Raw genomic sequence first — 123618 nt, 5'->3', positions numbered from 1 at the left:
TTAAAGGTACCTGCTTTAAAACTAGAAGCATGGAGATCGTACCACTTAATTTAATCCATCAGTATCATGGCATATCCTGTGAATAACGCACAAATAGCATAGCACATTGGAAAAGATCTTTGCATCTATATAGCATTTTCAAGATTTGTATTACTTAGCATTCTTGTACTCATTCTGATGTAACTCTGAGAAACAGATTTATATTAAAACAGATGATCATAGACCTGGCTTAATCTATAATTTATGTGCAAACTGAGGTTTTCTGTGAATTTCAAATGAACAGCGTAATGTTACATCTGGTAGCACTTTTTTCTTGTGCTAGTATCACCCTGAAACATAAGCTTCTTCAAGAGGTCACTGAGTTTCATCAATTGTAACTGAAGATAAAAACCTCAGTACACATGCAGATTGCACATATTTAATGCCATTTCTTTTTAACTGTATTTTCAAGCAACTGAGCAAAGCTCTAAATCTGATTACATATCTAAATCTGTAGTGGAATCTAGATGATAGGCAGGTGCAGCCCTAGCCACATTCAGCCAAAAGAAATCTGTGTGCATGAACCTCAAGTGATGAATACATGCTATTGGTCTTCAACAAAAAAGCCTCAGGATGAAAAATTTGCATATGTATATGATGTTTTACCTCATGACTGCACTCCATATGCACCCAGTTCTGCAGGAAGTGCATCTGGTTTTTTTAAGGTCTTTTTCTGTTTGATTGTCCAGTTTATCATCGTTCTCTTTTAACCTTCCTTCCTGTTTTATTGAGTACGCTAATTCATTTTAAAATCCCTTTTTTTTCTGAGCGAAGATGCATCTTCTCAAAACTGCAAGGAATGTTCCACCATTGGAAAAAAAGGCATGAATATGATTAATGACTAGCCTATTAAACTGAGAATGAGAAGACTTGAGCAGAACCCTCAGTTGTGTTTCAGTATTGCTGTAGAACCTACAGCAAATAAAATTATTTCTCTGCACCTCTCCCTTTCTATTCCTTCTCTTCTGTTTTGACATCCTTTTTCAAGTCTTCTACTACTGCCTGTATGAAGAGAACTGCCTACAGCACCCACACCGTATTACAAAATGACTCAGCCACAGAACACTAATACAAAGCTATTGCTTTCACCACGGTTGGTTTGGTGGGGGTTTTTTGGCAATACTGTCCACAAAGTCAAGGGAAGCAAATTGAAAGGCTCCCTCCCAGTCCACTAGGTTTTGGTTCAGATCAATTTTAGTATACAACACCCAGGATCCATCTTTTTATTGTTCTAAAACACAGTAGTGATCAGAGCTAAGAGCTTTCTTTTAATGAATGCTAGAGTTAAGACACTAAAAATTGTATAGTAAATCTCCACTTAATCACACTAGTTCCAAGTTTGCTTAATGGATTTAATATTTTTCCCAGCTACAAATCCATTGCCATTGGTGATTCAGAACTTGTAATTCCCTTGTTACATGCTCTAAATGTAGGGGTTCCTCCCCTGGAATTATGACGACTCTTGGTGTCAGCACCACTGGCAACTCAGCTTCTGTGCAGCTAAGTTTCCCTTTGCAGTTCTGGTTGGTCAGCGCTGAAAGGAATAAACAAAACAAAAATGGACCTAAACTGAGAAGAGTGAGGCTATGGTGATTCAGTATTTACAGCAAATAGATTAGTTGAGCAGGAAGATGCCATCTTATGTAGCTCCTCTTCTCTGTGCTACTGTTATACCTGAAGGTATAAAAGCTAACCTAAATAGAATTACCAATTTAACAGACTCCAGAAAAGACAGTCTGGCTTCTACTTGTGCTTATGCCCTTTAATTACTAGTAAAAATCCAAAACTATGAACAAAACCCCACACCTATGGTGATGTAGTATTCAGTGTTCTCATTTTCAATGACAATGGTATTTTTATTTCTCTTCATAATAGCAATAACTTCCAGATCAGCAATTGATCTGGATGCTCTTTTAGATACAAGATACAAGATGTATCTTGTAAGGATACAATTCTCGTGAAGATTTTTTATTCAGATTTGTTCCATCCCTGCTTATGGGTTGCATGAAGTAACCTAATTGTGTACATGTACTACAATGTCCTCAAACAACTTCCTCTGTGCCCTTGCCCAGCTGTTGAGGAAGGTGCAATTTAAAAGTGGGAGAATAACATCTAAGCCTCCATTGTGTGTGAACAGCATACCTATAGATTTTCATTTTTATTATACACTAGTGGATTTTCAGATCTCCAAGTATTGAACACTCACAGTAATTACATGGAGTCCAAGGAAATTGTTTTATTTACCATAAACTACAATGTTCCATCAACAGAACACTTTTGTATGTAATCAATGAAATACAGGAGTTTTCTTCCAGTTTAACAACATGAGGCCTTAATATATTTTAGCATTACTCAACAAACACTACTTAATACAAAGAATGAAAATACTTAATTGAGATATTTACAGTAACTTCCCACAGAAGCACAGCTGCTAGGCAGCATCTGATTACCTATATGCACAGCTAGAAAGCAGATCCAGCAGTTTTATGTGGCACTATTATTATGTCAAAATTAAAATAACAACTGTTATTTTTGTGGTTCAACATAGGATAGAATACCAGCTATTATAAAAGGGTCCTGAATGGATCCTCATTGGCTCTGCAGCATTCCAAAGGGGTGGCCTAATCTGCAGGCACCCCAAAGCACAGCTGAATTTGCAGTCCAGGACTCTGCACCACCATCTGTTCAGCATTCTGAACTGCCAGGCTCATCTTCTTCCAGCCCCAAAATACTTTTTTTTTTTTAATGGCACAAACTTATTTTTCTAGGAACAATTAAGGCAGCTCTAGGAGATGGATTATTGTAAAATGCACTTAAGTCACTGAAATGTTAATTAGATATTCTGGACTAGCCAGAAGAAAACAAGTCCATTTTCCAAATTTTAACTGATTTAGAAGGCCTGGTAAAAACAGGCCAGCCGACTGTCCTCAATAAAACAAACCGAATCCTGCCCTCCTACTTCCACAAGTGTGGCCTTTATCACAGCTATATATGAATATGCATACAGATTATAAAATTACTGGTGTACGGTAGCGCAAGTAGCAGAAAATCATTTAGCTAGCATGCTTCATGGAGAATTTTTAATCGACATCACCTGCTATATCTTGGGAACAAATAGGAAGTTGGGGAAAGAAGTAGAACAATATGAATTGTGACGGTAACAGCATATTAACAATAGCATTTCTCTTTCCAGTGCAACCAGCCAGGGTAATTTCTTAGTGCTATGAGCACTGAGTGCACCAGTAAAAAAATTTTAAAAACCACACCAAAAACACACACCACCTTTTGTGAAGTCTGATTTTACATGGCATACTTCTGCTGTACTAAAGCATAGTATATATGCAGCAAGTTCCTCAGTATTTTTAAGAATATATAGTATTGTTTGGCTTAAACGATAAATTCTTTGTACTCCTATGAATATAATGTCACAGTTCCTAGTGTCTATAATATGATAATATTTAATGACCCTGTAGTGGAAGTGTCCCAGGACCAGCACAAGCAAGTCTTGCATTGGGACAACCCCTGTTGAGCTAAATGTTGCGTACTGTTTCTGTCATCCCGAATTAGAGACTAATGTCCGTTTCACTGTGATGGGCTTTTTTTAGCATGTGTTTTATTGACTAGCTGACTTATATGCTAGGCCTTCATTTTTGTTTACTCAATATATGTAAATCAGATTGGTGCCTATGCAATGCAGATGAACTCTTCCTATGTTGCATATAATCAACTGTGGTGGGGAAAAAAAAAAAAACAAATGCCTGTATACAGCACCAGGGCAAATGAAGAGAGAATTCTACCCTCTATAAGCATGAATGCTGTAATTGCTTTTCCCTTGAGTACCATCTCTCCACTACTAAATCCCTTCTTACAATTTTAAGAAATTTGTCATGATGAAGATATTAAGACCCCAGGCAAGTTTCTGCACTCCTGTACTGTGTCAATGAAAAGAGGAACAGACTATTGGTGGAGGATTGCCCAAAATTACTCCGAAGCCCAGCTGGCGAATGCAAGTGGTTTCTGATACAGAGCCTGCAGTGCACCTCACTGTGTCATACCAAGACCAGGCACCTCAAAAGTCCATTTTACAGTCAACAGCTGCGTTAATTGTGACACTTGTTCTCAGTTCTCACTTTTACAGCTGCAATTCCATTTAGCCCGGTGTCCTCAGCTGATATGACAAAAAAATACCTATTTTTCTCTACCTAGTACCTTTTCTTCTCTGTATTCTCATAAAATCATAGGAATTGGAGAGACTTTCAGTAGTTCAAGGGCCAAATAACCAGCTCACATACCATTACTATTCTGTAGTTAATTATTTAGTAAGGGACCACAACAACATATAAAAGGTCATCATCTGCAGGTAATCCACTAAGAGATGTTCATTTTCTGTACTTTTTTCTGCACCTCTGGTGTAGCATAGTCCTTCCACAAGGACTTCCTTGGAAACAGGAACACCCATACCCTCCCCATGACATGGTTCAACTGGTTTTCCAAGTGGTAAGAACCACCAGCACCTCATGCTGGCTGCTCAGAAGTGAGGAACGACTGGCTCTGGGACTATTTACATAGCAAGACACAACTGCAACAGCAGCCCATAGAAGCTCTGACTCCTGAGTAACTTCCTAGCCAATGTGGTAAAAAAATCAAAAAGGTTTCCAGTGGAAACCTTAGATCATACTTCTCAGGAAGATTACCAGGTGTGGCTTTTCATCCCCTGACCTTAGTTTTCTGCCAGGGCATTACTGGCAGGCCATTTCCCTTTGGTTCCGTAAAGAAAATTCCAGATTTTTTTATACCCAACATGCAGATAACACGCCACCTTTTGTAAGCCATGATATTAAGTGCAGTTCATAATTTTTCTTTGGAAATAAAGTCTCTATTTCCCCATATCCTTTTTGACTGTGCAAATGCAATGCATAAATCCACTCCTCCCTCACTGCTTCCTAGTGGATGTTGGACTTGGGATCCAGCTAGTCAAGCTTGCAGGCAATTGCAGAAGTGGTCTTTGATTAGTGCTGTTTTTCTAAGAGTATATAATGTTGTATAATTGCCATTTTTGTATATCATGTTGGAAATCCAGCCTGGAGCAACTGAGTGATAATTAGCTCCCAATTTTTAAAAAAATTTGGAAGTCAAAATTAACACATCACTCCCCCCCGAGTAATATCCATTTCACCTCTTTAATATATTATGGCTTCATTTTCATTTTTAAATCACTCTTTGTCAGCTCTTGGCTATCAGTCCTCACTTCAAGTATTCAGAGATATTAATCAGTTCCTTTCATCATCTACACAGTGTTTGTTCTAGAAGTCATTACTTTTATAGTTTAGAAACCTACTTCAGAAGTTTCTGGGTTTTTTACTTTTAGCAGAAGAACTTCCTGATGGCTTCCACCAAGTTTAAGATTACTAAAGCAAAAGGAGTGAAGAAAGCAGTGCAAAGAGGTATAGAGTATATAGCATAGTGTTCACAATGAAAATAAGGGGGTTTCTTATAAGAGTCTGTTAAGTGGAACGGTCATTGTCTTACAGTACTGCAATTACAGAAATATCCTATTCTTCATAAAATCATTTTAAAACCAGAGTATCATCTACCTGAAACCATTGTGCAAGATGTAGCTAGCATCAAGCCTGAATAGTTAGGAGAGCCAGTTAAGTCTAATGTGCTTTTTATCTACAGTCTTCTTTCATTTTTCCATGCTTTTGTCCTCTCCATTAACAACAGTTTTACTGGCTGAAAGAAACTATGGCACACTAAATACTACCTATCATTAACAAAAACACACCCAAAAAACCAAAACCAAGAAGAATGAAAACAAATATTTAGCTCTATGACTCACACTGAAAAGAAAGCTATCTTGTAATATTCCTTTTCTAATACCAGATGCCTAAAATGAAATGAAAAAGTGGCCACCCTTCATAATATCCTCCTAAGTGCTACAAAACAATCAGTTCTATCAATATATGAACCAAATACTTTTCAACAGCAAAACACAACACAAAGGACCTTTTAAGCAAAACAGCCAACAACAGAGATCCATAGACTCTTTTCTAAATCTTAGACTCTTTCATCATCTTAAAACAGACAGTCATTCACTTGTGAACCCACCTGTCCTTAGGATTACATAAATAAGATCAGGCTTCTATTTGTATTAAATATACAAAACAGATGATAAAAAATTACTGAAGTGTCCCATTTCAGAATACTTTGAGGGGCAAGCCAACACCTCTTGAAATACAGACTGGTGTGACCTATGAAAAAAATCTCTGGAGTATTTGTTCCATCCTATCAAGACAAAATTTACAGTGTGAACACCAACAAGCTCAGTTACATGATCTAAAGGCCAACTTAATAAAACCCACTATCAGATCAATGTGCATTTTCCAAAATGTTGTGTTTTGCACACTCGAGCCACTGCTGTTAGAAATTCCATCTGGGGGGCCAGAAGAGGAAGTGAAAAATAATGGGGTCCCCATCACCTCCTTCCTCTCAATACACAACCTGCTAAGAGCTTTCAAAGCACTTGAAAGAACTTAATTAGTCCTTTAATGATAAATTTATTCTCTCAGGTTTCTATAACCCCTTGACAACAGGTTCACTCTAAAAATGCAATTATTAGATCCAAGAAGGGAACAGCTTTTCAGTTCCACTAAAATGTTTAGATTTCAGATTCTTCCTTTCTGCAGAGGAAATTACTCCTTTCCCTTGCAGAGTCTCCAGGGCAGTAGCAGCATCAGTTCTTGAGAAAAACCCAGTGCTGAAGACACTAAGTCTCTACCCTGAAATTCTGCTGGAGTGTCCCATAAACACACCATTACCATGGTCAAGTTGGGAAAATATATTGGGATTCAAGGTTTGCTAATTTCATACAGGCACCCAAATGGCTGTAGACTTCTCCAAATGCAGATCAGCCTGCCCACTATTAACTTACTAAGGTTTAACTTAAAACATCAAACTCTTCCTTTATGTTTGTTTCTAGCAGGTTCAAGCAATGGATTTAAGACAACCTGAGGAGCTACTCCACTACTGAGCCAAGACTGACTCTCAATGGGAGTGTTTTCAGAATGGTGATTATTTCATTTGATTTCTACATTTTAACTTTACTATTTGCATAGATGATGTTGCCCTGTGAACTCGAGATATTAGATACACAAAAATGAGGGAATCCTACGATATGCAAACCTGGGGTTTGGCATTTCCACAGAGGTGTAAGATTCATGCTGAAGAATTGTTCTGGGGCCTGTAAAAAGAATTCTGCATATCTCCTGAGAAAAATGATAACACTGCACATTATCTAAGGGAATTAAAACTTTCTAAATTGCAAAAGATCAAAGAAATGACAGAGAAAATGGAGAGAAAAAAGATTCACATGTAGAATAGCAGATTGGGAGATGTCTGAGAGACTGAGAAAAACAGAAGCACTGATCTTTATATAGTGAGTTAGTACAAAAAAAGGAGAAGCTACATATACCATAAGACTGCTATTAATTGATTAACATTAATAAAGACCAAAACACATTTGAAATGCCTACCAAAATTTTTACTAATTAGCACTACTGATCATATCTTGCCCACAAATGCCCTAGGTATCTTGCATGGCACATGACACTTGTGAACTCTGTATTCAAGAACTCAGAAAAGCAGAGATGATAGACAGTTGAACTTAAAACACTGAAGTATCTTACTGATAAGACTTTCCTCCTTCCGTAAAATCATAGGCAGTTCAGTGAGCAAAATTATTTCACTGTAACATTTTAATTAGTTTACCTCTTCTAAAGCTTTCTGACAGATGTGGATTTTAGAGAGGGATTTGAATGAGAGTGAAATATCTGTCAAGTAGATACTGCACCTAATGAGCTTGGAATCTAACATGTGTTGGTTTGCCATAGGACATAAGCTCCTGAATCACACGGCAAAATTCAGAAACAGTGAATAGAAATATGGCGTTACTTTAAGATGTCCTCACTATTAATAATTTTTTTACAATTTCTAAAAAATCAACAATTATTTATGCACAGTTTAAGTATGACACTTCTAAAATTACAGAATCAACAAGATATTATGTGGCCTTAAAACCCTTGCACAGAGGTTTGGGTTTGTTTCTACTTCCTATAAATTACCTCCACTGCTGCTTCTGGTCAGCTCAAGGTTTCTCCAACCGTCTAGAGACTGAATCCGTCATGATGCCTCACAGTTTTACTTATACAGAACAGGTCCTGAAAGACAAACAACAACATGAACAATGGTTATGTTAGAAACAAACAAGAAGCAATAGAGGTTTCACAGAATCACAGAACCACAGAATGGCAGGGGTTGGAAGGGACCTCTAGAGATCATCTTGTCCAACCCCTCTGATTCAGCAGGGACACCAAGAGCAGGGGGCACACCAACGTGTCCAGGCGGGTTTTGAATGTCTCCAGGGAAGGAGACTCCACACCCTCCCTGGGCAGCCTGTTCCACTGCTCTGTCACCCTCACAGGAAAGGAGTCTTTTCTCATGTTTAGCTGGAACTTCCTGTGTTCCAACTTGTGTCTCTCGTCCTGTCATTGGGCACCATTGAAAAGAGCCTGGTCCCATCCTCCTGACACCCACCCTTCAGACATTTATAAGTATTGATAAGATGCCCCCTCAGTCTTCTCTTCTCCAGGCTGAATAAACCCAAGTCTTTCCTCACAGGGAGGTGCTCCAGTCCCCTGATCATCTCAGTAGCTCTCTGCTGGACTTGCTCAAGCAGTTCCACATCCTTCTTAAACTGGGGGGCCCAAAACGAGACTCAGCACTCCAAACGTGGTCTCACTAGGGCAGAGTAGAGGGGGAGGATAACCTCCCTCAACCTGCTGGCCACGCTCCTTTTAATGCAGCGCATGACACCACTGGCCCTCTTGGCCACAAGGACACATTGCTGGCTCATGGTCAACTTGCTGTCCACCAGCACTCCCAGGTCCTTCTCAACAGAGCTGCTTTCCAGTAGTTCAGCCCCCAGCCTGTACTGGTGTATGGGGTTGTTCCTCCCCAGGTGCAGGACCTTGCACTTGCTCTGATTGAATTTCATGAGTTTCTCCTCGGCCCAGCTCTCCAGCCTGTCCAGGTCTCACTGGATGGCAGCACAACCTTCTGGTGCATCAGCCACTCCTCCCAGCTTGGTATCATCAGAGAACTTGCTGAGGTTGCACTCTGCCTCTATATCCAGGTCATTGACGAATATGGTGAACAGGACTGGGCCCAGCACAGACCCCTGGGGAACACCGCTAGTGACAGGCCTCCAGCCAGACTCTGCTCCATTGATCACGACCCACTGAGTTCTGTTGTTGAGCCAGTTCTCTGTCCACCTCACTGTCCAGTTATCCGGCCCACACTTCCTAAGCTTGTCTGTGAGGATGTTATGGGAAACAGTCCAAGGTATTTTTGCTGTACATTGGAATCCATTTTTCCATTCCTATCTATTTTTGCTGAAATAGCCACTATAAATATAGCCAGAGGTTGCAAATTTCCTTTCCCAAACACTTGAAAGTGTTGCCAGTATATATCCCCTTTTAATGTAAATTTGAGCTAGATACTGTGACAGATTCCCTTTTCTATGTCTTCTATAAGCACCTTCTATGTTTTTTAAAAACCTTTTCTCCTCTTTCTCCCACTCGCTATAGACTCACCAAGATATAACAGGAATCCAGAAGAACTGGCATTAAGTGCCTATCTTTGAAACCTCAAGGGTGAGCAGATTTGAATTTTTACAGTTAGTTTTACAAGAGCTGAACGTACAGTGATACGAAGTTGTAAGTATATGTGTGAAGACCAGCTCTGCTCTCTCCACCAAGAAGTATAAGGATTTCTTGGAGTATTAAAAATCAGGGTTTTTTTCTTAACGTTCCCCTTGTATATTGTCCTCGAGGCAGGCATATTATTTTTTTTGTCTAATTAGCAGTTTAAATCCACTTCCCATTTCTCAGACCCACAAGCCTGGGGGTACTCTTAACAAAATGAGATTTTTCAGCTGTCATTTAGTAGCTGGATGTGAACCTGACAACTGGGAACATAACTGCTCTGTTACCTGCTGCTATCACCACAGGAACAGTTGTCAGACTGCAAAAACTAAGTGTTTTAAAACAATAATTGTTTCCAAACTCTCATTTACTCCATTTTCAGCAGACTGACACCTGTTGCCACGGAAACAGCCAGAGACCAGAGTAGCAGGGAAGTCCTATTCCCCTACTTGCTCACAACAGGTCTGAACAAGAGAGACCGCGGACGTACAGCCTCCAACAGTCCATATTCCTCTCCAGCGGGTTCCTTCTGCAATTCCATTCTCTTCAAAAACCAGCCACGCAAGTGACATAAGACGACAGAATTTGACCCAGAGGTTCTAGGATTCTTCCAGTTCACATCACAATAAAACCAGCAATTTTTTAAAAAAGCGTCCTCTCTATTTATTGCATCTTTAGTAAGATTCAGCAACATGTTATTTACTCAAACATTCACAAAACTGATCTAAACTCCCTGCTTCCTATCTTTAAGCTGGACTTACAGCCCCAATTTACATATAATAAATGTCAGGGTATACAATAACACAAGCAATTTAACATCTTCAGTACAGCCACCATCTTCTCACAAGGTTGGCAGAATATCTGCCTCAGCTGGGGATTTTCCTTTGCGCAACTTACTCTGACTGCTTGAAACCCCACATGCAATCAGCTGCCTTTTTTCATTATGGCCATTTTGTATCATTAAGATCTGAACAAGTCAGCAACTGAGTTGAGCAAACAGAACCAAGTAGTTTACGAGACAGCAAAAAGGATGAGAGCTGTCATGATCACCAGGGAATGAAAGAGATGCAGTTATCCAGAGTGCAAATTAATCGTCTAGAGTCAGACTGACCTGAAATTCAGATACCAGCCCTGGAATAGTTTCTGCTAAGCACAAGCACTTCAATATCAAAGGCTTTAATATATTTAAATATTCATTAAGTAAATCTTAAATATTTTATAATCTATATGACAGCAATTATTCTGGTCTTTTGATCATGACCTTGTATTTTTGTCACGATTTCCATAAAGCCTCAAGAGATTTGTACCTACACTTTCAGTGCTCAGTTACCACAGTGTTGATTTAGAACAGTGATACCAGAGGCAAAATCCACAAGGCTCATGGATGATGGTTATTTTCCTCAATGACTGTTACTTATTGCTGAACTGACACTAGGAAGCAATTGGATTGCAAACATCCTACAGGCAATTAAAAATACAATGCAATGTCTGATAGACTTAAAATTATACTTTGGGCACCAGCTGCAACTTGAACAGATTGCTCATACATCAACAACACGCTTTCATTCTGCACTGGTGATAAGGGCAGGCATGTACCAAAACACAGAGCCCCTGCAGTATGATACCCAAACACAACGCAGTCCTTACTCAGTACTCATTAAATATGTCAATGGGAATACAGTAAATGATTCAAAGTCAACAAGTTACTGTGACTTAATAGGTTACCATCCATCAGCTCCAATACATGACCAACTGCTTGTTGTTAGCTTCCCACAGTTATGAAGCTGTATGGATTAGCTCACACCACCCTTATATGTGAGAAAACCAAGAGCCCATCCATGGTGACCATGTGACCTGTGGGAAGCACGGCACCATACAGGCTCACTGGGCACACAGCTCGTTATTATGCCATGGAAACTCATTTGCTTTTGATTGTATGTCCATACCCTGTACAGCACATTGACCTCAGCAGAACAGACAGGTGGAATCACAGAGATATTGCTGCGCAGGCTTTGAGCAGGACACCAAGAAACTTATTAGTCAGGGAAAGATTTTTGACACCTGAACTATTCCCATTCTGATTTAAATCAGTGAGAGCTGCATTAGACCTAAGTACCAGGGAAAATTCACCCTGAGTTTCTTTTTGGGGTGTTCAGCAGAAAAGTAGGTGTATTTTTTTTCCTCAATATTCCAGGTTTAAAAAGGTATCTATAAAACCTCTCTGTGTTTTCAACATGGATTACACATTGTGCACTTCAGACTTTAGCTGTGACACTTTCATGCAGCTTGCCAAATGCTTTAAAAGGTCTCTGAGCTTGTGAACTCAGGTTCAACTAATTAAAGGAATGGAGAATTCTGAAGTTGTGAAAACCATAGGACATCAATAAAACATAAAGCCTAGCAGGTCAGTCCAGAAGTCAGCAAGTCCATTTGCCAGCCACTGAATAATGACAAGGATGAGGAATGCCAAATAGCAATGGGAGCTTGTGGCAATAACAAGAAAAGTCCACTCATCCCCACATTCGTTGCAGAACAGAGAGAGATATCCAGCTTGTCCTTTGTCACTGAATCATAAAGACTGAGACTGGCTGCTGAATGGGCATTTCTGACATGTCATATGTTTTCTGTGCCGTTCTGCACCCACCAACCAAGAGTTTGGCCAAGTAAACAGAGCACTGGGACTGCACACAGGAGACTGGGGTTCCAGATTCTGCTCCAGTGCCTTTGCAGAGTAAAATTAACTGATGGAAACTAAAAAAAATCTAGGTGTTATTTTCTTAGTACACAACAAAATAATTAATCATCTCAATGATGGGAAAAATTGTGCTCTTACAGATTGTTGTGGTATCCAACTGTCTCCACATCTAAGCTATTTTAATTGCAAATTTTGAAGGGCAGGAACTTTCCTGCAGCTCACAATCTGAACACAATAAATAACAATTCGAAACAGAAAAGGCTGTATTACCAACTTCTTCTTTAGCTCAGCTACTGAACAGAAAGAGGAGGGAAACTGTTCTTATTTGCTCTGTAATAGGTGCTCTCCAACTCTGCTTGAATCAACACACAGTCTGTGTTGGGTGTGCACATAAGTACATCTGCCTGTCATATGGAGGCACTGTAGTCTTACATAATCTTGCTAGTAAGTATGCTAGTGGATGCTACTACCATGGACAACTGCACCTGGCTTCCTTCTCCAGGCTTTTTATTGGCTATACAATTTGCTTGCCTTTCTCCTAATATGAGCTTTTCTGTCCTTGAAGCATGTTGTATTGCTATTTATATCCTGGTAGTTTCTAACAAAGGATGGGTCTTGTTGCACTAGATATTCTAGAGACAGCAAAGGCATTACCTGGCCTTAAGGAGCTCCTGATCAAAACAGACAACACATAAATGGGAAGAAAAAAAATTTTTTTATTCAGAATTGCTACTTAAGTTTGCTATCTTTGCAGTCCCCAAATCCCTTGTTCACTTGCGTATCTACTTTATATGACTTTGGGCAAGACTACGTTAAACAAAACCACTTGAGTTAGTGCCAGTACATCCACACAGCAAAATGCAGCACCTGCATGGCAATACCTGCTTAGGATCCTCTGCTGTATAGTTATGCTATAGCAAAGGCTAATGAACACAAGTGAGCTGTCAACACAGGTCAATGCTCTTCTCTTCTGGCACAGTCATTTTTAGCAGCAGCTCAAGCTCTCTGCCTTGCACATTTGCACATTGATTTTAGTACAAACACAGCCAAGGGTAGGAGCAATTCACCCACACACCAGTTGGTATCTGAGCTGAGTGACCAGCCACCAAAACAACAAGTTCAAACCCTGGGTACCAGAAAGAACTAGGAAATAACTGCTTACCGTTAATCTTTGAAAGACAAGGAGATTAAGAGAAAGAAAGACAACAACAATTTAAGAAAACATTTATTTCTGAAAGCTATCTGAACAAGATTTTGATAAAAATCACAATGTAATTGGATATTACCAGATTTTAAAGTGGCCGTGTTTGTTGAGAAAATACTGTGCTGTTAATTTATAAGTTTGGCTTTACTGAGCAGCCTGTGAGGGAGTTATTTGTTCTGTGTTTCTGGTAGGCTGAGGTGATTTATCCAGAGGGATCGCTACCTGTTAGGAAAAGGTTGTAGATTATGAGAAGGCAGAAATAAAAAGTAAGCTAGCACACACATGACATTTCTTAAGAATATATTTTCTTGGGGCCAAGACCATGTATGTGCAGTGTAGCTAGCACCCATAATGACAGGCATAAGCCTTTTATATACTGCCATAACATGTCACATTTATGTATTGTAAGGAATTCAGTGGAAATGGATCATTAAAAACACATGCAAGGAAGCCTAGAGAGATCAAACTTTGTCTGGTGAGCTGACAGAAAACAACACAGAGAAAATCATGCAGGGAGCCAGCAAATGAGCGAGAACTCTGATGGAGTGGAAGGAAGCTATTCTGTTCAGCTGCACTTCTTTGCTTTGCACTGATATTGCACCAAGGTAAAAAGGGGCTTTAATAAGGGCTTTGGGGTCTATGCATGGCTCTGCTATCACGCTGTTCTGTTGACAGTGATCAAGCCATTTCACCTTGCTGAGAAATCAAAACGTAGGGTGAAAATGGCAAGATGTGCATCTTGAAACCAGAATACGGGAACACTGCAGGGAACTCCTGTCCAGTTTAGTCTACAAAGTCTCTCAGTTGTCCCTCTGCAAAATGATTAATGTCTCTGCAAAGTGATGATAACAACACTCTGCAATGCTACATTTTGAAAAGTGTTACAGATACGCCAATGAAAAATTGCTTTAATATTTTATCTAATAAAATCTAGAAACATCAGTGTCCATTTGCTGAAAAGGCAGTTAAAACTGATGCTTTACTGGAAACAAATGATGACTTACCTGTTGCTTTCTCCCACTAACAGGCACAGCAAAGTAATTATCAGGTCTTCCCATTAACTTCTTCTATCAAAATAGAACACAAAAGAGTGTAAAGCCGCCTTCTGTGAGAAGCATTCCATAATGGGAAATGGGGCATTTGTTGTAAGCCCCCATACTGCAGGTGGCCTGCTTCTCTGAAGGAACACTTCTCCAAAAAGCTCTTGCACTTCGTGAGCTGGGATTTTTCCCACATCACCAGTTACTAAAAATGTAATTGTTTTGTTGCTTTGCAATGGAAACAAAACAGCACAATGCCAGCTACAGGAGAGCCAGATGACACAGGAGAATGAATAGTCTCAAACTGTGGCATCCAGCCCGGCTACTTCAAGTACTTGGAGCCAGTCTGGCAGCTTGAAGTATCCAATCCTGGATTAGGCCGTTATTTTGGCAAGTCTAAATGTTTGCCCTTAGCAGGCAGAAGCACCAAATATTTCAATAGGAGATAAATCCTTTCTCCTTGAAACAGCTAGCAAATTGTCCTTCGTTAAGTTAAAAATCCTGCTCCTGACTTTAGCCCAAGATCACTAGGGCTTCATTTTTATACTTAACCTTGAGTAATTGTACATGGTACTGATCAAAGGATTCTTAAATCCTTTGAAAATCCTACTACATTATTTGTTTGAAGGTGAGAAGTTCCACAATGAACACCCACCTCATTTATTCTGGTGACCAAGAAGATTACCCATAGCTTGGTACACAGAAGAAAGTCTTCTCAATTATTTCTTTAACATTAACCATCTTTCCTTTAATACTAACCATCCCTCAGATTTCAGAGCCCTCTTGACCATGGAATATAGGTTTGCAGTTAGGTGTCTACAGTTTGTCCTGTGAGGAAATTAGTGTGCACAGCGATGATGTAAAGTAAGTACAGGCAATTCACTTCCCCTTTAAAGAAAACAAAAAGATCTGGTACCAGACACTCCTAGTCCTGGTAAGATTAAGGGAATGTCCAGGCCTGAAGGTAGTACAGGGTGGCTAATGCAGCCTAAATTTACAGCCTATTGTACTGCACAAAATTTGCCAGCTGGAGACAAAACTCCAGATGTTGTAGTCAATTTGTGTGTATCAGGCCACCTATAGAATTAATAAAAGCAAAAAGAGGGAGAACAGTGAGCTATTTTCCCCATGCTCCCATTAAAAGAATTATGGAATATCAAATGGACCAGTTTTTAAAAAAGAGAAGGAGGTGGCTTTTCACCCAGCATCATTAAATTATGGAACTCCTCAGTGCATGACATTGTTGATGTCAACAGTTTACACGATTCAAGAAAGATTTAAGCAAAATGATTGGCAGATATAACTGAAGATTATTAAACAACACTGTGTGATACCAGAAAGCTGCAAAAGGGTACCAATGAAGAATTACTGTATCTTTACTGTTGCCATACTCTCTTGTGTGGATCCACTGGCTGTCTAGGATCTAATGTGTTACTCATACCTTTGACCTGACTTCTTATGGGTTCTTAGGGATATCTACTGTGCCTTACAGAAGTAATTCTTACGCTATGGCTTGTGAGGCTGTAATATGGGATCCCTGGCTCATTCACAGGTCCCACATTTAAAGCTATCCTTCCTGTTAAGGTATTTCCTCTGTATTTTACGGAGAACTGTGGCTTCTCCCTTGATGAGTGACCCAATAAAACAGACATGACCCCAGTACGTCAGAAAACCTGCACCAAGCTCTACTGCCATATAGCGATTCATGCACACACACAAAAATACTTGAAAACACAGATTTAAGGCACTGGAACTGGCCAGATGCATCTCTGATGTCAGCACAGTTATACTGAAGGTTAGTTTTGTTCAAAACCTACATAATCTTTACAAGCAGAAGAAACAGCACCAGAACAGCAGCTCACAGTAGTTGAGGAACCATTCTGACAGCAGTTAATTCTTCAAGCTAATGAGAAATATGGATCAGGATACATTTAACTTGCAAGATCTATCCTCTGTGTCACAGCTGAGAATGAGGACCTGCAAGTTCAGACTTTCCACCAGCCTGCTAAGGTCTGTTTTTATCCTGGATAACCCTTAAACAACTTGTATAAGGCAAATAAGATTAGCTAATGGACTCCGATTCCTCATTTTCAGCTAGTGGTGCAATTTTCTAGCTTGGCTGCCTTAAATTCCTCACCAAGGTACTGCCTGGTACTGGATCACCTACAGAGATAAATTACAGTTTATCATTTTCATCTGGTTGCAAGGCCTTTCATTACTATACTGCAACTAGTATGTAGACATCATAAAGGTCTTTTGGAAACCCACCCCAGTCAGTGAGTGACAGTACGGAACTTGTGTTCTTGTCATCATTAAGCAGGACGGTCCCAAAGAAATGAATCTGCAGATACTGCGTGCAGCACCATCACAATTGCATATACTATATAATGAAACTTGATGAATCTAATTCATATTTACACCTACATACATGCATGCGCACAGAAAGGTGTATTGCCATCTCTTCCCATTATGAAATATTCATGTGAAAGTTGAGGCCTTTTTAACTTTTAGGGCACCAGTATCAGAATTTATATTTTTTTTTCAATTAAATTCTGCAATAACACATGTTCCTATTTTAAATTTCTTCTGCCAGGGCAAATTTTTTTCACAGGTTACTTTCTTTGTTCTTTTTTCTTTTTTTGGTTGCTTAACAGCCAGGGTTCTCCCCCCCCTCATTTAAAATCACAGGTCAATGAGGTTAAGTCCTCATGACTCTATTGGTTTGAGCTTATAGTCCGCATGCTCAAAAATGTTTGATTCTCTCCCATTGCTTGCCTAGTGTTTATCTAGCTTTAGAAACTAACTGCAGGAAGGCGATGGTCCCAAAGTGGAGATTTTTGTCCTTCCAGGCACTGCAGTTTTGGCAACTTTTGCTAGTTCAGACTAAATGAATGTTGTCAGTAATACGCTCAAGTCCCCTCTTCCGAACTATAAATTTCCTTAGCATATGACATCCTGTCTTGCATCACCCCATGATGTGATTCCATTTACGTAAACCACTGTGTCTAAAGCAGTTTCTTGAGATGGCACTGCTTACCTTTGTTTCAAATGAGGTATCTGCAGCAACTTCTAGTCAATATTACAAATAAAAGTGGAAGGAATATGAGTGAAAATGAACATTGTCTTGGGCAGTAGAAAACTGCTACTAAATATTTTATTCTGTTTTAATGAAAGTGAAAATTCAACAGATTATAGGCCAACAATCTCAAAATCCAAGTGATTCAGAATATGTTTTTAAGCCAGGTATAGATGTCAAAATATAAGAATTGATGTTCAGAAGTGCGGGACACTTGTCATTGTTAGTGTCGACACAGTCCACTAAAAACACCCAGGAGTGTGGAATTCAATTCTAGTGAACATTCAACTAAATTTAGATGTCTAACTTTGGCCAATAGGCTTATTATTATCCTATACACTGTAAGACTAAGACTAATTTGTGTATTTGTCAGATACTAAGTTTTTCATTGACTTGTTTGTCAATGTTCATTTTTAACCATCCATGTCATTCTGTAGTCCTCCTGTTAACCCTTGCATTGTAAGGGTCTAGAGCTCATAAGGCTGCCAAAACACACTTCAAGTTTATTGGCAAAGCCAGCTTTCTTCCGGTATTTACAAATATAATCTAGGGTAGCATTGCAGCCAAATCTTTCTGAAATTTCTGATTCAACCAAGCAATAAGCTTTCTCAATTAGCCTTCCTCTCTTCTCTCAGATTATAAATTATATCTTTTCTTCTGATAATTTTTATCTTTTCAAGGACAAAATAGCTTTTTATAACGACGTGAAGGGTTCCCTTTGATCACGCTTTGCCTTAAGCAAATTAGCTGGCCTAGCCAAAATTGCTACTGGGCTAGAAGTGCCTTGACTAAATTGTACACTAGTCAGTGCTACAGTATAATCAGTATGCTCTCCATTTCTCTCTTCCTCAAAACAGAAAGCCTAAGCATCAGCTTGTTAAAGCAAAAAACAAAGCACTGAGGAAGGTTAAAAGTTTGGGACTGTCTTGCCATTCTTCTCAGTCTTTTCCCACATTCCCCACCTGATGGGCCAGCATGCAGTTCTCAAGTCTTTCAAGATGCAGGCACACAGAGTTTTCACAGGAAATGCAGAGGAAAATCCAGACTGACCATTTTTCAGTATAATCTTTTACTTAGACTCAATGACAGGCTCAAAAAAAACGTTCAAGTCCACAAATTCATCGGTTATGTCTGTACCAACCGTCAGGTTGTGGGCCACAAAGCAAGGTAAAGCACAAATTGCTACACAACTCATGTCCACGCATCCATGTTTTTAAGATGCTGTTAAGTGTGGCATGTCCACAGTATTCTAAGGCCAAACTTCAGTATCCTTCATATCACATCAACGCTTGCTGCATGAGAATTTAGACTCCATGAGGAAGAATTGTCAGCCTTGTCTGATATCAATGATGTTGCTATTAGTTTTATATGGCACGCACAATGAGCATAGTCATTTCACCTACAATGTAATTAGGTGTATTTGGTGTCTCCTTGAAAAAGGATGGGACAGACATCAGTTTTCTCCCTTACAGTGTTCCAAGACTTACTCATATCCAGGTAGCTACGTGGAGTGCAGTTAAGCAGTCTGGATGCAGGGCACTTGTGCACAGAGTTGGACTTAAATAACATAGATTTGATCCTACTGAAAACTGTACTTAAATCTTGCTGGCAGAAAGACCAACACACTATTGATTGTGTTGAATTTTCCAACACCCAAGATTTAGGTCTACTTTAAGAAAAGAAACAATTACTAAAAAAGAATGAGATCAGAGTTAATGAAAAGCACCACATTAGCTAGCAGGTGAAACTCCCTGATGTTTAGTTTTATCCCCATGTTATACACTATGAATCTGTATACATGGCAGTGAAAGAGCTGCATCTGACTTGATAAACACATATGACTTTTAGAGAAGACACATTTTGAGGAAAGAAAAAGCTAAGAAAAACTGACCTTTCTGTTAAAGAAGCAAATAAGATAAGCTCAAGGAGCCAGCTTTCTAACCTATGAAACTACTATTCACCTAGAATAATAAATTATATACACTATCACGCAAGTACTAGTAAAGCTGAAGGCTGCCTTATTATTACTTGAGATGTGACTTCAAATAATATTCTACTGATGTCTAGCCATCTAACTACATTTTTGTTTACAGCAAAAAGTGTGACTGGGGGAATGCTTTACAGAATTCACTGATATGACCTTGAATTAAAGGAAGAATTTTTTTCTTCTAAAGATTGTCTTTGTAACCAACTAGCACTGCAAAATGTCAAAAATCTAATGGAATCATTTCAGTTTCAGGAAGATTCATCACTGGGACAGCTGACAAGTTCCTAAGGCCACTAGAAATGGGCCTTTATTAACAACTTGGCCTTGTTCTTTCTAAGCTACAGGGAAATGGAATCAGAAATTTCTCCATATGGCTTGATTTTTTTTTTAATGAAAGAAAATCTGGAGTTGTGAGGCATTTTGGCTTTTTTTTTGTTGTTCTTGTTTTTCAATGTACATGAGTTTCAAATCATTTAAGGCTGAAGAATTTCTTTGCCAAATTCCAGTAAGAACAGACTGTCTTATGTCCAACTTATAAAACCTCACAAAAACCTATAAATACTGACAGGAGGTACTATAATAATGGAAATGCAAATGTTAGCATGGTAATCAAACAACAGTAGCTATCTTTTCACATCGAAGAAAAAGATTAAAGCTTCAAATATAACCTTTTACTATATTGATCAACACATGATAAAGACATGAATTCTCAGTTGACACACTAATGTTTCAAAGAGGATGTAGCTCCTTACTGTGCTAAAACAACCTGACAGGATGAGTGTCATGTGTTTACTGTATAAAACTAAAACTAGAGAGATATGAGCACACTGTTTGCTCTAACGCAGTGTAATATGATGCAACATATTTACTGCCTTAGCCGTCTTCTTTTGTTAGAAACATTTGGTTCCTCTTGCTGGTCAACTTGCCCATTTAATTTTGCTGTCTGGCATAATACTGCCTTTTCCTAATAGGTGGTTCTATTTTACAAATCATAACAAGCAGCATCAAAGGGAAGGAACCTTCTTTTCCATTCTTCATCTCATTTTGAAATGCAGACTCAAACAGAGGAAACCCAGATAATCCAGCCTACATTCATCTTAAACCTTTGAGCCTTGGATTTCCTATTGGCCAGACATCTCTGAAGACTCAGAACCAGACTGTGAGAACAGCCATTGATAGGGACTTAGTTGGAATTTAAGCTGAGAAAAATCTGAGCTCCAGTCAATGAAGTACTGACATGACACCCTCAGTCTCCTGTTCAGTATTCATGTAGTCAAGGCAAGTTTGGTGAGAACTCCAGCCTGAATGGAAAGCTGTATTGAGATATTGCTGTGACCACATCATGCAATTCAAGAAACCACATCATGCAGACCAGTGCTAACAGGGAGCTACTCTTGCTTTGTTTATTAGGTCAAGATATGCCTCGGCTAAACTGTTTAATGAGATGCTTCTGACATCCGGGCTTTGCCCCAATCTGTCCATTTCCTGTCTTCCATGATTTCTCTCCCTTCCATTGCCTTAAACATGCAATGTGTTCCCTAGTTCCACAAAAAAATGCAGCCTTTCTCTCTAAAGACGACTTTAGCTGTGAAGACCATGAAGTGGACACAAACTGTTTTTCACCATTTAACAAGCGATTTAACATCCCTTTAGAGGCAAATTTTTCCAGGCAGGTATCTACAGAATCTATGTGGCCAAACACATGTGGCATATTTTAGGAGCAGGAACACCACTTTCCCATCACAGCAACTCAAACACATCATTTTTAAAAGACCAATACAGCTTCTTGCTAACTACTAAACAAGATGAGAAAAGGAGGAATAGCTTATGAGTATAAACTGGTAGATTTAATGTTGCAGCCAATAGTACTTCAGCAGTTGTTTAATCATTTTAAATTGAGGAACTTTAGGAATTAAGCAGGTCACCCCTTAGGGTTTTGTGTTAATTCTCCATCTTAGATTCTCCTCACCTAGATTATAAAGTCAATGACATTTGATCTGCCAGGAATAAATGCTTCAAGTTCACTGATTCCCCCCCCGCCCCCCCCCGCCATTTCCTTTTAGTCAGTTTAGCTACACTTTTGAAGTTGATGTGAAAAATTGCTGGAAAAACTACACCAGGCCCGCTTTTCAAACTGACTGCAACACACATGGCATACCCGTGGTTGCTGCTTCGTACTGTTTTGATAAATGAGAAAGTATGGCCAAACACCTCTAACAATACACAGAAAAATATTCCAAAGATCATTTTAAATAATAAAATACACTTGTGACTTAATCTGAAAGGAAAAAGCTAACAGCAATCACAGACTGGAACAGAATCGAGTGCTGTCAAAACTCTTAATACCACTCACCCTTACATTTCATTTAAAAGACATATTCTTGCCTGTTTAGGGATTATTCTTGTTCTATCTAATCCTCTTTATAAGTACCACAAAGCCAGCATTTGAATGTGAAGCCAGCATCATCCCCTGCAGAGGCTGCAGCTGTCACTTCCAAAATAGCATTTCTTTGGAAATGAGTAAACAGACTCACCTTTAACAATCTGTTAGAAATCATATTCCCAGGGTGCTATCTATCCTGTTTTACTTGTGATCATTGCCCAATTTGTTCTTATTACGTTATTAGTGCTGAAAGATGTTTTCCATTAGATGGTGCAAGCTTTCAAGTTCTTGCTGGCTAAAAGATGAAAGTTAAAGCCTTTCAGCTCTTAAGGGAGAGACATATTTGCAAAAGTTTCATTTTTATGGAACAGATCTGGTTTGCACCATAGCTTCACTATTTGGATTTTGAGGTGTCATACATGAAACAAAACTCCCAGTCTGTGCAGGATTTTTCTACCACTGCCCTAATAGCATCTTAATACTTAAGAAGAAAAAACTCTGATGAACGTATTTGAAATAGCTTCAAAAAAATTGCCAGAATACAATATTCAGTAACACTAGCAGCAGGTACAGAAAAAGCATGATGCATAGGAGGAGTGGCTAGTACCATTTATTTCAATAAAATAACATCGGTTACCAGTTTGAAGGAGGTCTGGGTGGTACTAACTGATAGCTGTTCACTCCTGTTTGATTGCTATTCAATGGTCCACATGATCTGAGTTTGTGCAAAGCACAGTTCAAAACAGACAGGTGTCCACATCACAAAAGTACTCACCACAGTTCATTTTCAGGACTTCAATGCAGAAATACAGAAGCTTATTTTAAAATCATCTCGAGGACATACAAAATACAATGTGGGTGTGCAAGTCCATCATGTCCCCAGTAAATATTTCAAACTCTGAGTTGCATGTACCCTCACACTTGCAAGTGAAGGGGAGAAAGACTTGAAATGGTAGTGCATTGTTTATAAGGTAAAGCCCTAAATAGACCCCAAATCTCCAAAAAGGTCCATTTAAAATAAATAGCTCAACTGGCTTAATCAACATATAACCAAGCAAAACTGGTTTTTTTAACTTTAAAAGATTAAAAAAGTCAGAATCCACCAATCCTATTCCTGTCATAACAACAGCAGCTGCCAAAACCTAGGGCAAGAATGCTTCCTTTTGGTGCCCCTTCCTACTGCACCATTATTTGGCTCTGGTAATTAGAATAGCTGGTTCTCCTCTATTTCAACACATAAATTAACTGACTTTATTAACCCCAGTTATGAAGTCTAATTTTATTTAGGCAGCTCACAAGACTGTCCTGGCAACAAACCTATAAAACTTGTTACTGTTGTTAAGACACTAGGGGAATGAAACTCATACAAACACGTCAGCCAAATAGAGTCTCATCCTACTTCAGCTGCGGACAGTCGAGGTGGTGCTTCTCTTGCCTTCCACAGCAGTTCCATCAGGTACAAATGTTATGAGTATCTATCAAGATGGGTATTATCATCTCCACAGTACTGTACACAGGGAATCGATGAGCCTACTGCATGGTAAGAGATTAATGTAAGCACTGTTTCTTCAAGGCTAGCTAGAATGGCCAAGGTATGAATTACAACAGAAGCACTAAATTTATCAGCTCAACTATAGTATTTTTCCATAAAAACCATTAATATATAAGCAAAGATATCCATGCTCTGTTCTATTCCTAAAGGGACTAGTAACTAGCAACAGTTCTGGAATCAGGTAATGTATTTTCCCTTGGCTACATCTGCCCTTCTAAAAATGGGAAGGTATATAAATATTCAAAGAACAGTGATATTTAAATGTCCTAAAATTTACAGGACAAAAACAATGCCCAATAGTATACATTCCACATGAAATAAACTTGAAAAAGGCACTTAAGTTACTGTCCAGTATGACACCAGATACCTGATCCTAATTACAGTACAAGGCTCTTATATTTGTAAGTCTGGAGGCACTGGATTGTTGCCTCCAGATAGAGAGATAGGATTTGTGAAAAATCAAAATTCATCACTGTAGTAATGCTAACCAGAAGGCAGTTAAATCAAGCAGTTAGTGATCCAATGAACAGTTTAACCCAAGAAGGTACTGGCTGTGCTGTGCTACACTGCATGTATAGCTTGACCTTCGGGTTTCTGTTGTGCTGCACATAAACCTTGGCTGGAGAATAAGCTTTGCCAGCTAACTGTAACAGAGGAGGATGTAGGCAACCCCCAGTCAGTACCAGTAACATCACCACCTGTGTGCACTTGCCTTTATCTTCAAGTGCAACAAGTTCTCATGTGAACATCCTATTTCTTTGACAGTAGAAAGAACAGCATTATTTTCTTTTAAGAAAATGCTGTAAAATCTAAAAAAAACACCAAACTGATGGGAAAATTTTCCATAGATGGAATCTGCCTGGTGTGCTGCACCCTGGTTGGAAGCCCATCTGATCTCAGACAATTTGAGATTCCGAGTATCTGAAGGCATATATGACTATACATACTACCCTCTTTCTGTGTATATAGCATTCTAAGGAATACCTTCGAGAGTCCAAGTGCCTTTTTTACTGGGAGTCACAGAACGGTAGGGGTTGGAAGGGACCTCTAGAGGTCATCTTGTCCAACCCCTCTGATTCAGCAGGGACACCAAGAGCAGGGGGCACACCAACATGTCCAGGCGGGTTTTGAATGTCTCCAGGGAAGGAGACTCCACACCCTCCCTGGGCAGCCTGTTCCACTGCTCTGTCACCCTCACAGGAAAGGAGTCTTTTCTCATGTTTAGCTGGAACTTCCTGTGTTCCAACTTGTGTCTCTTGTCCTGTCATTGGGCACCATTGAAAAGAGCCTGGTCCCATCCTCCTGACACCCACCCTTCAGACATTTATAAGTATTGATAAGATGCCCCCTCAGTCTTCTCTTCTCCAGGCTGAATAAACCCAAGTCTTTCCTCACAGGGAGGTGCTCCAGTCCCCTGATCATCTCGGTAGCTCTCTGCTGGACTTGCTCAAGCAGTTCCACATCCTTCTTAAACTGGGGGGCCCAAAACTAGACTCAGCACTCCAAACGTGGTCTCACTAGGGCAGAGTAGAGGGGGAGGATAACCTCCCTCAACCTGCTGGCCACGCTCCTTTTAATGCAGCGCATGACACCACTGGCCCTCTTGGCCACAAGGACACATTGCTGGCTCATGGTCAACCTGCTGTCCACCAGCACTCCCAGGTCCTTCTCAACAGAGCTGCTTTCCAGTAGTTCAGCCCCCAGCCTGTACTGGTGTATGGGGTTGTTCCTCCCCAGGTGCAGGACCTTGCACTTGCTCTGATTGAATTTCATGAGTTTCTCCTCGGCCCAGCTCTCCAGGTCTCGCTGGATGGCAGCACAGCCTTCTGGTGCATCAGCCACTCCTCCCAGCTTGGTATCATCAGCAAACTTGCTGAGGTTACACTCTGCCTCTATATCCAGGTCATTGACAAATATGTTGAACAGGACTGGACCCAGCACAGACCCCTGGGGAACACCGCTAGTGACAGGCCTCCAGCCAGACTCTGCTCCATTGATCACGATCCTCTGAGTTCTGTTGTTGAGCCAGTTCTCTGTCCACCTCACTGTCCAGTTATCCGGCCCACACTTCCTAAGCTTGTCTGTGAGGATGCTATGGCAGACAGTGTCGACTGCCTTACTGGAGTCAAGATAGACAACATGCACTGATCTCCCTTCATCAACCCAGCCAGTCACGCCATCGTAGAAGGCTATCAGGTTGGCCAAGCATGATCTGCCCTTGGTGAATCCATGGTGACTACTTCTGATAACCTTCTTTTCCCCTACATGCCTGGAGATGACCTCCAGGATGAACTGTCCCATCACCTTTGCGAGACGGAGGCAAGGCTGACTGGCCTGTGGTTTCCCAGGTCCTCCTTCTTGCCCTTTTTGAAGATCGAAGTGACATTTGCTGTCCACCAGTCCTCAGGCACCTCTCCTGTCCTCCACGACAGCAAGAATATCCGCCAGCTCCTTTAGCACTCGCAGGCGCATCTCATTGGAGCCACAGATGTGCGAGGATCCAGTTTACCTAGGTGATCTCTGACCATAATGAACCATCACCTCCTGGTACAAAACAATGACGTGGAAAAAACCTAAATCCTTCAGGTTTTCTTTCAGAATTCCCAATATCAATATTTTCACTTTGGCCCTAAGCCTAGCTGCTTAAAGTATACTGACTGCTGCTTGAGCCTTTTCAAACAATGGCAACAGCTACTATTCATCTTTCCAGAAAGCCATGTTTAAATGCTTTGTATCTTACATATGTAAAAAAGTAGTTAACCATTTCATTGCTGATATTTAGATCTGAAATATTCAGTAAGGAGACTGAATTTCACAGAATCACAGGTTGGAAGGGACCTCAGGGATCATCCAGTCCAACCTTTCTAGGAAGAGCACAGTCTAGACAAGATGGCCCAGCACCCTGTCCAGACGACTCTTGAAAGTGTCCAATGTGGCCGAGACAACCACTTCCCTGGGGAGATTATTCCAATGGTTGACTGTCCTCACTGTGAAAAATTTCCCTCTTGTGTCCAGTCACAACCTCCCCACAAGCAACTCGTGTCCATTCCCCCTTGTCCTCTCCATGTGACTCCTTGTAAAAAGGGAGTCTCCATCTTCTTTGTAGCTACCCCTTAAGTACTGGTACATGGTAATTATGCCAAAGGAAATATTCTATTTTCCTGTTCAGAACTGAAACAAAGATTCCTCTCCAACACTCGTTTCTGCTTATTCTAATATGCTACAGCTTTAGGAATAATTACATATGAGAAGAAATTGAGACTGCATACTTTCCCCACACTGCCTTGTTTCAATACTCTTGTAATTGAGAAAAAAAGTACTGCATACAAAGAACTGGCAAGGATGGCTGTATGGTGGATAAACTGAAAGACTGGAGGAATACAACACCAGGAATACCATGACTTCTGTATAAAAATCAGGCCGATACAGTCACTGACTAAAGAGTATGAGGTTAGAGGTATTTACTGGAGGAAAACTGTTAATAGTGCAAATTGTTAACGTCAAGATTTCAATTTGGCAATATCTGTCTTTATCTGAAAAAGCAGAGAGCTACCTCAGTAGATCATGCACCTATATTTACACTCTCAATACAGAGCCTCACTCCTCTGGAATACTGTTTTCACATTAGATTGTATTGGCCACATTCAGAAGATCCATAGGTCAGATTAATTTTAGCCCCAGACTCAGATCAGGTCTCTGTGTTGCTATTATTTATGATCCAGAAGGAATTAAATAACAAAAGTCAAAGGAAAATTCATTACTATATATTCCTAAATGTTCCCACATTTTGAAATATTAATTCAATAACACAATATTTTTATCTCCTAGAGAGACAGAGAAACGAAGTACAGAAATAGAATATAGAAACAAAGAAATAAAGGAACACAGAACCATAGGTTAGAAAATAAAAATACCACAACAGATCTACCAGACCCAAACTATAAGTGATTTTAATGCATGAAACACAACTGGAGATTAAAATCCAACTGATCTCTTTTGGATATGAACATTGTGCCACTTAAAATTTTAAGCCCTGTGCTCTAAAGTTCAGTACCTAGAGACAGATGAATATTGGGAAAAGGCCCACAAATTTCCCTTGCCAGGCACAAAACAGCCGGAGAAGTTTTGGTACTCCTGCTTCTGTCTCTTCAGACTAGATGGGGAAAAAAGTTTTGGCACTTGCACAGGGACTTTGACAGTCACTGTGCCTAAGACTCTCTCAGCATCTGCAGCAAGGAGTGGGAACTCACAAAGCAGAAGGGGACCTGTTTCTAGTGCCAAGTTTTCTTTGAGTCAGCCTTACCTTTAGAAATCCATTCCCCTTCTGACTGGAATATCCCTAGATAGGTTCATACTTAAGAGCTACATTTAAGCTTCTTGTAGTCTCAGAAATTCCTTGGTTACAGTTGTTCAAAGCCATCAACATTCCATAATAATTTCTAGAAGACGTCAATACAAAACCCTACTTCCTCTGTTCTATGAAAGAGGTTAAACACTAACCCAAAATGTACTTCACTGATGCATAATTCCAGTTATGCTCGCTATTAAAATTCACATTTCTAATGTTAATTAATTGCCCCAGCAATATCAAAATCCTTGCAATTTATGATCCATAGTGTGATCACATTATTGACCCTGATGAGCAGTTTCTCATCGAAATAGCTCTGTTCGGGTCAGTGGAATAGCTTGTGTGAATGATTTACCAGACTCTAATTTGACTAAATATCTCAAAAAGCTTTGAGAAATCTTATATTTGTTAATAGAATGTATGAAGATGTGATAGATAAAAATTTATGATGTAGAAATGCAGTATACCCTATTGAATACCTATTCCTTAATATGTACATTCAGATAATGGTCTAATTTAGAACTTTATAAAAACCTTTATATAACCAGTTAGCACTTACAGTAGTGCCCAATACAATGCTTAAAGCAGTAGTAATGGCCTGTATTACACCGTTACAGATGTTTGAGATAACTTTTTCAGAGATTACTTAGTTCTTTTCATTATCATATTCAAATTTCTAGTGTGTTCTGAAAGGTTAAGCAGAGTGAAGTTATCCATATTTGAAATTTTCTTTGGGTTTTTGGAGGCTTTCCTTCAAAGGTCAACTAAAACACGGTCTTGCCATTTCTATGAACATGTTCTGGAAAATTTACAGTATTTTTATTTGCTTGTAAGAATTCTTTTCGAGTATCCTTCGCAGTGCAGTTACTTGGAGCACACAATGAAATTCAGCAAGGCAGCATTTCTGGTACCAAATCTGAGCCTGTTCCCATGGAAAACTGTGTACACTTGATCAATTCTTACTTTTAGAAACACTTCAGTTTATATACACTCAGATTTTGCTCAGCTGTGGCATTTTCTGATTCCTTGGTGTTCAACTTCGTAGCTTTATCAGGGCTCTTGGGCATGTATTTCTAATGTTTGGCAGTAAACTTAGAATTCAGTGTGAATTTTGTATTAGAGAGTGGCTTCCTAGCTATATACAGTGTACTGTCAAAATATTTCAATAGTATATGCTGGTGTTTGTTAGGTAGACCATTTACTGGCAGACTTCGTCGCAGTTTGATCTTTTCTAGGCTCAACCCTTACTAGAACACAAGTTGGTTAATGTCTGTCTGTGGCTTTACTGTAAGCACAAACACTTCACAATACATCACACTGAACAGTAAACATCAGCAGAGCCTTTTTAATAACATAAATAATGGGCAACGAGATGGGCTAAGACACATATGAAAATACAGCAGACAGGCAAAAAAAAATCACAGCAATGCCGATAGGCAAAAAATCATAATAGCAATAGCAGTTTTTAAACTATGCCAAGCAGTATTACGAATGTTACAACCTGAGAAACGACCAAGTTGTGACTGATTCACTATGCGCTTAATTTTAAAAAATTCATTCTACATCATTTCAAGTACTCTCAAATCAACAGATTTCATACCTTTGATGAGCTATCAGAATTACATTAAGTACAAGAGACCATGCATTCCTGTGTCTTGGGTAAACATGAATTTCCATTTAGCAAAGTTATCATTCTGAAAGACTGAAAGGCCTTATTCGGAAGTTAGCAAAGTTCTCAGATATATGTGGGCCTCGGTCTGCCTCAAAGTAACCAGCCTCATTTATTATGTCTCCCTCACTCAAATACCATGTCTTCCCACGACTGAAAGGGAACGTGAGATGTATTTGCTAACATTCATTCTTAGCAATATACAAGCTTTTCTAATAATGTAAACGTAATCTTCACACTGGTGCTTGTTTAAGAAAAAATAACCAGCCACAAATAACGCCATGAAATCATTATTGAAAGGAAATTTTACTTTTAAAAGCAGTCTTCTCTCTAATATTCTCATGAATAAGAACTTAAAACTGAACTCCTGATTTAGCTGCATTTTCCCCTGATGAATGAAAAAGTGAAGACAGCTAACCTATTGAGGCCAGCAACTATTACAAACCACTGCTGACAGGGATCTTCCTCTTTAAAAAAATTAACCTTCATTTCCCCAAAAAAATCTTCTGGTAATCTCATGATTGTGAGGGTAACCTGCCAGCCAACAACCAGCTCTTAAAAACAAATTAATGGATACATAAATCATAAAAGACCCTGACAATATCAGCCATGGAAAGGGAAGTTGAAATGATTTATAAGGTTACAGTCGCCATGAGTCTGAGTAACAGCACAGTTGAGCTGTACCTTATGTGTGCTTCCCAATTAGAATATTCAGAATAAGGTACTCTTTGAACTAACCATCTCCAGTTACAGTCCTGCTAAAGCAAAAGTAGATGGAATTTTCATTTTTGTAACAGATGTCCATCAAAGAACAGACTTTTTAATCTAGGAGTTTTTTCATTATAGTCTTTTACCTATGCTGATGTATAGGATTAGATGGAAGTTTGGTTCATCAACTCTAGACCCCTATCAGGGTACATGTAACCACACATATACTCTCATCATCCATCTCCAGCATATCACAACTATGAAATAGCCAACTTCAAATGATAAGGTTCCATCTCACAGCAAAAGTTATTGTAATTAGTCTCTATATGTTTGACTTTGTACAATTAAACTTAATTCCATCTCCATTAGTCAAGTCTACAAGGTCATATACAATTTATAGATGACAAAATGAGAAAGTATTGCCAGCACTGGAGGAAGACTGGATCATAATTCAGAAAGAATTATTCTCTTATATCCATCTAACCCTTCCTAAATTATGACCCAGTCCTCCTTCAAAATTGGTAATACTTTCTCACTGTGTGTCAGCCACAAATTTTATAATTGCACCCACCTCGTTCTTGTAACAAGGTCACTAATTGAAATACTACACAGGACTGCTCTCCAGACCAAACCTTGAGAAACAGCACTAGGAACTTCTCTTCAGTCTGGTAACTTTCCCTTCAATATAATTCACTGAAGCCTCTACTTCAGCAAGCTTTTTATCCACCTCACAGTTTTTGAATTAATCCCCATTTTCTCATTCCTTAATAATAATTTCCCTTGGGGAACTATATCAAATACTTTGCTCAAAGTTAGATAGATTAGGTTCACTGCATTACCCTTGTTTAAGAAGTCAGCTATCTCATCAAGATACTGAATTAGTCTGATAAAAACTGCACTTGATGAAACTATATTGCATGTTATTCCATTTCCACTTACCGCTGGAACCTTGATTACTCTTCTATTCAAAACTCACATATTGCTGAGGTCAAACTCATGAGTTTATGCATTGCTTAGATAATTTCTACCTGTGTGGCAGTATGTTTTTTATTCTGTGCATTATAATACCAGTATATATTTTGGGCCACCACAGAAGACATTGTAACAAGCAGGTAGTGATTTCAGGCAGAATCTAGGCAGAGATTTAACTACAGTCCTTGATTGTGGAGGCCTGTACATTAGCATGAGTGACTGCTATATAACCCAAGCACATACAGTGACATTAGTATGCACTGCCTTTAACAATACCACCTGTGTGTACTGCTCTTAACTACTTGTTCCTATGAAGATGTGTAAGAGCATAATGCTCTTACTGAACTTCAGTATACCAGAAAGTTCAGTATTGTAAAGGTAAAAGATTGATAGCTTTATTCACATGGAAGAATTGCCTAAAGATGTGAAGAACAGTGAGGCTGGTGAACCTCACCACAGACGGGATCCATGCAGCATGCCATGATAAACGTGAAAGGTCTCGTCCAATGTTGCATACACCAGGGTGTCTAGTACCAGAAGGGACGTACAATTGCAATCATCTTTCCTACTATTTTTATTGTTTATACAGTGAATCAGTTAACCATCCATGAATGACCATGCCTTTCTTACTGAAATGCTAAAAGAACCATGACCACCCTTAGTACAAAACAGTATATTAAGCTTCCCACACTTTGAAAACAGTAGTGCTACAGTAGCATAAGTCTGGAGTAACTCTATGGTGAACAGACTTTCGTACTTCTACAAAAGTCATCCTACAATTTCTATCCAGCCTCACAACGTTTTGCCTGCAGACATTCTGGGAACTGTAGGAAGACCACGGAAATATTTCACACAGACACAGAATCACAGGTTGGAAGGGACCTCAGGGATCATCTAGTCCAACCTTTCTAGGAAGAGCACAGTCTAGACAAGATGGCCCAGCACCCTGTCCAGACGACTCTTGAAAGTGTCCAATGTGGCCGAGACAACCACTTCCCTGGGGAGATTATTCCAATGGTTGACTGTCCTCACTGTGAAAAATTTCCCTCGTGTCCAGTCACAACCTCCCCACAAGCAACTTGTGTCCATTCCCCCTTGTCCTCTCCATATGGCTCCTTGTAAAAAGGGAGTCTCCATCTTCTTTGTAGCTACCCCTTAAGTACTGGTACATGGTGATGAGATCCCCTCTATGCCTCTTTTTTTCAAGGTTGAACATATTTGTAAGATCACTCAAATAGGTTTTGCTATGATTTATTTTTATACAATCACAAATACTGCAGTAAAGTTTTAGTATCCAAATTGTTTTCTAATGAACAACAGGGCTCTATTTATTTTGAATTTTTGAATGCCATTCATTTTTTTTTGCCTTTCTTCCAGCATATTTAACTGACACTACACATAGCTAGACATAGCAGTTTTCTCAATAATGGAAATAGGACTTTGCTGTAGGAAGCACTCTGTGTTAAAGCAACTTGAAAGGAATAACCACCACCTCTTCCTCTGCTAAATGCAATCACTTTCTGTAGGTGCTATAATATCCAGAGCTACACAGGAAAGTCCAACCACTATAAAACATATAATGAGTAGTTTCTATCCAGGAAAAATTCTACAAGCTCAGGCCAGAGCTTCTTTATGAACTACAGACTATTAAGAATGAGACACCAAAAATAAAATGGATTTTGTCATAGCCTGCATGAGCCCAAGAGCTCAACAGGTTATTGGTATTGATTTGTCATTCAAAAGAACACTACCTTAACTCTTTCAAGAGAGCCTAACTCAGCAAGAAACACAGTAAGCTGGGGTTGGAACAGTATCATAACAGCAGAGTTCGAGTTATTTCAATGTCTGTCATTGTCAGCTTGAAACATTAAGCATACAGATAGGTAAGTGAGGGGGAAGAAATATTTTTTGAAAGATGGGAAGACTAGAATTACTTGTTCATTTCAGTCTATTCATTGATAATTGGCCTTTGATACACTTAAAAGGTAAAATTGAACCAACAATCAATTCCAAGCCAACGTGTATTGATAACGGTAGTATCCTGGCCCAAAATCATTTGAGAGAAGATTGGAAGACACAAAGTGGGCCCAAAGGAATGAATTAATCTTAATGACGACACACTTAAGTCATCTGTATTCCTCCATGTAGTAAGGACAATTAGAGATATCATAGACATCAGAGATACCTTAATAAGGTCAGGCTCCCTTTCTGTTTAGTTTTTCATTACTTATGTTTTTTAAAGCATGTATCATAATTGCCCAAACAAAAGAAAAAAAAAACCTTTCTGCAAAGTTATTCAGAATTATTTGCCTCAGTTACTTACATGATGATTGTAATTTATGCAAATATAATGACTTACATTGTGCTCAGAAGATAAGCAATAGCCCTTAACAGCAATAAGAAATGCCTTTTTTCCCCTCCTTTGGCCTTAAATAGATGTTGTGAAACATTGTACAAAAGCAGGAAGAAAACAAATCACCTTCTCTTCCCTAATGCTTAACAAGGGTAGAAAGAAACATGCATACAACACCAGCTGTAGAAGATAAATATTTTCATTTCAAAGGATACCTTAACTTTCAATTATTATATATCATGAAAATACAAGAGAATATTCTTTAGGAATAGAATTTCCTCACTGTCAGACAGACATCAAAATACTTACACCAGAGGTTGTGATATATGCTATAATGAAGGGAAGAATAAAGACATCTGTTATGACAGGAAAAGGCACATATTTCCCTGATTCTTGAGCCTCAAAGCTGTGCAATGGGGTCTATGAAGGCCAAAGACATTTCTGTTGAGCAACCACTGTGCATGAACTACATTAGCATAAGATCTGTTCACCATAGTACAGCCACAACTGCCTGAAGCCCCTGCCACAGGCACGTAGAAGGAGGGGGGCAGTATATCAGGTACTGTTCCAGTCCCACCCAAAAACATGGGGTTCATTTTCATTCAAGTCCATTCAGGCACAAATATCTCCTCTGTCTCCTTGATCCACCTTCCAATACCACATTAACCTCAGTACTGTTGTTCTCCCCATCTATCCAAATATAAACTCTGCCTAAAAATTTCAAGAGTTATATGATTTGTGTTTGCTGCATAGTAATACTCAAGTCAAAGATGGGCAAAGAGAACAGTCTCCGAGATATAGCCAACAGCATGTCATAAATTTGCTTCAAGTATCTGAACTTTTGAGTACTTTGGATCCACAAAATAAGGTGGAAAAATCCTCTCTTAGTAATCTAGTGAGATTATTTTATATCCTTGCAGAGATATGCAAGATGGAGCACTAAAACTGTAAAGATACTCCTTCTTTGTACCTGATATATCCTTGTCTCTGTATTTCTACCTGAATTTACCCCAAAACGAGGGAAAGGAGGAGCTACAGATTGACAGAGCAGCATCTTATTGTTGCCACAGCCAGATAGGTAACAATGAAAAACTTTAAGGCAGACAGAGAGCTAAGGTGGGCTCTGCCTTCCCCCATCATATGCCAGTCTGCATCGCAAGCCAAAGGTCTGATAAGGTATGGCACAATGTCACGGGTCTGATTAAGCTTCCCCCCGCTGACCTTGCAAAATATATGATGTTCTGTGTATTACAAGTTGAATTCTTAACTGTCAGGTTTACTTGGATTGGATTGACTACAGTATTGATTCTTTCCTTAGCCTTTCCAACATTTTCTTGGCATGGGCTTTTTACCAGTTACACCTTCACAGCAATAGAGCTCACAGGCTAGTCACTCACAGAGCCTCCAGGCACTCCCACCATTCCCAAGTCTTACACTTACCAGTGCACACTTGAGATGCATTCTTTACATTCATGTTTTTGAGACACTGTATAGCGTAAACAGACTTTTTTTTAAATTCTAGAGCTGATCCCTCCTTCAAAGGCAGGCACGCATATGCATGAAAGAAAACCACAACTATACGCATTTCTTAACCCCAGTTTCCTCAATACTCTTGAAAATTCTTTGGGTTTAGACCTAAAAGCCAAACATGCTGTGCTCTAGATGTAGAAACTGGGCAACTGCAGCTGCATTATGTGACTGGAAAGGCCCCAGTCATCTAGGGAGAGCTAACACTAGAGCTACAGACTGATTATCACTTCTTCCATTCAAGTCTTATTTTCTAGAAATCTTTTCCCCTACTGCTCTGTATACGGATTCTTCAAAAAATCAGTGTCCCTGTATTTTCCCCATCTCTCTTCTCCAACCATTTTTTCTACTTTATTTGAATTCAGAGTGAATGAACCCAAAATCCTACAGCTTCATTTCCTTTCAGACTCTCTCCACTGAAGGTATAGTTTCATGTTGCAAGCCAACTGCCAAAACAGCTGTCCATTTCCAACCCTACATCCTTCTGTGTGCATACTGCCATCTGCAGCTTCCCATTTCCTTCCTTGCATTGGTCTCATAGGTGGGCAGTCAGGGTTCAGTGAATCACATAATTTAATTGATCTGATCGAAATCACTTCACTTCCACCACCCCCACCCCCATTATTTTTCCATAGGAGCAACTAAGTAATCAACCTCACCAAGTGCTCACACAGTCACTAGGCGTGAAGACGAACAGAGCTACACCCTTTCAATAGCTCCTTTTAAGCATAATGTGAAACTGTACATCGTAACTGTCACACCTTCTCATTTTCAATTCCCTGTATTAACATCCACTGTTTTTATGTTCTGCCTCCAAAGAAATTACATTCCTTAAAATAGCAGTTGTCTGAAAGGAAGCTAAAAAAATTATCTGTTTGCAGTGTTATTCTGTTATTCTCTGCATACAAAAATTTACCTGGATGCTGACAGATTTAACAAACAACTTAGTCTTACACAAACATTTGTGTGACATGCTTCTGTCCCCTTATCACACATAGTATGAGACAACATAAAATATTGCTACACAACACAAAGACAGCTATAAGGCACAAGGATACTAGTTACCTTTAAATAAACATTCACATAGAATGTGAATAGATTATTTCCTCAAGGAATTAATGTTAAATATGCTGCATTTGAAAGATTTAACAGCACTTATTTCCACCATCACTTCGATTCATTTTTCATGTGCCTCAGTAAAAAGGTTCAATCTGTAACGATAATCTATTCAGGCTGTTGATATTATAGCAAAAAAGCTTCCCCTATGGCTGTATCTGAACCCAACATAAGCTATACATCTCATAGGCTCAAAGGCAAGAAACTTCAAAGCAAGGCTTTTAGAGACTTAATTTGTGGTGCAGGTTCTGGTCACTATTTTATTTCTCTGGAAGTTATAACAATTTTACTAGCAATTTAAGAGTGTACATTATGAGCATAAGGCCTGTCATGCTGTTTCATATAAGACCCCCAACTTTTACTAAGCTAAATAAACAGAAATATTTAAAAGCTTTTCAATGTTTTCTAGTGTATCTAGCATTTTCCACATTGGTTTGGATAAGTTGTTCTAGTACCAACTTGGCAAACACACACAGCAAAATTGGAAATCTGAGAGCTCTTCCAAATTAAAACTTAATTGATTGCACTTCAGATTGGGGTGGTAGGGAAGGGAGAGAAGCTCGTATTCCTACCAAGAACAACACTTAAACCCATTAGTTGCAAGGACTGCTCCAGAAGCACCTGAAACAAGCAAACCTTTCCAGTAAAATAATGAGTTTTGAACACAGTAATCTCCTCTCTAATGAGAGCAATTTGACCTTTATGAACAAACCAGTCACAGATCCTTTAGTCCTGTCCAACATATTTCCAGTTAGAAAATCATGACATGTGTACCCTAAAAAATTGGCGACTTGGTCAAAACAATGAAATATGATTGTGCGGGGGGAAGGCCTACAAATCCACATAGACCACACCCTTCTCTTGTAAAGCATCTGCATCATTAAAACAGATTGCCTTTTTAACAACTGTTGTCTCAGGTCTCTATGGGAAGTCAACACCTGAAATAATAAAATATGCCGTAAATGTACTGAAACAGACAGAAAATAGAATTTTTAACTCTGTAGTCCTCTATATGACGTTGAGAGAGAGGTTAACTTGGTCTGTACTTGCTGGGCTCCCTCTCCTGGTGTATACAAGGTAGTTTCAACACTTCAATAATGAGGGGTTTGGTTGACCTGAACTTCAAGCTGCATTTCTGACATTCTTTCATTCACTCCCTGACTTGAAATCCAAATTCCCTCAAACTCCCTTATATCAAAAACTAGATAAATTGAAGAAATTAGTCATGAAATAAATTATCTGCTTTTCTAATTAATACACAAAAGGCAGCATTTGCAGAAGACTTTCTTCTAGACATCTTTATTGTCATGGATGTCTAGCTGTGCTTCATTTGTGCTTTTTTTCCAGACTACTTCAAATGGGAAACAAGTGGGGATTTTCTTGAGGTGAGAGGAAAGGTTGGCATGGTGAAAACAAAATGAAATCCTGTACATCTGGGGGAAAAATCCAAGCCAGGCCAGCATGAGAAGTTGAAATATGTACTGCTGGACAGTGGAAGAGTCCCCTCAGGATCCTTAGAGCCACCAAGATTTGGGGCAGGACTCACCCTGCTGTATCCCACACTCAGGGAATAGAGATGACAAGAGTAATCAAACAGTGATTCAAAGTTGCCCTTACTCACACTTACGAAATACAGCTACATGAAATTCAGTGATCCGTCCTGCCAACTTTTCATATTACTTTCCTCCACTTTCATATTAAAACAAAAACAAAACAAAAAATCTAGCGTGCAAATGGATTAATTTTTAAGTGTTATCCAGCTAAGATAGGTATTGTGAAATCACTGTTCTCCAGTCAACACAAGCCACCTATTTATGGGCTATCACTGTATTATAATGTGAGATTTGGAGGATGGTATCCATCAGTCCCATCTGGTCTTCAACTTTTTTCTGTCAGAGGAACCAACAGTTACAGAAATCCTCTACAATTATCAAGAGGAACATGAGGCATGAGTTATAGTGATATAAAAATAAAGGTATCTATTTCTGGGTTTGTTATAGCTCCAGAAACCACTCCATAGCTAAGGACCTTCATTTCCATTTCTAACTTGAGTGCCTTTTCTGTGTGAAACTTCTCTCCTTGCATTATCTTGGAGCAGAAGAATTTTTCTGGTCCAGTTCTCAAAGGAAAGAAGTTTCCATTGTATTCTGTAGGTGTTTGGGCTCTGGTAAGAATAGTAACAGTGATCCATTTCCCTGCCTTAAGAAATGAGAATTTCTAGTCAACTCCACTGCAGTCCCTCTGATTTGGTGGGGTCTAGGACCCTGACAGATGACTTTTACCTCTTCAGGCTGTGCAATTTAAGCTCTCAGGTACCCCACCATCCCACCCAGCCCTAGCTTTATTATATGAGTAACTGCTAGAGCTCAGCATTCCAGTCTCTCTGGTAATATGTTTCTTATCTCATCATTATGTAAAAGCATTAAATAATAGCATCAAATAAAAATCAAGTTTTAATATTATAATTAAAGAAAATCATACTAGTGAAAGACCAGCACGCATAATGATTTAAAGACAGAAAGCAATGTAGGATTTCACAATGTGGGTGAAACATGGAATGAAAAGATAATTCCCAACATAACCTAAAAGCAGATCTGAATCTGAGACACAAATATTCTTCTATTCCACCTGCCACACCATGTACAGCTCATTTCTGCTTGTTAGCATACCCCTCTTCCTCTAGTGTTTAGCTAACCAAGCTAACCAGAAAGCCTGAAGAAACAGCCTATTCCTAGGGACCTGTTTCATTCAAAGTATTTTGACACAACGTAGTGAAAAGCAGCAGATGAATGTCTGATCTCACATTAAGTGAAACACTGTTCTCTACCACCAGCTGTTGAGAGAGAAAAATTCTTCCTGGCATAGCACAGGTGGCACATACAAAGTGCAAATTAAAGCTGGAGCTTCCACACAGCAAGGGTGAAAAACACAGCAGTTGTGCTGGCCTAGTGATCTGAGCCCCTGACCTGTGCACACAAGACTGATGAGATGGGACAGAAGGACAGGCAAGTACAGGGCCAGCGAGCAAGCGTGGGCATCAGGGTGTGCTGCAGCAGCTACAGAGGCCATAAACAGCACCTGAGCTCTAATTTGGAAGCAAATTTCACTTCTGAACACAGAACCTATTTGAGTAAAATCCATTTAACCTTTAAAAATCTAAATGCTGGAGGTTTTAATTTAGCATTATTTTAATATCTGTAAGATATGGGTACATTAGACTATACAGCTTACTGTTAATATTTATTATTCCCCTAAAAAAGCAGAAGCTGTACAAAGAGCTCTGTACAGCCAATACTAATGAAAACCAATCAACAGCCAAACAAACAAGATTCTTATTTCAGTTGTACCAGGACAACTTCATACAGGTGAGATCATGCCAGATTCACTGACACAAGACACGAAGATCAGATTTGCTGACGTATTCCAATTCGCTCAATGAATAGCAAGGACTCTTGGCTCCTCTGTATTAAAGAGGAGCAAAGCTGCAAAAATATACTGGTGCCACTGACAAACTTCCTCAACTGTATTATGAAACTGAAAACAACATAAAGTGACTGTGACATTTGCCACATTTTTTGACTTTTAATTTTTTGAAGTATAGCTGGAACATTTCTTGTATTTTCCAACATGGATTGTTCACTTTTGTAGGCCATCTCATTATGTTATTTGTGAGACTGTCTTGTTTGTTTCTTCATCTCTTCTGTATCAGAATGAATTTAGTCTCAGGGCACAATTCTCAGGGAGGCAGGAGAGGCATACTGATGTGAGAGGGAAATAAATAAAAATACATACTTTCAAAATATGAGTATGGAAAATATCTTAATAGAGGTACCAAAAGCCAAGCTGATTAATAAACTCTTATGTGCAGAAGACACACTATTTTACAGATGTGAAGTCATAGAATAGTTTATGTTAATGATCTTAAAGGTCTTTTCCAAGCCCAATTATTAACCCAACACTGACAAATCCACCACTAAACCATGACCCTAAGCACCACAACTACATGTATTTGAAATACCTTCAGGGATGGTGACCCCACCACTTCCCTGGGCAGCCTGTTCCAATTCCCAACCACCCTTTCAGGGAAAAAGAACTGTACTTAGTATCCAATCTAAACCTCCCCTGGCACAACTTGAGGCCGTTTCCTCTTGTCCTATCACTTGTTACTTGGGTGAAGAGACCAACGCCCACCTCACTTACAACCTCCTTTCAGGTAGTTGTAGAGAGCGATAAGGTCTCCCCTCAGCCTCCTCTTCTCCAGACTAAACAGCCCCAGCTCCCTCAGCCACTCCTCATAAGATTTGCTCTCCAGACCCTTCACCAGCTTCATTGCCCTTCTCTGGACACACTCCAGCACCTCAATCTCTTTCTTGTACCGAGGGGCCCAAAACTGAACACAGGATTCGAGGTGCGGCCTCACCAGCGCCTAGTACAGGGGCACAATACTTTCCTTGCTCCTGCTGGCCACACTATTCCTGGTACAAGCCAGGATGCTGTTGGCCTTCTTGGCCACACTGCTGGCTCATGTTCAGCTGGTTGTTGAACAACACCCCCAGATCCTTCTCCACTGGGCAGCTTTCCAGCCACTCTTCCCCAGGCCTGTAGTGTTGCATGGGGTTGTTGCGACCTAAGTGCAGGACCCAACACTGGGCCTGCTGAACCTCATACAATTGGCCTCAGACCATTGATCCAGCCTGTCCAGATCCCTCTGTAGGGCCTTCCTACCCTCGAGCAGATCAACACTCGAGCACACCAACTTGGTGTCATCTGCAAACTGACTGAGGGTGCACTCGATCCCCTCACCCAGATCATTGATAAAGACATTAAACAAGACTGGCCCCAACACTGAGCCCTGGGGAGCACCGCTTGTGACTGCCACCAGTTGGATTTAACTCCATTCATTACAACACTTTGGGCCAGGCCATCCAGACATTTTTTTTTTACCCAGCAAAGTGTACGCCCATTCAAGCTATGAGCCGCCAGATTCTCCAGCAGAATCCTGTGGGAAACAATGTCAAAGGCTTCACTGAAGTCCTTCCTCCTTATGTGCAATGAGCAGTAATATTATTCCCCATGAATCAGAATAGACAAAAGATTACTTTCCACTTTAGAGAAAGAACTGGTTCTAATAACACCTCCAAGATTTAGAATGAGGAAATATAACTAAATGTGGTCATTTTCTTAGAATTAAAACAGGTAATTTTCACATCTATCTTTGCAGAAATCTAATATCTTCAAATATTCCTAGTATTTTACTTACACATAAATTATTAAAAAGCACAGGTCAGCATATGACAACCTTCCCTATATTTTGGGTCATTTCTCAGTTGTGACAATCTGAATGTTTTCAGTGAGAAATAACTTGGAACAAAACATTAAGTTGTGGAAATTCTGACTTAAAACTCCTGCAGTAGACTTCAAGCACAATTAGACTTTGCCCTTCACCTCTCATGGTAGTTGTTCTGCAAAGGTCCTTACTTGTGTTTATCACAGCTGTTACAGCAGATTGCCTTTGAAATACCTTACAAAAGCTTTAAGACTAAAGCACAAGATCTTCAGCCGAATCTAAGATCAGACAAAATGCCAGTACAGCACTGGGAACTCTGCTGTGTGCATTTTCACTAATTCAGCAGCTGATCCCAGCTTGTTGAGCTAGTTTTCATGCTGTTTTCATAAGAACCAAACATTCAGCAAGATGCAACAGTAAAACACAAATGGAAGAAAGGGGGTATTTCCAATCAAAAGTGACTAGAGGCACAGGAAAGAGGCGGAAAGAATTTCCCTTAGTGATGTAGCTTTTAAACTGTTTTGGATATCTGTATTTGTAAGTATCAGTGACAACACGGATGGACAAAGCAGGAAAGGACAAAGTGAGCCTATTCCAGCTTTCCAATTTCAGAGAGGAAGATTATATTAGCCAGCTCAAAAGGGAAGAGACAAATATATCCTAATCCCTTAAGGCAGGACCATGACACTTACAACAACTCTTTGGTATGGGAACAGGAACTTTTCAGTGTCAACTGTGTATGAAGCTGATAGCAGAATGGTCACGCACATTTATTAGAAGTACAACAGATTATTTGACCGCTGAAATTTATTATATGGGGAGAAGTATATTTCGTAGCTGTTGTGCAAGAAAACTGCTATTGATTGCAGATTTGGGGAGAAATGGTGGAAGACCATACAACAAATAAAAAACACGGTATCTAAGTTTGGTGGCATCTTAGGAGTTTTCTCTGTTTTCATGGCAGATTAAACTTGTCCATCACTTTACCACACTCTCCCATACTGTTACTACTGTATATACAATAAGATCAGCTCTGGCACCTGCACTGAACTACACAAGTATCTATGTGACATGTAAATCTATGACAAAAAATATTGGCTCATTATGCTTGTCCTGCTTATTTGGGCAATAGTAGTTTTACCTAACTTTTAACATTGCATACTTCCACATGCAAACACTAGAACTGTATCAGGGAACAGCACATAAATACCCTTCATGGGACTTCATTTTGGAGTACCAAAGTGCATCCATAATAGGCAAAGCACCACAGAGCTAACACAGCAACCCACAATGGGAAGGTTAGCTGTGTGCTTCTCTATTTTGTGTTGAACTGGAGGCTAAATGCCATATACAAGAACCATCTCCTTACAAAGTAAATGCATTTTTTCAGAGCTGCATTTCTCATGAATTCAGTCTTCTCTCTGATGCAGCTATTGAGCTGTTCTCCAGTGCATTAAATCCAGCTTTTTCCCCATTTCACATTTTCTTTAGTTATGGGCTTTTTGTAACAATTGTATGGATTTCTTATTAGTGGTACCGACGTTGCATTTAAAGAAAATTCTAAATATATCAAAAGCAAACTATACAATACTTTCCATGCTAATCCAGTAAGTGCATCTGAGGTGCAAGAGATCACTCACCGGTCCATCTGTAGAAGTTGCACTACTGGCACAATTTCAATGCTAACAAGGATTTTACTGACGTATCAAAGTTAAACATATATTCCATTACAGATTCTACAAAGAGGATTCATAACATTCTCATTTTTGGGGGGGTTTAATCTTTCATTCTCACTTGCAGATACACGAACCAAACTACATTTGCAGACTATTCAGTCTGGTAGGCAGTACATAAAGTTGCAGAAGGGTACATGTATAAGAAGCAGCTACCAATAAACTTCATTCTACAAATGTTTGGTACAATTTCCTATTAATTTTGATACCAGTTGCTTTAACTTTTCATAGCCGGTCTCCTTTTCTGGTATTAATTTTAGGTGTTGCACACCACATAGCATAGGGATGAATATTGAATTACGTAGACCAAGATTTCATTGGCTGTTATTACCGCTAAAAGGAAAAACATGACTCGGTTATTCTTTATCGTGTTACATACTGGGCTTCTGTATCTGCTAGTCAAAAGCTATTTTAACCCTTCCTTTGGCAAGATGGGGGCAGCCATGTTTTAAAACAGTTTCATTATATTTTCTTAGATGCCTTCTTGCTTCTAATCCCATACTGACATAGCATCTTGTACAGATTTAAAAAAAAAATCATTCTTCACAACTACTGTAAGAAATTCTAGTTATGTTGTTCAAAAATTTATATTGTTTACTAAATAAATTCTTCAGAGGAAAGTGTGAAAAGAAGTGTTTCTTACTGACATTGGTGGCATCACAACATCATCTTCACACAGACATGTCTGTTACTCAGTAGCCATAGCAGTTCTGCACGGCAAGGATGGTCCATTGCCCAGACTGTGGGCCTGAGACTCAAATTTGGATTTCTATTATTTCACATATTTCCTATTTTACCTTGGCCAAATCACACAAACCCAAGCCTTCAAGAGTTATCCAGATGCTACAGGTTACTTTGGTGTTATCTACCTAAATAGCTTTAAGAATCTGTATCCATTATTTCCTCTCTAAAATGTAGACAGCATATCCTTACCTGATATGGATGTTAAACTAATAAAAATTTTAAAGATCATCAGTTCCTCTGTAACAAGTACCAAACACTGATAGGAGGAGGTTACCCAGGTTTTCTGAAGCATCTCTTTTGAAGAATTCTTAGTCTAACTTAAGGGCAAATTCATTTCTTGAATAAAGCAGTACCATGTCATTAACCTCACTGAATTGCAAGCCTTGGCAAAAAACACCACCTTTCCTACTATTGCTTTGATTCTAATTATTCATGTTTAAAGAAAGCCAAATTAGTAGGAAATGTGAATTCAGTTGCATAAAACAATTTCAGAGATAATGAGCACCTGCATCCTCACTGCAGAAAACTTTACAACAGGAGCCCTTCATTGCCTAGCTCACAGCTCAGTATTACTACATAGGGCTCAGGAAACTCTGGAGAAGAATAGATTTAATGTTAATTATGTTTCCTTTAACCTAACCCTCCTTTAATATACCTGTTTCTAGGAATATCATATCCATAGGTGGTTGAACCATTCTTGGCTTAAGATGCTTTATTTTAGGCGTGAAGATTTAAATCAGATATTACGTTCCCTAGCTATTCATTCTTTACTTTTCCTGGGTATTTGTTGGAGCATTTAAAGACTTCTCCTAAGGAAAATCCATTATCTTTTTAATACTATCAGGCATAATTTTTCTTCTTCAGTCCTGTTCACCTTGCTGTGCTATTTCTTGCAAACTGCAAAGAAATGGAGTTGTCCTACATACGGCATTGTTGAACTCACTGCATTTTAATGTCGACATACATTAAAGTTTTAGGGTTTCTTTTCCCTCCTCTTTACTACCGTATTACTTTCTGATTTTCTTTCCTTTCTGAAAGAGGACAGGCCTTTCTGTATTAGTTTGACTGTGTGTATTGTATACATAAACAAAAATTAGAGGTTAGACACACAAGTGTTCTAATATTTTGCATATACAAGTAATATTCCCTCCACAGAGATACTGCTCCTCTCATGCATAACTGGAATTTTACTTATAACTGTTTCTTTATTTAATGCCATGATTTACCTTGAAGGTTCATAACTTTTATCTTACAAAGAAATCTGTCATCATTTCCACTGGGCTTTACTAATAGTCCTGCAGCTGGCACTCAAGTTGTTCATATAAACAATATGAGCTCTGTGCTAGCATCATACTCTGTTACCAACAAATACTATTACCAGAAGGAACACAGAGAAACTGAAAATGGGAAGGAAAAATTCAGCAGCACATGAGCAGCACAAACTTACCATAGCTTTAACATAAATCAAAAATCTACGTTACGCTCTTGAGTCTCAGACAAACATTTGCAGAAAAGTCTGGACAGGACAGAAGAGCTGGTTTAGTACATTCTTTTCTTCTCTCTAACATTAACAGCATGAAGAAATGGCACCACGGTAATATTATATCACTCTACATTTTGCAATTATGCAATCTTCGACCCTGCAGACACCAGGATCCAGAGAGGCAGATGTGGCCCTCATGTAAAAGGGTTAGTCATGTAGAACCAGCAACAGGATTGAAGCTCTGCTAAGGTAAAGCTACTGCAGCCTGGAAAGCCCAGGGGATGCTGGGACAAATGGAGTTGCTGGTTTGGTTTTTATTTATTTGTATTACAGATGTCTAAGGGGGAGAAAGAAGCAAGCTAACTGGTCTGCTCTTTACTTCATTAATATTTTCAGCAGAATTGGTGTTTCTTTTTCTTTTCTCTCCTTTTCTAATCTAAGCAGCACTTAGGAAATACATTTTTAAAATTGGATTATTTTCTGCTGCTGTTAAAACAGCTACTAGTTTACACAAGCCTTAGCTTATAATTTTGACAAACTAAGTATGCAAATCCTGATTTTTCTGTCTGTCTTCCTACATTTAAAAATGCACATGCCATTACAATTGCATGTTTGGAGGAGTTTTCTTATCATAAACATTTCACAGATTAGCATAAGCAGTCACTAGAGGAAACAGCAAAATTGCTCAGTAGAGCCAGAGGGAAATGAACCTGAAAAGAACAACACAGGAAACGCAGACAGGCAAAAACCTAAAGCTAGGTGAAAAGACTTGGGCAAGTTGGAAGCAAAATGAGAGTTGAGCTAAGGAGGAAGAATGGTAGTGCATCACTGGAGCCACTACAGTGGAATATTGCATTGTTTAAACAGGGGATACTGAGGTATCTTTTCAGACTCTCTTAGTTTCCTGGAAACAAAGTTTTGTTCAGGGGCAGAACTCAAATAACCACCTTCCCCAAGACCCAAATAGAAAATAAAAAATTAAAAAAATTGCAGATTTTACGTTAAGGTGGGGAATACTAACTTGTCACATCTTCCTCTCGCCTCTAAATAGGGGTACCTAAGGTACTGCCAACATGAGGACACATTGTTCCCAAATATCTGAGCTACCTCCGGACTTCCTCCAGGACTTTGTGAATTTGTGAGTGGAACTGTCTTTTCTTTCAGAGGACATGACAGAATATATGTGAGAAAGCTTTTGGAACAATATCCCCCTCCTGATGGCTTTTAGTATAAGAGACAACAATTGCCTGAAGTACAGCTAGACAGATGCTGACTTATTCTGAGGTTTATACCTGCAGCTACAAAAATATGAGGGGAAAAAAATAATCTCATTGACATAAAGGAGCCTCTCCTTCATATCAAGATGGTTTCATATTCCAGACAGTTCTCACCATACTCTGATCACATCATTAATCGTAAAGGCCCCATAGCTAACAAAATATCCTCTTCTTTGGGAAGAGCAAAACAGTACTGAAAGGTCAATAGAAGTAACAGCATGAATCATAATAGCAGGCAATTACATCTGCTGCGTTATCAACAAGGTACTCGAAAAATGTCAACAGAAGTTGCTTGATCAATGACTGGAGCAGAAGGATAAATGAGCTCATCAGTGAAAGACTAGTTGACTGACAGCTATAGCAAATGCCCTGACTACAGGTGCTTGAAGTTCATTACTATTAATGGTAGGCTCCTGCTTGGAGGACTCGGAGAACCCCCAGTGGAATGAATAGTTAGCAAAGGTATTTCCTCTCAGAGCTTTGTTAGAACATTAATGCATTGGGGTTAGGATTTAATGGTGCATTATAAGTTGAGGATTTGAACTGATAATTTTAACTACGTTCATTTGCTAAGTTTTTGTTAAAATCTTTTGTTAAAGTCTACTCCATTTGAGTTAATTTTAAGAAGGTATTGCAAGATATCATGCTATTTCAGATAGCTGTTTTGAACAGCTAAGGTTAAGTATTTCATATCATGAAGATAAACGTGATACACCAGCTTTTACACAATAATGGCATGTTCTTGTATGTTTTACTGCAGTAAAAGCTCCCGGTTGCATTGTCCACTTGGAGATGCATTTAAGTCTCTTATGGAGAAATGTTATCCTACATCTTTTGCAACCTCTTTTGCAAACTTTCCTTCCGTTCTTACATACCAAGTAACTCAGCTAAGAATTTTTCACACATAAACGTGTAAATCACTCTGGTCTTAAGAATCTTTCACAGAACAACAATCACGCAGTGAGGGTCAGCATGTTTACAAGAACACCCTAATGAATTACAGACTGCAGAATGAACAACTAATTTTTGCATTCCAATTTTAGCAGAAATTTCTAGAATAAAAGGTATTTTGCAAAGCCATGTATGAACAGTCTCCACTTCTGAACTTCTGCCTCTGAATTCCTCTACTTTCATACAGATAAATTAACTTGCACCTGTAATCTCATTAGCCAAGAAATTTTTACAATATCTTAAAAATTTACTCCATTTCTGCTTTTGTCTTTTTGTTGGATATATGGATTTATACATATGAAGCCCTCCATCGCACAAACTTCCTGTTTAATATACATAAAATGTCAGTAATAACCAAGTATTGTATCACATACTGCTCAGGTCTTTTTGGAAAATAGACTAAGGAGAGACGTTTTGCTAAGGAGATATTTTGCAATTTTATTGCGGCATGCAAATAGCTAATTACTTATGCTGTAAAAGTATTAGTAAAAAGCATTTTTTAAAGTCACAGTTCAGGAAATGTGATTTTTTTTATAAACCATGAAAATATATGTAGTATTATCTCAACTATACCCATAATTACACGTAATGCAACTGAGAATAAAGTTCTACGCACTTGAAGTGATACAGCCAGCCTCATACACCTCTTTGATTTAAAGGTGTCTTTAAACATACTGCAATAAATCTGCAGCTTGCCTAACGTTAATCAAAAACATGCACTAGACCCATCATCTAACGCATTAATCGTGGTACATAATTCCAGTAAAATAAGCAGCCACACCCTGAATAATGTTTACAGCTTGTTGACAATCCTTTTCCAGTCAAGTTTTAAGTACTTTTATTTTTCCCTGAATAAAATCTTTACTAGAGATTTAGGGGGATGAACAATATTTAAAGCCTCGTGCAGGTGACATTCATGAGATACTTTTCTCATAATTCAGAAATAACTTATTCACTTTTTTCTTCGTTTTATTCAACCAAATTGCTACAATATCAGTTGCCAGGACATTTACGTTCTAACATTTACCATCATGTCTGGTTCTCAAAAACATTATTTCTCCACAAAATGGAACACTGAAAATTGGATAGATTATTTCCTGATATCAAAGAAAATTATGTTCTTTACTGCTGTTTTCTAGATTTGTACATATAGCAAGACCCTGAAATTAGCTTCTTGGGAGGGTGAATGAAGCAAATAAACCCATTCATTGTACAGCAGAAGCAATAACTCGTTTTAACCTCATGTTAATATAATTTTTGCCTGGATTTTTTAGAAATATACTGATTCTGTTCCTTTCTGGTGCAAACCGTGGCACATTCAGAGCATGCCTTGATAACCACAGATTCCATTATGTGTTTAATAATTGACTATTCAATAGAGCATTAATGCATTCTTGTCTGGAACTAATTCACCTTTGTCTGTGTATCAGCATGAATGTACCGTGAATTACAGATATGGTCTTGAAACGTAAAGGCCATATACTTTATTCATCTCAGGTTTTTTAAACTACATATTCATGACAGGCACTGCTTGGAAATTAATATCCTAACTTGTATATACTAGTATATATACAAAATGATTTATTAGAGTGGCGATCCATTGAAAAGTGCCTTGAACCTTTATCTGGAACACAGCACCTCCTGTAACATGCCTGGCCTCAAAAATGGAATTACTCATTGCTGTATCTGCAGAGGTGTGTGTGACATGGCATATTAACAAATAAAAATAGTGGTTAGAGTATTTAAAACATCAAGTTAAAAAAGCTACAGAGAAAATTTGCTATTACTCATACATATGAATACCTCTGTGGCAGAGAACCAAGTATAAGAAAGTCTCCACTGTCCCATGCAGACCTTGTACCCCACAATGCCCAACTCAGAAAAGAAGAAGGGGGGGAACCAAAGGTTTCTAACACAGTGCTTATTGACAAATATAGGATGTTCTATCTCACCAAAAAATAAACATCTCCATCACCTCTGTTCTCTCCAAACAATCCTAACAAAGATCAATCTGTCTTGGTAGTTTTGCACACAAAGTTACTGATTTAGGTCACACAACCCCACTGAATTCAGTCAGCGTTAGCTGAGAACGAAAAATAGACTGAAGAAAACAATCTCTAAAATTTTCAACAAATGACATTTAATCTCAAAGAGAAAGAGCAGTAATTTTTCTCCATTGGAAAAAATGTCATTTAGTTATATGGCAACAAAACTGCTTTTTCATCTTTGGACGCTGTATGTCTAAATGTGAAGTTGGGCTATAGTATGTCAGTCAAGCCAGCACCTTTAAAAGCAATAAATTCGTATACAATCTATTCATGTTATTTTGCCATAACTGTACTACTGGCCCAACAGTGACTCTGATTTTCCTCCAACTATAACCAACGCCTAATGCTTCAGAAGTAAAACAGCAAAGCCCTGAAGTAAGGTACCAATTACTTTTATTCTAATTTGTAGAATCACAAATGTAAATTTATTAGCCTTTTCCCCCCAAACACAGTGGTAGGTCAGTGATAGCCTATAGATGACTAGGGACTAGCAGAAGTCTTACTGATTTCACTTATTCTGAAGTTGTTTGTCTTCACTTTCACCTTAAGTTGCTTCTGGTCACTGGGGTACAGAAAGGTTAAGTAGTAATTAGTGAACCCTTCACAGTTTTGATTCCATCAGTCAAATTTGGTGAAAGCTTGCTTCTGTCTAATAGTCTTACCTGTTACACTATCTTATAATGTATACAGGCTGACATAAATCATGTTATAATATATGCTAATCAACTGATAATATTCAATTTAGCATTTTAAGATGTTTCAGTTACAGAATGTGCTATTACTTTATTATTATTAACAAGTGTTTAATCTCAGACAAATGCAGAGTATACTACCATTTCAAGCATCTCTGGGCAAGCTTACCTTAATTCTTGCTGTCTTCCCAGCCATCCATCCCAGTTTTTTGTTTGTAACCTCTTACTGCATTCACTTCAAACCATAACAGATTTTCTCCCCTTACTTTGCACTTATTTATTTTCCCTCAGAGGGTTTAAGGAACGCTTCAGACTACAAAGTACCCCTTATTTTGCAAGATGATGAAGGGCACTGCAAACATCTGTACCCACCAATATACAGCCACATTTTGAGAGGCATTTCATTAGAAACTGGATCATGGTTTTGCCAAAGCTATGATAAAAACCACTATAATAATTACTCTCCGAAGTTCCTATGTAAGTGTACTGTTTCCCAAACCCCATTCAAAGGGGCATACTCATAGCAATAACTCACACTTGCAAGTTCAAGATATAGCCAACCTAACACATTTGTTAAATTCTATTTTAGAACTACCTACAGATACCCTCTTCGGTCAGCTGGGAAAATAACTTCTCACCACTGCTATCGAGCCAACAAAACAGAGCTGCTGCTGCTGCTTTCTGTTAAATAAGTGCTGTTTGCCACCCACCTGTGGTTGCTGATGAGCAAGGTAATTCCTTCACATATATGGAAAGGATTTAAAGTCTTATCAGCTGCAAGCTATTAGCTCATCTGTAGCAGTGGGGCCACTGCAAGTACCCCATTATCTTTTAGGTCTGGTTCTGTGTAGAGGGGGAAAAAAATCCCAAAACTAAACATCATCAACAAAAAAGACCCACGCTAAAAGACCTGACCCAGCATTTTTAGGAATCTACATTAATTGACTTCTAACACATTTGTGATGTCTAAATTCCATTTCCCTGAGGACTGCTGATTTGACTAGGTAGCTATCCAAGTGTTAAACAGTTTCATTCTTGATTGAATGCTTGTCTGTAATTGTGTCTCTTCTGTCACTGGTGGAGCCCTCAATAGGAAAAGTCCATTTAGCAATTTTCTGAAGCAAACAGTAACTTACAAGATGTAGGCTCAATTCACAGTCCAGTGTCGGGATTCTCCCCAATGATTTTTCTAGATGTTTAATGTGGTCCTGTTGTACTTAAGAGTATTTCGACTCTTTCACACCTTCCTTTGTTGAGAATACCTTTGAGAAATACCATTGATTCATTTTACTTCATGTTTATTTAACAAGTTATGCTCTTTACCTATTTATATGGCATTACAGCCCTGATATGTTGTACTTTCACACCTATACTTCTGTTTTTATTGGGACTGTGATTGCAGATGCACGGGCAACAAAGATACCGAACATTAAGGTCTTAATTACATAGCCTGGGTTTCCTTGATTTTTTTTTCTTCAGGTCATCTAATATTCATTTATAACACAGAAAGATGTTTTTTTCTGTTCTGTTAAGTCATCACTGCATTTAGCAAAATATACATAGGGAAAATGATAAAAGGGGAAAATCCTTTCAGTTGAAGGCTTGGGAGATAATACAGGTTCTGCATTAGCTGGAAAATTACTGACATTTCATTACATGAGGGATGCTGTTTTCTAAGTGGATGCTTCACCTTTTAAAGGGCTTATTACAAGGTTGGCTATACACTGTACCATTACACACAGATTTTGTCTTTCATCAACAACAATGGCAAGCAAAAACACTGTTCTAAAGCTCTAGAGACATTTCAGGTGCTGATGGTAAACCAGCAGTTTCTCATTCCTGAGTTATTTTATGCTCTTCATAGTCGGCTCTCTTGGTTCTCTGTATACAGTCTAAATAAGTTGTCAAATGCCCCACCCAGGACTAAAATAAAAATGCACTCAAAAGACCAGGGCATGGCACAGCAGTTTGCGCAGGCAGGATGTGCAGGGAGGGCCTGGCCACTTCAACAGAGGCTGCAAATCACTTGCAAGGAGCTGAGAACAGCAAGAGCCATGGTATCCACCCAGCAAAAATCTGTGCCCTCGGTGTCCCTCATGGCCCCTCTAGCTGCAAGAGCTGATGCAGCCACCCAAACAGAGCTTTCACGGGAACATGCAGCCATCCAGGTCCCGGTCTGCAGAGCGTGCCTGAGTTTCCGGTCAGAATCTGATGGCAGCAGTGAGCTCACCTGTGGGAGACATGCACAAGTAAAGGAGCTGCTCAGCCTGGTGACAGAGCTTCAGGAGGAGGTGTCCAGGCTGACGAGTATCAGGGAGTCAGAGAAGGAAATAGACTGGTGGAATAGTACTCTACCATCCCTGAGACAGATGTACCAGCCAACCATGGCACAAGAGACAAAGAATCCCTCACCACCAGGCAGAAGGAGGAGACCCAGGAGATAGAGGAGAATGGAAGCAGGTTACTGCTTGGGGTGGCAGGTGAATCCACTCTCAGCCTGCCTGACCTTCGCAGGTGCCCATACACAACAGGTATGAGGCCCTGGAATTGGATGGGCAGACAAATGTCCTTCTGGGATGGACGGGTCGTCTAGGCAGCCTACGCCCCACATCACAATCACTCATGTTAACAAAAAAAAGAAGGGTAGTTGTTACAGGTGACTCCCTCCTGAGGAGAATGGAGGGTCTGTTATGCCGACTGGACCCAACCCACAGTGAAGTCTGCTGCCTCCCTGGGACCAGGGTAGATGTCACTAGAAAACTCCCTAGTCTGGTAAGGTCCTCAGACTATTACCTACTACTGGTTCTTCATGTCGGCAGAGAAGAGGTAGCAAAGAGAAGTCCAAAGGCCATCAAAAGGGATTTCAGAGCCTTGGGGCAGTTGGTTGAAGGATCAGGTGCTCAAGTAGTATTTTGTTTGATCCTGTCGGTATCAGGGAAGAATACTGAATGGAACAGGCAGACCCAGCTGACCAACACGTGGCTCTGAGGCTGGTGTCATCAGCAGAACTTTGGGTTTTTCGATCATGGGATAGTCTCTTCATCACCAAGTCTACTGACATCTAATGTGATGCACCTTTCACAGAAGGGGAAAAGGGTTTTTTCTCAGGAGCTAGCAGGGCTGATTGATAGAGCTTTAAACTAGATTGGAAGGGGGAAAGGGACAATTCCAGGCTAGTCAGTGATGAGAAACAGATGGCACGCTGAAGTCTGAGGAGCTGCATGTGCTAGTGAGATTCTTCAGACTGTTCCATGTGGCGATGGGCACAATGAACTGCACTTGAAGTGTTTCTACACAAATGCACGCAGCATGAGGAACCAGCAAGAGGAGCCAGAAGCCTTGGCCCAGTCCCAGAGATATGCCATCATTGGCATAAGTGAAACCTGGTGGGATGAGTCCTGTGTCTCGCATGCCATGATGGATGGTTACAGGCTCTTCAGGAGAGATAAGCAGGGCAGGCAAGGCGAGGTGGTAGCATTGTATGTAGTGGAGTAGCTGAAACACTCGGAGCTTGCAGTTGGCAATGGCACAGTTGAGAGCCTCTGGGTAAGGATTAATGGACGGACAAATAAAGTGGATGTTGTCATGGGAGTCTACTGTAGGGCACCCAGTCAGGGCGATTACACTGGTGAGTTTTCTTTAAAGAACAAAGGGATGCCTCTAAGTCATGTGCCCTTGTCCTTATGGGTAACTTCAACTTGCCAGATGTCAACTGGGAATACCACACAGCTAGTATAAACAGATCCATAAGATTCCTAAACCATCTAGCCAATAACTTCCTGATACAGATACTAAGGGAACAGACCAGGAAAGGTGCTTTCCTCAGTTTGTTGCTTATTAACAGAGAGTGTCTCATGGGTGAAGTGGTGATTGGTGACTGCTTGGGCCACAGCAACCATAGCAACCATGAAGCAGTCAAGTTTAAAATCTATAGTAACAAGAGGAAACCTGCCAGCAAGACCTCAACTCTGGTCATGAGGAAAGCAGAATTCAGGTTATTCAGGGAACTGCTTAGTAAGGGCCCCTGGAAAAAGCTTTTGAAGGTGCTGCGATCCATCAGCTCTGGTCACTTTTTAAGTACTACCTCCTAAAAGCACAGGAGCACGCAATTCCAAAATGTAGGAAGTCAAGCAGGCAAGGCAAAAGGCCAGCTTGGCTAAGCAGGAATCTTCTTCTAGAAATAAGGTGAAAAAAGAAAGTATATGGCCAGTGGAAGCAAGGTCAGGCGACATGGGAGGACTACAGAGATGCTGTTCACCACTGTAGGGAGGAAATTTGTGCAGCCAAAGCTCAATTACAGTTGAAGCTGGCCAGTAGTGTGAGGGAAAATAAAAAAAAAGCTTTTTAGAATATGTTCATGACAAAAGGCAGGCCAGAAGATGCGCCAGGGGAGGTTTAGGTTGGATATTAGGAAAAGGTCCTTCGCCCAGAGGGTGGTGGAGCCCTGGAACAGGCTCTCCAGGGAGGCAGTCACGGCGCCAAGCTTGACAATATTCAAGAAGCATTTGGACAATGCTCTCAGGCACATGGTGTGAATTTTGGGGTTGTCCTATGCAGGGAGAGGAGTTGGACTTGATGATCTTTGCAAGTTCCTTCCAACTCAGGACATTCTATGATGTTACGATATGTAAGAAAGGAAGAACACTATTAAAACATTCATATATTTAATGAAAAACAGATCAAGCCCTCCTTATTATAGCTTTCTGTCTCTTTTTTAATATGCATATATTGTCAATTGAATGTTAGCACATCATAGTCAGCTACTCTATTTTGCAATAATAACTAACAATGTCAGTTAAGCAAGATGTTATGGCTCTCCTAAAGGAAAAAATCTTGACACAGCAGTAATGAAAAGAAAAAAACCACTTAGGTCTGCTTTTCACAGAGCTTCATATAAAATATTATTCTCTGCAAGGGTTTATTTCACCAGTGATCTCTGCAGGAAGAATAGAGGTACGCATAAAGTTAGACACTGCCATCAGATTCTGAATTGCCTGTGTATGGACAAGCCAATTAGTGACTAGCAATAAGTCATCAAGTGCAATTGAAAGGAATATGCAATCTGGCTTTTGCTTTCTCAAGAGGCACTTATCTTCTCATCTATTGCAGCTATAACTTGAAACTCCTCTGCAGTTGCCATCTGGCATGTAAGTGTGGATCTGGGCCTAAATGAGAAACAATAAAGATGGATGAAAGCCTTGATGCTTTGCGCTGCATAATACTGCTTTGTAAAAGATCTTCTATATTAAATTATACTGAAATCAAGATTTTGAGCACTATATTTATGCCTCATCATATCATTTCAAAGTTTATATAAAACAGATTATTTAATCTTCTAGTCAAGTCATTAAAAACTAGACTGGTGAGGGCTGAGAGAGAGAGAAATCCAGTAGCTGACAAAGACAACAGAAACCAAGAAGGAGAACTATGTTAAAAAATGGGTAAAATGTGATATTTACATGACATTTAATTTTTATTCTTTAAACTACAATATGACATGTTTTTTAAAAGTGTACAAATGTGATTTTTTTTTTTTTTCATTAAAACCATGTTGTGCATCAATAGTCCTTGTGGAAGATGGCAACATTAGCTACACAGGAAAGGCAGGCATCTGACTGACATTAAGGGGTTGCAACTGACCATCACCTGAGTAAGCTTTCCACTGCCTGGCGAAATTGTACGGCTTTCTAAGAGCATGAGTACCATCACTGCCTGTGTACGGAGGGAGTTCTCTTTTGAGAAGACTGACACTGCAATGCCTCCTCAAAACACAAAAAACACACTACAAAAATCCTGGTATACTAACCATAAGATCGGTTATGAGCAGGGAAAAACTCCCTCAATTTCCTTCTGACATCAGTAGGAGAGGAGAAGAAAAGGAGGCCACATGGGGAAAAAACCCTGTAACTATAGTTTGCTCTCAGAAAATAGCAACAAACTTGAGCATTTCAGCAAACCTGTGTGGCTATGGCAGCAGGAATTGAAGCCTGGATTACCTACATTACTTAGAGAGGGGAAATCACGAGGCTTTACAGCAATTCCTCTCAGATAAGCAATACTGAAGTCCACATATTACACCCATTTTTCTATGTTAGACAACTCCATCTATGGAGAACCTATTCTAAAAATTGCAGAGCTCCCCAAAAGATGTACAATTCTGTTTCACAACAAACCTTCAAGGTTTTGAAATTAGACTTTGTTCTGTATTGAAAGAACACAAAATCCTCTTGGTATCTTTGTAGAATGGAGTTGTGTCAGATATGCAATTTTATGAAAACCCACATGCTTTCCAGTATCAGACTCGTTTCCTTTTCTCTCTGCCCTATCTGTGCAAGAGATCAGGGAGTACTACACAGTCAAAACTTTACCAGAGCAAATATGCCACCATTATACATGTCAGTTTTGACTAGTGCTGTATTTTAACAAAAAGTAATTTAATTAAGATTATTCCAATCATTACAGGACTGTTCCCTGCACTTCAAACAGAATCTTAATGCCCAAAGCTTTGCTGTTCCTCTCACATATACCAGTGTAAAGTTAGAGGCATTCTGTTTGCGTTAAGAAGGCAAAGAAGTAAGTTACTGTTATCTATCAGTATAGAAGCAAATGTTTCTTTCTGATCCAATTTCATTCTTGGTAAACAGATGTAAAGTTTATACTGTATTCTCACTAAAACCTTTTTTACTATTGGAGTTTCTGCTCTAGGGACTCTGCTGACTTGGCCGTCCTCATGTACTGCCCTGCTCACTGCAGTGCTCCTACCACCTCTTTCTCTCGTGAGGCCGCTGCCCAACACAGCACAGGGACATCTGTCTGGCCACACCAACCCGCAGAGATCCAGCAACAGCCAATATTGGATTGCATCACTGACAGTTTTTCCTCTGCTGGTTTACCCATGTACAACAGCGGGGACATTATAACACCTTTGCTGTACAGTACTTCATTGTACAGAAACATATTAAAGTACAAGTATTTTTTGCCTTGGTCCTTTTTTGAGTTAGAACAGAGCCATACCAGGAAAACAGGAATGGTTTACTTTTGATAACAGTATTACTCTCACTTTCAGCTCAGCAGAACTATTAGATCTCAAACTTCGAGTTATGTAGAGGCTTTAGGTATAGCAAAGCCAATATTTCACAAAATATATGCTGTGGTTTCCAGTACAATTATTAAAAAACCCTGCAGTAAAATTCTGTAGATTACAGAGGAATAATACAGTAGCATGCTAACATCGATCAACATATATCCCAAAGATTTTAAGAATAAAAAGCAAGGTGACAAATACTTTATAAAACCCACTTGAAAGAAACATTACCGAGTTTCTTAGATTAAAAAATTGATTTTTAAATGATATGACTAAAATTCTCTTGGACTGCATATATGCATGTATAACAATGTATAACATACGCGTTGTTGTTACAGATAAAATCCTGCACAACATTTTAAGAAGCATTAAATTAGCAAACATAAACCTACTGCAGAGATTTTATCAACCAATAATACCCCTACGCTGAAAAGATATTATGGAATGTTATCTGAAACATTAGGCAAACAAAACGAGCTATTCTAACTTCACTAGAATTCAAAATACAAGCAAGTAAAATCTCCAGACTAAACAACCCCAGCTCCCTCAGCCACTCCTCATAAGATTTGCTCTCCAGACCCTTCACCAGCTTCATTGCCCTTCTCTGGACACGCTTCAGCACCTCAATCTCTTTCTTGTACCGAGGGGCCCAAAACTGAACACAGGATTTAAGGTGCAGCCTCACCAGCACCCAGTACAGGGGCACGATCCTTTCCCTGCTCTTGCTGGCCACGCTATTCCTGGTACAAGCCAGGATGCTGTTGGCCTTCTTGGCCACCTGGGCACACTGCTGGCTCATGTTCAGCTGGTTGTTGAACAACACCCCCAGATCCTTCTCCACTGGGCAGCTTTCCAGCCACTCTTCCCCAGGCCTGTAGTGTTGCATGGGGTTGTTGTGACCTAAGTGCAGGACCCAACACTGAGCCTGCTGAACCTCATACAATTGGCCTCAGACCATTAATCCAGCCTGTCCAGATCCCTCTGTAGAGCCTTCCTACCCTCGAGCAGATCAACACTCGAGCACACCAACTTGGTGTCATCTGCAAACTGACTGAGGGTAAGTTATCTTCTGCAGCTTCAGAGGAATATAGTACACTGGAGCCTCCTTTGCTTAGTTTCTGTACTGCACTTTAGCCTTTTGATTTCTGCTGCTCACCTCAGTAATAATGGATTTGCTAATGTTTGCCTTTAATTCTAATAGCAATCAAGCAACTGAATGATTTTCATTTACAGGAACTTAACATTTTCTTGTCCACCCATATCTGTAATATTTAATGTTCAAACTAACTCTAACGGCAGTATTTAAGTGATTTTAAAATAAAACCTTGTTTATTTACTTCATAGATTAAGATGAGTGAATGATCGCCTTGTTGTCCAAGCCAAGACTTCAAGCGAATGCTTTCCAATTCTGTTATGGAGGGTAAAGGTTAATGAACACTCCTCTCATGTTTCTCTTCTGCATCTCCTCTCAATAGAATTTTTTTCCCATCTGAACTATGCATCAGTAAAGGCCAGATGCCAAGAGCTAAAAGATTACGCTGACTTGCCGTGCTGCTCTTCTGGCAGATTTTACAATTACAAGGCCTAATTCTACAGCCTTGATGTGCATAACTTATGTAAGACCCTGGGAGCTTTGTGACTCAAGAACTGTAGCAAATGCCAAATTTTCATACAGCTACCACTTCATAGCATCTGGAACAACTTTGGCTTGGAATTTCATACTCATAGTTTTACACCTTGACATGGGTATTCTAATTTATGTTTTACTTAATAGTAATAGAGAGTAACAGAATAGGATTGTTGCTCCAAATCCCCACTGGAACTAGTCCAGAAATGAAACCCATGAAAATAAGACTACTGTGATAAAGAGCAGAAGCTGGTCCAGTGATTACCACTATCTTTAGGTAACTGTCAGAATGTTACATGATTTTTGTAGTAGTAACTTAACTTAATTATTGCTGGAAGACAGGTTTTTTATTTCCTCTTTCATAATCGTCTTGGAACTTTCTGTAGTCGTTTATTCTTCCCTTGCAGCGTGGCATCTCAATGCTTCAGCTCTTGCACGTTTTCTTGTCTGATACTCATCTCTTTTACATGACTGCGCTTCAGGCACAATCTGCATTTTCATCCACTTCAAGAGGGCACAGTTTAGGATCAGACCTACTGCTCCGTTTGTTTACAATTAGCAAGTTATTCTAGATACAACTCAGTTCAAAAAGCATTTTATTTATTAAACAGTTTCTTAAAAACTCTAATTTGAAATGGAAAGCTTAGATTTAAAGGCAACAAGCAGGAAATGTTTATTACTACAACTGTGATTCCATTTACAACAAAAATGGTGCAGATCAGATCCTCAGCTAGCATAGAACAGTTCCCATTGAGATCAGTAGAGACATTAATTTGTGTCAACTCAGATGCCCAAGCTTAGTTTTCAAGCTTGATGCACAAGATTTAATCTTTGGATTGGTCTTTTTTGTAAATGAAGCACAATGTTTCCCTTTATAGGAACCTTATTTATTCCCACAGCATGTAACAGTAATTCAAAATCTACAATGAGGAGGTTTTAATTCCAGCTACTCATTTTCCGAATAAGCTTTATATGTTTAGTAAGCCTGGTCAGCAAAAATAAATGATCCATTATGCACTAGGATGTTGGCTTCGTAAAGTTTTCTAAAATTGACTTTTCTTCCTCAAAAGGAGTTGGGGGAATTATTGTTTCTATAACATTGTGGATACCTTGAAAAGAAAGATTATTTATACATACACATTAGTTAATTTCAAAACTGCCTATCTGGCATCATTATATAAACCCATAGTATTTTAAAGCCTGAGCACCTCTAGTCTAGGCTGCTATATGTAAGAAAATTTGTGTAGTCTTTCTGTCCAACATTAGTAAACGCGTATTAAATAATGGAAAAAATTACTCCACCACTAACAATGGTATTTCCCTACCATATTAAATTATAAGTTGTAGTCTAAAATAAAACTTCATGGCAACAGGGTAGGACCAGAGGAGAGCAAGGAAATGCCATGGACAAATACACAGACACACACAGGGAAACAATTTCAGCACTGCCCACACTGCCACTTTTATCATCCTCAAGTATCAGCTCCAGGGATTGTCTGCTTGTGTGAGGAAATAGCACTAGGGAGAAAAACCCCAAACCACATCTATATACGCTTAAAAGTGGAAGGCATGACACTTTATACACTTAACCTGGAGCATTTTTTTTTTTAGGCTTGTGCCTTGTCTTGGGAGTCTAATTTATGATTTCAGACTTTCTAAAGTTACGGCTAAAAAGTATATACTCTGCTCCCAGTCACAAGCCAAAGACCCAAATGCTGAAACTAACCCTTGGCCAGCCTCCAGCGAGGCCAACCGAAGATTTAAAGTAGCTGGCCTCCAGGCAGCAGTGAAGTTTTATCATTTGCACGTGCATTTCACACACTAAAGCTTAAAAATACAATCCATGATCCTATTCATTTTTACCACAGTGTCAGACATGAGGAATAGCTGTGCTTCCCTTTAGCATTATAAAAATCAGGAGGTTTGGGGTAGATTCTAAAACTAGCTGGTGACATTCTGACATCTCAAGAAAGTGGATTTTACATGCTTAAGAACTAAAGAGAATAAGCAAATGACTTAGAACTCCCTGGACTTCACTGTTTGCTAGAATCTATTTAGCAGACATTTTATGACATCTGTGCATTTTGCAAAGTATTCAATGGCTGACGGGGAGAAGGTGACTCTGTGAGGCTACTCATCAAACGGCGAAAGCTGAGCTCCGTTATTCCAAACCTCTGAGAAAGCCACAAGAACTCACAAGCTGTTTTCGGCTGCAAACCGACCTCAGCACCCTGAAAGCACAACCCTGGAGCCGCAGGGCCCCTCCTTAGGGACAGAAATAACAGCAGGAAGCCGAGAGTTTGGAACGTCACCTTCAGGTGAAGAAAGGAGACAAACCACCAGCTCCGCCGCTCGGGAAGGGACAAGCGCCGGCGCCCCGGCCGCGGCGCTGGCGGGGGGGGCGGCAGCGCCGGGGCCGGCCCCGAGGGCGAGCGGCACTTTGCGCGGGCGGTGAAGGGGGGCTGCCCGCCCCGCTGCCCGCCCTTGCCCGGCCCCGCGGCAGCGGGCCCGGCGGAGGCTGACGCGGCCCGGCCCAGGCCCGGCGCCCCGCCAGCCGCGGTAAGGGAGGAAGGAAGGAGGGGAGGCGGCGGCGCGGGGGGACGGCGGCGGCGGCGGCGACCCCGGGCCGGGGGCTTGGCGCCGCCTACCCGCAGGGCGAGGGCCGGGCCCGGCGCTCCCCCGCTGTGCCCGCCCCCGGTACCGGAGGAGAGGGATAACGGGGAAACCCCCCTGTCGGGGTGCGATCGTAGCGCCGGGCCGGCGCCCGGCGAGGGAAGGGGCGTTCGGTGGGCGGGCGGCCGTCCCCTCAGGGGCCTGGGGCGCGTTAGGGAGCGGCGCTGGGGGAGCCGCCGCCGGGCTTGGCAGCGGGGCCGGAGCGCTGGGGAGGGCAGGTGGGCCTTGCAATTCAGGGGCTGGAGTCTGGCGTTCCCTCCCCGTCAGCCACCTGATAAACATATATCCAGGACCACGTATATACAGTTAAAATAGCAAATTAAAGCTTCCCCCCGAACACCTTCTCAAGTGCCAGTAAGAGTTAAGAGGATATATGGCTGCTGCTTTTTTTTTTTTTTTCCCCCTAATCTCTCTGGCTTTTGCTGTGTAACTTGCCCATCTTTCTCTTCTACTTCAGTTTAAGAGGTTGTTTCCCCCCTTGTGCAACAGCTGCTGTTTGGTTTTATAAATGATCCCTGATGTTTGTTTTCTTTAAGCTTTGTACCAATACAATATGTGCGAGTAGTTCATTTTTCAGGCATTAGTATGTGCTACTTAAGTCTACTTATATTGCATGATTCTAGCAATAAATTAGCTTCATGCCTTTAACTTCAAAAATGCAAATTTTAGAATTTAGCGTAGCTACAGTAAGCTAATTGGCATTCAGATGATCTAAAAGACCTTAGAGACGCCCAGAGACATCTGGGGGGCACTGAGGACCCAACAGGTGACAGCCTGTCAAAGGAGAATTTGAGCTGTTTGAGGTTCTGCCTTCTAAAATAATGAGACAAATCAGATTTCATTGCAGTGATGATTTCGAAGGCCTTAATTCATAACATGTATAAGTAGCTACTGCTGCATCTGACGTAGCAGATTAAATTGGCTGGGTGAAGCTGCTAACCCCCAGCTGTCTGCCCTGCCCGTAGCAGGGTGCTGTTGCCCTACAGGAGGGCCCAAAGCACAAGAGCCAACTTCACAACTACTTTTTTTCCCCCGTATTGTTGGTTTAGTGCAATGGACCACTGAAAGATGCTGTAGAAGCCCCTTTGCACACCAAGCATTGTGTGTTTTTCTTAATAGTAACATGAAGAAACTAAAAAATCAGCCATTGGGCTTACAAAGTATAATGGAGACCTTCAAAAACATAAGAAATGCCAGACTCTTGTCAGACTAATGGCCTGTCCAGCCCTGCAGTCTGGCTCAGGTGGTGGAGAGAGGAGATGCAATTTAGGGAAACTAACCTGCCCAGTTGCTTCCCCTTGTGTTCCCTGCCATCAGCCACAGTTGCTTCATTAGGGACACCATACACGCACGGATCCTCTGCAGCGTGCACTTTTGCCTGTTGTAAATATTTTTGGCTTTCACTGACTGCCCCCTAGATCTAATATCACAGGGGGAAGTTTTGCATTCAATTTATCTAGTGCCTTCATCATCTTGTAAATCTCCATTGTAGTCTCCCCCAAGCTCCTCCTCTCCAAACCAAACAGCCCCAGACATTCAGACATTTTTTGCCTCTCTTGAATAGTGGCAGGTCCATCCACTTGACAGTTTGAGCTGAGAGCAGAACTGCTTACAGGAGTCAAGACGTGGGTCCATCCAGGTTTTATGTAGGGCCAAAACAATACCCTGTGTGATGGGCTCAATACTTTTCCTCATGATGCCCACGATTTTATTAGTTTTCTGGCTGCCACCAAAAGCCAGAGAAGGTGCAGTCAAAGTCTTGAAGATTGTATAACTGTATGGTTATTAATGTTTATTTCAATTATTATAAGAACTTATAAACATTTAGAGTGATAGTTGCAGTGCAGTTGCCGTGGTAATTAGGTACCTAATTTCTTTGTAGTTTCAGAATCTCACTTCTTTTTCTGTGGATAGATAGAAATCCCCATACAGGTGAGATATTTGTAAAGCGCAAGCAAAACATTTTGGACAATAGGCAGGGCACATACATGTTTGTATAATTTCCTTGAATTCTTTGGTTGTACAAGATGAAGCAGGTAGAAATTCTAAATTGATCATTTAATTAAAATATAAGGACAAAAAGCATTGCGAACTCGAGCATAAGAGCCATTTACTTAAACTGCCTCAATGCTCTGCAGAATCCTCAGTGTTAGTAGGCAAATTCATACAGTAGCGTAAGAAATGCAAGTAATGCTTTTCATTTTGACGCCTTAAAAATGTAATTGCAAATAGCTTTCTCACTGTCAAGTATGCCACACTTGGGGACACTGGAACGCTACTGAATTGGTGCAGGAGGGCATGTTGTTTCAAATAGCAGCTTTATATATTCTTTATTAACATCAGCTGTGGAGTGGATTTGTTGCCTCTGGCAGAAACTAATAGATGAAGTTCAAGAGGAAAATGAGAAAATCTATTATGCACTTAAACTGAGCAGTTCTATGTACTGCAGATGCATTCCTTCTTGCTTCCTGGAGGTGGTCAGGTAAACCAGGAAACGTAGAAAGGTAGCCTTCTTAGTCAAGATTTTAATTTTATTTTAATTCTTTACTTTGCCAAAAGATCTCTTCCATATAACTGTAGAGCCAGTGAGATGTTCTTTCCTAATTACACAGTGTCAGGAGTTCGTTGCTCCTAACCCAAAAGATAGCGAATAATAATCCCTTTTCTGAAACAGAAAAGTAAGCAGTGGGGTTATGGATGTTGATGTTTTTGACTTTGGTCTTGCTGGATGTTCTGGAAACCCTGCATTACCCTGGTTGCTATGTGTGATTATTTTGCATCTGAGTGTTCTGCAGTAGTATTTTAGGGATTTTATTAGTTTGCTACTTTTTAAAGCCAGACTTACAAGAAAAGATTTTAGTGATTGAAGATGCTTTCTTTACCACTTAAATATCTACCATTTGTGTGTGTTGTACTTCTGTTACTAGATTTGCCAAAGGTTCTCCTAAATGTGTTTTGCTAATTGTAAGAAAGTTGCAGAAGACGTTGATAGAAGAAAAATCGCTCTGAATGGCTTCTCAAAAGGAACTCTTGAAGTTTTAGTAAGGGTTTGTTTTGCAGACAAGTTAGCGCTTTCACTAAATCGGCAGTTTGTTTGCTTAAAAGTAGCCACGCTCGTCTGCAGTTCTGCGTGTATCCTCTTTTTCTAGAAATTGATATATTGTTCTTTCTGGATGACTGACTCATACATGCAAAAAGAAGGATGCCTAGTGGTTACTTAGGATAGTTTATACAACTGTAGAAAAAGAAAACTCTTATTCATTAGTGTGATAAGGGCACAAGGAACAGGAAAGGTGTTGAGTACTAGGTGTGGAGAGATTGCTAGGGATTGTTGGTTAAGTGATTGTAAAGATCATACTGCAGTGAATACAAGAAGATACCAGGAGCTGATTGGATTCTCTTGATCTTGTTGAAATGCAACAAAAAGGTGCCGGGACTGCTGTTGTGTAATGCGTGCTGAGATCCTGCATTACCCAGCAAACACTGAATGTGTGTAGTTTGCCAAGCTGGTCTTTTTTAACTTATTTTCTTAGTTCTGGGTTAATGTAGTGTCATTGGCCTTGGCAAGTGATTGTGTAAACAGATGAAATTGCTACAGAGCTCTGTGTCTAAGCGTTGCTGAATGTTTTATGGGCAGTTAGAATAAAATGCCTTTTTTACAAAAGGGAGAGTATTCCGTGATTTTTCCAGAGAAGACAGGGAAAGAACATAAGAGTGTTATGCTGTGGTTTGTCTTTACATTTTACTGTTTAAAGACTTAAGATAAATCTGACAACCCCAAAATATTTAGTAGATGAACATATACATGCATGTTAACAATATGCAAGGTTACTGTTGATGTGTGTGGATGGTGTTTTTTGAATTCTGTGTTGCTGAGTTGCTGAATTCTATATTGCTGTTCAGGCAAGAGGCAGCCTGTAAGCATGATTATTTTGCAGGATGAGGGTCCAGATTAAGAACATTAAGAAAAAATATATCCTACAGAATACTGTCATGGGACTATCTCTGTGGATGTGTTATCGGCTAGACTCTGGGGACCAGATGCGTTTGTGTCCAGCTGTACAATTCTGGTTATAAACCTGAAACAACTCACAGGCTTAAAAAATTATTTTGTAGTTTACATGAATTCACTGGCACTGTTTTGTGTGTGTTGAGAATACCATTTTTTAAGGTTGTGCTAAGCAATTATTCAATTCAAATTTTTTGAGCTTGAAAATAATTTAAGGTGATACCATGTTCATTATTAACTGGAGATTCAATTTTAGCCTGTATTTGAGAGTGTGTGAGTCCTCTGGTTATTTTATTATTTATATTTTTCATGCTTTGTCCATGGGGACTTTTTGTGGTGAATTTTCATGTGTTGTGCCTTTGAACAATAATTTCTTTTTAGCAATGGAGCAGAAATTGTTGGAATGGAAGCTAGAAACAGAGAACTAGTTCAGAGAACTAGTTTTCATTTGGAAGAAAAAAAAATAATTAAAATTATATAATAAGTGTAAATCATGTTTAAATTGGTTTCAGATGTGTAACTGATGAAGAGATCTTATTGGCTCTTTTGTGAAAGGGAATTTTCTCACTGATATAGCCTGAAATAAAAAAATTGCAAGAATGAAGTATCATAATGTGACTTGAAGAATTCTGTTCTCAGGAGAGGAAGAGACAATTCTGCTGAGGCTGCTTTCTCTGTTAGCTGCCCAGGCACTTGCAATTTGTGCCACAGTTTTCTGTGGGTAACTTGTCCGTGGATGCGTTTTGGTCACTATCATTTGCTGGGAAAATTACTGCGTGGACAAAGCTGAATTAAAAAATGGCGAGTACCCCAAAATTCAGCTGATCTTCGATCCTAAGGAAAAGAACACTCTGCATTACTAAAGACAGTATTTGTTGTGCTTTGGGCCATTGGCACAGATAATGTAAAAAAGCTCAGATGATTTTTATAAGGTTGTATAACCTGCTGCTGTACTGAAGACAGCAACAAGCTTGGAGGTGATTGGTTTGGGGGTTTCTTTGAAGCTGATTTAGAAACTGTGATGGGACTTGCATTTTCTGACTTGAAGTATGGTGTGGGGATTGGAAGGGGCAACTTCATACTTCTGATGTCCTGAATCTGATAGAAATACATGTGTCCTATCACATAGTTTGTTAATGGCTTTCCAATGGAAGTCAGTGAAGTGAAATGCACCTGAGTTGCTGGAATTGTAACAATAATAGGATCCATCATGTGGCCCTGAAAAAGCTATTTTAGAGGATTACAGTGTTGTATTAGGCTGTGTGTAATATTTATGTGCACCTTGTAAAATTCTTCTTGGCTGGGGTGAGTAACTTTCTGATGAGCAAATAAAATATCACCCTAGATTGTACATTTTTCATTTTTTCTCTCACCCAGATATTTATGTTATGTTCATTATTAAAGTGGAAGGTCAGGATATACAGGTAAATATTTGTCACTGTTGTGGAGGATTGATTTCATCGACAGCACGTGCTGGGAACTTACTGACTGGAGTAACTTTTGCTATGGCAGTGACTCCCATTGGTAACAGCATGAGAAAATCTGATATTAGGTCCTATTTTTAAGGGATGTTTGTGTACTGTGGTTTGCTATGATTTGGGTCAGCCACTAAAGTGTACTTTTTATTTTCTGACTTTGAAAACATGTCTTGCAACCACAACAGCCTTAATGTCACCTGGTGTAGCTCAGCTGGGCTCCGTGCAGCCATGAGTTTATAGGAGGTAACGATGTGGCCCAGTAAAAGAATGGATGTGGGCAGCTTTGAACTTGTTTGAATCTAAATTTCATCTAAATCAGTCTAGATTCACCCTCACAGGAGATGATAACACTTTTATCCTGTGCTAGGATTCAGTTTATTTCTGTTCTTTGCAGAAATTTTACAAGGGTGAGTCTGCCTCGTAGCATGCACGTATCAGTGTCTTCTCCTCCAGTTTACTAATTTAACAGCTCATGAATCAGACTGCACTGCTCAGCACTCTATTGTGCTTCTGATAATTAATCAGATATGGCTCTAATTACTGACTTTCAGCAGAACTTAACTGTGGTCATCTGTAATGTCATCTATTATTGACATATTGTAAGAATATAGGCAACAGAAAAAGAACTTGAGGGAATTTTCTAATGAAAATTGCAATGATTTTCCATCATAAAGCTTTTTATACAGCTAAACTGCGGCTACCTCATTTGAAGGTATCCGCCCTTGTATGTATAACCACATGATGTACCATGTTGTTGAAAGCTTTCTAAACTGCAGACGGTCACGTGTAGGTAACTGGCATTTATAAGAAGACACCTGCCTGGCCAGGGCTGTTGCTACACGTGCCCAGGGCAGAGCACGCAGACTGGGAGTCTGTGGGAAGAGGGAACATACTGTAACTTGTCTCCTTCAAACTTTCTTCTTTAAGTCATCTCTTTCATCATTAAAAACAATACCTCTAGTGTTCCAAAGCAGCAAACCTTTGCAGTCTCTAGTCAGAGCTGTGTTTTCTCTTGCTTCCACTATTTATGAATTGTGAAGACAGACAGCAAAGATGACAAAAGATGTGTTATTTTTTAATGACTAGAAGTACAACAAAAGGCAACGTCTGCCATGGCAGGAGGAAAGCTGAACTAACAGAAGATGTATTTACAGACATTACTGACTTTTCTTCATGCAAAAATCAAATGTGGTTGTTTCTTTTAAAACTAGAATTACATTTAAAAAATTAAGTCAGTTATTATACTTCTAAAGTAAGCATACAAATCTTACTAATACTGCTTGATAATAGTGATGTTAACTGACTTATTCCCAAGGTTTCTGTCAAATCTTTTAAACTAATTGCAAGTAGAAGATGCAGTCTTGCTATAGAAATATCATAGGCAGTTATTAAAATATTAATCACATCAATCAAAAAATGCTTTCATAGCTCAGTTGGCATCTGTCTCTTGCTTTAACAAATTTTTTTCACTAACACACTATAGGTATTTTCTTTAGGATTCTGAAATTCAGTTGGGTTTTTTTCTAGTGGGATTTCAGGTGTTTTTAATTTGATTTGATCCTTTGAGGTGCACACACAGATTGGTACTGGTGCATCAAATGCACGAATAGCAGAGCAGACTCTGCTAAAATCTTGCCGTTTTTAAGTAAGGCAGGAGTGAATCACTTCAAACACATGGAGATAGTTCAGAGGTACAGTAGGTAGGGGTGGGGTGGGAGAGCCTCAGTACAGATGTAACTTTTCAATGATTTTCTGCCCCTTCTCTCAAGAAACTGAGGATTTTAAACTCGTTTGCCAGGTAGTGAATGCCTAATCAGTATCAAATGTTACTGTACAATTTGCTAGTACTGCTTCTTGCATAAGGGTTTGGCAGTTGCAATAAATGAAGAATTGTGGGGGGCTTGTCTCTTTTAACACCAACATCTAAAAATTACTGATTAGTACTAACAAGAGAGAGAGACACTAAAAGCAAAAGGTTGGGGGTTTCCCCTGTAACAAATTTGATATGTTAACAGTACACTTTATAAACTTAGTAAGGGAATGCTGAGAAGTTATGTGAAACAAAGCACATGTTCTTGGAAGTTTTGGTTGCATTCCACTCTGAAGCCTGTGCTTAATCAATGTCTAAATGTATTGGGGAGGTACACAGTGCTGTTGGGTAGGGCAGAAGAGGTCCTAAAATTGCATATGCATAACAATGCATTGCTCCTTGTAATGCATATAGTATATTTATTAAAATAGGGGTGATAAGAGTATTGAAATTTCTTCAAAATAAATACTACCTTTTAATACCTAGGTTTTTCTCTTCCTTTCAATTCCCAGGTAGGTAGAACATTTTGATGCAAGAGTGATTGTAAGTACAAAGGTGATTCCTTTATAAAATTAATCACTCTTAGAGGATTCTTGAGATGATCATTTAATCATTATGGAGCACTTGCATGTATGTAGCTTATATATAAAAGCAGTAGTTTGTCTCAGATGTAATACGGAGAACTAGGGAGAAGAAGACACGAAGAAGATATCTACAACACCGGTCACTTTGGTTAAGGTATGTGCGAAGCCAGGCCCAGTCTCTGAAATAGTTGAACAGTAGTTCTGATTTCACAGTTATGGAAGTGGAAGCACAGAGATTAGGACCTGAATTCTAGAAGGGCTGAATAACTGCCGTTTCTGCTGATTGATAACACATTACATTGCAGCACTCCTAAAAGTCGGGTACCAAGGAAATCGCAGAGAGAAAGTTTGCGTTCTTGGTTGCAGCCCTCATGGATGTCAAGCTCTGTGCTTTCTTCCCCTCCCAATCTCTGTGCATTGTGCATTTTTAATTCTCCTTTCCTGTTGGAGATCAAGATACATGTTTGACTTAATTGGAATTTCATCTTACAGTCTGGACTAACAGTTGAATTATCCATGCACAACTTCTTCAGAAGTACTTCATATTTTAATAGACTTGGGAGCAGCAATAGGAGGAAAAAATTCTATGTGTTCTGGGATACCATTAATGGAATATGCATTGTGTAGGGACAATTGCTAGGGAACAAATTAATCACAGATTATTTATTTAACAAAGAACATTATTGATGTTACACTTGGGTGACTTTTTGCAAACATATAGCAACTGATAGGTGCAAATTGGTATTAGCATATTTAAATTGATGCAGAAATGACTGCTTTCTTGGTCTGTAGGCCATTTGGCAAGAGAGACAGCTTACTCAAGTGTTCAGGACTGGCTTAATGGTTTATTTTTATGGAATACATGAAAGAGAAATGCATTCCCCTGGCACAATGTGCACACTTATGAATGCCTGTTAACAGACAGTCACCTACTTATTTGTAGTTTGTATTTGGTTGGTGAAACTAGCTAAGGACAGTCAGCTTCATATGTGTAGGTAAAATGTATATGACTTTGAACTGAACGTTTGTAACTGTAGGAACACTGGGATGCTGTAGCACCTGAAGCGTGACTGCCACTGTGTCATGTAAGGTGAAGAGGCTTTCTCCTTTGTTTAAAGTTCTGTGTTTAAAGTTTTCTCCTGTTGGATTTCTCAAGAGAGCTTAGCTGAAAAATCAGTTCACTCTCTTTTTTCTGTTATTTTGGGTGGTGTTCTAATGATTTTAAACCCTTTATTAATAACAGCTGAGATAACAGCTGAATTGGAAAGTTTTGTTTGAAATCTTAGAAGTTGTACTGTATCTGTTGAATAAGTTTAGGATACACTATGTAGGGGATAGTAGGAATAAAAATGCTGCTGATTTGATTGTTATTTACATATATAGATGTTTTATATGTATGGTGTGTGGGGGGGTTATATATGTGTAAAAACATCTTTGAAATGCCTCTTTGCTACATGTTTACTATTTGTACATTCTTACCTTGAATTTTTTATTTTTCTTTTTGTCTTTTTTCTTTTGTTGTTGTTGTTGTTTCAGTTTGGGTTTTGAGTTTTCATTAACAGTACCGTCTGGTTATCATTAAGAATTACAGGTTGAAGTCTTGCCCTAGAGTCTCCGAGGTATAAATGAGGAAGAGCTGCAATCAAACCATCCAACACATCTGTTTCAGGTGAGAAATACAGAAGTCTGTAGACTTAAAAGCTTCTTTTAAAAAAATAAAAGAAATCATTCAGCTTATAACTTTTAAGATGGCAAAGAAAAGAACAGCAAAAGAAATGTAAACTACACTTCATCAGAACAGAAGGCGAGATATCAGAGCCATCAACCAGCAGGTGTAAGAGCTAGAGCCGCTATTGACACGTATAATAGGGAAGACGGGTATGTGTGTTTCCCCCTGAACGCGTATTTGTTTGAGTGAGGTGCTGACTGATACTGCTTGGCAATTGGGTAAAGTTATATGACCGTGTCATTGATTTGGGGTTGTCATATAAGATTGTACAAGCCTGTTTGTAAGGCAGAATGCTGAGCAGCATCATTGTAGTTACTATTGTAAAAAGTTTCTGTGGCAACAGGATGTATCTAGCAAAAAGCTGGTACTATAGGAGGACACTGACATGTTCTAGCAATGATGTCTTTTTCAGTTAATCACAGATACTAATGTTTTGCTACCTGTGTCAAGGCAAAAAGGCCTTTCTCCATACAATGAAGATACATTATAGAATTGCTGATACTGAACAAATGAACACTTTGAGTTTGATTTTTCTGCATAAAGAACCTGTAAAGTTTGCATATGGTTTTCACGTATGAGTTTGTTCGTGTCTATACAGGGACAGTAAAGAGAGAGAGTCCTGCGAAATGTGCTTCCTACAGCTGCTACTGTTGTAGACCATAAAATTGTTGCTAGCTTTCAATGGCTCTATAACCAGTGAGTCATTTCCCCAGTATATCTCCCTGAGTGTGATGTGAGATGTGAAATGAGTAAAGTAAAATGAAAAAAGTACAAAAGACTCTTAATATGTATACTCAGTACTAGATGGTCAAGGTACAGATAGCACGTATGCTCCAAAGAATTTTATCTATAAAAAGCTTGCAAACTGCCAGCATGTCACACCTGAAAATATTAAAACTTGTTGGTAGGTGCACTGAATGCTGTTAATGGTTCTGTCCTAGTGTTTTCAGACTTATAAGTCCTCTGTAAGTGAACTGATAGAGTTGGCAGCTAAAAAACAAAGACTTGATATTGATTTAACAATTATTGTTAAATTTTCCTAAGTAAGAAAAGGGAAAAAAATGTAAGTGAATATAAGGACTTGGAACAGTGAGAGGTAGGCTCTGAGCTACAGTGCTTTGGTACACTGCAGGTGGAGAATAGGATTTGGCTAAACAGAGCACAGAATCTGCACCGGATTCGGTCTGTTAACCCAAGACTGGCTTCTGAAGTTTGGGATGCAAATGTCTTCTGCAGGAAGGCTGTTACACTTGATGGAGAGGGTTGGAGGCCAAGTGGAGGGAAGAGAATGGTGTGGGTATGATATATGGGTATGAGCATTGTAGAGATTTCAAATCTGAGGAAAAGAAGAGAGCCCCATCTAAATATCAGAATCATAGATATGTATGTGGGGGACAACTGTTTTTATCATGTTTTTATCATGGATCTGGAGTTGTAAAAAGACCTATGCAAATAAGTAGCTCCAAGCACAGTGACTAACCTACACTGATTTCCACTGCCTTTTATTGAGGTGACTGACATTTTAAGTAAATTATATAAGGTTTGTTTATAAATGCCCCTGCAAGGCTCCTAACAGCATTGTCCCCCACCCATTCGACCTATTCATAGCTTTTTAATGTCCCCGATGTTTTCCTGTAACAGCTACATTTTCTCCTCCTGGCTGTTCCCTGTCATTGATCCACCATCACTTGCTCTGGCATCCAACAAAGCAGCTATTCAGGCAATTGCTGACAGACTGGCTTAGAGGTATGTGCCGGGTGGCTGGCTGACCACCAGCTGCTGCCTGCCTGCCCGCCTGCAAGGAATTCAGACCTGTAGGTTTGGGTGTTGCATGTGGGGTTTTGTCATATGTTGCAAAGGTCCATTGTAAGAACTTACTGAAAAAATAAAAATCTGCTTTTGTAGCAGGCCTACGGGTTCCTAAGTTATTAATAGGGGGTTGACAGAATGACAGAACAAAGACTTGTTTTCTGAGAAAAGCAGGTTAAAAATAAAAAAAGTGTAAAAAATTTCAGTTTGTAATAATGGTGACAATATGGATTTCCAGAAATACTTTTTAGCCATCTCTGGATGTGGGAAAGCAGGATTTGTTGATGCTGTCCTAATTAATATCAAAGAACACTTGCGTTTCTGAGCAAGTACTTCCTGTATGCTGTGATGATACAGAGAACTGATCTTCTGATACTTTACTAGTGTTCCAGGAATACACAGTTCTGAAAACAGTGCTCCTTTTTGTTTGAGGAACAATGGGCAGACTGCTCTTTGTCAGGTTTGTCTTTTATTTTAATAATTTTTTTTTTTCTTTAGGGTGGAGTTTTAATGTTTTGATGTCAGAATGAAGAGCAGGATACCTCTCATTCTTCTAGCTTGTGGCTCCTTTAACCCCATCACAAACATGCATATGCGTTTATTTGAGCTGGCTAGAGATCACCTGCACCAAACAGGTCAGTAAGGTGTTGTTAGGGTCACACACACAGTGGTTTACTGTAAAAAGGAAGAAAGCTATTTAACACTAGCTATAAATAAGCTGTCACTTTACAACTGGCTTAATTTTAATATTCCTTTTTGATCATTCAGTATGAGGCTTTCATGGCATATTCAATATAGAAAGTCTAGCATTACCTCTTCCTTTGGCTCAGTACATAAACAAGTATCATAATGAGTGTTCATGCAAATAAAGTGGAAGTTTTATCAGCAGTTTTAGGATCATATTCATGTAACATGCTGAGCCTTGTGAAAGAATATGCTTAACAATTTTGAAACTGAGAAGAAACATTTATGTTCAAATTTCATACTTTTAGGATACATTGTGTTTAATATGAAGAAGTGTTACCGTTAGCAGTTTTGACAGCCAGGTGAAACTAGAGAAAAGATGAAAAGTTAATTATTCATTGTCGATCTTCACTAAGAGGTACAAGTTATCTCCCCAAGCAAAATAATTTCCACATAAAGGAGATCAGAAAAGCTAGATGTCAGCAGGCTAGAAAGTTTTGGCAGCAAAGGAGAAAGGTGGGTAATATTAGGAACTTAAGCAAGAATCAGAAATGCTACTGATAAGCATTGAACTCTGAGCTTGATCAACTACATAGTTGCTGTGGCTTTTTTTTTTATCATCTGGCAGCTAAAATATGCACATGTGTTTCTGGAAGAGGTTGAAAGAGAATCATAGGTTATTGGAACCTGACAGAGAACTTCCTAGGGAGGTGGTTCAGTCAGAACCTGAACAGAAAATAATAGTAAAAGGAATTTGGCTGTCAAATTGTGGGGAGGGGAGAAGAGAATCTGGTAACACACTGATAGTGCTGTGCAGTAAAAGCAGCAACTATATACTCACCATATACTGTGTGAATACTTTGACTTTCATGAGGAAGAATTACAAAATCGGCTCCAAGGGCTGCCTCTACATGTCTCTATTCTCCTGTAACTGTAAAATGATTTTGTTGCAGGAGCAACTAAAAATAAAAGATTAAAAAGGTATTTGAATTGGCATTTCTCACTGTAATTTTGTAACTGCTTCTGCTGCCCAGGTGTGCAAGGAATAGAAAGGTAATGTGAGACCAACTGGTACTTCTGTTTAAGTCATATGTTATAGTCCAGTAACTTATTTCTTTACCTGGAAAGAAGGATTGAACTGGAAAGTGAGTTATTATTCTGTCTGAATCACAATTCATTCTCTCGTCTGCTCCAGGGTCTGTGTAACAGGGCTCCACCCCTTAACCAGAGCAGTTAACTAAGTCTGGTGAAAATCATATTAAAATGAAATTTTGAAAGGCTGAAATGAAAGTTGTGCTTTACATTATACTTGTCTAACACCAGTGCTTAGTTTGGATAGGATATGACTTGTCTTTTGACTTCTTAGTTTAATGTGTGGAGTCTTACTAGTATAAGTATATCATGCATTGAAGAAGGGGACTTCATTTGTGTCTGGGTTGCCTACAGTGTCGTCATTGCACTTTCTGAATGCTTAACCCAGGATTCCTGCAAAGCAAGAATCCTCAGTTAGCTTGTGGAAACTTTACCCATCCCAAGTAGAGGTAGCTTTACTTGAAGTAACTGTAAATGTGCACGCACATGTTTGTATGTATAGATACACAAATCTGGTATATGGTCTTTCCCGCTACAGTGAAGACAGTTTCTCAAACAGAAGGGGTTGGCAACATGCTATAAAGGTGGTTGATTCTGGATGCCTGTTTTATGGCAGAACCGTTCCCACCCAGGAAATTAATTGGTCATTCTCTCATATTTTCAGTCCTGTTTCCACATCTCCTATTACCCAGGGAAGGAGAGGAAAAATTGGAGCTTATTTGCTGAGAAGAACTAGTTGCAGACTGGGAACCGATAGTGAGGCTGGAGGACAAACATAACTAAAGCTTGTTTGAAGTAAGGTGGTGGCCTGCTATGTTCACACTGATTCCCTTCTCAGTGAGAACAGTGCACTTCCAGGCTCACATACACACTGAATGCCTGAAAAGGTAACTAGCATGAGTGAAGAATTAACTAGCACGAGGGGTGATGTTTCCTGGGCTGTGAGAATGACTTACTTCTGGTGCTACTTCAGCATTTCTGCTTGATCACAAATCGGGCAGAAATGATGAGCTGTGCAATAGCGTGGCTGGAGTTTTACTTCACAGCCAGGCTTTACTCTTAGGAATGACGTGACTATCCCTGATGTGCATCCTGACTGACATCTCCAGAAATTCCACATGCCAGGTTTTTGTGTATCGCTTCAGTTTCAAATGCCGTCTAATCTTATTTTTCATAGATCCCTATTTTAAGTAGGGAATTCTATTGAGTTTCTGGTACTTTAAGCAGTATCTGCAGTTTTATTGCCACATGTCAAGTAATTCATCCTTTTTCTGTTAATATCAGTCGACAAATTGTCATGCTGCCTTTTAAATACAACAGATGTAGTTACGTGTGACTGAATAATTCTAATGAATATCTTTACCTGGATTTTGTCTCTGCTCACGTGAAATTGACTCTTAATGCATCCTCACACATAGCTACAGTTTTCTCAGATTCAACCCCTTGTTTTAAAATTGTTTCTTGAAACTTGCACTGACTGTGGCAAATCCCCTTCGAGTCTGTTAATACCTAATGCCAGATGCTTTTATTTCTCTTCGACTGTATTTCTGATTTCACCATAAAGTCCAAGGAAATAGTAGTAGAATCAGTCTATGTAAGATGTTTAAAACCTTGTTTCCCAAATATTGCCAGTGGAGGATACTTACATCACCAAGTTTCCAGATAAGACCAAAAGGGGTAGAGGGCAAAGGAGGGAGGTATGAAAGATGAGATGTTTCTATCTGTGACAAGACAGATAAAAGGGGGAGCTGAAGGACAAGGAGTCTTAATATAACTTGGAAAAATGTGACACAGTCAATGAGTTGTGTCAGATGCTCTGCTGGGCAGCAGAGCTGAGAAGTCCAAGAAGTCAGTAACCAGCCTTGGGAATTTGGAAGTTTATGTTGTTCAGGGGCTGTATCTGATTAAAGTGGACTGATATTTTCAAGAACGGGATGGGAGCAGATTGTAACAGCAGCAGGTCAGCATAAATGCAGGCTTCAGTTTGTTTTCCTGCAACAATTCTGATAACTGGCATTTGAAAACAACACAAAAAACCCCGGTTTGATCCTACTGTTTTGATAGTGTTTGTAGCAATACAGATACATGATTGGAATAGGATCAGATCTGCAGTAGTTACTCACTACATATACGATAAATATTGACAGACATTAGTTAAAATTAACTGACCTTAAAAAATGAAAAGGAAACCAATCTTTGATCTTTTTTTTTCATTGCAAGATTTATAGCAGTGCTTGCTTAAATAGAGCAGTATTTGGTTAGTTTTATTAGGCTTTACCCTTGAAAAATGCATGAAGAGGGATGCAGAAATAATTAAAGCTATAGAGTGCACTTTGCAGAGGTGCAAATCAAAGCAGCAAAAGCATAACTCTGAAGACATCTCCAGACATACCACATCCCTAAAGAAAAATGCTTCTGTTACATAAAACTCAGTTTTCTGAATACCGTTATCAGTGCATACAGTTTAGGTCCTAATCTTTTTCTGAATTTAAGGAATGCTTTTCTAAGCAGAAGTAGTATAGGCATCTTTCTGTTCCACAGGTTTCGTTGCCTTACTCTAAAACCCAGCCGAATAACAGGTGGGTGTCCCTTGCTTGCAGTGATATTTGAGTTATGGCCTGTATTTGACTTGGGAATCCTAGTCGTCTGTTTCGTAGCATCTCTGAAGGGAACCATTGCCTCCCAGTCATGTTACATGGCAAAAGTCAGCTTGGATGAGAGCATTCCAGAATGAGATGTCTTGTGAGTAGAGCTACAATACTTTATTATTCACATTGTTACCCTCATGAGTGGTTTTATCCTTCCTTTCTGGAGGAAATTATCATTTTCATAGCCGTCAAGATACTGCCTTTCCTTCTTTTTGTCCAAATCCAGTGAACTCTGTAGCAGTGAAGTTATATTTTGAGGTCTTGATACAAAACATTTATTATAGATGTGATGTGTGGAGATCATTCAGCATTGTTTGAGGACTGATCACTGTGCATGCTCAGTTACTCAGCTGTTAGAGGAGTTCCTGAAGTCACAATGTATTTGAGTAGCTGCCTGACTACAGAGGTAAATCTGCGTCTTCAGGCCCTGTAGTTCACTCAACCAGGTGGATATGATTTATGTTTGTCTAGGTGTGTATATGGCATCTGTCGCTACAATTTTTGCACACCTCATCTAATTCAGTGAATTAATCTTTCAAGCACTCTGAAGTGGTGAAGGTGAAGTCATCCATCCTATGGAGAGCTATCCTAAAAGATTGTCCATTACTGCTCTGATGTATTTGTTGTTTGTGTTGACTTTCAATGCAATGATTGCTGAATTTTTTACCCCTTTGATTTTCCTTCTGTTGAATTCCCTTCACAGAAGGTGACTGATCATGAAGTAAAACAAGTCTTGCCTATTTTCTTTTCATGCTTGGCAATCTCTACCTACGTGTCATGGGAGGGTAGGCATAGGATGGTATCCTTTTGATATTTAATCTGAACAAAGATGTTAGATATCACTCCCTCCATCCCAGGTAATTAACCTATAAATAAAATTAACGCTTTGGTTTAAATGGAACAATGAAAAATCCTTGTATTTGTTTTCCTAGCATTAGTAGGCTGAGAGTTCTGGGAGGATAACTATTGATTTCTTGTGAGTTCAATGGAAACCATTACTGCTACTTCAATACAGAATTTTATTATGTGATTGTAATGTATGTGTAGTCACACATAGAAGGCTGGTAAAAGAAATTAAATAATCCAGTTAACTAACCGTATTCATAAAAGCAAGTGTGCCAGTGGTCGTTTCAGTGAAGAAATGAAAATTTATATTAATGTAAGCTCTTGTTGCATCTTCGATGGTTAGAACATGAGACTGTATTGTAACTATTTCCCAACATCGTTCACTTCTGATAGCAAGTTTTACATCATTTTACAATTTGAAATAGCTGTCGCTTTCCTCACAAAGGAAGACTGACTTCTCAGCAATCAAAGTGATTTTTGTTATTTATGTATTTGATGTTGTGCATATACTATGCAGTAAAATTTAAACTCTTCATCAGACTCATTTTCTTAAATCTTGGACACGTGGGTAACTTTGTGCCCATAGAACTGGTTTAATGAAGCAGAGAAAATGCTTGTTCCTGGACAAACCTTGCAAAACCTATACCAAAACTTGCCATCTGTGTCCTGAAATTGTTCACATTAATGCACTAACATAGAGAAGTTAGTCTCTTGTCCAGTGCTGAAAAGGAAATCAGGGCAGTCTCCAGAAAATATACATAAAACCCAGGGAATTTTCTTTGGCTCATGCTTACAGACTTTGGATACGCAGGACAGAAACCTTAGATAGGCAACAAGTTAAAAACCATCATCTTGGTTAAGGCATGTGGGGTTTGTGGGGAGGTTTTTTGGTGTTTGGTTTTCAGTGAGGGGGCAGAATTGGTGTTTGGGTTAGTGGCGGTTTTTTAATGTTTGGGTTTTGGGGGGGTTGTGGTTTTTTTGGTGTTTGGGCTTTGGGGTGCTTTTGGTTTGGGGTGTTTTTGGTGTTTGGTTGGGGGGTGTTGGGTTTTTTTCCCTGTGGGTGAGAGCTATATGGTCTCTAAACTAATGTCCATGTCTTCAGGAAAGGAAAATTTGTGTATTTGAGTTGGTGTCACTTTTTATTGATGTCAGTGTCACATTTCATTGATGTCATAGAAGCAACCAGCAAGTCTGACTCTGTTTTTCCTATTGTAAAGTATAAGTTGGGAGAGCTGAATAGTGGATGATAAGGATTTTCGTTGTAACCTAGATATGAGATTGGCATTCGTCTGTAATATTTTATGTAAGCCTACAGCAGTGAAACTTTTAAAGCTTTTAAAGAGTTTTAACAGGAAGGTACCAAACGACATTAAAATAAGTGTGTTGGCTCATCTGCTCTTTTCAGCATTGTTCCAGCATTGTATATTGTCAAAGTACCAGAGAATAGTTGTTGTTCATAAGTCAAGTGAAATTATTTCCAATTTCAGATCAAGAGATGGACTTAATTACATATATGTTTCTGGAAAATTTTATCTTGCTCTATTGGCCATTTTGCCTATAACAAGAATGTTTTAAAACAGAAGATAGTTTGGACTGGCATTTTCACAGGAGGCAGGCCTATAAATCTCATTGAATCTTAATGCTGTTTTTTAAGTCCAACTCACTTAAGTTCTTCTGAAATTTTTACCCTATTACATGAAAATAATTGTACAGTTACTAAATTCTCAATTTAGAATATTAAATTGCCATGTGCCAGTATCAGAAATTATGAGTCCAGGGGTATCCTTTTCATTACAAAGCAATAGAGGGGACTTTCTGCATTTATGTTTCTTTGTTGAAACAATTGAATTAGAAAAAAGGAAGCAGATTTTTCCCGCCTTCAGTATCGTATTTGTCATAGTTATTTAAAATGCATGTGTTACTTTGGAAATAATTTTGTTTCATTTCTGTTTATTTGAAACACCCTTTCTTTCCTGAGCAATGCAGCTCATATCAGTGCTCTGTTTCCCTGTTGATTTATTAAAATGAGAGCTACATTTTTGTTTCCCAATTTGAGGCCAGAACTGCAAAGTCTCACAAAAAGAGCTTGTTGTGTTAATGATTACATTCTGTTACAGGAGTGGAAAAATATGGGCATGTTTTCAAATTTAATTAACATGATCAGCCAGATAGAAAGGGTCTTTAACGGCTGCTAAGCTGATGTTTGGACCATGGTGCTGTAGGTTTCATTTTAGACTCCATTAGCCCCATCTTTGTTCTTGAATCTTCTGATTTGTCTGAATCACATTAATCACAGCTGCAGTAATATGCTATAATTCTTGCTTTAACACAATGAAAAGGCACAATTATTTTGCTAAATAACAGGCATGAGGTGCTTAAGAACAAAGCAGTGGTCAGTTATGTCATCCATTGTTCTGGCTGTATAAAAGCAGTACTTACTGGAATATAAAACTTAATTATATCTAGCAATTTTGATAGTTTGCATCATAAATTATAAACATCTCTATTTGCTTGAAAATTGTAAGGTCATCCAGCATTCCTTTTTGAATCATCTCACAGGATAAACATATTGACAGTAATTGTGAGCAGTTCACAGAGGAGCAAGAAGGCTGCTTTTTAATTTCTTAAATTGCTGTTTCTGTCTTAAAAATAATACCCAGATCAAGCTGTTCGTAGCCTCATACACCTTTGAACTTAGCCATACTTTGAAGAGGTTGGACTAGATGAACTCCCAAGGTCCCATCCACCCTAAATTTTCAAGATACGGTGAAGATTATTTATTTTTCTTTACTTCTTTTCTTTTTTCAAAAGGAAGGTATCAGGTGATTGAAGGCATAATGTCTCCTGTTAATGATGACTACGGAAAGAAAGGCTTGGTTTCAGCAAGGCACCGGATAGCTATGGCTAAACTAGCACTGGAGACATCTGACTGGATTCGAGTTGATCCGTGGGAGAGTGAGCAGCAGACGTGGACAGAGACAGTAAAAGTATTAAGGTAATCACACTTTTTTTTCCCTTCATTATGAAGTTACTGATTGCCAAATATCTGTCAGGCTACCAGGTCAATGCACGGAACTCACTCCTGTAAAACACCCAAGCAAAGCAGAACATGTCTGTTCATGGCATCATCTGCTACCAGATACAGTATTATATCTGTGAGCAATCAAAATTCACATCACTTTTCTTCAGGAAGGTTGCGTAGTCAGTATTCCCCATCTGGAGTCTTTCCTTTCCTAGTACAAAGCAGATAGATAGGCTTTCCCCAGACCTAAGCAATACTCCATGGTATGGTGCTTATGCCATTTAAGTAGTTAGATGCATGTGGAAAGCCTCTTCCATGAAAGGGTCTTGCAAAATTACAGCCACTGAAAGAGTTCTGCAGAAAAGTTCTTGGTGGTTTTGAAGTCTCTAAGCAGGCGATATAGAGATCTTAATCAGAAAGTAAGAGGGTTTACAAACAAACCTATTCTTCAGGAGCATCCATATTCCAGATTAGCTATGTTGGCATTATTATGCCTGCAGGTTTATCTGTTCTCACATCCTTGAAAGGTTTTCTCATTAACTCTAATGGCAAATTAAACGCAAGCCCATAACTGCTGACGTTTTCTTCAAAATCACTGTTTGCTGTGGTTTTGTGCTGGAAGGAAGAATTAAACAATTTGTCCAAAACCTGTTAACTTGATGTAAGGACCTTGAAACATGCCTTTTTCCCATATGGCTGGTCTTGGTAATAAATGCACTAGGGGGCAAAGGTGTGAAAACACAAACTTCTTGTGATAGCCACTTTTTGGAAACGTAGATGCTACAGAAGTCAACAGATAAAAATGAAGAACGATGGGTGTCTTTCAAGAAAGCAAGTGTGCTGTAAGAACTGTCAATGATTCTTCACTTCTATCCCCATTTTCTAGGTAACTTTCTAACTGGAATCAGTTGTTTGTATAGCTTAAAGCTCTAAAACATGTCTTCCAACAACTACCCAGAAAACTCTTATGACTCTACATGGAAGCAATTGAAAACAAGACCTGTTACTTTACAAAATTTCCATAGTCAATGTAACAGGCAGCTAAGCACCACCACAAGTGGGATATGAGCTTTGCTGCTTAAAATTCTTTTATGTCATAACTATTTGGAAGCCTCTGCAAAATCACAGATTTTGATGGATTATGACATTTTCATCGCACTCAGGTAAAACAAGTACTGTAGGAAAAGGCCATTCATGTGTCTCAGGACACAATGTTCTACTGCAGTTAAGTGTACAATTCAAAGTACTAATAAGAAGAGACATTTAGGTACAATAATGATTTTTGCTTTTGGCTTGCAATAACAAAATCTCTTTCCATTGGTACTGAAGTTTCCTGCCGGAGGGAGCTTATAGTGAATTGGTTCTTGGTTCTTTCACAAGGGAAGAATCTACAGATTAACCTTCAACACTTGTGAAGAAGCAGAGCTCCACAATAAACCATTGCCTGTTTGTAGCTGGTAAGGATCTAGCCCTAAAGCCACTTCTTTTTTTAATATTCACGTATGACAGTTAAAATACAATACAAAGCCAAAATACCTACATGTGCTATTTTATCAGGATGCTGCTTTCCCATTCAAGGGATAGGGTTCAGCATTAGGTTATGGCACTGGTTCAGTTCATTAATATAGGTCATCATTTGGGGAAAAAATTGTTTAAGCTCATTTCTCTCCTTAACAGGCATCTGTTTTCGCATTTAGTGACTTTATTTATAAAACTAGAGGTTTACTTTCTAGGCAGACAGGAAGTTTGGCTGCTCATACCACATTGATACTACTTTCCCTGAGCAGAAAATTATACATACAGGTTTCATTTACTGTACCTCTTATCCTAAAGGACTCTGAAGTGCATTTACAATTTACAAACCCAGTCTTGCAAGTAGTACTCACTTCAGTTGGAGCTGTGCTAGATCAAAACCTTTGGAAATAGGATCACCTGATCTGTAAGATTTGTGGCTGCTTCTCTGGAAGAAAACAGTTTTACAAAACTGAGGTTTAAGAGAAAAATCCCATGCCCAGCCAGTACCGCAGGACATACCTTTTGGTGATTTCTCACACTGGAACATACAGTTGTGATTATAGAAAAGAACAGAGGAGTTTTCTGCAAAGACAGGGTAGCATTGCCTAGCATTCACAGAATCCCAGAATGGTAGGGGACCTCTGGAGATCATCTTGTCCAACCCTCCTGCTTGAGCAGGGACACCTAGAGCAGATCCCAACCCGGTCTTATTCTGCTGGCTAGAGGGAAGGGGCAAAAGAAGCAGCTAGATGTCTACGTTCACTCAGCAAAGCAAATAAAAGCAGAACTAAAAGGCTCCACTAGTTGTTTTCTAAGCATGTAGGGTATTTTTATGTATGCTTTTGTAAAGTAACAGGTCTGGGTTTTAATTGCTTCCACGTAGAGTCATAAGAAATTTCTGGGTAGAAACGTAGTATCCCAAGGCTTTTTTTAGAGAGGAGGAGGGAACATGATAGAGCTATTTCCCACTTCGCTGCCATTCCTGAATATTCTTCCTAGGCAAGAAAACAATATTGTTAGCAACCAAAGAACTACATTCATTCCTCTTGTAATGTAGATTTGACTGTGGTTTATATACACTATGAATTAATTTAGAATTGGCAAAGGTCTATCTTACCCAACTTTTGTGGACTGGTGCTTGTGATTTAATTATATAGTTATTCAAAGCTTCACACACAATTCAGAAAGTGCTTGATAAACTAACAGATTGCTTTGTCTTTTTTGGTGTATCTTTAAAATAATGTAACCCTCCCTGCCCCAGCACTTGAAACACCTGCTGAACAGACCTTTTGGCAGTTAAGATTTTATAGTACGTGTAACTTCAGTCCTGCAGTGCGCTCTTTGCCAAGAGTTCTTATTTTTGAATCATGTCCCAAGCATGTCAGTCCATGCTACGAAGTTAGTGTACTTGAATATACATAGCCTGTTTACAAGAAGACAGGATTAAAAATAGAAATGTAGGAAGGCACAGGCCAAGCTACTGCTACCCACTCTCTAATACCATATGTCCTTCACCTCTTGGCTGTGCAGTTTCTTTAGCCGATGGCTGATCATCAAAATTACTGGAGATAGTTATGCAGCCTGTCTAGGTGTAGGTTCTTGACAAATGTGCAACTTATTCCTGTGGCTAAAAGTATTTGCATGATTTGAAGAGTGTACGTTTAAATCACTGAACTATAAATTCATTCCTTAGGCCAGACATTCTAAGAGTTATCTATGACTTTGTATACGTACTGAATTTGGACTGTACCTTGTAACTTATAATCTTTGCTTTGATACAGTTCTATCAGACCTGATGGTCACTTTGGCTATATACGTACTAGGCAGAGATGGGACACTGTCTTGAGTCTGTGTCTACCGGTCCTTTTTTACTGTGAGCTTCTTTCCTGAAACTATTTTGGCTCACGCCAATATAAGCAATGCCTACACATGGCTCAGGACAGTGCAAGTCAGGGACTATTCTAAATAGGCAAGGCCATGCTAATTTGGAAGGAAGGGAGTTTAGGTATTCAGATCTAAGATTGGTACTTGCGCTCATGATCAAAGAAGGGGCTGCTACCATGAAGTAATACTTCCAGTATTGCAGCGGGGCACCAGTGATCAGTAGCAGCAAAAGAATAAAGTCATAGAAACCTGGAAAAACTGACAATAGGATCATTGCCTGTCTTCATGGATCTGAACTCAGTAAAATTAGAAGCATAGCAGATGTCAAAAATCTTAAGAAAATTGTATATTTTGAGTTTCTCAGGGCTGTGATTCTTTTAATTAAAATGAAAGGGAAAGCCACAAGATGGAAACTCAAGGAACATATTTTTATGGGGAAGAGGATGAGAGAGAACAAAAATATCTCCTCCTGAAAACTGAGCATACATTATAGAAACATCATCAGAAGGGGTTGTATTTAATCAAGAAATCAAATCTAGTGATTGAAGTGTGATTTAATCCTGTTTCAAGCAAAAACCTCCACAACGTTTTAAATGTAATGTTGCTACCAGAATTGCCATAATGGTAGAATTTCAAAAAGGAATTGAAAACCAGAATGCCATTACAGAGATTGCTTGTGAATTCTGCAAAATGTTAACTACATTGGTACTAATCTCATGGTAGGATGAATATACTAAATTCTTAACAAATTGTATTAAAATCCAAAGTGCATAAAAGCAGGCTGTGTTCCTGAATCTGAAAGTGCCACGTAATCGCTTTGTGCATCTCTGAGAGGATTACCTCACACAGAAGCCTTTATTTTAAATGCAGGCACCATTACAATGAATCACTGGGATTGCTCCAGTCCAAGAAGGAATTAATGAAAAACAAACAGCCCATAGAAGGATCTACAGAGGATTCCCTTTCTTACCAGAACCCAGGTTGGTTCATAACTGTAAACACTACTCTTTGTTTAGCATTAAAAATGATACAGCTTTACCAGACTAGACTGATGAAAAAGTTGAACATGGTCGCTGGTACGTTTTGAGGGTTGGAGCTGCCTGCCAAAAACAAGCCATGCCAAATGCCAGCCTGACTGCTGGTACAGTTATTTTGTAGTAACTCCCACATAGACAGGGGATTTATTTTGGAGTTCTATTCATTCTTGGTTTTATAAGCAGCTCTTCAGCTATGTCAGAGATGTATGATGTGGCCCTGCTGGTTTTGCAAAGCATAGAATATATGAATATAAAATATAAAAAAGTTATAGGGTTTACTTAGAATTGTAATTTTAGTGTTAGACAATGGATGAAGTATATGGATACCACACCACTGATGCTGATGCATTGGTGTTTACTGCATTTCTGGACAGAAAAAACTTCTATTGACATTAGAAGTATGGCAGGTTCTGGAAACACTGTCAAGTTCAGGTTTCCTATTTTATCATATTCCCTAGCCTTATGACTTGCTTGGATGCTGCTAGATTTTTATATACTTTTTTTTTTCCTGTAGTATTGCAGCACTTCTTGGACATGAATAATCCTTTTAAGTTGTTCATGGTTATACAAAAGTTTCCAAAGGGAAAAAAGTCTCAAGGCATTTGGAAAACTACTGTGAAAGTAGTAAAGACTATTTTAATTTTCCATTACAAAAAAAAATCATTTGGCTATTATTTTCTATAGCACTTTATGTAAAAATGGTCAAGAAAACAAATGTTAAAACTAGTCTTTCTTTCCCAGTAAGGATTCTCAGTTTAGAATTCATCAGTCATCATCACAGGATTCCTCTACAGTCAAAAGCAATAGGCATAGCAAGAACTGGGTGAGAGGAGGGATGGGCAAGAAATAGGTTTCTCTGTCTAGTACACAGTGGCTGGATTTTTTTCTATCTGGCAGCTATCCGCAAAGAACAATCTGTTAGTTTGAACAGAGAAAGGCTAGCATCCTGTTGTTCGTTACTTTTTCTGCCTTCAGTGCTTTGACTGACTGGGCAGTGATATGGATTTTGCTGTATGAAACACCTGACCCACCAAGAAGGAACATAACAGTTTCTTCCCTCTTCCTTTGGTCACTAGCATGGTATGGCGTGGGCCATGGGGGATGATCAAGGGGTGCTGAGAACTCCAGAGCAAAATAGAGTTCCTCCCCTTTCTCAAAAATAAATGTTGGCTAGCACAAACTTTCTAATGGCAGGCAACTGTTACCCAATTCCTCCTCCCTTCCCCCACTGCACCCCCCAAAAAAACCCTTCCAGCAATGAAATCTGTTGAACAGGGGTTTTCTGCGAAGTTTGTAGAAAGGCTTAGTCACCTAATGGAGGCTTTCCCAAAGATCAGCTTGATGGTTGAATTTAGCAGTGGCAAAATTCCAAAACATGCTATTTTTCTACTAAATGTATGCCTACTGAACTGTAAGACTTCTTTGCGTAGTGCCAAACCTCATGATTTTTTTCCACATGAAATAATCAGGTCACTTCAACATCTATTGCAAATAAAAAGGTTCACTGAGGACAGATATAGACAAAAGGCAGTTTTAATAAAATTAGAATAGCGTATTGGTGCTAGTCATTCAGGATGAAGATGAAAAAGACAAAGCTATGGAGTTCTTGTCTGTTTTTCTGTCCAGAGATTTGCCATCCCTCCTTGATTCAGCAAATATAGTTTCACATGCAATATTTCTTCTCCTACCTACAAGAGATGGTTGATTGTCTTAATTTAATTTTAATTGAATCCTCTGCACTTCAAGTCTCTCAGTTGCCTTACATGAAAAACTTTTTTTTCAGCTCTTGAATGTTCTTCCCTGGCATATTCCAACAGCAGTCTCCCTTAATTGGACCTTATATGTTAATATGTTAATAGTTATTTCTTCTTTAGCTTACTCTCTCCTTTTTACCTGAACAACACTTCAAAGATTTGCAATTCATTTCTGTCCACCATCATTGACTGGCTTTAGAGCTCTTTGTACTAGAACAAAAATGCCTTGGCCACATGACACAGGATATTATCTGTATAATAACTTGCTGGTTCAAATTTCTCTAAAAACGAAATAAAACTCAGTAGGTCAACTAACTAGCTTATTGTACCAGTATAGGTAGGTAGATTAGATACAGTCCATCATGTTTTCAATTACATAGGTGCACAAACCCAGGCGAAATTGCAGGTTGTTCTCTGGCTAATGTGACAGTATGCAAATATTGTGTCTGTGTGCCGGAGTGCAGTAGGGCAGCTGCTCCCCAAGGGATGGGGAGCCATATGCGGTAACACAGTGGCAGGCAAGGGCCTCGCTAGCTGGGCTTAGTCCCACAGTACCTGAGCAAAGAGAGCAGGGCATGCTGGGGTGTCGTAGCCAGGTTCAACCAAGTCTAGTGTTTGTGCTAAAATAATTCTTTTCTTTATTTGCTTCTTCCACTTTTTGGCTTGCTTGAGTGGTGAAGTAATTTTCCTTTAACATTGTACAGATAATACTTGATATGCTGTGAGAATTATGAAGTAGGTAATAAAGTAATTGTGACCAGACGTGTAAAATCCAAGCTGAATTTTTCTTGCAACCTTTTGAAAGAAAACTGGAGTAAATGTTAAAAAAAATATATTTTAAATTAAAAATTGATGAATTAAACCCAATTCTAAGTATAAACTTCTTAGAAAACCGAGAATAGAAATCAGTACAGTATAGAAATCTCTCATTTCCTTTTGTCTTTCCAGTTCCGCCAGAATTAAAGCTTCTCTGTGGGGCTGATTTTCTACAGACATTTAAGACACCCAATCTCTGGAAGGAAGAACACATCAAAGAAATAGTGGAAAAGTTCGGTTTGGTCTGTATTAGCCGTGCTGGCTCTGATCCTGCTCAGTATATCAATGAATCAGACCTTTTAACTAAGTTTCAGCACAATATCTTTCTGGTGAAAGAATGGATTCAGAATGAAATCAGTGCAACACAGATACGCTATGCCTTGTGCAGAGGATTAAGTGTAAAATATCTCGTACCAGATTCTGTTATATCCTACATTGCACACCATAATATCTACACAGAAGAGAGTGAGAGGAAGAATGAAGGTGACTTGCTTCAGCCTCTTAAGTTGAATAACACAACAGTAAACCCACTAAATGACTGATGTGTGTAGTGTGTGAAGTGGACAGACCTGGCATTTTTTCATGCAAAGTTCTTGAGAAAGTTGTTTCTTGTTAGTGAGGGGAAAATAAAAAAATTATTGAATTCATGTGGTGTTTTAAATTCATGGGTTTTGTGTATGATAGGGCTTAAGCAAATTGGGATGGTCAGCTGCGTGGGTTAAAATACATGAAGAACAGCTTCCTTGTGAAAATAAAAGGAAAAAGATCTTAACAATAAATATTAATCTCCAGTAATACTTAAGGATCAAACATAGTACTTCGCTGAATTGTAATTCTGTAATCCTACAGCCAGTTTTAGCATGAAGATGCCTTACTGTTCTGAAGCAGCAAAATAAAAAGAACCATATAACATTTCTTTATATAAATATATTTAAATATATATTACTGAACTTTGACTTTTTAGGACCCTGAATAACTTTTTGTGTTTTGGCAGTTTGGACAAGAGGCAGAAATAAATCTTTCTTTCATGCAAGCACTTAAAAGTGCACACACCATTCATGTCACTTCTAAGCCTCCAGATTCACAAATGACAGGTAGTCCTCATCCCCAGGTTTAAAGTGGGTTTCTTTGCTTCTCTGATCCAGAGTCTTCTATAAGAGTAAGCCATTGCCAAAGCACTGGATTAGATAACATATCCAAGAAGAACTTCAGCTGAACCATTTGAAAATACACAGTAGAAAACAAATGAAAATAGCTAAGAGGCTGTCTCAGTATTTGAGCCCTAATGTTAGCCAGAAATTCTATTCTCTTGTATGTTGTTTGCCTATTCTTCTGATTAAGTCTATCTCGTTTTTGACAGAAGACATCTTCAAAGAATGTAGAATCTCTATAAAGTTCTACTTGCGTGTTTCAATGTTGCTTAAATTAACTGAAAGCATGCATTCAATAGTGATGTAGCATCTATCAATATACAGAATTAACCACTGCTGCTTAATATAAGTTTCCACCTAACTGGCCCTTTTTGAGCCTTCAGTTGGCCAAACAGCTTCCACTGGTAGTTCCCTAGAATTGAGGAGCTTGTGGAACAAGTTAAAGTAATGTCAGAAGCAAATTGCTTTCCCTGAAAGGGCCTTTCTGATCATTTTCTGAACAGAAGAAGGCAGAAAGTAGCTGGAACTTGTTCAAGGCAGAAGGATTCGCCTCAGAAAGCACATAGGATAAGCACTTCTAGAGCTTTGGCTAATATCCTAAACTGAAAGTTTTTTAAAAGTTTTTTTTTTTCTGAGTGGCACAAAAAATGAAGAGTTATATGGTTCAAATGGGTCTCCAGATAATCAGTACCCTTACAGAAGTTATATGGAAGGTGAATGTTTCATTCTGTTTAAATCAAGCTATCCTGCTGTCATTAGAAATCTCAAAGGTTCAGCCTTGTGGAAGGATTTAAAGGCAACACTTCAACAATAATCGGATTAGAAGGACTTGCATAGCTACATGGTCTAAAAAAGAGATAAAAGAAACCAGAGTTCAAACTCACCACAAAGAAAGGCAGTGAGCTGTGTGGTGCAGAATCAACACACTTTTCTGAGACTGTGACTTTGACAATTACCTAAAGTAGGGATGCCTGCAGATTTCAATGGTTACTGGAAAATGGTCAGCAATGACAATTTTGAGGAGTATCTGAAAGCACTGGGTAAGGTTCCCTTTCAGTTTCTTTAATAAATAGTCAATAAATGCAACCTTAGGCTCTGCATGAATCTTTTTTCTTGTATAGTCATAAATCATGTTTCGTGAGTATTTTTTCAGAAATGCACTGTAAGAATTGCCTTATGCAAAACTGTTTTGTCTTAAGCAGCCTCTACTTTTTACTATCTCGAAGCTTACATTAACAGAGATAAAACTCCATAGCTTGAAGAGGTAAGTGGCAGATTACAAACTTAAAAAAAAACAACCATAATTTGAAAAAGAGTAAAATTTTTATGTGTAAGAAAGAGACAATAATGTACTTAATGCAATTTTGTGTGTTTGCATTTGATGTAAAGTGCTAGTATTTCTACAGAAATATTGAAGGCCTTATTAACTGTCAAATACAAATGGCATTTTTTAGGATTCCACGTAATCAGAAAATCTAAACATTAACTTATTTAAGTTAAAAGAATTAGGTTACGGACTTTTTTATGTAGAGCAGGCTGGCCTGAAAGATCTGGACACTTACTTATCTTTGTTCGTTGTAGTTCTCTCAAGAGCTACAAGCTTATTTTTGTGGTAGACTTTTCTGGATTAAAATAATTCTTTTTCTTTTTCAGATGTGAATGTTGCTGTAAGAAAAATAGCAAACTTGCTAAAACCTGACAAAGAAATCCTTCAGAATGGGGATCATATGATCATTAAAACGCTAAGCACTTTTAGAAACTACATCATGGAATTTGATGTAGGAAAGGAGTTTGAGGAGGATTTAGCCGGGGTGGATGACCGCAAATGCATGGTAAGAATTAGAACTGCAACAACAGACAAGAAAAAAAGACTATTAATAATGTGAGGCCTTTCACAGACCACAGCTGTTAACCATTTTGTGTATCTATTCCTAAAATTATTTCTGTACTTCTCAGTTTGCCGAGATGTGCACACAGTTTTTAGCGTGCCTTTACATTAAAGGAACGCTAATTTTAATCAGGAGCACAAAACAATTTTATCAATGGATGAAAGGTAACTTCAATTAAATATTACTCGGTTATACTGGGATATTTGTCAGTCAAAAAGACATTTAGGTTCAGACTTTCAGAATCTCTTCACTGAGTAATGTTTTACAGTAAAGGAAATACGCGGGTTGCAGTCGGGCACTATCCGCCATGTGTAAGAATGACCAAGCGCTTAGAAATTGTAGCTTTTCGTTCTTGTTCCTGTGCTCCTTCCTTCCTGGGTGTATTTATTAGAGCAGGTGCGTTAATTAGCCTCGTGGAACAGATCTTATTGTGATCAATAAGCAAACACTGAGGACTCTGCCTGTGAGGTCTTTCTGCTTGCCAGAGAGAAAATATTTTCTAATTTATGACTGACAAATACCAATTAACAGGAAAAACTTGAGAATACCAAGTTCTTTCCTGTTAGTTTGAAAGCATGACACCTGCAATATCCTAAAGGGAAGTTGATAAGCAAAAGGAAATTATCTCAGGAGGAACTATAGAGGAGAAATCACATAAAAGATAATTAATATGTTTCCATTCTTAGAGTGCCATTTAAAACTGATACAATTCCCTAACACTAGGATATGCAAATTTGCTTTTGCTCTGGTGATGGCAGGAAGGGAAAGATCACGAAGATCAGAAAAAAAGAATGGCTAGCTAGCGAGTGCCTCAACTAATCCTGTACTCCTTGTTACAGAGGGTAGAAGCATGATAGAGTGCCGAATACAAAATTCACTGAAGGAAGCGATGTGTATTTATTTGTGTATAGGAAACTGCCCCAGTGCCGTAATGCTTTTTCGACTGCTGGAGGGCTCTTAATCAGGGTAATGAGGTCCAGATGCACTCAACAGTTACGAGCCCAAAGACAGACTTAGGTGGCTAAATTACTATCAAAGATAGCGATGTTCAAAACGTCTGCTCAAGCACTAAAATGCTGAAGTCCTCAGTGTTTGAGTCAGTGAAGTACTGGTTTGTGTGTGTACAGAACTGTCTTCACCTAAGCATTATCTCTACTTAAATACCATTTAGCTCCATCAAAAGGAGGACTAAAACGTCTTCTACATGGCAGAAAGAAGTAATTGCGCTCTGAGGCTGTCCAGCACATACCTGCAATGAGTTCTTACAAAATGTGTCAGACAACCACAGTGCTGAAAAATCAGATTCAGAAGATGTGGAAATGTGGCCCTTGCCTAGTCCTGCTTTTGAAACACTGAATAGGTTGAACATGCAACTCTTCATTTCCTAACAAATACCCTAAATATTTCATTATTTGTAACAGGCCAAAATCCTCTACCCTATTTTGCTAAATAGAGTGTTGGGCAAGAATTCAAAATGTTGAACCAGAAAGAAGATAGGGAAAGATTATTCTAGTCACTACAACAGTTCTTTGATTCAGAGTGAAACCTAGTTCACCCCACTTCCAAGGGTTGCTTAAACATTCTATCTGTTGACTGTTTAGTGCAAAATGCTTACTCAGCCTTGGAGGCAGAAGGTACCAGCATCTTCTTGCCTTTTCCAAAAAAAACCCCAAGGGATAGTCACTAACCCTGACTGTTTTGTTAAGAATGACTTAGGCATGTAACGCCACAAAAACTTTTAGAAATCCTCCATGTCCCTTTATGGGCTCCAACAACAGATACCAACTGCAGCTGTACAGTTAAGGTCACTCATCACTGGTTCTCTATTTGCCTTCTAGCGATGTATCATATTTTATAGTTCAATTTAAGAAACTGTCTTTCTGAAGCCACTTCATCCCAAATCTCATAAGCATTGTGCCAGGCAAAACTTGCATTTGTTAAGCAACAAAATAACTCCAATGGTCCAGAAAGAGTCTTGTGAAAGAAGGGTCATAGAGGTGATATAAGAGATACTGGACCACTCCCTGAGTGATGTTATGAAGAAAGCCACCATAAAAGCAAAGGTTGAATATCATTCTTGGTGTTTTCTTTTCTCATCTATAGCTTGTGAAACTGCATGCCATAAATGGCTTAATCATTAATAGTCAACCTGTGTAATGGGAGAGATTGTGAATCAATTATTGTTATTTACATTGTGGACTGAGCAGAGCACTGGGCAAGTTTTATCCAAATAGCTCAGTGTACGAGAAGTACAAAGTAACATGGATAAGACAAATTACATGTTAAACATTAATCTATATAGCAGAGCAATCATCAGACTAGCAAAAATAACCTTAGAAGAAAGTAATCCAATAGGTATAGATCATTTTTTCTTTTAATGAAGAATGTATCACCTAACTAGCGTTAACACATCAGTAAAAATAATATTAGCACGGTGAACAGGTTAGATCTTCTGTATAATTCACTGAAACTGGGATCACCTTGTAAAACACATCTTTGAGTCAGTGAGGATAGAGTGTAACTCCAATAATTCCAAATCAATACTGTCTGTGATGAGTAAAGGCTAAAAAAGTTTTGCCAATACTTATTTTACAACTATGTTGAAGGTTTTACAGTAGGAATTGATACTCCTGTGATAGTATAGACCCCCTCCTTCATTCCAGTTAGGATTTTTTCATTTTTATAGTTGGTCACTCCTGGAAGCCTGTCTGAACTTTCTGGAACAGTGAGTTAATTGAGCTGGATAAGGCTCAGCAGTTTCAGTTTGTCCTTTTTTTTGACCTCTAACTGTCACTTTCTTGTATGCAACATGTTTTTAGATTATTCTGTTTTCTTAAGGGTTGTATGTAATAGCAGTTGGTGACATCAGTTCCTTTAATGTTTTGTTATTGTTGGAAAGTGAAAAATTGCTACTTTGGAATCTCAAGAAACTCAAAAGCCCTGCTAGTTTAGTTAAAGATGCAATTTCCTTGTTCTGTAAAACCAAAGATGAGAATAGTTGACCACACAGATGTGTGGACACAGGAGAGATCACTAATCACAGTGCAAGGTACTTCCAAGAAGACAGTTGATATTCAGTGCATTCTAAGCGTTACTGAAACCGTGTGTGGAGCAAGCTGCAGCACAACCTGGTCTCTTAGGAAATGCAGACAAGACATCTGCATTCACTTAGCTCCATAGTGCTCATTGTTCTCCTGGAGCTTTCTCCCAGATATCTGTTGTTCTAGATAAAAGTTAAATGACAGTTTCTCTGTTTGTTTGGCAATTTTGAGGAAGATGTGTTTCTGCAAGTTTAATCATAGTTAATATTTAGGGTTGTTAAAAACTTGGCGGTTTGAACTGCAAAGGTAAAATGAAAGTTTACCTATTTGGGAACATCTTTTATTCTTTGCAAATGTTACAAGGTACACGTTAGGTGGTGTAGAAAGAAGTTTAGAACATTAGTGTTTTATTACATTATTTCTCGTGAAGTTTGAATTGAACCATTTGATAAAGTTTCTACTACTTTGAAAAGTTTGTTCATGGTTTTAATTGGTAGCGTATACCAGATGTATAGCGTACAAAGACAGAAATTTAAACTTAAATGGATAACTATGGCTTTGGTATTTCCTGAACTGAGTATTTGATCCTGCTGTCTTCATTCTCAGTGAAGCTCCAACCCATAATGAAATTTCCTCAGTGTTAAAGATAAATTCTGTAATCTCTGGTTGGGATTAATTTAGTGAGCATCTCAGGTATTGCACTAACTATAAAACCTTGTTTCATGCACATAAACTTTATACTGTGGAAAAAATTTACTGTGCACAAAAGAGGCAAAACCTTATTGAAACAACAATTAATTGAAAAAAAAATCTTTGAAAGTATGTCTCATTCATCACCAGATAATCTTGTGTCACTTTTTCACCATTAGTAATAAACAGCGAAGCTGAGGAAATAGCTTCAATGTGAAATATGTACCAGTAAACATAAGAACAGGGCAGGATCTGACACTAAGCAGAAAAGTTAGCCTTACGTACCTTCACAGTGTATTTGTTTAGTACATCAGTCAAAAGTTTATTAAAAAGTTAACTTAAAAAACCTAAAGGCTGAAACGGAGGCTGAAGTTTCATGTTCCAAGTCTTTGCACCCAATGAATCAAAGCAGATTGAGAATGGGATAGCTCAGCTGCAAAAATGACTTTCCTAGAATTTTTACTTTTTAATAATTTTCCTGCTAAAGTCAGAGAAAGTTTTCACATTATAATTTTTCTCTGCTGTTCAAGCATTTGAATTAGACTAAATTGCTTTATCTCACACTATCCAGAATTAATCTATCTTTTCACAGCGACAAAGGGCAAGTATGTCCTTTTAAAAAAGACAAACTTTATCTGTTTAAAAAATCAAGGAAGAGTCTATGTTCTAAATATAGAACAGCGGAATTTCTTGGATAAGTGAAAACAGCACTAGTTGCATTAGAATTGAGTATTTGGCTAGGCAGCTGAAGGATGCTTCAGTAATTCAGAGCCTTGTGCTTTTTAGCGTAGTAATTTTCTTCTTACATTGAAGCAGGAAAGGAAATGACAATGACTGGGGACTGGTAAACAGATAAAACAGCAAGATATTGAACCTGAAGGTGGGAAATTGTACATATTAATCATTTAGTTAACCAAAACAGAATACAAGCAGAATATAGCCACAGATAAGCTATCAATTGGGTGTTTAGGGTTCCATTATTGGAATTAATATAACTTTTAGTCAAAGACTTGCTGGGGTGAGGTAGGGTAAGGGGGGTTTGGGAGTTGTAGAATTCACTCATCAGATCTATCATACATCTTACCATATGAACTATCTTCCTGAAAATATATAGTTATGTAATGTTCAAGACAGCCACATAAGGATTGTTCATAGGCACCTGACCAATCCTGCTGTCACACAAACCAGTGCTAGTTACCTGTGCCCTATCCTAGTGAAAGGAGTTAAGGTGTTTGAAAGTGTTCATGGCTCTGTTTTAAATAACAAACACGCCTGATGTGAAACTGATTCCTCTCTAGTTTCTATTCAGGAAAAATGCAATGAATTTTAGTTGTCTGGACATAATTTGACTTATAGTGCTGCAAGGTCAGAATAAAGCCCTGTTATAAAATCACATGGCTCGTGAAGCTTCTTTAACTATTTAAGCAGGGTTCCTCTGTCCCACAAATGGAATTCACAGCTGTTAATCTAAAGTAGGTATTGGAATGAAGACTTTGCTGCCAGAAAAACAACCACCAACAACATTCCGGTACTTGGGAAAACCAGTACTTTCTGTGGGGATCCCCCACAGGGTGAGAAGACTCAAAATAAATTTTATCTGTCTAGTAAGATGCAAGATCAGCAATATGTCTTTACTTGGTCCCTCTGATGCAGCTATTTTGTTTCTTCACCTCTTCAAACGCTGTCCTTTTCTTTTTGGCTTGTAAGTATTTTCTCCTATACTTTGTTGGAGCAAGCATTGTTCTAGAATGCCGGATGCTGGGAGGTGTTCTTATGTCATTGCCTGTGTGTATATACTAGCCTTCTCTCAAATCTAGTGCCCTCTCTCTCTGCTGTACTGTAAGTTCCCCAGCTCCTCGTTGGAATAATCTCTGACTTTGGGGGGATTTTAATGTAAAGGAGGTAGTCTTCATGTCATTTTCTATTGATTTTTCTGACCTTTCACAAACCACTGTCCACAAGTGAGGAAGAACAGTCCTCCAGTCAACCCCTCTGAGGCTCCAGAGAACAGAGGGTCCACCCTTGGGTCTGTCTCAGGCTCTCTAAACTCCGGTTCATTCAGTCTCTGTACCTCAGTAAAGATGAGATGTTTCCTTTTTTCTGCCTTGTTTCACACGGCATGCTCTTTTGGCATTACTGCTTATTACCTGTAAGTGATATGTTCAGCATATTTACACAGTATTATCAAACGAGATCTCTAGGATCTTTTGCCATATAATTTGTCATTAACTTCAAATTTTGCAGTGCTGGATTCATGTGTAAAACCTGAGACTGATCAGAAGCTTTGAGCTAGTTATTCACAAAACCACTGCTAACGTAGTGAAGCTTTGCGGGGGAGTGGTTTTGGATGGGCTTAGCATTTCAGCTTTTTGTGAATCCTAAAAAGCTCAGAGTTATGAATGCAGAAAGCGTAATGAGAAAGAACCAGTTGAAAACCTAAGAACCAGATCTACCAAATCTAATTTTGAATGACAAACCATTAGTGTTCTCTACAATTGCATCTTGCTAAAGTTACACAGAGAATAAATCAATTATACACATCAATTTAAACAATAAGTGCCTTAGTATCGATCCTGATCCTTGCACAAAGTGAATTGGATGTGCTGTTCTGTACTGGTTTTTTCTGGCATAGGATATACACAAGTCTTTGTATTTTTGTATTATTAGTATACAATTTTATTTCAGTAAGAAAAAAAAATCAGTCATTCCTAAGAAATAAAACATTATGCACTGACCAAAATATTGATTCTATTCCTCCTCCCACATATTGTCACCTGCATACCCATGAACTTTGGCACATTTACTTTCCTACTCCCTGGAACATGTCTCTAGTTATTGCTTTCCTTCATTGCTCTTAAGAGCAAGGATTCAAAATAAGGAGCTTGAACATTTAAGATCTGATCCTATCTGACAGCAGCTTACCCTCTGATCTAAAATTTGTCAATTCCAGTCTTAAGCCCCTCTCCTAGCAATGGAGATACTGACAGTCACAGAAGCAAAATACTGCTTCTACAGTGAACTTCAGTAAGCTTATCGGTCAGGTACAGAATGCCCACCTTATAACCAGCTTGTCTTTCAATAACAATCTGAGCAAGTTTGTAATGGCATGAACGCATTTCAGAGTTCTGTAGCTATAGATACCTATTATGAGACATCACATCTGAGCAGCTGAGAAGTGAGTTGTATTGTACTACCAGCCGTTTCCTATGAGTTAACTTTAGGAGTTCTGTTGCTGCATGGCTAAAAACAGGAATGATGAAGTGGGAGGTTAGAGTTTTAAGTGCTCCTTCAGGGTTGACCTGAAGTCAGTAAGGGAAGGAAAGGTTGGTATAGACTTCATCATTTGACCTAGCTACAGGATGGCTAAATACATATAGCCTTTGTCCAGCAACAGTATCTGGAGTTAAAAGTTGAGGAATACTACCACTAATTTTTCTGTTGGGTTGTTGTTGTTTTCTCAGTAGTTTCCCTGTCGCCAGCCTGCCAGATGCAGATTTGACGACATAAAAGGAGTTACAGGATGGAGAGTTGACAGACCCTGGACATGGTTGTAGCCCTCCTGTTAGCAGTGTGCAGCATGCCTCCCACACAGAAGGTCATAGGTGGTGACTACAATATTACAGAATGACCCTTCACAGTTACATTAGATTTTGTCTGTGATACCCACATTAGTTTATTCCATCAGCACTTCATTGGATGAAAACTTCCCCTGCAGACTGCTTACCAGAGGTTTTTATATCTCTTTGATACTTAGTACAGATAAAAATGGTTTATCCTGAGAGGCTATTAAATATCTTGTTGGATATATTGCCATGTTTGACCAAAAATTCTAGCATATTTTATTTGGTGTTATTTGTAAACATAATACAGGTCACAGCTCAAATTGGATTTTCCTGTGTCATCTGACCTAAACAATTACTTTCCATTGTTTAATCCTTCTTAAATCATAATTACAGTTGTAAAATGACTTGTCACTCTCATAAGCAGAGAATTACTGAACTGAGATGAAGCATGAAGTGTGTCGTGCAGTTTTAGAGCACTGCAGTAATTTGCCGCACCATAATATAGAGGCAACGCTCTGAAGGGAAGTAGAAAAATAGAACTCATACTGCTGTGTTTCTCCTACAAACAGGAAATCAATAAGATATTTTTGATGAAAGGTAGTAGTTGCAATTCATATTCATAAATGCAATGTGTTGAAAATCTGTGTAGCATTCACAAAAAATGTTCATGGACTATTTTTTTTTTTAAGTTATTTTCTTTCCTTCACCTGTAAAATACATTATATATCCTCAGCTGCAGAGCACGTGACGCAAGTAAGCACACTAGGGAATGGCCAACATGGGGATAAGACACATTGTGCAGAGCCAGCTTCACATGTTTTTGCACTTAGACTTCACTGGGAAACGCAAAGTTGTCTGATAAAATAGTCTGATGACTATTTCAGTAAATTACAAGTCAGTATTTCTGGCTGTGGGTCAATATGACTTGCCACTAGAAGCTGGAAGTAATATCTATTGTAATTCTGCAAGACTTCACTAATGTTTCTGCTACTAGAGAAAATGCAAATACATAGTCAATAGATTGTTTTGGCTTTACTAAATATTTAATAATTACCCTACCTCATAACAGAAAACAGTAACGAGGAAAATTTAACTATCATTTCTTCTAGCTTTAATTTTCAGGAAGATGCTGTTGCTATGCACATGTATTTAGATCTTCATAACACAAAGAGATTAAATCACTAACAAAAGTATGTGAATGGCCAAGTAATCACAGAATCACAGAATGGGAGGGGTTGGAAGGCACCCCTGGAGATCACCTCGTCCAACCCCCCTGCTTCAGCAGGGACACCCAGAGCAGGGGGCACAGGAACACGTCCAGGTCAGTTTTTAATGTCTCCAGGGAAGGAGACTCCACACCCTCCCTGGGCAGCCTGTGCCACTGCTCTGTCACCCTCACAGGAAAGATGTTCTTCCTCATGTTTAGGTGGAATTTCCTGTGTTCCAACTTGTGCCCATTGCCCCTTGTCCTGTCGTTGGGCACTTCTGAAAAGAGCCTAGTCCCATCGTCCTGACACCCTCCCTTTAGATATTTATAAGCATTGATGAGATCCCTCCTCAGTCCTATCTTCTCCATGTGAAACAAACCCAGGTCTCAGCCTTTCGTCATTAGGGAGATGCTGCGGTTCCCTGTTTTTCTTTGTAGCTCTCCACTGGACTTGCTCAATAATAAAAGGAGAATATCTAAGTACACCAAAAAAAGTGTAAGACTACAGAAATCATATTGTAAAACTAAAGAAAATATGAACATTTTTTGTGTTCTCAGGTTTCAAAGGCTTCTTCACCTCCCAGAGGAGCTCCATTCTCTATTATTATACCTCAAGAACAAAGAGTATATAATCCGAAAGATGTGCAATATTGGTGGTTAGAATCTTTGAGAAAAACAAAATTGAGGCAAGACTCACTCTTATTTATCTCACTCCATTAACTTTTCTTGTGCTTCTTCAGCATTTTTATTCACAATATCAACTCATCACATTAATCACTATTTTCTATTGAAGTTTCCTACAGAATTACATGCATTTGACCTAAGAAGTATTTGTCTTAGGTTTAAGTATGATCAGGTAGTAAGCAAGCAAAACTTAAGCTTGTTTATGATGAACTACATTATATACTACCTGATAAATGAAGTCTTCCATTTATCCTATAAGTAGTACAAGATGCTCAGAAAGGCAGGATCCTTCGGTTTTAGAGAAATACATCTTCATCTAGTTGGCTCTGTTACCATCAAGAAACTGCAGCTTTCCAGTGTCCTCAAAAGTTTGTCTGCTTCTCCTCTTGCTTGTGGAGGAAGATGTAGAGTAGGAACTGTCTGCCTGGGGATGCTGTGCTCAGCAAACCCTGGCAAAGAGCTTCAGTCATTCTGGAGAGGGGACAGTAGCTCAGGCTCTGCAATCAGGCAAACCTTAGGTAATGCTACTATCAAAATGGTGGTAAACAGGGTTAATTATAAAAGCCAACTTTTCTAAGAAAAGTTGCTTCACATAAAACGTAAAGCATTTATTTATCCTATAGTAAGTGTGTGCCAGGAGATGAAAACAGCAGCAACTAAAGGTTCAAACAGAACTGCCTTACTAGGCTATTCAAATGCTTGACTCCTAATTATGCAATGGTAATATCCTGGTCCAATCTTTAAAATAAATCTTTGCTCTTATATACAAGAAAAGAGGTGATATTTGCCAATTTACCCTACAGTGATATTTTTGGAATGTTATTATTATGTTCTGACTCAAATATTTGGAAATGTCCTCAGGCAAGCATTGCTTTATCTTAGCTGTTGGTGAAAGGTGGACTATTAGCAGCAGCCAGTGCACATATATAACAGCCATAGCAACTCAACCTCAACTAATACTCCATGTGAATCTCAACGGAGATATTTGTAATGAAGAACTTATTTCAATCTGAGTTAAAAGAGAAGTTTCTGTCTTCTGTATTACTTATGTCTTTTATTATATGAGTTTGACCTAAAGAAAGAAAAGATAAAAATGCTACTGATTAATCTTACTGTCATAAAGTCGTTGTTCCTGCTAACAAAGAAGAGGACATTATGTTCTTCTGCAATATATTCTGTCCTTTGTAACCTTCATAGCAAAATAGCCACATACAAAAATCAGAAACTGCATGGTTTACTCATAACCCTTCAGTACTTACACTTCTCAAAGGGAAGGCAGAGGATGATAACTGAGGATATTGGCTGACAAAACAGCGTGGTTAACAGTCTCTGGTATTATACTCTTTGTGGTTATCACCAAATTACCAAAAGCAATATCTAATCTTGACTGGAAAAACAAGAAAGCCAGAGAAAAGAGTGTCTTGTTTTCTGAGATGAAACCATTTTAATCACCTGTGGAGGCTGAAAAAGATAACATTTCCTTGTGCCGCTACAAACATTTCTCCCCCAAGTGTGCTAAGTTAGTGAATATTATCAAGACTAGTAACTTCCACAACTGACTTTGAACATTAGTAGTAACAATAAAGTTGGATCTTACTTTATCACGGTATATTGCCTTTGAATTTACATATAAACCCACAAAATTTAACTATTAAGCTAGTCTAATGATTAAACTATACTGAGCTAATACTCAGTGGATAAAAATGAGTGCAGTTACTAAGCAAAGTTGCATATACAAATGCTTCATTCCATAGTATCCCTCACATCTACAAGTCATCAGTAGAAATAATGTTCATTTTCTGATATATTCTTTTTTTAGAATCATCAGAAATTCTTAGATATGTCAACTTATAAATTAAACATTTTCACTTTGACTAGTATTGTTTGTTATCTTCTATCTCCATCTGGATGTCTACAGATTCAAAACAGATATGGAAGAGGATTTAAACTATGACGACTACATTAACTACAGCATTACCCAAATGTGTTGTTCCTTCTTGCATTAGCATTTTATACAATAAAAGGATACGGCTATTTAAAAATGTTATCTACTACTTGGTTTAAATCCATCATTTTACAAGAGTGAACAGAAGAATTTTTGAATGCATTTTCCAAATTGGAGAGATTTTTAGCAAGGACACCCGAGTTTGTCTTTGAGAGACGCCATATGGTGCAAACAGACTACGTGGGATCAGTAACAATTCCTTACCTAGGCTATTCCATGCCTATGCTGGCACTCTTTCTAGTGATTAATTTTCCATGCTTGTTTAGTCCAAAGCTTGCCAGGGGTGGAGACTGCTGGCTGCAGTCATTTAAAGGTAGTGGCTATCATGGTTGTCATTTAAGAATTAATTGTTTGTGACAAAGAGAAAGTAAATAAATAGGGCTGCGTAGTTCTTGAGTGTTGGACTGGTTTTAGTTCCCAGAATGACAAATGTAGGCTGACTTCTTTTCTTAGAAACCACACAGGATGGATGCAGTAAGTTTTCCTTTAATGACAGATCAAAATTCATCTTCTCTCCATATTTGACTACTCATACAGGCAGTGGCTGAAGACTTTTACAAGGTAGACAGTCATTCCATATTTAGTCCTCAGATCCACTTCAAACAAGCTGGTTTAAAAGCCATATTGTCATATTGATGTTAAACTATCATCATGGAGCACAAATTGTCACTGCTCTTCCCCCTTCCTCTTTAAATATTTTACAGAGTATTGCTTCTCTTTATCTTAGGGAGACATGAAAGGCAAATTGTCAGTATAAGACTAACCAGGGTGACAAGCTGTAGGATGCACCCTCACACATTTAAGTAGTTTTATGAACCGAGTTCTACTGAACTACTCAAGACAGCACCAATATTCGCAGAAGTACTATGCTGAATCCTGCAACATCCTATACTCACTGGTCTTCTGCCAGTCCTGGCTGAAGTAGTTCTGCAGCTACAGTTACACAAAGCAGGATGCTGGCAAAGTTACCAATTTGCTGATACTTCCAAACCACTCTGCTCAATTTTGGAAGGCAACTTAAGACATGGGGAAAAAGCAGCTCAGGATTTACAGGCCTTGTTCATCATAGCTGCCAGTAGGTGGGTCCTTTGTCAGGTAGAGCAGCTGGGGAATCCTTACAGTGGAAAAAAACCCTGAATCTCAAGTTTTCAGCTCCTTTTCCAAATACAGTGTTAGTCTGCACATCCCTTCTGCTGCTGCATTTGTCAGCAGGGAGAGAGGACTATGCTCTCACACAATCGTTTTTATGAATTTTTTTCCTTGCATTTAAACAGCTTTATCTCATCCTTCCAGGTTTTAACAGGCAGCTGGGCAGTAACTCTCTATTTAAGCTCATTGTAATTATCCTAAGTGTTACAATACTGTACAATTATTCTTCTTATGAGATACATTAATGATTTATTATATTAGAAGTTTTGCTTTAGGGAAACTAATGATAATATCAGAGAATACTACAGTAACACTGAACATGTCTGTTTTGTTAGACCACCGTATCCTGGGATGGAGATAAGCTTCTTTGTGTACAGAATGGAGAAAAAGAAGGTCGTGGTTGGACCCAGTGGATTGAAGGAGATGAAATGCACCTGGTGAGATCATATAACAGGTTTTAGATGCCGCTCTATTAAAATGATTAGATGTAATGCAGCAGGCTGCGTGCTATGTTATCTTGGCTTACTTTGACGTAATTATGTACTAGTGCGGCATTTGACTTGTTTCTAAAGCAACAATTTAATTTGGAGCCATTATGCTTTTATGTCCCTTACAAAGACTGCCTGATTTCAAAGCAGTACTCTTTCTGTGTTAACTGTCTGTCCACACATACCAGTTTGAAATGTTTATACTGAGGAAGACATTTAACAGAATGTCTTTCATAGTCTGTGAAATATGCAGTATGGGGGCTGGTGAAATTTTGCATCCAACAATAAGCCAAAAGGGGGAAATACACCATTATTCTTTTAAAATAATTACAGGCCAGACTGCATTATAGTCTAGGGAACTAAAACAGCAATTAAGTTTTTGAAATGTCATGTTATTTCAGATCATCATTTTTATCTTTCTAAGTTAACAGGACCTGAAAGAAGATGCCTATTCTTTGCTCCCATAGCTCTTCATAGCATCCTTGCTCTCTCATCAATGTGGGTAAAAGGCAATCTTCCTGCTGAGATAATAAAATCTAACCTCCATTTCTGTTCACTGTTGAGTACTATTAGCATTCAGCAGTCTAAATGGATGTTCTCTAAATATTCAGATCAGTAGCAGAGTTATGAAATCTTTGCAAAACTACCCCAAACCCCTTATTACTAAACACAATTTTCAGGAAGTACTGGAAGTCCCAGAAACCAGTTTGGGAAAGGAATGTATATGATGTATTTCTTGATAGAATGTGTAGGGAGAAAGCTACTGTGTAAGTGATCACTTTATAGCTGAGGTCATGGGCTCACTGAAAGTAGGGGGAACCAATAAAGAGACTCCAGAATTTCCTGTGTGTACGTATTCCCTCTATCTATACACAAACACAATACAGTATTTCCACACTACCTCCCAGCTTCACAACAGTTGGTACCATGACACCAAGCATCAGCCCCAAAAGGTTCTCTGCTGGCCAACAGGTTGCAATTAGCCTTACAATGTCTGGCCCAGAAGTTCAACTTACACTTTGCTGCACTCAATCATACACATATGTGCACTCATCTGCACATATACGAAGCAATAGCACTAGTTGCTCTTGGATTTCTCTGTATTGGCATCCTGGTTTCTGTCCCTTGACAGCTCCGCAGTCATTATCTGTACCTATTTCCTGTCCCCAACACCAATTTCTTCAGCCCTGATTTCTGCTATCCTTACTCTGATTCGTACTGTAGCCGTACAACCTAGCCATTGACCTCCAGGCCAGACCACTTTCTATACTTGACCCTGTCAAAAGTTTGATTTTAGAAGTCATAAATTCAGGTACCCCAAGGTAACCTGACTGATCTGAGACTGCTTTTTGAGAAGGCTGTGAAGAGTTCTGTATCATACCTGCCAGCTCATTGGCACTTGTAAAATTTATCACAGTCTGTCCCTCACATACAAAACAGTCAGTACAGAATTCCTTCATGCAAAGGAAGGAACTAAGTATTTTAGAGGCTAGTCCCCAATATTTCAATTTGATCACTTTTTGTGTTTCATGAACTTCAAAAGATGTCCTCTTTATTTCTCTGAATCGTTGTTAATGTAACTCTCTCCATTAAACATACAGTAAGAGAGTCCCATTTAGTATCTTATTTTTGACCAGCTAAGATTACTCGGTCCTGTACTCTTGAATGTCCTTTGAAACAATGGGCAGTTACCTCTAAAAAACTGATACTTCGATAGCTTTATGATCCTATTGAACTTTACACAATGAGCCAAGTGTTAATTTAATTCTTTCCACAGTTCTGTAGAGAGTAGTACCACATCCTTTAATAGTTTATCGCCTCCTATTTTCTCCATTTCATTCTACGGTCTGTACTTCATAGTTCGTTCTCCTCCTTAGATTCTGTTTTATGTGAGTGACTTATTTGACCATTCTCCATTTCCTTTTGAGTTTTATTGTCCTTTTCAATTGTATTGATTGCTTCTGCTCTGTAGGTTTTTGTCACTGTCAGCAGACCTCTTAGCCCTTATTGCACACTCCTTCTTCCAGGTTACCTATATAGAGGTGAACACAACAGGTCCTAACTAAAATCACTGTATCAGTCTGCTGCTTTCATCAATTCATCATGAAGCACTTTCTCTTACTAGGGACTAGCAACATATGCCAATAAGGTTATTGACTCAGTGTAAGGTTTTTTCATATGTCCTTTTATCAAAATCCCCCATAAGAAAATGTGCATAACTTCCCAGGAAACTCTGCCTCCTGCTTCCTCAAAATATTCTGATAGCATTATTAAAAAGTCTTGTCTTGAAATAGTAAGTACACCCCTTCTGCTACGTCATACAGAACCTTTGTCTTTATGTCCCTTAAGACTTTCCTCCCCTTTTTCTTCTTCTGCAAAAACCAGTCAACACATCCCCACACATACTGTGTGTACTTCTCAGGTCTAACTTAAATAGCTTCAGTAATGGAGAAGATTAAAGTGCATCTCCAGGGAGATTAGGTAAACAACAGTCGGCCTCACAAATCAGTGCCAAAGATGTAAACATCACTGCACCTGCTTATGCACCGTTCACAATGATCCAATGACTAGCAAGTAGGGATTTTTGAAAAGCTTTTACAGAACACAAAGGAACAGTAGACAGCATTTGGTGTCCGGTATGGTCAAGTTCAGTCAAAACTCACTGCTGTGCTGTGATTTATAGACCTAGATCAAACCTTCTGTACACAGCTACCTGCCCTTTTCTAGCCATGATCATTATGTTGCTATGGCGGGCTTTCCGCTGATTTCTGCTTTTCTTGGTTTGAACTACCAGTCATCAACATGCAGATTCAGAACTGGTTATTCAAATCCATCCCCAAATAACTTCTTTGTGTACCCAAAATAGAGAATGCCCATTTCAAAGACCTAAGCAGTTGCACACACTGCAAATAGAGAATAATGCGCCAGGAACTTACTTGGCCCTTTAAGATCTGAGATCCCAAAATAACTTCTCTTACTCCACCTTCACCAGAAAACAAAACCAAACCAGCTGGTTTCTTTTAGGATTAAAAATAGGCTAAAATGGGTACAAGCTACCCAATCTAATTTTATAGAAAATTGTGGATTCAAATTAAGCTAGACATACACATGAATGTATAGTGCACGTGTCCTATGTAAAAGTTGTATTTTTAAATTATTTTCTCTTCCTAGGAAATAAGAGTGTGTGGAGTCAAGTGTAAGCAGGTCTTTAAGAAGGTACAGTGAGCCTACTGCTGATACAGAAGTGAAGAACAGTAGAATTTACAGACTTACCGCCAAATCTCCAAATGCTAGTAATGAACACCATCAGTGATGAGACCAAACACAGAAATTAAGATCACGTTAGAACTGTGTAGTTAGAATAAAATATTTTTAACAAATCATTTTAAAGAAATAACTGCAAATAAAACTATTTTTAGAAATGCCAATTAAAGATACTAAACACTATAAATGTGTGCGTACCATAATTCTTGACTACACCAAGATAGGACTGTTTGATATAAAAGAGGATACTGGAGTTTAAGACCTTGTAAGCTAAGTTTTTTACTTACAATGGAAATCACCCTTCCATAGCCTTAGCAGCGGGCCTTCAGGTAGTCTTCTTTTCAAATGCTGAATTGTAGTTGTGGGGACACAAATGAAAGCTGTAGTATGTGGCTTAGACTTAAACCCTGATTTCACTGAAACCAGTGAGAATTTTACCAGCAGCTCCAACGGAGCAGTACTCACTGCAAGTATTCCACCAAAACCAAAAATCTGATTTCTCATAATAAGGAAGGGATGGATCAATAGTCTGGAAGAGCAGTACTTACACAAACATGGCCAAAATTCTTTTCTAAACGCTTTAGCCAATATCTGCCCATTCATTTTTTTTTCTTTTTCTAGAGAAACTAACAATAAGATCACTGCTAGAAACGGTATATAACTGTACACACACCACACAAGAGATATGACTAGCATTGATTTGTATAATATAATTTGCAGATTTTTTTATGACCCATCATAGTCCTCGTGTTCTCATGCAGACCGAGTGCATAACAAAGCATTGGCCTAGCAGTTTCCAACGCTGATTTAATCGCTAGTTATTGTAATAGTAATTTGCAAACCAAATTGTTGTATTTTCAGTCTGTCAACACACAGGATATACAATTAGCACCACCACTTCACATCAAGTTCAAAAAAACACAAGGATACAGGGTGCCTAGTTGGATCAGACCTACCTGACACATTACATAGCATGATTATGAGTGTCTCCTGTAACAACTGTTATTAGCCATTTTCAGATATTTAAGCAGTGGGGAAGTTGCTATGGGAGAGTGTGAGGTGTTCTGAAGTGGGAACATACCTTTCCCTACGCTGCTGCAACTCCTGCGCATAGCATTGCTCTTGCCTTCTTTGGGAGCCCAGCGCTGAGGCTGAGAAAAATTTTAGCATGTAAATGGAAACTAATGCCACGGTTCTCTGCTAACCAGAGACAGTCTTAAAATATGCACTATTATTAAGCCCATTTAGAAAAGCTAGCAGCCTGATCTAACGTGAAGAAATGGAGGTTCAGAAACAGTCATTGTAAACTGTAAAGTTAGTACAGCACGGATAGTAAACTTCCTGAACTGTGGTATTTCAACCGTACTATATGTATTGCGAGTGTGGCACCAGATGTGCTGTAATGGACATCTAATTCCATTTTGTGAAGTTTTGGTTTTTGCTTTACATCAGAAGGTACACAGAAAATATTATCCGTGAAGACTTAAGCATCCCCATGTGATAAACAGGTGAAAAATACTTCCTTTCCATGTAAAGTCTTGTGTTACTATTGCAACAGCTGTGGCTCATACTACTTAGAATTACAGACATATGTAATGCAATTGTTTAAGTACCTTGTAAGTTTTTTTCTTGGCAATATGTAATACTCATGCCTAAGGAAGACTCCAGGAATTATACTTGAGCCTAGTCAACCAGATATATGCAGAAGCTGGTTTTCTCTGATGGAAGAGTGTGTTAGCCATCTAGGTTTCCATTGCTAAATGGGTATCCCTCCTGACCAATATACAGACCAGCAGTTAATGGTGATTAAGTTTTCTTTTACTTGAAGCGGGACAGGTCAAAACTTGTTACAGTTAAATAAGATAGAAGGGTTTTGGGGACAGAAGAGGATCAGAAACCTGTGTATCTCGGGTTAAAAGTACTGCTCTGCTTAAGTGAAATTGCAAATAGCTGTCTACTTAAAGTGTTATTTATCACCTTACACATGGTTGGGGATATCCCAGTTGCCAAATTTCAGTGCATCAGTCATTTGTTTCCCTTGAAAGATTATTAGACACAGAAACTTCTTTCCTTCAAGTTTCTAAATTATTGATTTCATAACTATGCACACCCTTCAGATATCTCTCCACGCTTCAGCCCCAAGGAAAGCAAGAGAACAATGGAAAATAAGGAATCAACTCCAACTTCTCTTTTATAACAGATCTTAATTTTTCTGACCACCTGTATTTTCTTTCTTATACGAAAATTTAAACTACACAATAGAGGGTTCACACCACTATCCACAATTAAACTTTACATAATTCTTTTTAGTGTTCAGCACTGACTGAGACTTTTTTTGAGATGTAGTTTTCCTTCAATAGAACTTGGCAGTTCATAACCCTTAATCTACCAGATGTCTTCTAATTTTTGCCTGCAGGTCCCTGCAGCCTTGTGTAACATTCACAAACTCTTTTTGCAGAAGGTTGTAAGTGGATCAATTAACATCTAGCTAAGTAAATCCGATTGTTAAAAGCTATTATTATTGTAATCAAACAGACAGCTTTCCCCCTTTAGGTCATTTGGTACAAGGGCAAATTTAGCACCGTACTAATAACTAATGGCATATCAACCAGAAGCAATGTAACCTGCTTCTAATTATGGAGAAAAGGCACGCTCAGGAAGTACTTCCACAGTTCACACACATAAAATATAGAAACTTCAGAAATGTTTAACTTCTCTTCAAATCATCTCAATTGCTTGTCATTATAATTGTAACGTCTTATCTCTACTGCAGCAACCATTTCCCTTGGAAAAGGAAATTATGTTCATTCACTGCTTCCATGATGGTCCTCTCCAAATAATGTGTATAAAATTACCCACACTGTTTCCATAAACCTTTAATAACTTGTCATAAAATGTCATTTAAAACTTCCTCCATAAAATAGCTGCTTACTGAATGCATAACATTCAACAATTACTTGACAAACATCAGCCTCCCAGACTACTTTCAAAGCTATTTAGTAGTCAAGACCTTCCAAGTGAATTCATATCCAGATTTGCTTACTACCCAGGACTCCAACTTCATATTAATTTGATTGATCTTCCACAGAATTTCAGCCACAGTTTGCCAATACCAACCCTGTATTTCTGCACAATTGCATAACTTCCAGATAATGGACATATTTAATTTTGTAAGGAAAGACCAGTGCTTAGAGCAGCAGTGTGGTGGAAAGGGGAAAAGGTGCATTTCACCATTTCTAAAAGTTTAATCCAGTCTTAGTATTATGCTCAATCCAGAAAATGCTAGGTGACAAAAGCTGAAGAGTAAATTAAGGCCAATGTGTTCATTAAGCAAGATTGTTCTCCTTCTTCAGTTCCCACAGTTTGGGATTTTGTGTGCATTTTCTAGGTCGGTGTGATCTTCTGAAGATGGCTGGGAACTCACTGCCATGTTTTATAGTTCTGTGGCTTTTCAGCGAAGGGCACACACAGAAAGAATACATACTTTCTGTCTTTATAGCACATGAAGGCATGTTGTGCATATGAAGTTTCAGCTTTATCAAAGCAGAGAAATAACTGTGTTTTTAGCAGACATGGTGCAACAGAGCAAAATTCAGAGCCTGAAAGTTCAGGATGACCAAATTTACTGTGAAAACAGAAGCAGCAAAGATACAGCTATAAGCAACCTGCTTAACTTTGCTGAAGATATAGAGAATTAAACAAACATTAGGGATAAACTAAACTTAATCTACCTAAGGTATGTAACAGTACTAGAGCTATAAGCTCATCCAAAATTTCTCAGATATTCACCTGATTTTTCCAGGAAAAAAAACTAATTTTGGTTTGATAATGCCAACTTCAGCCTTCTGCAACATTGTTGAAATATTCTGTGCAGATCTTTTCATTATAAGCCCCTAAAATTAAGATACGTCTACTTTACTCCTTCCCCATAAATTCAATCCTTTCTTTGCAGATCAGAGTGATACAGCTTAGATATTGAAATTTGTTCTAGTGCTGCATATTCAACCTACCGTTAGCTTAATGTTCCCCTAACATCCTCCTGTTCCTCTTCCTTCTTTCCCTTCAACTCGCTCACTATCCAACAATGTTGCATAGCCTGAGTAAGAAGGTCTGGAATACAGCTGGTTTTCTACTGGCTTTCTTCCTACGACTCTAGGCTGGAGTCCACTTGGATCTCAGACAGGGAGTTCCGTGGAGGTACTTGCTTAAAAGCACTAACCTCATTGTTTTCACAAAAGTCTTTCCTATAGAGTCGAAGCAAGGCACATGGAAGCATTCAAAAATAAAACCCAGTTTCTGGTATAAATTTGCGAAAAGGGAATTTCCGACTTATGGCCAGTGCGGTAGCTATTAAGCACAAGTTTTGTACATTCAGTTGTAGTTCACAACAAAATCAATACAGAAGACTGCTTGCTTGATCTCAGATCCTTGGTTATACACATTTAAAACTGGCCTTTGGGCAGAATGGAGGAATACAAACCAGTCATTACAGGTTTTTTTAGCAGTTGGATATTAAAATGAAATATCTCAAGCACTGATCTCTCAAAAATTGTATTTGCTAAAGTTTCACTTTTGTGAGTGCAGTTGCAGCATTACATTACTTATTTCCACCCTTGCTGTAAGACCTTACTTGTTTAGCTAAAACTCCATTTTCAGTATTCAGACCACAGGGAACAGACAAGCTGGTTGACAATTTTCTACTACCCAATTCTTAGGATGGCTCCACTGATATAAATAGTAAGAGACCCTAAGCTGCATGCCTCTTAGCAAATACTTAGAGTATACTGTGAATTTACAGAGGCACAGACATACACCCAGCATAGTTTTCATCAAAACAGAGACCAAGTTTGGAAAAAAAACCCTGGTGGTACAATCATAAATGTACTCAATTTGTGACTTAGTTTAATCTGCTATTCATTAGAAACTTTATTAAAGCATGAGGCATAGGAAACAGCTAGCTTCCAGTCTGAATGTAACATTTTGTGTAAAATATATTGAGCACCAAGCCTAATTACTGATTTACTATTTACTATTAATTACTATTTTACAGTTCTCCAAGTTACTTAAAATTACAGTTCTAAGATACCAGCCAATTTAGAAGATAATGTGTTACTGCTCTAGAATACTGGTGGACAAGTGCAGTCCATCACTGTGCATATGTTACCATCTCTGCACAAATCAGGTATAAAATGTAAATAAGATTAGAGGAACTGCCTAACCTTGAAGTCAACAATCTTAATGCATGGCAAAACACTGCCCTCTGTTCTAGTACTTAAGGCAGGAGATGGTAGCCAACACCTTCCAACAACATATTTAAAGCCTAATGGGGACAAATCCAGAGAAAATACTTGTTGAGAAAACAACAGAAACAACTGGAATGTACTGGAGGACCAAGGAAATGAACTGAGTTTACAAAAATCTTTGTTAGAATTGCAGGGGGAACAAGATAATGCTGAGGTGAGTTTCTTGAGATCCACTTCACATTTTCAGATTACACATCTATCTCTCCTGCTTCACAGATGTAAGTGAAAGATGTTTCATTCACATATTCTGAAGACAATTCTTACCTTTTTAGAGGTAAGAAAACTACTAAGACCCCTTTTAGAGCATGAAAATTAGGAAATATAAAATTCCCTACTTGCCAGAATTATACAAACATTTATTTTAAACTTCATTGTGCTAATCCAAGGTTCCAATCACTTCAGTAAGGTGTAAATGTACTTTATTAGTAGTACTAAACATTCTTACAGGTTTAAGTAGTAAAATGCCCACTGTCTCAGAGTGGCAGATTAGACAGGTGAACAGCAGTTTAAGAGGCTTCTCACATAAAGGACACTTCTGAGACCTACACTGCCTCTTCACCTGTTTTTTAACCTATTTTAGCAACAAAGATTAAACACTTAATGTGACCCTCAGGTGCCTTATTCATGGTATTTGTGATTGTTCACCATCTGATCTACTCATGTCATTACGTAACAAAAACAGGAAAAGGATTAATTCAGGTTATGTGCTTAGAACATGCAATGATTAAGAAATAAGGCTCTCACAGAGAAGAACATGAGAGAAGTTTCAGTAGGGATTGAAAAGCATAAATTATCTGCAAATGCAAAGAATCAGGTACAAAACTGAAACCCTTCGTAGTGTCATGATCTGTAAAAAAACCAGGATTGTCTTTTAAGAGTAGGAGGAGAGGGAAGGGTGAGAACAAGAGGAGAAAAATTAGCAGCACTAATAATTTTTAACAAATTCATTGTTTGATCTACTAGCATAATCGTACAGATTATATTTTTATTTGGAAAATTATTTGTTTTCTGTTTTATATGAATAATTCAAAACATACATATTAATTTTAGTGGGGCAAATAAGGTTATAAAACATTTATCTCAGCAACAGAAGACTGGATATTTGATATGAGTGCAAATCCAATCTAATCTATACAAAATGCATGTAAGCACTGTTAATTTTTTTTTTCTGTATTCTAGAAATCCAGGATTCTTTAATAGATACCAAATTATTTTGCTGGCACAAAAGTACCCAAAATAAACCAGCTTATCTGAAGAGGTATTTTAATATTAAATAATATTATTAAATGAATGGTATTAATTGATCTTGTGAAATGCCTTTAATGTTGCTAAAGCATTTCATCTTTAGATATATTCCTAGTGCCATGTACGCAGAAGACATTATCTCTGTGTTTAATAGCCTTCACCAAATTTTTCTTTCATGAACATCTCCAGTCAGTTTTGGGATCAATGTAAATGTTTGACAAACACAACAACCTCTGTCAGTTGTTGAGAAAACGCCTCTTTTTGTTTGCTTGAACCTGCTACCTGTTATTATAATGTAATTCCTCCTAATTCTTGTACTGCAAGACATACCAGCCATTCCTTATTTTGTCCATGACATTTAGATTTTCTTTACCCCTAGTATCTCAGTAAGATGTGTGTTCTAACAGAATCAGCCACTAGGCTGATCCCAGTGTATAAACTTGACTGTTTTAATTGCTAGAGGCTTTCGTTTAACGCACCAGAAGATCACAGTGCTCCCACTTCAGTCCACACCACTGAAATGCTTCCTGGAAATGCATGGACTGAGAGCAACTCCTACAATCTAATCCATGGAAACCAGAATTGAAATAAGAGTTAGGGTTCCAGTCTACATTTATGCAACAGTCTAACTATGAAAGCTGGGAAAGAATTGCTTATTGTGATCTCTGTAACAGTTTTATCGTAAAATAAGTATGAGCAGGCTGAATGGCAAATACCTTATAACAAGGAGGTGCATTAGATTCCTAAATAGTCCCTTATGGGACTGAGCAGTAAAGAGTAATAATCTACTGGCACGTCATGAATTATGTGCTCCACTAGATACATCCGCTTTCATCAGTGTGTATCATTTGATTGACTCTACTATATTAAGTGGACAGTAAAAAGCAAGAGTTCTCCAGTACAACATTAATAAAACTTCCTAGTATGTATCATAATTTATTATATTATTTTCTGGACAGTCTGATCCGTTATCGCATACAGATTTCATGGCTATTCATCCTTTCATCCTCTATTAGTAACACATTTGTCTTGGAATACTACCTATGTGGTACTGCTATTTCTATTTTAAGGAGGTTTTTTTAAACTCAAAACAAATGTTTATTTAAGCAATTTACTCCTGTCTAGCAAAAGTGCACATAAAAGTAGAGTCCCTTCAGTACCGTGTGATTTATTACCAGGACAAGCACTTTCTTTATATTAATAGCTAATAATAAGTATCCACACTGAACACTTGCTGTCACAGAATCACAGAATCATTAAGGTTGGAAAAGACCTCTAGGATCATCAAGTCCAACCGTCAACGCAACACTACTGTGTCTCCTAAACCATGCCCTGAAGTGCCACAGCATTTCAGTTCTTCACCAACCCCTTCAATAGGACTGCCTGAAGGTACAACACTATTCAATGCTGAGCAAATTAAAAGGTGAATATTGTGACAAGAGCATTTCCAATTTAAAATATTTTATTTAAATATTCAGCTATTTAACAGTTCAAGACCGGAGTGGAAGCATGAGCAGTTAGTTATGGGTGCATAAGCATTTTAGAGTAGCTAACACTTGGAACTTGTTTGTGCATGTGCAGAGATATACAGAGCATCATTATCAGCAGTAAACTTCAAAGACATGCAGTTCTTAAAAATGCTTTTATCAACATTGTGGAATCACTTTAAGAGCTTTCCTGTAACAGTTTGCCTGGCCTTTCTTTCCCCTCCTCTTTCAGCTACACAAAGCAACAGTACAGAAGTGCAGAACTGAAATACAAGAAAAGGTGAAGAAAGATCTAATGCAAAATTGTACTGGAATTTGAAGTTACACTTAAACTGAAAGGTCTCTTTACGTCCCAATGTTCCCACTGAATTTTTCTAAAGTGCTAGTCATTGCACTTACTACAAAAAGGAGGTATTTATAATGCAATGCAGTCACCATTATAATTTGTTAGGGCTTAGAACCATAGCATATGGGGCGAACTCACTGAAATTTAACATTCAATCAAGAGCAACAAGACTCACAGCAGTTCATTGCTCCCCTTCTCTAATTCTAAACCAGAATGATTGAATTTGTCTTTCCTTATCAAGACACTGATGCTTATTATCCATAACCATTACAATTTCCAACACTTCTCTCCATCTGGGCATGTTAAGGGCATGCAGAAGTAGTTAACACATTTCAGTAGTACTTCTGTGAAATGACTGTGATCTTTCACTCATCCTGTCAAGAAACATGCTGCCATTCTTGATGCTGACATTTCCAAGTTTATTTTTGGAGAGGAAAAGGGGAGAAAAGCACCATTTTATATATATTACAGCAACACAGCAAAGAACTTACTTAAAAGTACTTAAACACACTACCAAGCAGCTCCTCCAGACACTCATTTTTAGGTACAACAGTGTCATTCACTGTAATGTAGTCAGTCCTCTCCACTGTATCGCTGATACCAGTGTTTATCAGAGACACTTAATTACTCAGGACAGTCCTTAAGGGCAACACAGGGTCTAAAAAACCACTAGCTAGAAAGCGAGTAATACCTCCACCTTCATTCAAACACAGATGTTCCATTATTCCAGCTAAAAACACAGATACTTCCTCAGTTCCTAAGAGCTGCTCACAGATTACTCTAGAAGAATTCTGAAAGAATTACTTGTCAGTATTAGACCTATTTTACCTAAGAAACAACAGAAAGCATGGATCACAACACTCTACTCTTTGTAGCATCAGCTTCAACCAATCTCAGACACGGGGGCTGACTTAGGAGATAGACGAACAAGAACTGCAAACTAGATTTCACACTGTCCTAAATGATGCAGAAACGATGACTCACTCCCTATCAAGCAAAACAGAAAATAAGTAGAACATCAGAGTTCCATAGCAAAATAGTCTCTGAACAGGCTGGTTCCAGCTTCTTAAGGACCAAAACGCCCCAGATTTCCATTAGAAACTTTCCTTGTCATCTTTTGTGCAATGGAACACAAGGCAAATGTCTCCCAAAGACATACGCAGGATTATTTCAGAGAATGTTCTTTGCAGCATATGTACAATCTTTTATAATGTATTTTTGTCACACAGCAAGTCTGGGTTGTAGCCACATGAAGTGTCACATTACACAAAATTCCATTTCTGTTTCCAACAGCCAGCATGATGGCATATATTTTTGACTATATTTCCAAACGTATTTTGGTCACCAAAGAAACAGATAGGCACTTAAACTGCTGCAGGTCACTCAAAAACCTTACCAGGTGCTTAACTGTTAGTTAAAATTAACAGTACCTAAGTTGCCTGAACATCATGTGCATTTTTTTAGAAGAGCCTTTTGCCCTCTTCAGCCACATAAATGCTTTGAAAAGCTGGCCCAGTGTCACGCAGCACTTCCCACTCCAGCTCGTGTAACTTCAGGAACATCTAGTTGCCTTCTCAGTCACATATTCCCCTGAAGTAAGCGAATGGTTTTCGGTACAAAAAACCAGATCAGTTTGGATTAATCAGATTCTCTCATCAGACACTGAAGATTTGGAGCAGGAATGCCTAAATCTTAGTGAAGGCAAATGTAGAGTACACCCCAATTAAAACAAATAACTTTGTTCTTCAGTCCCACCTGCACAACAAAAATTTAAAAAACCCCACCACACCAAAATCATCAATAGCAAAATAAATACAGCTTTCAATAACAGAGCTGACCAAAGGTCATGTGCCTAAATACAGGATGGCAGACTTCTTATCTTGCCTGGTAATACCTCCTCCTAAAGATGTCTGGATAAGTCAAGAGAAAAAATAAAGGTAATAGGTATTCATAGAAAAGGGCACTTATCATAAGAGGTATTTCTTTGTGATGTAAAGCTCTTCCTGGAGTCAGTACAACTTTTTTGGAGCACATTATGTGGTGTTGTGCAATATGTGCATCCCACAGGACAAAAAAAAAGTGTTCATAAAACAGCTTGGGCAAAACAAGATTTTGCTTGCTTCATATTCCTTTCCTTTCTCATGCAAGTGCTCCTTATTTTAGGAAGATTCAGACTTGCAAAGCTGTACCATGGGTCATTTCAGTGCTTATTCGCTGATAATTTCATCTCTTCTCAATGAAAGTATTTGCTGAAAAAACACTCTTTTTTTTTTCCCTCGAACAGATAGCAAAACTACCTGTAATTGCACCAGAGATTTCAAAAGGAGGTACTTCCATGTTTAAGATTAATGCACATATTTTTACATGTTGTAATTAGATATCTAAATTCAATCTACTGTCTGCATTGCAAATGTGTTTGAATGGAATTCTGCAAGGTACTGAGATCTCTGCCTTGATACAAAAACTATTAAAACACAATGCTATCCACTAACAGAAAGCAAAAGGTTATGTAGGTGTGTTGGCTAGACAAAAGGCACATTACTTAGCAGCCTGCATGGTCAGACACTACTGAAAAAAGTATTAATGGAGGGAAGAGGAACAGTTCTGGGCTGCTTTTGATAAATCTGAACTTTCAGAGCATCCCATTAGAGACTCAGTCTAATGAGCATTCATGTAACAGACACTATATAAAAGGTTATAATAATGATATGATGTCTTCTTTGAAACCTCAGATATCACTGATTGCCACGCAGTAATATAAACTTTACTCACAAGTGAAGGATATGTTGTTGAACAGATATAGCAAATCGGCCTTCAAAGGCAATAAGCATATTCCAATTAACAGCAGGCATAAAGCAATCTCACAACTGACCATTAGCAGGGCTGATATACCTTCCAACAATGTTGTACTTTGCCATTGTCACTGTTACAACATGGTGCTATTTGAATCCTTAGAACTGCTGGCTGAACACGTAGATATTAGTCACAAGGAGGAAAGGGGATTATATTTTCCCCTCCTATTCATGTTGAATATTGTTCTAAGAGAGGGTTTTTTTTCTACCACTAAATGCCCATTCATTGCACTCTCTTGATAACAGGGCTAATTCAGGCAGCAGTCCTTCCCCCCAGAAGATTATCTTTCAATTGAGAAGCAACAAAGCACAATACTCTTATAACCAATACACTTTCTTTTCCTTGACAGGGTTGTCTTTTACTAGCAACAAAAGCAATGATGCACATCATTCTAACAGATATATAGGTTACTACAAAGACTTCTGTTTATGTTTGGCAAGTTAGAAAAAACTACCCAGATATCTATATTTTTACAAGTAACACATTTCATTTCAGCACAGGCCTTTGTTTTTCCTCTGTCACAAAGGAAGATGTCTCATAAGAAGTCTAATGGCACTGAAAAAAAAACTTCCCAGTTCAAGCTCCTTTTTCATTGTTGCTATCACAGGGGCCAAAGCTGACACTTCACTTGCACTGCTTTCACATACCTGACAGTCTGCATCTGTGTTCATAAAAAGGAGATACTTCTTTCTATATTGGTTTTTTCTCTACTCAAACCTCAGATCACCTGGAAATTCCCATACACTCAAGGTGAAGCCAAACAACTAATAACTACATACAGTCTGAAAGGGGCAAGTGGGAAAAATCTCTAGAGACCTAAGTGAGTACTTTCATTTTGCACTAAGCACCAAATAGTTTTAGCAAGACATAGGTTAACAGGGTTGTTCTGCCTTATTAATTCAGCTTCCTTAAGTTCTTTTTGGCAACTTTCTAGGCAAGCTGTTATACTAATTATATAGCGGATTACAGATAAAAATATATTTTTATATCCATCAATTTCTTTTTTCTTTTTATCTTTTTCTTTTTCTTTTCCTTCCTCCCTCCTTCCCTCCTTCCCTCCTTCTTTCCTTCCCTCCCTTCCCTTCCCTTCCCTTCCCCTTACTTTACTTTTCACTTTTTCCTTTCCTTTTTCCTTTCCTTCCCTTCCCCTCTCCCTTTCCCTTTCCTATTAAACCCAATTAGTACATGAAAAACCTCATTGGTATAGTTCTTATCAATTCTAGGAAGCTTTTAACAGAAATTTGGAAAAGTAACTTTCAATTGCTCTCTCAAAAGTAACTCTCCTAATCAATCAGCTAACTTGCTTTTCACATATAAAGTAATGTATCATCATGATCATGTTCTAGGGAATCCTTTCCTAATCTGAGATTATATTTAATCCTCAGTTTTTCAATTTGTGTATCACCTAGTTCAATTCTTTTTCTCTTGTCTTTTACTCTTCTAGTGAAAGACATTCTGCCATTCTGCTATATTATATATAAATATATTTTGGTATATCTATATCTACATCTACATCTATAAATTTTCTTCTAAAATACATGTTTTAAGAAACTTTATTTCCATTTGTATCTTCTTCTATATTAAATGTACTTGGTACTTCTTACTGAAAGCTGAAATTACCATACTTATCAATTCCCTATTTCAATTCAGACATCCAGTGGCAACATCAATAAATCAGATATAAATGATCCTTCCCCCTGCTTTGCATGCATGTGCATACAGCTCCTGAAACAACTCGGTATCACTGCTATTAAGAACCTATCCTGTCAGATGGCTGGGAGAAATCTTACCTTCAGCAATGTGTCCTGAGTTATATTGCTTGGCCCACCACCAATGATTCTTAAATTGTCTGATTATATACATGCTAAAAGAGACATCTTGCAGTGTCAAGTATGTTGCATTTGCATGTTAGTTAGCACAGAGTATACCAATTCATTAAACTACATCAGACAATATCTGGATTTTTCAAATTACATTTTTTTAAAGATTACTATAAATTTCCATCTTAAGTGCTATTTCTATCGAATAACTGCCAACTTAAAGCCAGCAGTTCACCACAAGGACAGGGAGACATCTAAACACCACTGTTACTACAACAAATTATTTTCTAAAAAGTTCCAGGATGCACTGGAGAATTAAATACTGTCTTCGTTTCTCCAATAGGATATGGTGGAATGAGGCCAGAGCCCTTCCCACAGCAGGAGTGCTGTTGTGGAGCTGGAGATGCAGGCAGAGAAGAATAACCATGCAGCACTGTGGGAGGAATAAATTTATGAGATTTACAACACAGAGCATCCCTTAATCAACAGAAAATAGAGACATGCCTATGTTCTAAGAGATATGCAAAACCACAGATGATAGCATTCAGTTACCTAGAAGTAACTGAACACTTCTGGGTTACTAAGATAGAAAATTTTTCTAGCTAAAGCAGTAAGACTGACTTATGGCAAAAATAAAGCATTCAGGAAATAGATACACTCACCTATCTAGGAATTTTCCTAGGACTAGAATAACAGTTCTGTAACTGCTCTACACTGGTAGCAACATAATGAAAGAAAACAAACAGGCAGAATATTATTGTGGGGTTTTATCAATACATCTGGACCTAATTTACAGCCCTTCTGAGACAGTGGCTTTAGATCCTTAAGGTTATCACAAGAATGGTTTTAAACTTTTTCTAGTGAATCCAAAATTGTGCACTATTTGCAACAGCTGATATGTCTTTTTCTCTTCATCTCGATTCTAGAACTTTAAGGAAAATCTTTCCATCATCAAATTATACCACTTATGAGGTATGTGACAACTTGAGGTCTAAGACATTTGATAGTATCCCTATAAAGAGTTCTGCAGATGAGGTAAAGGACTGTCTCTGTTTGACAAAACTGATTCTTTAAAATGTTATTCTAATGGATGAGACCCTGCATTAAAATGGCATTTCAGCTGTTATGGTCGGGCATGAACAAGCTAAAGGAAACACACATTTTCTTAGCTAAATTGTGCTTGTCATAGAAGCATCACAGAAAAAACCTCACACTGCTTTCTACAGATTCTTTTCATTCAAAAGCCATCAATCAGTATTCCAGTTCAATGTCTGAGTAATGCAATCTTTATCTGACGAAGATAAGACGTGGCAGTTGCAATTACAAAACTTTGCCACAGAATAAATACAATTAAGTTATAGATTACATTTACAGATATTATTGCATAGCTCATGCAGGGAATTCAGATTCTGAAAAAAATCTTTGAAGGGAAAACTTAGGCAGCCTTAATGGCAATGACACAGCACTTAAACTGGTAGGTTTTCAATCTCCATTAAAGTTAGCCCAGGAGGACACATGCTTTAGTGGATAACATAAGGGGTTATACTCACTAACTTCCTCTGACTAGTGGCTTATTTCATGACCTTGGCCAAATCGTGTTGCTCCCTAAGTTTTTCTGATTTTACAAACACTAATGATTTTAACTGTTTCCTTGAAGCCTGTGGATAAAGAGCATTAAATAAGTGCTCAGGACAATTAAGGAACAAATGAATTCAGTATTCCTCATTTATTTTGAAAATCAAGGTCAGCTTTGTCCATTGGATATTATTTCTCTATAGCATAATTTTTCATCATGCAAAACACTTTTTTTAAAGGGAGTTCTCAAGCCAGTTGGATCCACTGGATGGTTTTTTATTATTATCAAACTCAGTAACATGATCACTAGTGACATTCTGAAGCCTCTAAGAGCTAATCCAAAGTCCTTAGTTAGAGAGGGGGAAGGCTTCTAATTAATAAAGTGTGTAGCACCTGCATCCAATTCCATCAGCAAAAGTAGATGGAGTAAGAGAGATAAAGATAACTGAAGACAGTCAGTCATTGATCAAAAGAAAAAATATCCGATGGCAGAAAGCCTATTATTTTATTTCTAAAGGAGTGATTAAAAACGTATTTTTTGTGCATCTTTGTTTAAATTGGAGGTAAACGTGAAATGTGCCAAACTGGCATAACTGCAAGTCGTGTGCAAGATCCTCACCCTGCCACAGCATTTGCAACCTGTCCCTAGTGTTTTGTCAACAAGATGTCAGGTAAGTTCCTCTGCTGACATGTGAATGAAGGAGCTCTCCCTTCTTTTAGGTGTCAACAAAAAGTTTGTTCCTGCAGATTTCTGTTCTGGCATTATCAGCTAAGAATTGATGTTAAATAATAAGTGTTTAGCCAACAACCATATGTACAACTGGTTAAACTTCCATTCCTTCTCTGTAGGGACCAGACCTGAACAAGCAAGCAACCTTAAGAGTCAGAAGCCAAAACTCTAATTAACTCCAAGACACTGAGGTAGGCTTAGTTGTATCTGACCTGGTGAGAAAGCTTATAAGCTAGGGATATCCAAGGTAGTTTGTGCCTTTTGATATTGGGGAAGGGCAACCATTAACAACTGGACAATCAAATACTATTTGCTGAGCCCATTTTGCAAACACCTTTTGATTCTGTCCTCTCCTGCTGTACACATCTCTCCTACTGCTCCT

At 38.7% G+C, this 123618-nt stretch overlaps 2 protein-coding genes across 7 annotated transcripts; both read left to right on the top strand.

Annotated features, from left to right (window-relative positions):
• Positions 1-61687: 61687 nt before the first annotated feature.
• Positions 61688-89672, top strand: NMNAT3 (nicotinamide nucleotide adenylyltransferase 3). 6 transcript variants are annotated; one of them, XM_064457339.1, is made up of 8 exons: positions 61688-61915; positions 66678-66839; positions 71494-71579; positions 73281-73385; positions 73947-74083; positions 81530-81713; positions 86010-86119; positions 88879-89672. In XM_064457339.1, the coding sequence occupies exons 5-8, from the start codon at positions 73975-73977 to the stop codon at positions 89286-89288; spliced, it is 813 nt and encodes a 270-aa protein (XP_064313409.1). In that variant the 5' UTR covers positions 61688-61915; positions 66678-66839; positions 71494-71579; positions 73281-73385; positions 73947-73974; the 3' UTR covers positions 89289-89672. The 6 variants fall into 6 exon arrangements, with proteins under 6 accessions (XP_064313409.1, XP_064313407.1, XP_064313410.1 ...); XM_064457337.1 differs by lacking the exon at positions 66678-66839; XM_064457340.1 differs by lacking the exon at positions 73281-73385.
• A 1183-nt stretch (positions 89673-90855) lies between these two features.
• RBP1 (retinol binding protein 1) lies at positions 90856-112752 on the top strand. The gene is made up of 4 exons (XM_009507398.2): positions 90856-90937; positions 91551-91729; positions 104461-104562; positions 107785-112752. Exons 1-4 carry the CDS (start codon positions 90865-90867, stop codon positions 107836-107838), a joined length of 408 nt encoding a protein of 135 aa, XP_009505693.1. The 5' UTR covers positions 90856-90864; the 3' UTR covers positions 107839-112752.
• Positions 112753-123618: the final 10866 nt, after the last annotated feature.

This window comes from Phalacrocorax carbo, chromosome 7 (genome assembly GCF_963921805.1).
Source record: "Phalacrocorax carbo chromosome 7, bPhaCar2.1, whole genome shotgun sequence".
NCBI lineage: Eukaryota > Metazoa > Chordata > Aves > Suliformes > Phalacrocoracidae > Phalacrocorax > Phalacrocorax carbo.
The sequence above is the reverse complement of the archived record's forward strand: the minus strand, read 5'-3'. Positions and strand labels throughout refer to the sequence as shown.

Coding starts and splice junctions, on each gene's coding strand:
- NMNAT3 (XM_064457338.1), top strand. CDS start 73,975: ATGAAGAGCAGGATACCTCTCATTCTTCTAGCTTGTGGCTCCTTTAAC. Junction 81,714..86,009: donor GAGACAGTAAAAGTATTAAG/GTAATCACACTT, acceptor TTTTAAATGCAG/GCACCATTACAATGAATCAC. Junction 86,120..88,878: donor CCTTTCTTACCAGAACCCAG/GTTGGTTCATAA, acceptor TTGTCTTTCCAG/TTCCGCCAGAATTAAAGCTT.
- RBP1 (XM_009507398.2), top strand. CDS start 90,865: ATGCCTGCAGATTTCAATGGTTACTGGAAAATGGTCAGCAATGACAAT. Junction 90,938..91,550: donor GGAGTATCTGAAAGCACTGG/GTAAGGTTCCCT, acceptor TTTCTTTTTCAG/ATGTGAATGTTGCTGTAAGA. Junction 104,563..107,784: donor AAGGAGATGAAATGCACCTG/GTGAGATCATAT, acceptor TTCTCTTCCTAG/GAAATAAGAGTGTGTGGAGT.